Below are 144,179 nucleotides of genomic sequence, written 5' to 3'. Positions count from 1 at the left end.
ATTATATCCATGACTTACAAACAGAGAGAGGCATATTATATCCATGACTTACAAACAGAGAGAGACATTTTGTCCATGACTTACAAACAGAGACCAACTGGCAGGTGACATTTTGAACCTCTCACTGACCGAGTCTGTAATACCTACATGTTTCAAGCAGACCACCATAGTCCCTTTGCCCAAGAAAGCGAAGATAACCTGCCTAAATGGCAACCGCCCCGTAGCACTCACGTCGTTAGCCATGAAGCGCTTCGAAAGGCTGGTCATGATTCACATCAACACCATCATCCCGGAAACCCTAGACCCACTCCAATTCGTATACCACCCAACAGATCTACAGATATTGCAATCTCAATCGCACTCCACACTGCCCTTTCCCACCTGGACAAAAGGAACACCTATGTGAGAATGTTGTTCATTGACAGCTCAGTGTTCAACACCATAGTGCCCACAAAGCTCATCACTAAGCTAAGGACCCTGGGACTAAACACCTTCCTCTGCTACTGGATCATTGACTTCCTGACGGGCCGTCCCCAGGTGGTAAGGGTAGGCAACAACACATCTGCCACGCTGATACTCAACACGGGGGCCACTCAGGGGGGTGTGCTTAGTCCCCTCCTGTACTCCCTGTTCACCCACGACTGCGTGGCCAAGCACAATTCCAACACCATCATTAAGTTTGCTGACGACACAACGATGGTAGGCCTGATCACCGACAACGTTGAGACAGCCTATAGGGAGGAGGTCAGAGACGAGGCAGTGTGGCGCCAGGACAACAACCTCGCCCTCAATGTGAGCAAGACAAATGAGATGATCGTGGACTACAGGAAAAGGAGGGCCGAACACGCCCCCATTAACATCGACAGGGCTGTAGTGGAGCGAGTCGCGAGTTTCAAGTTACTTGGTGTCCACATCTCCAACAAACTATCATGGTCCAAACACACCAAGACAGTCGTGAAGAGGGCCCGACAACGCCTTTTCCCCCTCAGGAGAATGAAAAGATTTGGCATGGGTCCCCAGATCATAAAAAAGTTATACAGCTGCACCATCGAGAGCATCCTGACCAGTTGCATCACCGCCTGGTATTTCAACTGCTCGGCATCCAACCATAAGGCGCTACAGAGGGTAGTGCGTACGGCCCAGTCCATCACTGGGGCCAAGCTTCCTGCCATCCAGGACCTATATACTAGGCAGTGTCAGAGGAAGGCCCAAAAAATTGTCAAAGACGCCAGTCACCCAAGTCATAGACTGTTCTCTGTGCTACCACACGGCACGCGGTACCGGAGCACCAAGTCTAGATCCAAAATGCTCTTTAACAGCTTCTACCCCTGTCACAAGAATTTTGTTATCTCAATGGTTGAAGTCAACTACTTCTCAAGCTTTGAATAAGGCTCTAGTTAATAATGAATTAAACAAAGTCCCATTTCTGCATTAGATCAGTATTTTATTCATGAGAGCTCTGAAAATCATACAATGCACAATGTTTTTTATACCTCTACTACGCCCCTAAGTGGGCCAATGAGAAAGCTCCTAGCCCATATTTAGACAACTATCATATGTCTCTGTAAGCTGCACAGCAACCTATTGTTTCTTCCTGGATCTATTTCACACTCCAGCTGTGTTCGTGTGGTTGCTTTTCTGGTTCCTCCAGTATCAGGTCACACATACACAGACTTCCTTTACTGGTTTCACAAGACACAAATACTCTGTTGCTGGGCAAATATGCATCTTATACAAGCACATATGATTAACTCCCTAAGCTCTCTCACTGTCCTCACCCTAGGTGGGGACATGTTTTTCAGTGTCTAGTTTCACATCCTGTTTTCTGTTGTTGGTTTCACAGTTGCACTCTGCTTGCATAGATATAAAAATGAGTCAATGAGTTGTACTTCTAACTAAGCTAAACACATTATCAGATGATTGTCTTATGATTATATCACATTTCTACAGTTTCAGGGTGGAATACTTTAGTCATTACCTTAAACATACAAATAATTCTATCAACCCCCAAGCGATAAGACTGCTGAACAATTGATAAAATGGCCACCCGGACTATTTGCTTTGACCCCCCCCTCTTTGTTTTACACTGCTGCTCGCTGTTTATTATTACATTCACGTCATTTAGCAGACGCTCTTATCCAGAGCCACTTACAGTTAGTGAGTGCATACATTTATTTCTATACTGGAATCCAACCCACAACCCTGGCGTTGCAAATGCCATGCTCTACCAACTGAGCTACATCCCTGCTGGCCATTCCCTCCCCTACCCTGGACGACGCTGGGTCAATTGTGCGCCTCGCCATGGGTCTCCCGGTCGCTGCCGGCTACGACAGAGCCTGGATTCGAACCAGGATCTCTAGTGGCACAGCTACCTTAGACCACTGCGCCACTATTCATAGTCACTGTACCCCTACCTACATGTACAAATTACCTCGACTAACCTGTAGCCCCGCACATTGACTCGGTACCGGTAACCCCTGTATATAGCCTCGTTATTGTTATTTTATTGTGTTACTTTTAAATATTTTGTCATTTTTTTACTTTAGTTTGTGTAGTAAATATTTTTCTTAACTCTATTTTCTTAAAACTGCATTGTTGGTTAAGGGCTTGTAAGTAAGTATTTCATGGTAAGGTCTACACCTATTGTATTCGGCGCATGTGACAAATAAAATTTGATTTGATTTAATATCCATGACTTACAGAGAGATAAATATTATATCCATGACTTACAAACAGAGTAGCCTCGTACGAGCCGTCCTGATCTCTTGAGCTTACATTCTGTTAAGTTAAATGTATCAGTGAGATCAGGATGGTTCCTACGAGGCTACAAACAGAGTATCCTAGAGGCCTTAATGATGAACTCCTGTTAGGTTGCTTCCTGTGATCAACAGAGAGTCCTAGAGGCCTTAATGATGAACTCCTGTTAGGTTTCTTCCTGTGATCAACAGAGAGTCCTAGAGGCCTTAATGATGAACTCCTGTTAGGTTGCTTCCTGTGATCAACAGAGAGTCCTAGAGGCCTTAATGATGAACTCCTGTTAGGTTTCTTCCTGTGATCAACAGAGAGTCCTAGAGGCCTTAATGATGAACTCCTGTTAGGTTTCTTCCTGTGATCAACAGGTACTCTTTTCTTTGTTTATTATCTTTTTCTTGTAGAAAAATGTTAATAATGATTGTAAATAATGAATGTAAATAATGATTGATTGTAAAGAATTAAACAAATGTGAAGTCATCTATCAATATCCAAACACTGAGGAAGGCCACCTCCATTTGTTTTGACCTCTGCTGCTAAAAAAGAAAACATTAAACCTGAAAGAATATTTCAGTGAGTGGGTTTTTCATTTCTTCCAATCTGGTTTTAGACCTGGAAATATTTTTCAGCGGCTACACTAGATGAGGTGCTATATTGTTTAGGGGTGTCAAACTCATTCCATGGAGGGCCTTGGATCTGCAGGTTTTTGGTTTTTCCTTACAATTAAAACCTAGACAACCAGGTTCGGGAGTTCCTTACAAATTAGTGACCTTAATTGATCAATCAAGTACAAGGGAGGCACCATGGAATGAGTTTGACACCTGTGGTTTAGACCACAAAAATCATTGCGCTGCTTTATTTATTGACCTGTAGAAGGCATTTGATACGGTTAATCATTTCTTACTTTTTCTAAGGTTGTCTGAAATAAGCCTAGATCAGGCATCTTGCAATTGGCTCAAGAACTATCTAACGGACACAATGTGTGCTTGCTTAATGACGTTATCGAATCTAGATTCATCAATAATACGAAAGGTGTTGTAGTGTCGAGTAAACGTTGCTAATTATGCTGTGTGACAAGGAGAACCCGCTGACACTGTATTTTTATCATAAGCTTTATTCATAACAAAGGGTTACAGCGTCGATTTACAGATACCTGCAGATACCTGGAGAATAATCGCCCCATCTCTAATATGATTATTCTGCTTCTCCTCTGTCCTGTGGTATATATCCTATGTAATCTGATATGGGTGTTCCCCTACAGAACAATCACCTATCTCCACACAACAGACTTCCTCTGTTCTATGGTGTTCCTCTAAAACTGAATAAACATCCTCTCAGGTTCCACTTGAAAACATTAGCAAAGTCATAATTCTTCATACACTACAGTGTGCTGCAGGCAATGTTCCCTCTAAACTGCGCAGCCGCGCACTTCCTCCAGGACTGCAGAGAAGAAGAAATGCCATGCAGCGCAGAGACGCAAGAGATTGAACTTAACTGAGTTCGCCCCATTATTTTAAATTAAATAAATACATTGGTAATTTAGCAGACGCTCTTATCCAGAGCGACTTACAGGAGCAATTAGGGTTAAGTGCCTTGCTCAAGGGCACAGAGACAGATTTTTCACCTAGTCGGCTCGGGATTCAAACCAGCGACCTTTCAGTTACTGGCCCAACACTCTTAACCGCTAGGCTACCTGCCGCCCCTATATAGATCAACGTTTTTTCTGTGATCGAATCGATATTATATCAGCCCCTTTTCAATGGAACAAACCAAAACATATATAACTTTGCAAGATTGAGTCTGTGATGTTGTTGTAGGCAGAGCCAGTCCGAACCGAGTAGAATTCTATTGGCGGGAGTAGCCCACGGGCGGTCTTTCAATCACCCGCGAGTGAATGCGCAGTTCAGATCAGACCGCAGAGCCGCGCGTCTGCACATTTGTTGATATTCTTTGCTAGTTAGCGAGTTATTAGCCCAGTTATACATAAGTATAGGTAAGCAATGGGGAATTACTGCTTCCTACAAGAGAACAAAACGTGTAGGCTACATTTCAAGCTGTCTTTGAAAAGCCAGTCAGATAAAAAGCTTATGTCTTAATTAAAGAGGCAGTGTTGTATTTTGAGACAGGCTTGAATATGCAAATAAGCCAATAAGCGGAGGGGTAGCCTACGTGTGTCTAATTCTCTGTATGGTAATAATAATTAATATTATTTTGTAAAGTGGTTTCTTGCATCATACAACACAATACAATTTACAGTCACCTATTTGGCACATGGTGTTACAAACCAAGTAAAAAAAATCAAGAATTCATGTCAAGCCCTTCATAATGTAAAAACGTGTTTTAAAGTATCCTGCAATGTAGGCCTGCATTGAACACCACATATAGGCTACTGTAGGCTATATCATAGAAATAAAAAGCTATCTAAAACTGTAAGAGTACAGCCTCAGTGTTCACTGGAAACGCGCGCGGGAAGTTGCGCAAAAGTCTGTGAGCCTTCAAGTTTCCGCTCATAAGACCTACAATTTGCTCAGTTGCCAAAAAAACTAGGTATAGAAATAAATCCTGCTTCACTTTGGAAAGTAGAAGGAAGATTGTTCAAGCAACGCTTCTCCCAGTGCTTAATTATGGTGACGTAATCTACATGCAGCTTCTGTTTTAAAACCTTTAGCACTGTGTTTTATCACTGGGGAAATGTTTCATATTAAAGTTAAATTCAAAAATGCAATATAAATACAAAATATGCCTTTTGAACACAGCAACCAAATACTTTTTTTTGACTAGAAACATTTGAACTATCCAATTTCTCTTCTATATTATTTATCTAGTCAAAACATGTCACTACACCTCAACACATCACCATTGGGACAATCCAATTTCCTATTCCCCATTATTTTCTATTATGCATATGAATAGATGTTTTCAGTATAAAGGACTTAGACAGGTTTTCTTCTTAGGTAACAATTAAATAAAACAACAAATATATTATTTGTATTTTTTTTCCATTTTTAAGTGTTTCCACTTACTATTGGGGAGTGGAATTAGAGAGGAAGCTTGTGTTACCTTTCTCACACCACTACAGTATTCATTTCAACAGACCCTTTCCATCCCCCATTGTTAGAGTTCAATATATGCCCAGGACTATATTGAGGTTCAGGCTGTTGTAATGTACCATTGATTATGTAAATAGTATTGTAGAACTCCGGTATTGATGGTCCATTTGAGGGTGAGTCATTGATATGAATATTCAGAGTGAAAGAGCTGAGAATTCATGTGATGGCCCACATCTAACACAATATTTCCTGTTGTGTTAGTAAGCACCACAGCATTTTAGGCAGCAATTGTTCAAATCTGTCCAGAGTTTACAAATTAACAGTGTGTACAAACCCAGCCTGCCTCTCTCCTTCCACACTGAGTCCAAACCTACAGTCACTGGGTCCTGATTGTGACAGTGGAGCCCAGTTTGCATCGCAATATCCAGAGATGGCATCAGTGAAGCTGGAAGACTGCAGTCAAACACTGGAGCTGAATGTCAACATTAAAGATGAAGAAGAGGAGGAGAAGATTGGGAAATCTGTTTCTCATGGTAAGAGCAGGTTCTTTAGTGATCATATGTACAGTACACCTCACCTGCTACTCATGAAAATACTTCAATGTATGTATTAACAAAGTCTGATAGTGGAAGACTAAAGGTAAATAGATTTAATGACATTGTAAAATTAACTATTCACTTTAAAAAATAAAATAAAAATTCAGAGGATCTAGGGTTATGTGCCTTGCTCAAGGGCACATTGACAGATTTTTCACCTAGTCTGCTCGGGGATTCGAACTAGCAACCTTTCAGTTACCTTCTGCCCAAGGTGTGAAGCCTAAGTTACAAGTCAATACTGACATTAACAAAACATTAAGTATCTAAACATGATCAGACAGGAAGAGAAAGACAAAGAATCCATAGCTTGTGTCATGGCCCATAGCTCATGGGATAGAGAGAATCCATAGCTTGTGTCGTGGTCCATAGCTCATGGGAGAGGGGTAGAGAGAAAGACTGAGTGTATTAAACATTAGGATCACCTGCTTCTTTCCCTGCCATAGACTGACCAGGTGAAAGCTATGATCCCTTATCGATGTCTCTTGTTAAATCCACTTCAGTGTAGATGAAGGGGAGGAGACGGGTTAAAGAAGGATTTTTTGTGTATGTGTTTCATTCAGAGGGTGAATGGGCAAAACAAAATATTTAAGTGCCTTTGAACAGGGTATGGTAGTAGGTACCAGACGCACCAGTTTGAGTGTGTCAAGAACTGCAATGCAGTTTCCCGCAGTTTCAACAGTTTCCCGTGGATATCAAGAATGGTCCACCACCAAAAGTACATCCAGCCAACTTGACACAACTATGGAAAGCATTGGAGTCAACATGGGCCAGCATCCCTGTGGAAGGCTTTGGACACCTTGTAGAGTCCATGCCCTGACAAAGTTAGGCTTTTCTGAGGGCAGAAGGGGGTGCAACTCAATATTAAGAAGGTGTTCCTAATGTTTTGTTCACTCAGTATATATCTCACCACAGCAGGTCAAGAACAAAAGAGAAAGACACATTGAAGCTAAGACCCTTTTAGAACCATTTCACCATGTTTGGATTGAAAATCGGAGTTGTTGATCAATAGCATTACTGTTGAGTTAACTTCCAATCAGATATCAGACCTACAGTATGTTATCACAACAGGAGCTCAGAGGTGTGACAGAATGGGGGATGGTGAGATAATGCATCATTCAGAATGGGGGATGGTGAGATAATGCATCATTCAGAATGGGGGATGGTGAGATAATGCATCATTCAGAATGGGGGGATGTGGGGAGCAACACAGAGAAGGCTGAATTCCTGAGAAGACAGTAAAACCTTTGGGTTGATAAAAGAGAAGTCTGGGGTTGGGCCCGCCACTATAGTACTATCTACATCTAGGAGTTATCTCCAAAAGTAAGACCTCCATAAGTTCATTCTGTCATTCTGACACACCTGAAGAACTCAACACAACAAAGCTTGTTTTATCGTTGTGCATGAAAAGTTGAACTGTTTCAATGATAAGATGTTCTTTCATTCTACTGAGACTTGCATGGATGACACCAGTATTGTCAGCATTTGTTTTATTAACTGGGCTGTCTGGGGTGATCAGAGAGTAGACTAAAGAAGTGAAGTAGACATACTGCCAGTGTTTTGAAGTTCTATGAAATGAGTCTGTGTAGTTGCCAGGGTTGGTGTCAATTCCATTAAAATTCCAGTCAATTCAGGAAGTACACTGTCATTCTAATTGCAATTCTCTTCAATGTTTTTCAATCAGGAACATTGGTTTACTGGAAACACCTTTCCTCTTTTGACCTCACCCTTTCCCAGTCCCCTCCCACTGCTTGACCCCATCTTCACTAGAGGCTGTTCTCCTACTAATCTCACTGCAACCCCCCTCCAAGTCTCTGACCCCTACTTTGTTTCCTTTTCTCTCCATCTCTCCTCCAACCTACCATCTTTACGACCCTACTCTACTCCCTTTCTGCACCCTAGAAAATGTAATTGATACGATTGTGATGTGTTGTTGTCTCACCTAGCTATCTTAAGATGAATGCACTATTGTAAGTCACTCTGGATAAGAGTGTCTGCTGAATTAGTCAAATTTAAAAATGTGAATTGATATGGAATTGACCCCAACCCTGATGGTTACTAACCCTTGTGATAGTGAGTGGAGGATGATATGGCTCGTAACACTTTAGAATAGTTATATTCCCCTGTATTGTACAGCATACTTATATTAAGTCATTTGTTACCCAGTACAGCCAGAAGAGGACTGGCCACTGCTCAGAGTCTGGTTCCTCTCTAGGTTTCTTCCTAGGTTCCTTCCTTCTAGGGAGTTTTTCCTAGCCACTGTGCTTCTGCATTGCTTGCTCTTTGGGGTTTTAGTCTCGGTACCTGCACCCTCAGCGGAGTCAACAAACACCGGAAGCATCCGTGTTTCAGGGAAAAGGCAGAGAGGAAGGCGAAGCCTGAAAACCGGAAGCTTCTGGTTTCTGTGGACCTTGTTTAGGCGTTTCTTTTACGCCTGATACGTTAGGTTAGGGTATCTGTAAAGCACTCTGTGACAACTGCTGATGTAAAAAGGGCTTTATAAAATAAATGTGATTGATGTAAATCACACCAACTGACTGGTTCTTCTGATGTTGTTCACACATGAGACCATGTTGAGACATTCTTTACATCCAGAGAACAACAGCAGGAAGATCACAGAGCTAAGAGGTCTCACCACTGCCCACATTGTGAGGAGATTTTCCCAATTCTATCAAAGCTAAAAAATACACCTAAAAATACACACAGGAGATAATCTATTTCCCTGCTCTGATTGTGGGAAGAGCTGTAAAATATCAAGGGATCTGGTACTCCTGCTCTGACTGTTGGAAGAGTTTCTCTCAACATAGCCACATGAATGTGAGAATCCTCATCAGTTGTCTGACTAGCTAAGATTAAAATCATTCCATCACTTAATTCTCAAGAAATCGTAGCACACTCTATTGTAATCCTATTGTTTCTCACTGTGAGAGAACTGTTTTAGAGGAAAGGAACTGTTATAGAATGTTAGCCTTTCTTTACTTTTCTTTACAGTGTTCACCTGGTCAGTTTTGGTGTGATTTGTTAGCTTCTATTGTAAAGATATTGAGATTACCTTGGATTTGCCCTTATGGTTGAATATCCTCTGTGAGGCTGGTTGACTGGGTGGTACTGATTTCCTCTGCAGTTTTCTGTGGGAATGAGCTAGCAGACACAACATGTATCAGACAGAGATGGTGTGATGATCAGTTTTCACCATTAGTTTGGGTGGATACTTTTTGTTTATTAAATTGTATTTTAAAACTAGATGAGTTATTTTAGTCATTAAGGCTTAATTCAAGCCTGTTTAATTTATCTGCCAATGAAAAATAGTATGTATATGAATTTGTACTAGTCAAGCTCTTCTCTTTTGTGTAAGGAATTACTAAAAACTATGTTTCAAGTGACATATTTACTGTTTTTCTGAAGCTGAACAAGACAGGAAGTTTAAATGAGCATCACAAAGCTAAATCTGACCTATTCACTAACATGCTTTGTCAGCATAAGCAGCTGTGAGACATGCTAGAGTACTGTAACATTACTGATCTACTGAATCATTGTAGTTGTTGGGGGTTATCTTTACAGTAAATATAATGGTGGTGGATAAGCCTTCAATGCAAGCTGCAGGGGTTGCCTTTCAACAAGATGATCCTGACATTTTAAAGGTTAAAAAGGTGGACTTTGTGGCCTTTATCGCAATGGTGATTAACGGCACTGCCAAGGTGGAGAAAAGATCTAGGAAGATAGAAATCATTGTGGTTGCGGCAGAACGGTTCCTGGGGCTGAAAGATTTATTGGCAAAAGAGTTACATGGAATATTGTCAAAAGCCGTACCACCATCTCAGGTCCTAGAGACTGAGAAGGGAGATATGGAGATTTAAAGGAAGGAAGAAATGGGAGTTTTGTTTGTTTTGGCAATGTACTATTTTTATTAGGGTGGAGTAAGTTAGTATCACTATTAAGTATGGATGTATTTTTTATTTAATTTATTTTGTGGTTTCAAACCGTCCAGTTGGTGGTGGCAATACAACTTTTGGAAGTAGTCTGCCATAAAACCCACAGAAGAAGAAGATGGCGCTGTTGCATTGTGGTAGTTGGGGAACAGGAACTTCCGGCGAGGCGCGCAACATTCTTCAGAACAAAGAAAACGACAGGACTGTGCTTTCCGTTTCTCTTTATTACTACAGGTATGTAATAGCACTTTTAAACTGTCTAATATCGAAATAACGTCATAACATGTTAGATAACAAATCAGTCAAGGTATTATCACGTTTGGCAAAGGTTTTGTGTAATTTTTGTGTCAATCCGAGTGATTGAAGAACGCGCTAAAAATATTTTACAAGCACATGGCGCGGGGTCCATTACATGTTTTCATTTGTGAGGCTTTCCAGGTTCGTATATAGGTCAGTGCGTTTCGCCTGGGCATGTTCAGTACAAAAACGTTTTGGAAAGTTGCAGATAGAAATACCCTGAATAGAAGTGACATGATTCATTAGAATCAGAGGCATGTTTGTTCTACATAATATATTTGTATCTGATCGTGGCCAACGTCTCCGTCCTCCTGCTGGACGCAGCCCTGGTACCCGCTTGTCCCTATGTATGTGAAGCTAGTCATAATAACGATTAGCCACAATAGTGGAAAGGCCTTCATTGAAAGTGATGCAAACTGATATAAAATATTGGGATCATGTCAAATGTTGTTACTTAAATTAAAATGAATTACAAAAACGAATAATTTTGAAGAAAAAAAAACAGGGGAAAAACGGTTGAAATCCCACTGTGGAGGTATTAGACCACATAATTGCATTGGGGGCATTCTTATATGTACTTATGAAACGGGTTGGATTGTGCTCCCATGAAACGGGTGACACCCACAGAAAACAATGATCAAAAGTTTATACAAATGTTAGCGTCTTAGCGCTTATTGCAGGACTTTGACTGTGAAAAATCACCTTCCCAGTCAGTCTATTGCAGGGGTACTCCAGTACTATTTGAGAAGGTCCGATCACACACATTTCCTAGGTGGCAAAGGTCCGGATGGATATTGTCATTTATTGGCATAGTAACAAACCCCCAACTTGCGACCCCAAACTGTTCACAACCCACTTGTTGGCGGAGAGAACATTTAGCAGTTTTAAAGCTAATATCCCGCAATTCTACACATTTTACGACAGGGCTGAGATTATTTGTTGTTGCTGTTTTTAAGCAATTCTACATGTTTCCATGTCTTATGTGTGTTTATATGATACCAGGGGTTGAAGCCCAACCAAAACAGTATTATTATATACTTTTTTTATTGACCCGTTCTGGGTCTGGACCACGTTACACCAGTTGAGTATGCTGTTTCTTTTGTTTGTGTTGGACATTCATTTTGCACTGTACAGCCCTACCTATGTATTGTTCAGCCTACTCAGTGACATCCACAGAACACAACTATGTAGACTTTACACAAATATTAGCGTCTTCACTCTATTGCAGGACTCTGAAACCACTGTTGTCCGGGAGTTTAACCCTGTCAGCTAAATTGTCATGATAATCAGTGGTTTCAAGTTTGTCTCTGTACATTTTTGACGAGATGATCATAGCAAAAAAATTAAATACTTCTGCATTTCCCGCTGTGCAAATGCAATGTTTGTCATTGCAAATAGGCTCAGGATAATTCCTGATAAAGTTGTGTAGCTGATAGGCCTTTTCAGAGCTTAAATAGACAAAATGATTAGTCACAGGGCTCCTGAGTGGCGCAGCGGTCTAAGGCACTGCATCTGTCACTACAGACCCTGGTTGGATTCCAGGCTGTATCACAATACGGCCGTGATTGGGAGTCGCATAGGGCGGTGCAAAATTTGCCCAGCGTCGTCCGGGTTTGGCCGGGGTAAGCCATTATTGTAAATAAGAATTTGTTCTTAACTGACTTGGCCCAAACATTGGGTCAAACATTAGACCAGACCAAATCTGAACCAATCACTCAGACATTAGCCAGGTTTCCATTGACCCAGCTGCATTCGACAAAAGCAATGTTGCTAAAATAATCTTTGCGACGTGTGTAATGGAGACGGTAGATATAGGATAAATGTTCTAAAGCTCGACAACATTTTAAATCGTTGGACGGGTGGGTTTTTCTTTTGTCAAAGTTTCTTTATTCTGACAAGTGAGGATTGAAACAGTGTTTTTTAAATAAATGATGATTGCCAAACCATTTTGACGTTACATGGTGAGTCATTACGTCCAGCTGTTTTTATCGACACAAGATAGTTACATGGAAACACACCCTAGAGGGCAATTGTCTTATCTATTTTCTATGCAAACTTTTTCTAAATGTCCAGAAAAAGATCACTGGACAAGTTATTGGAAACATGGCGACTGTTTCACAAGATTGGAAAGTACAGCAGAGTACAGGAAAGAAAAGTTTAGTTCAGTACAGTACAATAGTACAGTATAACGTAATGTACTCTGTTAGGGCGGGGCGATATGGACTACAAATCATACAGCTGTATCTTGAGTTTTTTCAAACGTATGGGTGATTCAAGATATCTCAGTTTTGTTTTTCTCTAAGTAAGTGTTGTACAATTAAATTACATTAATCTAATGAATTAAGGGCTTGTGAAGTTACACCTATAAATAAATACAATTGTTTTTTGATTGAAATATACAGTGAAGACAACGTTATTCAGGAAAATATTACATAGTGCTGCCTAAAACAAACTGCAACCTTGTACTAAATGGTTTTTGAGTCAATTATGTGAATTTCTGAAATCTACTATAGGTTAAGTGCACTTACGTTGTTTAATTTAAAGTGTGCAATTTGTGCCTAATGTGAAATTAATAAATGGTTTGTTGTCAATGCTTAGCTATCTGATCTAATATATTTTTAGAGAATAAAGAAAGTGCCAGAACTGTCAAGACTAACTTTTGTGTCTGTTTCTCTTTATTACTACTGGACGACTCAGATGAAGTCTGAGGCCGGTTACATCAACAGTGAGGACAAACCCAGCCTGCCTCTCTCCTTCCACACTGAGTCTAAACCTACAGTCACTGGGTCCTGATTGTGACAGTGGAGCCCAGTTTGCATTGCAGGATCCAGAGATGGCATCAGTGAAGCTGGAAGACTGCAGTCAAACATTGGAGCTGAATGTCAACATTAAAGACGAAGAAGAGGAGGAGAAGATTGGGAAATCTGTTTCTCATGGTAAGAGCAGGTTCTATCTAACTATAAGTTATCTTTTTTTTGTCAAGCAGTGGCAAATATACAGCACCAGTCAAAAGTTTGGACACACCTACTCATTCAAGGGTTTTTCTTAATTTTTTACTATTTTCTACATTGTAGAATAATAGTGAAGACATCTAAACTATAAAATAACACATATGGAATCATGTAGTAACCAACAAAAGTGTTAAACAAATCAAAATATATTTTAGATTTTAGATTCTTCAGTAGCCACCCTTTGCCTTGATGACATCTTTGCACACTCTTGGCATTCTCTCAACCAGCTTCACCTGGAATGCTTTTCCAACAGTCTTGAAGAAGTTCACACACATGCTGAGCACTTGTTGGCTGATTTTCCTTCACTCTGCGGTCCAACTCATCCCAAACCATCTCAATTGGGTTGAGGTCGGTTGATTGTGCAGGCCAGGTCATCTGATGCAGCACTCCATCACTCTCCTTCTTGGTCAAATAGCCCTTACACAGTCTGGAGGTGTGTTGGGTCATTGTCCTGTTGAAAAACAAATGATAATCCCACTAAGCGCAAACCAGATGGGATGGTGTATCGCTGCAGAATGCTGTGGTAGCCATGCTGGTTAAGTGTGCCTTGAATTCTAAATAAATCACCAGCAAAGCACCATCACACCACCTCCTCCATGCTTCACGATGGGAACCACACATGTAGATATCATCCGTTCACCTACTCTGCATCTCACAAAGACACTGCGGTTGGAACCAAAAATCTCAAATTTGGACACATCAGACCAAAGGACAGATTCCCACCGGTCTAATGTCCATTGCTCATGTTGTTTGGCCCAAGCAAGTCTTCTTCTTATTGGTGTCCTTTAGTTGTGGTTTCCTTCCAGAAATTCGACCATGAAGGCCTGATTCACGCAGTCTCCTCTGAACAGTTGATGTTGAGATGTGTCTGTTACTTGAACTCTGTGAAGTATTTATTTGGGCTGCAATTTCTGAGGCTGGTAACTCTAATGAACTTATCCTCTGCAGCAGAGGTAACTCTGGGTCTTCCTTTCCAGTGGCGGTCCTCATGAGAGCCAGTTTCATCAATGCGCTTGATAGTTTTTGCGACTGCACTTGAAGAATCTTAAAGTCATGATGGACTGTTGTTTCTCTTTGCTTATTTGAGCTGTTCTTGCAATAATATGGACTTGGTCTTTTACCAAATAGGCATATCTTCTGTATACCACCCCTACCTTGTCACAAGACAAGTGATTGGCTCAAGCGCATTAAGAAATTCCACAAATGAACTTTTAACAAGGCACACCTGTTAATTGAAATGTATTCCAGGTGAATACCTCATGAAGTTGGTAGAGATAATGCCAACTTTTGACTGGTACTGTATGTGAATTTGTGGAAATCTGCTATAGGTTAAGTACCGGCACCTCAAATATCTAGTGCTTAAGCTCCTGTTCCTCTTATATAATGTTAGCTAAACAGTATTGTGGAGCTCCTGCACCTTAATATAAACAGTACCGGCACCCAAAATGAGTACCGGCACCTATTTCAGTCTAAGTCAAGCACTGAAGTAGATAATTTAACAAGAAGATATTTAATATATTTTTTGAGAATAAAGAAAGTGCCAGAACTGTCAAGACAATAACTTTTTGTGTCTGTTTCTCATTGTTACTACAGGACGACTAGAATTAAATCTGAGGCCGGTAACATCAATAGTGAGGACAAACCCAACCTGCCTCACTCCTTCCACACTGAGTACAAACCTACAGTCACTGGGTCCTGATTGTGACAGTGGAGCCCAGTTTGCTAAGCAGGATCCAGAGATGGCATCAGTGAAGCTGGAAGACTGCAGTCAAACACTGGAGTTGAATGTCATCATTAAAGATGAAGAAGAGGAGGAGAAGATTGGGAAATCTGTTTCTCATGGTAAGAGCAGGTTCTATCTAACTAAGTTTGTGTTATTCATTCCAACTTCCCGCTGTGCATGAAAAGTTGCAGTAAAACTGTTTCATGATGAACTGTGTCAATGAGAAGGTAGATATTATTTCATGCTACTGACCCTTGCATGGTTTTACACCAGTATTGCCAGCATGTGTTTTATTCACTGGGCTATCTGGAGTGATCAGAGAGTACACTAAATAAGTCAAGTAAACAAACTGCCAATGTTTTAAAGTTCTATTAAATGAGTCTGTGTAGTTACTAACCCTTGTGATAGTGAGTGGAGGATGACACTAACCCTTGTGATAGTGAGTGGAGGATGATATGGCTTCTACATCTGCATTGCTTGCTCTTTGGGTTTTTGGCTGGGTTTTTATAAAGCACTTTGTGACAACTTCTGATGTAAAAAGGGCTTCATAAAATACATTTGATTGACATGTATATCACACCAACTGACTGGTTCTTCTGTTGTTGTTCACACAGGAGACCATGTTGAGACATTCTCTACATCCAGCGAGCAACAGCAGGAAGATCACAGAGCTAAGAGGTCTCACCACTGCCCACATTGTGAGGAGAGTTTCTCAAATCTATCAAAGTTAAAAATACACCTAAAAATACACACAGGAGAGAATCTGTTTTCCTGTACTGACTGTGGGAAGAATTTCACAACATCAAAGGCTCTGACAGTTCATCAGAGAGTGCACACAGGAGAGAAGTCTTACTCCTGCTCTGACTGTGGAAAGAGTTTCTCTCGACTGGGCCACTTAAAAACACATGAACGTATACATACAGGAGAGAAGCCTTATTCCTGCTCTAATTGTGTAAAATGCTTCACAACATCAACTGAGCTAAAAGGTCATCAGAGAACACACACAGGAGAGAAGCCTTACTCCTGCTCTGACTGTGGGAAGAGTTTCTCTCGACTGGGCCACTTAAAAACACATGAACGTATACATACAGGAGAGAATCCTTATTCCTGCACTGACTGTGTAAAATGCTTCAAAACATCAACTGAGCTAAAGGTTCACCAGAGAACACACACAGGAGAGAAGCCTTACTACTGCTCTGACTGTGGACATTTTTTTAAAACAACAACTGAGCTAAAGGTTCATCAGAGAAAACACACAGGAGAGAAGCCTTACTCCTGCTCTGACTGTGGGGCGAGTTTCTCTCAACTGGGCCACTTAAAACAACATAAACTTATACACACAGGAGAGAAGCCTTACTCCTGCTCTGACTGTGGAAAGAGTTTCTCTCGACTGGGCCATTTAAAAACACATGAACGTATACATACAGGAGAGAAGGCTTACTCCTGCTCTGAGTGTATAAAATGCTTCACAACATCAACTGAGCTAAAAGTTCATCAGAGAACACACACAGGAGAGAAGCCTTACTCCTGCTCTGATTGTGTAAAATGCTTCAGAACATCAACTGGGCTAAAAGTTCATCAGAGAACACACACAGGAGAGAAGCCTTTCTCCTGCTCTGACTGTGTAAAATGCTTCGGAACATCAAATGAGCTAAGAGTTCATCAGAGAACACACACAGGAGAGAAGCCTTACTCCTGCTCTAATTGTGTAAAATGCTTCACAACATCAACTGAGCTAAAAGGTCATCAGAGAACACACACAGGAGAGAAGCCTTACTCCTGCTCTGACTGTGGGAAGAGTTTCTCTCAACTGGGCCACTTAAAAACACATGAACGTATACATACAGGAGAGAAGCCTTACTCCTGCTCTAATTGTGTAAAATGCTTCACAACATCAACTGAGCTAAGAGTTCATCAGAGATCACACACAGGAGAGAAGCCTTACTCCTGCTCTGATTGTGTAAAATGCTTCACAACATCAACTAGGCTAAAAGTTCATCAGAGAACACACACAGGAGAGAAGCCTTACTCCTGCTCAGACTGTGGAAAGAGTTTTTCTCAAATGGGCACCTTAAAAAGACACCAAGGTAAACATAAAGGAGAGAAGCCTTACCTCTGATCTTAATGTGGCAAGAGTTTATCCTGATTTGGGCAACGTAAAAACACACCAACGGATACACACTGGAGAGAAGCCTCATCACTGCACTGACTGTGAGAAGAGATACATTGGTGTCATTTAAAACGACACCAATGTATAAAGGTGAAATCCTCATCAGTTCTCTCAGACCAGCTAAGATTAGTCACTGGATCAAATGAAGAAAGCGTAGGACACTAGTGTAATCCTATTGTTTCTCTCTGTGAGAGAACTGTGCAGAGGAAAGGGAGCGTTATAGAATGTTAGCCTGTCTTTACTTTACTGATCAGTGTTCACCTTGTCAGTTTTGTTAGCTTTTACTATAATGATATTGAGATTACCATGGATTTGCCCTTAGGGTTGAATATCCTCTTTGAGGCGTCTCACAATGGAGTCTGATGGTTGACTGGGTGGTACTGATTCCTTCTGTGTTTTCTGTGGGAATGAGCTGTTAGACACAACATACACAGTGTGTACAAAACATTATGGACACCTGCTATTTCCATGACATTGACTGAAAGCTATGATCCTTAATGATGTAGTTTTTGTGTATTTATTATAGATACCCATTAGCTTTCAGCAAGAAACTGCAGTTGCAGTGGGCTATGGAATGAAAACACTGGACACTGGAGAATTTGAAAAGCATTGCCTGATTTGATGAATCCCAGTTCCTGCTGTTTCGTACTGATGGGAGGACTAGGGTATGGAAAAAAACATGAGTGCATGCATCCATGCTGTGTGTCAGCGTTGCAGGCTGGTGGTGGTGGTGTGTTTTCATGGCACATATTGGGCCTCTTGATAAAAGTGCAGCAACTTTTGAATGCCACAGGATATCTAAACATCATTGCCAATCAGTTGCATCTCTTCATGGCAGCAATGTATCCATCTGTAAATGAATGAGGAAAATGTGGAATTGGAATTTGGGTTACTTTGTGAATTGACTGTAATTGAAATGGAATTGACCCTGACATTTGCTAACCCTTGTGATAGTGAGTGGGGGATGATATTGCTAATCATTTTCAAAGGGAAGTTGGTTTTTAAGTTTCTGTCCTATATTTCAGAGATTAAGAAAGATAAGTAAAACATATATATATAGAAATTAACACCTTTTTTGGGCACTAAGTACTTCAATATTTACTTCCACAAATGTTTTAAACTGGTACCTGCTACCTTCAGACACTTGTAGGCGTCCTAGAGCGAAACAACAGACATTAACTTGTTGGTGAGTCTCACCTTTAGATGTGTAGGCCAAACTTCTCGGACGCTACAGACAGAAGTCTCCTGGTCTGACAAACAACACTGTAGTTCTTCCACCGCAGATGAGGAAGGCCGACCTCAGAGGATGTGGTGGATTGAGACGCAGCCCATGCAAAAAATACATCTCTAGCTTAAACAGACAGATTTTGATGGGGATTGTTATTATTATGCTAATTTGATTTCCACAGGGGTGCTCTAGGGTTTCTTAAAGCACATCAACGTATACATAAAGAAGAGATGCCGGTAACACTTCCTTTTTATGGGGTCCTTATTACAGTGTAATTACATGTGTAACTACACTGTAAACAAGTATTGTAGTTAACTGTAACGACACATAGTTACAATGTAATAACATGTACCTGGTAGTAATTGTGGTCTGTGATTCCGATTTATTAACAACTGTGACAAAGGTTGGGATCCCTTGTGGGTGCTCTGGGTGTCTGAGATATTATAGCCTATGCTCAATGGGCTCTAATTAATATTTGCCAGCAATATACTCCCCTTCATCACACTGCTAGCTAGCCTCTGAAGCTAAGCAGGGTTGGTCCTGGTCGGTCCCTGGATGGGAGACCAGCTGCTGCTGGAAGTGGTGTTGAAGGGCCAGCAGGAAGCACTCTTTCCTCTGGTCAAAAAAAAAGAACACCCCAATACCCCAGGGCAGTGATTGGGGACATTGCCCTGTGTGCCGTCTTTCAGATGGGACGTTAAACGGGTGCCCTGACTGTCTGCGGTCACTAAAGATCCCATGCCACTTATCGTAAGAGTAGGGGTGTTAACCCCAGTGTCCTGGCTGAATTCCCAATCTGGCCCTCATACCATCATGGCCACCTAATCATTCCTAGCTTCAAATCGGCTCATTCATCTCCCATCCTCTCCGCTGTAACTATTTCCCAGGTTGTTGCTGTAAATGATAATGTGTTCTCAGTCAACTTACCTGGTAAAATACAATTACTTAAACATTAATGTGGACTGTTCAAAATATATCTCCAGTCAATGTTGTTGCTAGCATTTGCCTCCAAAATAAAGTGTTCCTATCTGGGTTAACTTGGTTGAGCTTATGAAAACAGATCTAATACATGTGTCTATGTATGCGGATGACTCAACACTATACATGTCAGCTACTACAGCGACTGAAATGACTGCAACACTTAACAAAGAGTTGCAGTTAGCTTTAGAGTGGGTGGAAAGGAATAAGATAGTCCTAAATATTTCTAAAACTAGAAGCATTGTAATTGGGACAAATCATTCACTAAACCCTAAACCTCAACTAAATCTTGTAATAAATAATGTGGAAATTGAGCAAGTTGAGGTGACTAAACTGCTTGGAGTAACCCTGGATTTTAAACTTTCATGGTCAAAAAATATTGATACAACAGTAGCTAAGATGGGGAAAAATATGTCCATAATAAAGCGCTGCTCTACCTTCTTAACCACACTATCAACAAGGCAGGTCCTACAGGCCCTAGTTTTGTCACACCTGGACTACTGTACAGTCGTGTGGTCAGGTGACACAAAAAAGGATTGCACTGCACCACTCGGGAGGACCCTTAAGACACGTCATTTAATCTACCCTGAACATATACACAGTATCCTGTCGGTAGGTGTCCACTGACGAAATATGCAAAATGCCAGAAAATAAGTTCTTTTTTTACATAAACTGTATCACAATAGATTCGTAAACAAAATCACAGCAATAAGCTCACAAAATAACAAGTCAGTAAAAACATGAACACTGCACTCCAATCAAGAACTGTAAAACTGCTTAAAGCTAAAAGTGAATAACTATGTTATGTTTATTCAGGTGCTGCTGCTCCATCCTCATCCACAGTCTCTTCCTCGACCCGCTCCTGGAAGTCAAAATAACACAAACTGGTCATTATTTTCCTTAAACAAATGATCAAAATGCCGGTTTAACGTCGACTCCCTTCTACATTCCTTTTTTACTAGCACAATCATTTAGCTATATTGACCGACTGGATTAAAGTGAAGTAAAAAGGCCATTATCCTCTATGGCCTCCATAACTTGGTTCAGAGCAGTCCTGAACTCTGTACGGATCATCTCCAGTTTCACCATTATCCTCTATGGCTTCCATAACTTGGTTCAGAGCAGTCCTGAACTCTGTACGGATCATCTCCAGTTCCACCATTATCCTCTATGGCCTCCATAACTTGGTTCAGAGCAGTCCTGAACTCTGTACGGATCATCTCCAGTTCCACCATTATCATCTATGGCCTCCATAACTTGGTTCAGAGCAGTCCTGAACTCTGTACGGATCATCTCCAGTTTCACCATTATCCTCATCTCCACTGCTTGAAGATCTGCAAAATAATAAAGACTCAACAGTTTTGCTGCAAGTAGCGTGACAATACAAGCCATGAGTACCAGGCAGGACATGGATCAAGGCCATGTGAAATACCTCGATCAAAATATCCACCCTTCATATATATTAGTAGTATTGATAACCATGTATCTGCTGACAGCCAAACAATTTGGAATTGATGTTGACAATACAAGAGAAGCAACATGTTGTAACATATAGGCACATATAACTTGTGTGTGAAACATTGTATTGTATTCTTATGATTGGTAGGGGGTTATTATGTCTGAGTGAATGGGCTGCTTCTACTTTAACATCATGCTGTGTGACATGTCTTTCTGTCGCCCTATGCGTTTTACATAAAGTCTCCTACATGGAGTGTCTGCTTCTCTGTCTGCTTCTCTGTCTGCTTATCGGTCAGGCCGTCTGCTTCTCTGTCAGCTTAATGGTCAGGCCGTCTGCTTCTCTGTCAGCTTAATGGTCAGGCCGTCTGCTTCTCTGTCGGCTTAATGGTCAGGCCGTCTGCTTCTCTGTCGGCTTATCGGTCAGGCCGTCTGCTTCTCTGTCAGCTTAATGGTCAGGCCGTCTGCTTCTCTGTCGGCTTATCTGTCAGGCCGTCTGCTTCTCTTGTCGGCTTATCGGTCAGGCCGTCTGCTTCTCTGTCAGCTTATCGGTCAGGCCGTCTGCTTCTCTGTCGGCTTATCGGAACTACAGAGTTGGTTTAACGTTGGAACAGAGCTAATGTTAGCTAGCTAGCTAACAACCTTGTTTGTAAAGTGCAGTGCAGCACTATAATTAAAAACAGGTCGTACCTTTTTGTCGTTAATAAATCCAATGTGAAACGTGGTGACTATTGTGGGGATTTATTATTCTCAAATTGATGGGATGACTAACTTAGAAAGAATGCATTCTGGACTGTGCTGATGTGGGTTGTGTCACCTGGCAAGCTGTGATTGATGTGAAGAGCTGTTTTAGGGGGTAAAATTAGATAAGAATTTGTGTCTCCAAATACTAGACTATACTGGTTCTTTGTGATCTGTGAACCATCCTTGGACGTAGGAATGGTGTCTAGGGGAGCTGGCTCTTCTCACCATGACAGGTTGTTATGATAAGAACTTATACCTGGCAACAGGGGTGCGCCAACGGATTGGCTGAGTAAGTCTAAACCACGCTCAGTCTCTACTCTGATTGGCCAGCAGAGAGCGGGAACTGAGAACTGTCAAGAGTATTTGAAGAACAATCTGAACCAATGGATTAGTTCTCTGAGTGCCCTGCGAGGTATTTCAAGGAGCCCGTATATACGAACATCATATTTACCATTGAAGGTTTTGCATTAATTAAAATACTAGTATATCTTAGAAGTCGTGTTGACCTCTTTTGTTCCTAATACCAGATTTGAATTGACGCAACTTGACACTATAGTATCCTTAACTAGCATTGAAAAAGTTCATCCATTCTTCTCAAATTAAACATATCTCCCTAATTTCTGAATCATGTTTGTAACGTTGTCAGTAGGATACAGTAACCTATGCTTCAGAGGAGAGGAGCAGGTCGTTTCCACACGCACACCCACTGGCAAGGATTTCCATTCCAGCTGGCAGGCAGAAACTGGAATACGTTTCTAGAGTGAGCTTTGTTGCGATTTTTGTGGGACTGGAGAAAAATACCCGGAAAGGAAAATAAGCATGGAGATGATTCCATGCTTTTAAAATAACTGTGCTGTTCCTAAAAAGTATAGATCTTTCCCTGAACCGGTTCCAATCCTAGAGAAATTATGTGGATGAAGGTCATGCTTAGGCTAATAAACTATAAAGGGAAATAAATTGCTACAGTTTACACTTTTTTTTAGTAATTTAATGAAATGTTGTAATCTGATCTCGGAATGCACGGACCGTTAGTAGTGGGGGAACAGGAAGTTCCGGCAGGCGGGCACCATTCTTCACAATAAAGAAAGTGTCTGAACTGTGCAGTCAAGAAGATAACCTTTGTGTCCGTTTCTTTTTATTACTAGAGGTATGTAATAGCGCGTTAAAATTTTCTAATGTTGAAAGAACATACCATGCTAGGTAACAAATCCGTTAAGGTATTATCACGTTTGTTAAAGGTTTGATGTGTTATTTTTATGTCAAACCGAGTGAGTGAAAGAACGTGATAAAAACTATTTTACAAGTCACATAGCTAGAGATGTTGGGTTTGTCTGAGTGAATGTACATTATTTTCTCATGTTAGTTTAATAAATAATCAATTTATTTGAGATTTTGAGTTCGTTTTGCATGTTATTGGTTTTGTGTAAAATTCCCAAGCTGGTAAAATGGCGGCTACTCTCGGTCAGCGTCAACGGACTTTAGTGAGGACAGTGCGGGTGCATCAGAGACAATTTCACGGTCGGACTACTGTTTTGAAGCTGAATGTAATGATTATCAGTTTTCTACATGTGTACTAATATTCAGACACATTCTGTTGTTTCTGTCTTTATCAATAAATGTTGCTATGGTGTGAACAGGAAATACAATTGGTTTTTGATTGAAGTAATACAGTGAAGACGAGGTTATTCAGGAAATTAGCACATAGTGCTGTCTAAAACAATCTGTAACCTTGTACTAAATGGTTTTTGAGTCATTTATGCTTTATCTACTATAGGTTAGGTATTAGCTCAAAAGTATTGTGGAGCTCCTGCACCTTAATATAAACAGTACTGCGCCCAAAATGAGTATTAGCACTGTAATGATGTCATGTCATAGGATTGTGAGGACAGGGAAAGAGTTAAGAGATGAGTGGTTTGGGGCCATAAAGTCTACATTCCTTATGTCAAGGTATTTTAGAGATGTTTAGAATAGCATGAGTGATGGGCAGGATACTGACTTGGGGTAAAAAGTGATGAACATCAAAGACAGGGAGTTCCCATGGAGACTTGCCAGATGTATGCCAGCAGAAGGGTAATGAAGGCTATATAAGGTAGAGTGTCTTCTTTGTTAGTTAGTTCGTAGCATCAAGGGCAAAGCTCTGGTCATTGCTGTCACGAACCCGGTACCGATCATTAAATCTTTGTATTAACTTTCTACAAAGTGTCTCAGTATAGCCTTGCATCCTTGATTCGTTGAACACCCGAGAAACTCATCATAACAAGCACCTATTTCAGTCCAAGACAAGCACTGAATTAGATAATTGAACAAGAAAAAAGTGAAAATATTTTTAGAGAATAAAGAAAGTGCCAGAACTGTCAAGACAATAACTTTTTGTATCTGTTTCTCTTTATTACTACTGGCCGATTCAGATAAGTCTGAGGCCGGTAACATCAACAGTGAGGACAAAACCCAGCCTGCCTCTCTCCTTCCACACTGAGTCCAAACCTACAGTCACTGGGACCTAATTGTGACAGTGGAGCCCAGTTTACTGCAGGATCCAGAGATGGCATCAGTGAAGCTGGAAGACTGCAGTCAAACACTGGAGCTGAATGTCAACATTAAAGATGAAGAAGAGGAGGAGGAGATTGGGAAATCTGTTTCTCAAGGTAAGAGCAGGTTCTATCTAACTAAGTTTGTTGGACATGATTTGGAAAAGCACACACCTGTCTATGTACATAAGTATTCAGACCCTTTACTCAGTGCATTCGAAAAGTATTCAGACCCCTTGACTTTTTCGACATTTTGTTACTTTACAGCCTTATTGTAAAATTGATTAAATTGTTTTTTTCCCTCATCAATCTACACACAATACCCCATAATGACAAAGCAAAAACAACAACAACTGAACAATCACATTTACATAAGTATTCAGACCCTTTACTCAGTACTTTGTTTAAGCACCTTTGGCAGTGATTGCAGCCAAAGTCTTAATGTGTATGACGCTACAAGCTTGGCACACCTGTATTTGGGGAGTTTCTCCCATTCCTCTCTGCAGATCCTCAAGCTCTGTCAGGTTGGATGGGGTGCGTTGCTGCACAGCTATTTTCAGGTCTCCAGAGATGTTCGATTGGGTTTAAGTCCCAGCTCTGGCTGGGCCACTCAAGGACATTCAGAGACTTGTCCCGAAGCCACTCCTGCGTTGTCTTGGCTGTGTGCTTAGGGTCGTTGTCCTATTGGAAGGTGAACCTTCGCCCCGGTCTTGAGGTCCTGAGCGCACTGGAGGAGGTTTTCATCAAGGATCTCTCTGTACTTTGCTCCAATCATCTTTCCCTCGATCCTGACTAGGCTCCCAGTCCCTGCCGCTGAACAACATCCCCGCAGCATGATGCTTCCACCACCGTGCTTCACCATAAGGATGGTGCCAGGTTTCCTCCAGACGTGATGCTTGGCATTCAGGCCAAGAAGTTCAATCTTGGTTTCATCAGACCAGAGAATCTTGTTTCTCATGGTCCGAGTCCTTTAGGTGCCTTTGGCAAACTCCAAGCGGGCTGTCATGTGCCTTTTGCTGAGGAGTGGCTTCCGTCTGGCCACTCTACCATAAAGGCCTGATTGGTGGAGTGCTGAAGAGATGGTTGTCCTTCTGGAAGGTTCTCACATTTCCATAGAGGAACTCTGGAGCTCTGTCAGAGTGACCATCATGTTCTTGGTCACCTATATAGACAGTTGTGGGACTTTCCAAATCATCTCCAATCAATTGAATTTACCACAGTTGGACTCCAATTAAGTTTTAGAAACATTACATTTACATTTACATTTTAGTCATTTAGCAGACGCTCTTATCCAGAGCGACTTACAGGAGCAATTAGGGTTAAGTGCCTTGCTCAAGGGCACATTAACGTCATTTAGCAGACGCTCTTAGCCAGAGCGACTCACAAATTGGTGCGTTCACCCTATAGCCAGTGGGATAACCACTTTACAATTGGGGGGGGGGGGGTAGAAGGATTCCTTTATCCTATCCCAGGTATTCCTTAAAGAGGTGGGGTTTCAAATGTCTCCGGAAGGTGGTGAGTGACTCCGCTGTCCTGGCGTCGTGAGGGAGCTTGTTCCACCATTGGGGTGCCAGAGCAGCGAACAGTTTTGACTGGGCTGAGCGGGAACTATGCTTCCGCAGAGGAAGGGGAGCCAGCAGGCCAGAGGTGGATGAGCGCAATACCCTCGTTTGGGTGTAGGGACTGATCAGAGCCTGAAGGTACAGAGGTGCCGTTCCCCTCACTGCTCCATAGGCAAGCACCATGGTCTTGTAGCGGATGCGAGCTTCAACTGGAAGCCAGTGGAGTGTGCGGAGGAGGGGGGTGACGTGAGAGAACTTGGGAAGGTTGAACACCAGACGGGCTGCGGCATTCTGGATGAGTTGTAGGGGTTTAATGGCACAGGCAGGGAGGCCAGCCAACAGCGAGTTGCAGTAGTCCAGATGGGAGATGACAAGCGCCTGGACCAGGACCTGTGCCGCTTCCTGTGTAAGGCAGGGTCGTACTCTCCGAATGTTGTAGAGCATGAACCTGCAGGAGTGGGTCACCGCCTTGATGTTGGCGGAGAACGACAGGGTGTTGTCCAGGGTCACGCCTAGGCTCTTCGCACTCTGGGAGGAGGACACAGCGGAGTTGTCAACCGTGATGGCGAGATCATGGAACGGGCAGTCCTTCCCCGGGAGGAAGAGCAGCTCCGTCTTGCCAGGGTTCAGCTTGAGGTGGTGATCCGTCATCCATACTGATATGTCTGCCAGACATGCAGAGATGCGATTCGCCACCTGGTTATCAGAAGGGGGAAAGGAGAAGATTAGTTGTGTATCGTCAGCGTAGCAATGATAGGAGAGACCATGTGAGGATATGACAGAGCCAAGTGACTTGGTGTATAGGGAGAAAAGGAGAGGGCCTAGAACTGAGCCTTGGGGGACACCAGTGGTGAGAGCACGTGGTGTGGAGACAGCTTCTCACCACGCCACTTGGTAGGAGCGACCGGTCAGGTAGGACGCAATCCAGGAGTGAGCCGCGCCGGAGATGCCCAGCTCGGAGAGGGTGGAGAGGAGGATCTGATGGTTCACAGTATCAAAGGCAGCAGACAGGTCTAGAAGGACAAGAGCAGAGGAGAGAGAGTTAGCTTTAGCAGTGCGGAGAGTCTCCGTGACACAGAGAAGAGCAGTCTCAGTTGAATGACCAGTCCTGAAACCTGATTGGTTTGGATCAAGAAGGTCATTCTGAGAGAGATAGCAAGAGAGTTGGCTAAAGACGGCACGCTCAATAGTTTTGGAAAGAAAAGAAAGAAGGGATACTGGTCTGTAGTTGTTGACATCAGTGGGGTCGAGTGTTGGTTTTTTGAGAAGGGGAGCAACTCTCGCTCTCTTGAAGACGGAAGGGACATGGCCAGCGGTCAAGGATGAGTTGATCAGCGAGGTGAGGTAGGGGAGAAGGTCACCGGAGATGGTCTGGAGAAGGGAGGAGGGGATGGGGTCAAGCGGGCAGGTTGTTGGGCGGCCTGCAGTCACAAGTCGCAGGATTTTATCTGGAGAGAGAGGGGAGAAAGAAGTCAAAGCATAGGGTAGGGCAGTGTGAGCAGGACCAGCAGTGTCATTAGACTTAACAAACGAGGATCGGATGTCGTCAACCTTCTTTTCAAAGTGGTTGACGAAGTCATCCACAGAGAGAGAGGAGGGGGGGGGGGGGGGGGGGGGGGGGATTCAGGAGGGAGGAAAATGTGGCAAAGAGCTTCCTAGGGTTAGAGGCAGATGCTTGGAATTTAGAGTGGTAGAAGGTGGCCTTAGCAGCAGAAACAGATGAAGAAAATGTAGAGAGGAGGGAGTGAAAAGATGCCAGGTCGGCAGGGAGTTTAGTTTTCTTCCATTTCCGCTCCGCTGCCCGGAGCTCTGTTCTGTGAGCTCGCAGTGAGTCATCAAGCCACGGAGCTGGAGGGGAGGACCGAGCCGGCCGGGAGGATAGGGGACACAGAGAGTCAAAGGATGCAGAAAGGGAGGAGAGGAGGGTTGAGGAGGCAGAATCAGGAGATTGGAGGGAGAAGGATTGAGCAGAGGGAAGAGATGATAGGATGGAAGAGGAGAGAGTAGTGGGAGAGAGAGAGCGAAGGTTGCGGCGGCGCATTACCATCTGTGTAGGGGCAGAGTGAGTAGTGTGGGAGGAGAGCGAGAGAGAAAAGGAAACAAAGTAGTGGTCGGAGACATGGAGGGGAGTTGCAGTGAGATTAGTAGAGGAGCAGCATCTAGTGAAGATGAGGTCAAGCGTATTGCCTGCCTTGTGAGTAGGGGGGGACGGTGAGAGGGTGAGGTCAAAAGAGGAGAGGAGTGGAAAGAAGGAGGCAGAGAGAAATAAGTCAAATGTGGACATAGGGAGGTTGAAATCCCCCAAAACTGTGAGGGGTGAGCCATCCTCAGGAAAGGAACTTATCAAGGCGTCAAGCTCATTGATGAACTCTCCAAGGGAACCTGGAGGGCGATAGATGACAAGGATATTAAGCTTAAATGGGCTAGTGACTGTGACAGCATGGAATTCAAATGAGGAGATAGACAGATGGGTTAGGGGAAAAATTGAGAATGTCCACTTGGGAGAGATGAGGATTCCTGTGCCACCACCCCTCTGACCAGATGCTCTCGGGGTATGCGAGAACACATGGTCAGATGAGGAGAGAGCAGTAGGAGTAGCAGTGTTTTCAGTGGTAATCCATGTTTTCGTCAGCGCCAGGAAGTCGAGGGACTGGAGATTAGCATAGGCTGGGATGAAGTCAGCTTTGTTGGCAGCAGAACGGCAGTTCCAGAGGCTGCCTGAGACCTGGAACTCCAGGTGTGTGGTGCGTGTAGGGACCACCAGGTTAGAGAGGCAGCAGCCACGCGGTGTGGGGCGTTTGTGCAGCCTATGCGGAGAGGAGAGAACAGGGATAGGCAGAGGCATAGTTGACAGGCTGCAACAGATGGCTACAATAATGCAGAGGAGATCGGGATGAAATGCACTGAACATCAGGGAAAGGAGAGTGCAGGCCTCCCTCACCAAAAAATAAATATATATATAACTCTCCCAACTTCCACCTCAGAAACTATGATTGTTTCACTGAACCACCCGAATAAAACTCTCCCAACTTCCACTCTAGAAATTAGAATTGTTGTAAGCTACAGCAGACTGTTATCAGTAGCTGTAATTAAGTACAGCAGCTACCAACCACCTAACGTTAATGCCTCGGATGAGGTTAGAAAAACAGCTGAATGGTAGCAGCTAGCTGGCTCAATCACAGGTACTCTCAAGCATGAAATAACATTGGAAACAGCTAACCACAGTTGCTAAAAGTTACCGATAGCTACCCTCTAGCTAGCTAGGTTTGTTGGTCCAGGTAGTGGGTAAGCTAGCCTCGTGCTTCGCCTGGGCTCCGCCGAATAAAATCCTTACCTACAATAATAACCTACAATAATAACCTACAATAACTACCGGAGTAAGCTGCCTATAATACCAGACTACAATACCTACCTACAATCTAAATACATGGTTTAAGCTTAACTCAACACCATATAAGAAGCCAAGCTTACCTTTCATAACGCAGCAATGATTAAACGTTGGGTAGCTAGCACAAAGATATTGTATTTAGCTACCACAGCCTGCTGGTAGTGTTGGCTAGCTAGCAATGGCTACTGTGTTGACTTTGTTTGAAAAACGGCGTCGCTGTGAGCGAATGTAGCTGGCTAAAAGGATATTGTTTTTAGTTGCAACCGTTGCTAATAGCAACTCGCCAGCTAATCCAGGAGGTGAGTTAGCTAGCTAGCTTCGTGCTACATCCGGCACCGCCGAATACAAAAGTAACCTACAATAACTACACACAACAGCTACCCGCAACAGCCCACGATGCCTACCTATACTACTTAATAATATATATACTACTTAATAATATATACTTAAACATCTCAAGGATGATCAATGGAAACAGGATCCACCTGAGCTCAATTTCGAGTCTCATAGCAAAGGGTGTGAATACTTATGTAAACAAGGTATTTCTGCTGTTTTATTTTTAATACATTTGCAAAAATGTCTAAGAACCTGTTTTCACTTTGTCATTATGAGGTATTGTGTGTAGATTGATGAGGATTTTTTTTATTTAATCAATTTCAGAATAAGGCTGTAACGTAACAAATTGTGGAAAAAGTCAAGGGGTCTGAATACTTTCCTAATGCACTGTACATATCCAAAAGTGGACCTAGAAGTTTGTCCTTAAATATCTATTGGGAGCCCATCTGGACCTTCTGCTTTACCTCCCTTCAGATTGAAAATAGCATCAGATATTTCAACACCATCCAATTCCTTTTCCAGATCCAATTTTGGTTTATTTCTACAGGATCCATTGATAATTGTCCTTGTAAATTATGAATTGCATTAAAGGCTGAATTTTACTTCTTAATGTGCCAGGCCAGCAATTTACCAGGTTTTTCACCTTGATCATAGAAGGACTGTTTCTGCCTAGTTAAGCTGTTTGCAGCCTTTGAGGTGGGAAGTTCTTCATACTGAGCTTTAAGACCAAATCATTCCTTGTTTACTTCTACTGAGTTATCCAAAAAAGCTTCCCTTTCCAATTCTCTCATTTTGCTCTCCGTCTCTCATTTTCTGATTTTATTTTATTTGAAACTGGTAAAACGTATAATTTGCCCCCAAATATGTGCTTTGAAAGCCTCCCATCTGGTACTCGCTGACGTTTGGTCTGTGTTCAATGTCAAATAAACATCTATATGCACTCCAACGTAATGTAAGAAGTCTGGGTCCTGTAACCATCTGGGATGCAAACGCCATCTAGAGGATCCTTTTACTAGTTTTGTATCCCTATAGAATAATCACACAAGGGAATGGTCATTCAAAACAATAGTATCATATCCATTTCCTGTTACATTGGGAAGCAATGAGCAAGAAACTAAAAAGTAGTCTACATGAGAATATGATTTAAATGTTGATGAGTAACATGAATACTCCCTTTTACTCGGGTTCTGAGTCCTCCAACGTTCACATAGATTTAAGTCCTTAATGAAATGCTGTAATTTCTTTCTACTCTGCGAGTGGGAAGTGTCTAAACCAGAGGAGCAATCTAGATGAGGATCAAGAGTGCAATTAAAGTCCCCTGCCATTAGGACTTTAACAGGAATGGAGGCTATCAATAGAAATACATTCTCAAAGAATTTGGGATTATCATCATTAGGACCATAAACATTAACCAGATGAATATGCTCATTCAAAAGAGTTCCCTGTATCTAAATGTATCTACCAGCTTTATCAGTTATAATAGTATCCACTTGAAACGGAACAGATTAGTGAATTAAAACCATAACACCATGAGATTGAGAGGAGAAACATGATGCTACTACTTGCCCTTGCCATCTCCTGCATACTTTAAGTAGCTCATCCTTCAACAAGTGAGTTTCTTGTAGGAACACAATAGATGAATGAAGTTGTTTAAGCCTAGTAATAACCTGTTTTTCAGCTTGGATAGTTTACAAACAAAACGGACATTCCACAAAGTATATGTACGTTTTGCATTTGAAGTCATTTAATCAAAGATGTAAACATGGAATAAGCTATAGCATAACGACATATCTAAAATCTGTTTAGTAACTACAAGACCGCATTAATATTTTGTAGTGAGGAAAATATGTAAAGATCTGTTGAAACAAACATAGATATTTCCTAACAGTAAAACACTGAACCCCATTCCACTGTCTCCCTAACCGAGACACCCAACGCTTCCTCTCCCACCTCACCCTGAGCTTGGTGGATGACTGATCCATTAAAGAGAGCAGTCTAACCTAAGCGACGCTAAACAAAACAAAGTGTCTCCTGCCTTCTCTCGGCCATTACTTCTCACGAACAAAACAAAAGGCATATCTTGCAAGATGATATGTGAAATATCACGTAGTATTTGTTTGAAAAGTAGCAAGGAATAGCTCCACCTAAAACAGTAACGCTAGTTAGTGAAGCCTGAGACTAAAGTTAACGTTACAGTTCGGACCGTCCAAAATAGTTGTAGATGATCCACAACACAGGGTCTGTTGCTAGTAGCTACCAAGTAACAATATGGCCCATACGTATAGCGTTAACGTAGTATACCATGATACGTTTATAAACCAGAAAAAGTATCAAAGATCAGAAATGAACAGCCTACGTGAGAAAAAGAGATATCATTGAATATGTGCTACGTTACCCAAAGGCCCTTTGCACATGATGTTAGGCTTGCACCTGAGTGTCAATCATTTTAGTCCAAGGATATGATCAAAAGGCCTCCATCATTCTTAAATGGAAGAAGTTTGGAACCACCAATACGTTTTCTATACCTCACAAATGACAGGCTACTTTGACACTGAGAATCTGAGATCAATAAAAACGACCTTGTCTTGAATCCATCAATAGCCGAGGCCCCTAAGTGTGCAGAGAAACACATTGTATAATATGAGGAGGAAGATACAGTTTCACTGACTCACCCAATGATGAGCAGCTCACTCACCGGCCAAAAGCTTATCTCTCTCTTGCTTTACTTTTTTAAACAATGCTGTTCGCTCAATAGGCCTATTTGGAAGTTGATAACTTGGGAACATACAGACATTAGTATTTTATTTTCAACAGGATCCATTTGCTTTACAACCTGTGTTTTCCAGCGATTGTATTAGAAATATTTGTGAAAGGCCTGTTTTGGCTGCATGCTGTTAACTGACAGATTTGCCACACGTTAGGCATGCCTTGTGATTTGGCTACACACAATCCACAGCTAGGCTATCTGCATATTTCTGTTAGGGAACGCCTCCTCTGTGAAGCGCTCGTGTGCAATAACTCAATTCGCCTTTGCGTTCCTTCTAAATAACATGATTTTTTAAAAACATTTGCAACAGGTAAGTCCACAAAACTTAGTCCACTCTGTGCATAACAGATTTTAGTTTTGGGAACAGAACTGTATTAAGATCAGATGTTTCATCGATTAGAACATTTGCAGAATGTCGGCCAAAATCCATCTCCTTCCATCTTCTCCCACTGCCGGCCAGTGGGCTTCCTCTCACTGCCATATTTGGTAGTGAGTGGAAACGCCAACCGGATGCTTCACAATTATACATCCAGTGAAATATCTGTCTCATTGTTCTATCTTTGGCTGCACTGTGGTAGTGGGGAACAGGAAGTTCCAGGCAGGCACGCACCATTCTTCAGTAAAAGAAAGCTCCAGAACTGTGATGTCAAGAAGATAACCTTTTTGTCGGTTTCTTTTTATTACAATAGGTATGTGTTATGACGAGTTTCTCTGGCATCAAGTAATTCAGTATGCAAGAGAATAGTTAAACAGTTAGATGGAGAGTTGGTTCAAAGTATTTAATATTACAGTACCAGATTCACATGACAAGCGGTACCGGCGTAGCCTATTGTCATCTGAATGACTTACATAGAAAACTTCTTGGTTGATATAATGATTTTCAGAGCAAATTCCATCCAACAGTTGCCAACCATTATTGAGTGTCACTCCTCGCCACATATAGGATCACCCTATATGGTATCGTGTTGCACCCTAGTCAGGATATTCCATCACGTACTCCTTCTAAGATTAGCACCAGTGGCCCCCCAGCTATCTTGGCCCACATACCTTCTGGCACCCACCAGTGACAGAAATAAATACATGGAATGTATGTCATCCTCCAAATCCTTATGCAGCTCTCAATATTACAAACATTAACTAATACTTTATAAAATACGTAATATCAGTATGTAATAGCACGTTTAAACGTTCTAATATCGAAAGAACATGTCATACCATGCTAGGTAACAAATCCGTTAAGGTATTATCACGTTTGGTAAAGGTTTGATGTGTTATTTTTATGTCAAACTGAGTACACCTGGTAACTATTTTACAAGTCACATAGCTAGATACTTTGGGTTTCTCTGAATGGATGTACATAATTTCCTCAAGGTGATTTTATAAATAATCCATTTATTTTTGATTTCAGAGTTTGTTTTGCATTTTTGGTTTTGTGTAAAATTAACGAGCTGGTAAAAATGACGCCGCCCACGTGGTCAGCGTCAATGGACTTCAGTGCAGCAGAGAGACAATTTCAGGGTTGCACTACTGTTTTGAAGCTGAATGTAATGATTATACGTTTTCTAATAATAATATAATATGCCATTTAGCAGACGCTTTTATTCAAAGCGACTTAGTCATGTGCGCATACATTTGTACGTATGGGTGGTCCCGGGGATCGAATCCACTACCCGTTACAAGCGCCATGCTCTACCAATTGAGCTACAGAGGACCACGTGTACTAATATTCAGTCACATTCAGTTGTTTCTGTATTTATCGATAAATGTTACTTTGGTGTGAATGGAAAATACAATTGGTTTTTGATTGAAATAATACAGTGACTACAAGGTTATTCAGGAAAATAGTACATAGTGCTGCCTAAAACAAACAGTGACCTTTTACTAAATGGCTTTTTTCATTTATGCATTTACTGTACCAGTCAAAAGTTTGGACACACCTACTCATTCAAGAGTTTTTCTTATATTTTACTATTTTCTACATTGTAGAATAATAATGAAGACATTTAAACTATGAAATAACACACATGGAATCATGTAGTAACCAAAAAAGTGTTAAACAAATCAAATATATTTTAGATTTTAGATTCCTCAAAGCAGCCACCCTTTGCCTTGATGACAGCTTTGTAGAATCTTTGTATTCTACAATGTAGAAAATAGTAAAAATAAAGAAAAATCCTGGAAAGAGTAGGTGTTCTAAAACTTTTGACTGGTACTGTATGTGAATTTGGGAAGAATCTGCTATAGGTTAAGAACCGGCACCTCAAATATCTAGTGCTTGAGCTCCTGTTACATTTTACATTTTACATTTTAGTCATTTAGCAGACGCTCTTATCCAGAGCGACTTACAGTTAGTGAATACATATATATATTTTTTTTATACTGGCCCCCCGTGGGAATCGAACCCACAACCCTGGCGTTGCAAACGCCATGCTCTATCAACATCCCTGCCGGCCATTCCCTCCCCTACCCTGGACGACGCTGGGCCAATTGTGCGCCGCCCATGAGTCTCCCGGTCGCGGCCGGCTGCGACAGAGCCTGGATTCGAACCAGGATCTCTAGTGACACAGTTAACACTGCGATGCAGTGTCTTAGACCACACAGACTCATTTAATAGAACTTTAAAACACTGGCAGTTTGTCTACTTCACTTCTTTAGTCTACTCTCTGATCACTCCAGATAGCCCAGTGAATAAAACAAATGCTGACAATATTGGTGTCAAACCATGCAAGGGTCAGTAGCATGAAATAATATCTACCTTCTCATTGAAATAGTTAAGCATGAAACAGTTCTACTGCAACTTTTCATGCACAGTGGGAAGTTGGAATGAATAACACAAACTTAGTTAGATAGAACCTGCTCTTACCATGAGAAACAGATTTCCCAATCTTCTCCTCCTCTTCTTCATCTTTAATGATGACATTCAGCTCCAGTGTTTGACTGCAGTCTTCCAGCTTCACTGATGCCATCTCTGGATCCTGCAGTGCAAACTGGGCACCACTGTCACAATCAGGACCCAGTGATTGTAGGTTTGGACTCAGTGTGGAAGGAGAGAGGCAGGCTGGGTTTGTCCTCACTGTTGATGTTACCGGCCTCAGATTTAATTTTAGTGGTCCTGTAGTAACAATGAGAAACAGACACAAAAAGTTATTGTCCTGACAGTTCTGGCACTTTCTTTATTCTCAAAAAATATATTATATTTCTTCTTGTTAAAACAACTAATTCAGTGCTTGACTTGGACTGAAATAGGTGCCGGTACTGTTTATATTTAGGTGCAGGAGCTCCACAATACTGAGCTAACATTCTATAAGAGGAACAGTACCGGCACCTATTTCAGTCCAAGTCAAGCACTGAATTAGTTGTTTTAACAAGAAGAAATATAATATATTTTTTGAGAATAAAGAAAGTGCCAGAACTGTCAGGACAATAACTTGTACAGTTTTAGGCTGGGTTTCTAAAAAACACTTTGTGACAACTTCTGATGTAAAAAGGGCTTCATAAAATACATTTGATTGACATGTATATGACACCAACTGACTGGTTCTTCTGATGTTGTTCACACAGGAGACCATGTTGAGACATTCTCTACATCCAGCGAGCAACAGCAGGAAGATCACAGAGCTAAGAGGTCTCACCATTGCCCACATTGTGAGGAGATTTTCCCAATTCTATCAAAGTTAAAAATACACCTAAAAATACACACAGGAGAGAATCTGTATTTCTGCACTGACTGTGGGAAGAGTTTCACAACATCAAAGGCTATGACAGTTCATCAGAGAGTGCACACTGGAGAGAAGCCTTACTCCTGCTCTGATTGTGTAAAATGCTTCACAACATCAGCTAAGCTAAAACGTCATCAGAGAACACACACAGGAGAGAAGCCTTACTCCTGCTCTGACTGTGGAAATAGTTTCTCTCGACTGGGCGACCTAAAAATACATAAACGTATACACACAGGAGAGAAGCCTTACTCCTGCTCTGATTGTGTAAAATGCTTTACAACATCAGCTGAGCTAAAATGTCATCAGAGAACACACACAGGAGAGAAGCCTTACTTATGCTCTGACTGTGGGGTGAGTTTCTCTCAACTGTGCAACTTAAGACAACATGTGCGTATACACAAAGGAGAGAAGCCTTACTCCTGCTCTGACTGCGGCGAGTTTCTCTCAACCTGGCAACTTAAAACAACATGAACGTATACACACAGGAGAGAAGCCTTACTGCTGCTTTGACTGTAGGAAGAGTTTCTCTACACTTAGCCACTTTAAAAGACACCAAGGTATACATAAGGGAGAGAAGCCTTACTCCTGCCTTGACTGTGGAAAATGTTTTAAATCATCAGCGGAGCTAAAAGTTCATCAGAGAACACACACAGGAGAGAAGCCTTACTTCTGCTCTGACTGTGGAAAATGTTTTAAATCATCAACTGAGCTAAAACGTCATCAGAGAACACACACAGGAGAGAAGCCTTACTCCTGCTCTGACTGTGGAAAGAGTTTCTCTCGACTGGGCGACTTAAAACTACATGAATTTATACATACAGGAGAGAAGCCTTACTCCTGCTCAGATTGTGTAAAATGCTTCACAACATCAGCTAAGCTAAAAGTTCATCAGAGAACACACACAGGAGAGAAGCCGTACTCCTGCTCTGACTGTGGGACAAGTTTCTCTCAACCTGGTAACTTAAAACAACATGAACGTATACATACAGGAGAGAAGCCTTATTCCTGCTCAGATTGTGTAAAATGCTTCACAACATCAGATAAGCTGAAAGTTCATCAGAGAACACACACAGGAGAGAAGCCTTACTTCTGTTCTTACTGTGGAAAGAGTTTCTCTCGGCTGGGTGACTTAAAACAACATGAACGTATACATACAAGAGAGAAGCCTTACTCCTGTCCAGATTGTGTAAAATGCTTCACAACATCAGCTAAGCTAAAAGTTCATCAGACAACACACACAGGAGAAAAGCCTTACTTATAAACACATCAACGTATACATTAAGGAGAAAAGACACCAGGTCTCTCAGACCAGTTAAGATTAAAGTCACTTCATCACTTCATTCTCACCTCAGAAAGGAAGTGGTAACAGTGAATTTGATAACATTAAGAAAGCGTAACACTCTATTGTAATCCTATTGTTTCTCACTGTGAGAGAACTGTGCAGAGGAAAGGGAGCGTTATAGAATGTTAACCTCTCTTTACTTTACTGATCAGTGTTCACCTGGTCAGTTTTGGTGTGTTTTGTTAGCTTCTACTGTAAAGATATTGAGATGACCTTGGATTTGCCCTTAGGGTTGAATACACTCAGTGAGGTCTGATAGATGACTGGGTGGTACTGCTTTCCTCTGCAGTTTTCTGTGGGAATGAGCTAGTTCGGACACTCATCGGTACAACACAAGACATGCAGCAAGAGGTTTCTTCAGTCCACAGGTCCAGAACAGACGCTGGGAAACTCACAGTATTAAATAGAGCCATGACTACATGGAACTCTCTGCCAGGTAACTCACAGTATTAAATAGAGCCATGACTACATGGAACTCTCTGCCAGGTAACTCACAGTATTAAATAGAGCCATGACTACATGGAACTCTCTGCCAGGTAACTCAAACTAGCAATAAAACCAGATTCAAAAAAACATAAAATAAAATAAACCTCATGGCACATAAAAAAACAACAGGAACTTTTAGCTCAGCTGATATTCTGAAGCATTTTACACATCTCATATGTATATACTGTATTCTATAATATTCTACTGTATCTTAGTCCATGTCGCTCTGTCATTGGTTGTCTATATATGTATATATTCTTAAATTCCATTCCTTACTTAGACTTGTGTGTATTAGGTATATGTTGTGAAATTGTTAGATATTACTGCACTGTCAGAGCTAGAAGCACAAGCATTTCGCTACACCTGCAATAACATCTGCTAAACTCGTGTATGTGACAAATAACATTTGATTTGATTGGAAGAGACAGATTTTTTTCAAACGTATTTTATATTGTATTATGCATTGTATTATGCTTGTGATACGTGGTTGGAATACCACTGTGATATGTGGATGTCTCTCCTGGCTATCATAAGATGAATGCACTAGCTCTCTGGACGGGAGCATCTGCGATGTTACTAAATTGTAAATGTAGTGCTTGATGATGTATTTGATGTATTTTTTGTGTTTCCTGTTTGTACCCCAGGAAGAGTAGCCGCTGGGGATCCTAATAAAATACTACATTGTACTGAATGTATCAGATAGAGATGATGTGATGATCAGTTTTCACCATTAGTCTGTTTTTGGGCCATTTATGAATGTGTTATTCAATGTGTTTCTATTGGATACAGTAGTAAAGGCCAATTTCATTTAATGATATTGAGATGACCTTGGACTTGCCTTTAAGGTTGAATATCCTATTTGAGGCGTCTCACAATGGAGTCTGATGGTTGAATGGGTGGTACATTACATTTACATTTTAGTAATTTAGCAGACGCTCTTATCCAGAGCGACTTACATGAGCAATTAGGGTTAAGTGCCTTGCTCAAGGTCACATCTGCAGTTTTCTGTGGGAATGAGCTAGTAGACACAACACACACTGAGTGCACAAAACATTAAGGACACCTGCTCTTTCCATGACATAGACTGACCAGGTGAACCCAGGTGAAAGCTATGATCCTTAATGATGTAGTTGTGGTGTATTTATTATGGATCCCCATTAGCTTTCAGCAGAAAACAAGAAACTGCAGTGGGCTAAGGAATGAAAATACTGGACACAGAATTTGAAAAACATTGCCTGGTCTGATGAATCCCGGTTCCTGCTATTTCACACTGATGGGAGGACTAAGGTATGGAAGAAACCACGAGTACATGCATCCATGCTGTGTGTCAGCATTGCAGGATGGTGGTGGTGGTGTGGGGTGGGATTTCATGGCACTCATTGGGCCCCTTGATAAAAGTGGAGCAATGTTTGAATGCCACAGGATATCTAAACATCATTACCAATCAGGTGCATCCCTTCATGGCAGCAGTGGATCCATCTGCAAAATACACTGCTCAAAAATATAAAGGGAACACTTAAACAACCCATCCTAGATCTGAATGAATGAAATAATCTTATTAAATAATTTTTTCTTTACATAGTTGAATGTGCTGACAACAAAATCACACAAAAATTATCAATGGAAATCAAATGTATCAACCCATGGAGGTCTGGATTTGGAGTCACCCTCAAAATTAAAGTGGAAAACCACACTACAGGCTGATCCAACTTTAATGTAATGTCCTTAAAACAAGTCAAAATGAGGCTCAGTAGTGTGTGTGGCCTCCACGTGCCTGTATGACCTCCCTACAACGCCTGGGCATGCTCCTGATGAGGTGGCGGATGGTCTCCTGAGGGATCTCCTCCCAGACCTGGACTAAAGCATCCGCCAACTCCTGGACAGTCTGTGGTGCAACGTGGCGTTGGTGGATGGAGCGAGACATGATGTCCCAGATGTGCTCAATTGGATTCAGGTCTGGGGAACGGGCGGGCCAGTCCATAGCATCAATGCCTTCCTCTTGCAGGAACTGCTGACACACTCCAGCCACATGAGGTCTAGCATTGTCTTGCATTAGGAGGAACCCAGGGCCAACCGCACCAGCATATGGTCTCACAAGGGGTCTGAGGATCTCATCTCGGTACCTAATGGCAGTCAGGCTACCTCTGGCGAGCACATGGAGGGCTGTGCGGCCCCCCAAAGAAATGCCACCCCACACCATGACTGACCCACCGCCAAACCGGTCATGCTGGAGGATGTTGCAGGCAGCAGAACGTTCTCCACGGCGTCTCCAGACTCTGTCACGTCTGTCACGTGCTCAGTGTGAACCTGCTTTCATCTGTGAAGGGCACAGGGCACAGGGCGCCAGTGGCGAATTTGCCAATCTTGGTGTTCTCTGGCAAATGCCAAACGTCCTGCACGGTGTTGGGCTGTAAGCACAACCCCCACCTGTGGACGTCGGGCCCTCATACCACCCTCATGGAGTCTGTTTCTGACCGTTTGAGCAGACACATGCACATTTGTGGCCTGCTGGAGGTCATTTTGCAGGGCTCTGGCAGTGCTCCTCCTTGCACAAAGGCGGAGGTAGCGGTCCTACTGCTGGGTTGTTGCCCTCCTACGGCCTCCTCCACGTCTCCTGATGTACTGGCCTGTCTCCTGGTAGCGCCTCCATGCTCTGGACACTACGCTGACAGACACAGCAAACCTTCTTGCCACAGCTCGCATTGATGTGCCATCCTGGATGAGCTGCACTACCTGAGCCACTTGTGTGGGTTGTAGACTCCGTCTCATGCTACCACTAGAGTGAAAGCACCGCCAGCATTCAAAAGTGACCAAAACATCAGCCAGGAAGCATAGGAACTGAGAAGTGGTCTGTGGTCACCACCTGCAGAACCACTTCATTATTGGGGGTGTCTTGCTAATTGCCTATAATTTCCACCTGTTGTCTATTCCATTTGCACAACAGCATGTGAAATTTATTGTCAATCAGTGTTGCTTCCTAAGTGGACAGTTTGATTTCACAGAAATGTGATTGACTTGGAGTTACATTGTGTTGTTTAAGTGTTCCCTTTATTTTTAGAGCAACGTTTGAATGCCACAGGATATCTAAACATCGTTACCAATCAGGTGCATCCCTTCATGGCAGCAGTGTATCCATCTGCAAAATAGATTTTTTCAGCAGGATTATGCCCCATGCAACAAGCCTTGTCCAGGAATGGTTCCAAGAACATGACAGTGAATTCAGCTTACTGCAGTGGCCTGCCGAGTCACCAGATCTCAATCCAATTGTGCATCTGTGGGAGGAGATGGAACGAGCTATTCAGTGTAGAGATCCACTCCCAGCCAACCTGCCACAACTGTGGGAAGCATTGCAGTCAACATGGTCCAGCATCCCTGTGGAACGCTCTCAACACCTTGGAGGGGTGGGGGGGTGGGGGGGGGGGGGGGGGGTGCAACTCAATATTAGGAAGGTGTTCCTAATGTTTTGTACACTCAGTGTATATCAGATAAAGATGGTGTGATGATCAGTTTTCAGCATTAGTTTGGGTGGATTATTTGATATTACTAAACAACTTTTATTAATTATAAAAAGGCTATGAATCGACTACTTGTGTTTTTTAAATTCTCTTTTAAAATTAGATTCATTATTTTATTCATTGATGATGAATGTATTTGGATAACTGTATTGAAGTTAATTGATCTGGCGGCATGTAGCCTAGCGGTTAAGAGTGTTGGGCCAGTAACTGAAAGGTCGCTGGTTTTCAATCCTGAGCCAACATAGTCAAAAATCTGTCGTTGTGCCCTTGATCAAGGCAATTAACCCTAATTGGTTCTGTAAGTTGCTCTGGATAAGAGCATCTGCTAAATGACTCAAATGTAATGAAAAATACTGTTTGTACATTAATTTGATCTGGGCAACATCTTTTTGTGTATAATTAAATGAAACAAACTGTTTTAAATCAAATAGTTAGTGTCTATATATGAACCAAATGTTATCCCATTCACATTCTCCCAAACAAATGACCTATACTGTATATACAAGACACAACATTACCTCTTTGTTTACCCTGGACAGAGGGACAGGGCCATAGTAGGCTAGACTATGTAGCTGCTGTTGTTAGTAGCCTGCAGTTTCCATGCAATACAGCAGGTCAGATCGCTAGTGTTTAGGTGTATAGGCTTCTACATTTATGCAAGAGTTTTTGCTTGTGTCTGTCGGGAGTAATGTGTTATCAGGCTTGCTAAATAACTACCGGAGGGAAGTGGAGAGCGCTCCTTGAGCTTTGTGCCCGGTCCGCGCGACATGGTCAAGAGACGCAAAGAGCCAGCATTAGCACTCTGATGTGAAGGACAGCTCTTACAAAAATGTACCATCGTAGTCCAATGAACAACAACATTCCATTGTACTATGATGTGTTTTGGGTCACTACCAAGGCAGGAAAATACTATGGCACTGGTGCAAATACCATGGCATTTTCCTGACATGGTACTGAACAAAAAACACAGATTTTTGTAAAAAATGATACTAGGCCTAGAAACATGGAGAGAAGAAACTGCCAGATGTGTCATAATAGGACCCATTTGATATGGAACATTGGATACATTCAGCAGGGTGGGAAAAAACACAGGAAAACACGTTTTAAATGGATTGTCGGAAGGGCTGTGGTCACCATTCATGTAATACATTAAATATATACATCAGACGGTATTGGGGAGCTATTTCATAGGGTGTTCACAGGTACATTATTTTCCCATTTCAATCTTATACCAACCAGATTGAATTTACAATATAGGGGGGTTGGTAACTAGGTTTGGCCTCCAGCCAATTTGTTGCTGAGCTTGTAGCTAGTCTGCGGGCCAGAACATAATTAGCCTATTAACAAATAGCCTATAGCTGCCCAATTCATAGTCCTACACAGTGAAGCTACACTACACATTTAACACGTGGTTAGAGGGCTAATCAATTCAATGACTATAACATAATAATGTCCATCTGATTACAGTGGTAAAATCACCAATGTCTATATTAATAGTCCAACTGATCTATTCAAATATATTTATCATATTTCTCCAGTATCAAACCAGTGTGTCTTGTTTGCAACGAAACTGTCGCTGTTTGCGAAGAGTTCAATCTGAGATGTTATTATGAATCTAAGCATGGTACTTTCAGAAGTAGATTCAGAAGTCCGACGCAGAAAGGAAGGTAGGCCTAAGGAGTGAACACCCTGTGTGTTTTACAGTGGCCATTTTATTATGGACATATTGTATTATTATTGAACCTTTATTTAACAAGGCGGTTCTTATCGAATTACACAAATCTACAAGGAGTCAGTAGAAACCATATTTAATAAGAGCGTCTGCTAAATGACTCAAATGTAAAAATGTGTACTTGTTTGTTTTTGCCCTCACATACCTTATTCCATTCAAAGGCTGGAGTTGCTTAGTTGAATCCAGTGTGTGTGTTAGGGCAAAAACTAAAAAGTGCACCCCTTTGTGTTCCCTGGACCAGGATTGGGAAACACTGTAGTACATTGGAACAAGTGTGAGGATGCAAATTATATGCAATTATAATTTTCCTCATTTGCATCATCACACTTGTTTCTCTGTACATAAATCTTGAAAACTTAATTGCTAACATGCAACATTTTTGCCGTTGTATTAACAGTGGACTAATTAACAAAATACAACATTATATCGTTGTTTTTTTTTAAATATCCCTTTCATAGCACCTACCACTCCATTAAAGGAGTAGTTCACTATTTTACAACTTGAAGTCCTATATGTAAGGTTTATATACAGGGGACGTCGGTGTGTACTCAAGATTCGAAGGTATGTACTCAGGAGAAGAATCTCTGATTTTAGCAGCGCCATTTTTACACCTTCGCGACATTGCACTGTGGTTCTTCAATGTTTTCCTGCCCCTGTCGAACGGATAAAACATTTGTGGATCTTTAGAAAATGTCTCCTGTATCTGCCGTTTCCATCATGTTGCAATGATTTCTTTGCTAAATGTTTTTTTGTCAAATAAACCTAGGCCAATGGAAACCTGTCTACTGATGCCATCTCTAGATCCTGCAATGCAAACTAGGCTCCACTGTCACAATCAGGACTAGGTGACTGTAGGTTTAGAATCAGTGTGGAAGGAGAGAGGCAGGCTGGGTTTGTCCTCACTGTTAATCTGTCAACTCTGGATAGGATCCCAGTCCTAACTAGAAGTCTGAGATCAACTTCCTGGTTCCCTGTGAATGCCACACCTCCTCCCATTGTACCGTATGTATGAACACATTTTGAACAATGGCTGCCGAATATGCTGTGGTCCTTACTAACACAATAGGAAAGGTTGTGGTTTATGTGGGCCATCACATGTGAGTACTCAGGTCTTTCACTCTGAGCATTCATATCAATGAAAGGTACATCACTGCCACCATCTGGTGGTTCTGTCCTGGTGAGATCACAGGGTCAAAGAAAACTTGGTATGACTGTAGTCACTCCAGGCACTCAGCCCATGAGAACCATTAATACGGTCAGATCTAATATGGAAGAACTGAATACAACCATAAGAACCATTCATACTGTCACATCTAATATGGAAGAACTGAATACAACCATAAGAACCATTCATACTATCAGATATAATATTGAAGAACTGAATACAAAAGAGGAGGAGAGGTTGACCAGTACAAATTAATGTACAAACATTATTTTTCATTGGCAGATCAATGCAATTTTCCAAACATATTCATCATCAGTTTTTTGGTAAGATTTTAACTGAACAAAAATATAAACACAACATTCAACAATTTTACTGGGGTACAGTGCATATAAGGAAATCAGTCAATTGAAATACATTAATTAGGCCATATTCTATGGATTTCACATGAATGGGCAAGGGCGCAGCCATGGGTGGGCCTGGGAAGGCATAGGCCCAACCATTTGAGAGCCAGGCCCACCCATCAGCCAATAAGAATGCTTATTCCCCACTAAAGGGCTTTATTACAGATAGAAATACTCCTCAGTTTCATCAGCTGTCCGGGTGGCTGGTCCCAGATGATCCTGCAGGTGAAGAAGCCAGATGTGGAGGTCCTGGGCTTGCACGGTGACACATGGTCTGCGGCTGTGAAGCCAGTTGGACATTCTGCCAAATTCTCGGTAGAGAAATGTACATTCAATTCTCTGGCAACAGCTCTTGTGAACATTCCTGCAGTCAGCATGCCAATTGTGCACTCCCTCAAAATGTAGACATCTGTGGCATTGTGTTGTGTGACAAAACTGCACATTTCAGAGTGGCCTTCTATTGTACCCAGCACAAGGTGCACCTGTGTAATGATCATGCGGTTTAATCAGCTTCTTGATATGCCACAACTCGCAGGTGGATTGATTATCTTGGCAAAGGAGAAATGCTCACTAACAGAAATGGAAACAAATTTGTGCACCAAATTTGAGAGAAATAAGCTTTTTGTGCGTATGGAAAATATCCGGGATCTTTTATTTCAGCTCATGAAACATGGGACCAACACTTTACATGTCAAGTTTATATATTTTTTCAGTATAGTTTTAGAAGACAATTAACTAAATACGTAGTCATTTCATTTTGTCACATGTTTGGTAAACAACAGGTGTAGACTAACAGTGAAATGTTGACCAACAATGGAGAACACAATACAACAATTATAATAATAGGAAAAAGATTGTAGCACAAGGAATTAATACACGATGAGCAATGGTAGCTTGGCTACATACATGGGGTGCCAATACCTAGTCAATGGTAGCTTGGCTATATACATGGGGTGCCAATACCTAGTCATTTTTACATTTACATTTTAGTCATTTAGCAGACGCTCTTATCCAGAGCGACTTACAGTTAGTGAATACATATATATTTTTACTTTTTTTTATACTGGCCCCCCCCTGGGAAACGAACCCACAACCCTGGCGTTGCAAACGCCATACTCTATCAACTGAGCTACATCCCTGCCGGCCATTCACTCCCCTACCCTGGACGACGCTGGGCCAATTGTGCGCCGCCCATGAGTCTCCCTGTCGCGGCCGGCTGCGACAGAGCCTGGATTCGAACCAGGATCTCTAGTGGCGCAGTTAGCACTGCGATGCAGCTTGTCTATATACAGTGCAATCTGAAAGTATTCAGACCCCTTGACTTTTTCCACATTTTATTACGTTACAGCCATATTCTAAAGTTGGTTAAATCGTTTTTTCCCCTCATCAATCTACACACAATCCCCCATAACGTCAAAGCACAAGACAGGTTTTTAGACATTTTTCCTAATTTATTAATAAAAAACTGAAATATCTAATTATTCAGACCCTTTACTCAGTACTTTCTTGAAGCACCTTTGGCAGCACTTACACCATCGAGTCTTCTTGGGTATGATGCTACAAGCTTGGCACACCTGTATTTGGGGAGTTTCATTCATTATTCTCTGCAGATCCTCTCAAACTCTGGTCAGGTTGGATGGGGAGCGTTGCTGCACAGCTATTTTCTGGTCTCTCCGGAGATGTTAAATCGGGTTCAAGTCTGGGCACTGGCTGGGCCAGGTGAACCTTCGCCCCAGTCTGAAGTCCTGAGCGCTCTGGAGCAGGTTTTCATCAAGGATCTCTCTGTACTTTGCTCTGTTCATTATTCCCTCGATCCTAACTAGTCACCCAATCCCTGCCTCTGAAAAACATCCGCACAGCATGATACTGCCACGACCATGCTTCACCGTAGGCATGGTGCCAGGTTTCCTCCAGAAGTGACGCTTGGTATTCAGGCCAAAGAGTTCAATCTTGGTAACAACAGACCAGATAATCTTGTTTCTCATGGTCAGAGTCCTTTAGGTGCCTCTTGGCAAACTCCAAGCGGGCTGAACTATGGATCTCTGTCAAAGTGATCATCGGGTTCTTGGTCACCTCCCTGACCAAGGCCCTTCTCCTCCGATTGCGCAGTTGGCCGGGCGGACAGCTCTAGGAAGAATCTTGGTGATTCCAAACTTCTTCCATTTAAGAATGGAGGAGGCCACGGTGTTCTTGGGGACCTTCAATGCTGCAGAAATTTTTTGGTACCCTTCCCCAGATCTGTGCCTCGACACAATCCTGTCTCTGAGCTCTACGGACAATTCCATCGACCTCATGGCTTGGTTTTTGCTCTGACATGCAATGGTGTGTGCCTTTCCAAACCATGTCCAATCAATTTAATTTCTCTCAGGTGGACTCCAATCAAGTTGTAGAAACATCTCAAGGAAGATCAATGGAAACAGGATGCACCTGAGCAAAATTTAGAGATTCATAGCAAAGGGACTGGAATACAAATGTGAATAAGGTTTTGCAAAAATGTCTAAACCTGTTTCCACTTTGTCATTATGGGGTATTGTGTGTAGATTGATGAGGTGTTTTTGTTGTTGTTGGTTAAAAAAAAAATACAATAAGGCTGTAACTTATTTTTTTGTTGAAAAAGTCAAGGAGTCTGAATACTTTCAGAATGCACTGTATAGACACTAACTATTTCACTTTAAACACTTTGTTATATTTATGCACAAGAGAAGAAGAGGTTGCCCAGCACAAATTAATGTACAAACATGATTTTTCATTACATATTTGTAATTTAGCAGATGCTCTTATCCAGAGCGACTTTTAGGACCAATTGGGGTTAATTGCCTTGCTCAAGGCCACAATGACAGCTTTTTGACCTAGTTGGCTCAGGATTCAAACCAGTGACCTTTCAGTTACTGGCCCAACACTCTTAACCGCTAGGCTACCTGTTAAATACATAACACAATACGTGACATAAGTAGAATACAGAACACTTGAAATATTACAGGACATGTTTCATGATGGAAATTGAAATATTAAAATGTTTTTTTTTTTTAAAGCAGTGGGTAGAGTGGCGTTTCGCAGGCGGTTTGTACGGGCAGTTATACAGGACAGTTTGTGGCTGTTTCTCAGGAGCCTGGTGGTGCATTTACCTCTTCTTGGAGGGAGCAGGTCATTCAGTTGATGGTCAAGAGTGTGCATGCCCTTCACCAGGTGCACTGCAGCCTGTTCTCGCCTGCTCTGCAGTGATGGGAGCTGTGGTTGGACTGCTCCACCTCTGGAGATGATCCTCAAGGCCCTCCTCTGCACCCTGTCTAGTTGGGCCTGCTGCTTTTTACTGCATCCAACTAACAGCACTCCACCGTATTCCAGACAAGGCCTGGCCAGTATAGTATAGACTGTGACCAGATCTTCAGTAGGACATTACTGGCAAGAACAGTCAAAAAGGTGTATCGAGGCCATTCTCACTGGCTGCTCCAGGTGTCACCACTGAGGTTAGAGTCTAGATGAAAACCAAGATACTTGGTTGTTGTTACCACTGGTACTTCCTGTCCTCTTAGGATTAGTGGTGCAGTTTGTGGATGGTCCTCTGACCAAGGGCTAAATGTGCCAGTTGCCATCACCCTCTGCCCTCTTTCGGTGGTGTAGCTGTGGAGCCAGGCTAGTAACCTTGAACACAGTTCAATGTCAGACAGATGTTGAAGGAACTATGGGTGATCTACTCGATCAAAGGCATTGGACACATCAGCAAGTAACACCCTCACCATTGTTGGGTTTATGGAGTCTGTAGCTGTCAGCCAGGAGTATGTGGCTTTCACAAGGGCGGTAGTGGTGCTGGACTTTGGGAGGTAGTCATACTGAATCGTGCACTCAGATAACACCTCCTACTGGCAGGGGACAGTTTTAACAATGTGTTTGATGACAGGGGCTAGATCTTCTGCATGCTCTTTAGTAGCCAGGCTGGAATGCCATCAGGCCCACATGCTTTACGTGGGCTGAGTCTGGTCAGAGCTTGCTTTAACTGGCCAATGCTGCATAGCTCAACCTGCTTTGTAGACATGGGCAGGGGGAAGATGGCAAGAGGTGTGGTGCTTGTCCATGCCTCAGCAAAGAAGCCATTCAAAACATCAGCCACGTCGTCGTCTTCAATTCCCTCGACCTGTATTCTCCCTCCTGATGTTTTCTTTGGTCCCAGTCCTTTGTTAATGAAGTCCCACCATTCCTTAGGGTTTTTCTTCTTTAGGTCCTGGATTTCAGTTTTGTAGTAGCTTGTCTTTGCTTCCTTGATAAGCATTTGCACTGTGTTTCTGTTTTTTCTCCATGTCATTGTTTCTCCCCATCTGTTGAAAATATTCTGTATTTTCCTGATGGCAGCCTTTATTCTTTCAGTCATCCAGGGCTGGTCCAGTGTTGTTGTTTTCTTATTTCTTATTGACATGCATACATCAAGTGCAGTTTGATTGCAGGAGTTGAACGTCTCCACCTTTGCATCGATGCTCTCCACCTCATATATGGTAGACCAGTCAGTACTGGCCATACATCGTGCAAAGGTCTCCTTTCTGTTCTGGGTTACCAGATGTCCTTTTTTCTGCTGCACCTCTCTTCTCCCTCCTGATGTTGTGTTTGGAGAGAACAGCAGACATTTGTGATCACTGGATCCGAGAGGAGTAAGTACAGTGGGTTGTGTTGATCAGATCTAGGATGGAGTTCCCTCTGTGGTCTTGTCTTTTGCCACTTGTTTCATGTCTGGATGGGAGTTTGTCAGCATCTTGATGGGCAGGTGATTAAAGTCTCCACACAGGATGAGACCCATTTGGGGAGAGGACATCCTGATCACATGGACAGTGATTATGAGATAATCCACAGTGTTCTGCTGCAGTGTTTTGTCATGTGCCCATGGTGGATGTTAGAGCACTCCACTACCAGAGATGAAACTGAGCTGGGGTGTTGTTTAGGATGGAGCTGAAGACACACAAACTCTTCTTTCTCTAGGTCAGTTATTCTACTCTTTGCCTGCATACTGTGACTCACATACATAGCCACACCCCCTCCTTGCATCCCCTCTCTGGACCTGTCATTTCTGAACAGCTGATAGTCTTTGTCATCAGAACAGCCTCAATTTGTCAGGGCATGGACTCTACAAGGTGTCGAAAGCGTTCCACTGGGATGCTGGCCCATGTTGACTGCAATGCTTCCCACAGTTGTCTGGCAGTGGATTTCTACTCAGATTAGCTCGTTCCATCTCCTACAACAGATGCACAATTGGATTTGAGATCTGGTGCCTCGGAAGGCCACTGCAGTAACCTGAATTCACTGTCATGTTCGTGGAACCTTTTCTGGACAAGCCTTGTGGCATGGGGCATAATCCTGCTGAAAAAATATATTTGCAGATGGAAAACTTCTGCCATGAAGGGATGCACCTGATTGACAATGAATTTTAGATATCCTGTGGCATTCAAACGTTACTCCACTTTTATCAAGGGGCCCAATGTCTGCCATGAAAACACACCCCACACCACCACCACCATCCTGCAATGCTGACACACGGCATGGATGCATGTACTCGTGGTTTCCTCAATATCCTAGACCTCTCATTATCTTTACAGTAGGAGCTATCTAAGCACTGCAAAACTGACAAGGTGCACACTGATCAGTTAAGAGATTCTAACATTCTACAACTTTCCCGTACCTCTGCACAGTTCTCTCACAGTGAGAAACAATAGGATTACAATAGAGTGTATCCAATCCACTACCACGTCTTATGTATACGTTGGTGTCTTTTTAAATTGCCAGATATGTAGAATCTCATCTTACAGTCAGAGCATGAGTAAGGCTTCTCTCCTGTGTATACGTTCATGTTTTTTTAAGATGCCAAGATGAGAGAAAGTCTTAGCTTAGTTGATGTTGTGAAGCATTTTACACAGTCAGAACAGGAGTAAGGCTTCACTCCTGTGTGTTCTCTGATGAAGTCTTAGCTTAGTTGATGTTGTGAAGCATTTTACACAGTAAGAGCAGGAGTAAGGCTTCTCTCCTGTGTGTATCCTTTGGTGTGATTTCAAGTTTTCCTGCTGAGAGAAACTCTTCCCACAGTCAGAGCAGGAGTAAGGCTTCTCTCCTGTGTGTATACGTTCATGTATTTTTAAGGGGCCCAGTCGAGAGAAACGCTTCCCACAGTCAGAGCAGGAGTAAGGCTTCTCTCCTGTATGTATACGTTCATGTTGTTTTAAGGTGTCCAGTCGAGAGAAACCCTTCCCACAGTCAGAGCAGGAGTAAGGCTTCTCTCCTGTGTGTATACGTTCATGTATTTTTAAGGGGCCCAGTCGAGAGAAACGCTTCCCACAGTAAGAGCAGGAGTAAGGCTTCTCTCCTGTGTGTATCCTTTGGTGTGATTTCAAGCTTTCCTGCTGAGAGAAACCCTTCCCACAGTCAGAGCAGGAGTAAGGCTTCTCTCCTGTGTGTATACGTTCATGTATTTTTAAGGGGCCCAGTCGAGAGAAACGCTTCCCACAGTAAGAGCAGGAGTAAGGCTTCTCTCCTGTGTGTATCCTTTGGTGTGATTTCAAGCTTTCCTGGTGAGAGAAACTCTTCCCACAGTCAGAGCAGGAGTAAGGCTTCTCTCCTGTGTGTATACGTTCATGTATTTTTAAGGGGCCCAGTCGAGAGAAACGCTTCCCACAGTCAGAGCAGGAGTAAGGCTTCTCTCCTGTGTGTGTTCTCTGATGAAGTCTTAGGTTAGTTGATGTTGTGAAGCATTTTACACAGTCAGAGCAGGAGTAAGGCTTCTCTCCTGTGTGTATCCTTTGGTGTGATTTCAAGCTTTCCTGCTGAGAGAAACTCTTCCCACAGTCAGAGCAGGAGTAAGGCTTCTCTCCTGTGTGTATACGTTCATGTATTTTTAATTTGCCAGATTGAGAGAAACTCTTCCCACAGTCAGAGCAGGAGTAAGGCTTCTCTCCTATGTGCACTCTCTGATGAACTGTCAGAGCCTTTGATATTGTGAAATTCTTCCCACAGTCAGTACAGGAATTCAGATTCTCTCCTGTGTGTATTTGTAGGTGTATTTTTAACTTTGATAGAATTGAGAAATTCGCCTCACAATGTGGGCAGTGGTGAGACCTCTTAGCTCTGTGATCTTCCTGCTGTTGCTCTCTGGATGTAGAGAATGTCTCAACATGGTCTCCTGTGTGAACAACATCAGAATAACCAGTCAGTTGGTGTGATATACATGTCAATCAAATGTATTTTATGAAGCCCTTTTTACATCAGAAGTTGTCACAAAGTGCTTTATAGAAACCCAGCCAAAAACCCCAAAGAGCAAGCCTTGCAGATGTAGAAGCCATATCATCCTCCACTCACTATCACAAGGGTTCGTAACTACACAGACTCATTTAATAGAACTTTAAAACATTGGCAGTTTGTCTACTTCACTTCTTTAGTCTACTATCTGATCACTCTAGATAGCCCAATGAATAAAACAAATGCTGGCAATACTGGTGTCAAACCATGTACAATGAGGGAAAAAAGTATTTGATTCCCTGCTGATTTTGTACGTTTGCCCACTGACAAAGACATGATCAGTCTATAATTTTAATGGTAGGTTTATTTGAACAGTGAGAGACAGAATAACAACAAAGAAATCCAGAAAAAAGCATGTCAAAAATTTTATAAATTGATTTGCATTTTAATTAGGGAAATAAGTATTTAATGGGCCTCAAGATCTTGTCATGGCATCTCTGTGCATTCAAACTGCCATCGATAAAATCCAATTGTATTAGTTGTCTGTAGCTTACGCCATGCCATACAGCGGGGGAAAAAAGTATTGTACAAGTTCTCCCACTTAAAAAGATGAGAGAGGCCTGTAATTTTCATCATAGGTACACGTCAACTATGACAGACAAATTGAGATTTTTTCCCCAGAAAATCACATTTTAGGATTTTTTATGAATTTATTTGCAAATTATGGTGGAAAATAAGTATTTGGTCACCTACAAACAAGCAAGATTTCTGGCTCTCACAGAACTGTAACTTCTTCTTTAAGAGGCTCCTCTGTCCTCCACTCGTTACCTGTATTAATGGCACCTGTTTGAACTTGTTATCAGTATAAAAGACACCTGTCCACAACCTCAAACAGTCACACTCCAAACTCCACTATGGCCAAGACCAAAGAGCTGTCAAAGGACACCAGAAACAAAATTGTAGTCCTGCACCAGGCTAGGAAGACTGAATCTGCAATAGGTAAGCAGCTTGGTTTGAATAAATCAACTGTGGGAGCAATTATTAGGAAATGGAAGACATACAAGACCACTGATAATCTCCCTCGATCTGGGGCTCCACGCAAGATCTCACCCCGTGGGGTCAAAATGATCACAAGAACGGTGAGCAAAAATCCCAGAACCACACGGGGGGACCTAGTGAATGACCTGCAGAGAACTGGGACCAAAGTAACAAAGCCTACCATCAGTAACACACTACGCCGCCAGGGACTCAAATCCTGCAGTGCCAGACGTGTCCCCCTGCTTAAGCCAGTACATGTCCAGGCCCGTCTGAAGTTTGCTAGAGTGCATTTGGATGATCCAGAAGAGGATTGGGAGAATGTCATATGGTCAGATGAAACCAAAATATAACTTTTTGTTAAAAACTCAACTCGTCGTGTTTGGAGGACAAAGAATGCTGAGTTGCATCCAAAGAACACCATACCTACTGTGAAGCATGGGGGTGGAAACATCATGCTTTGGGGCTGTTTTTCTGCAAAGGGACCAGGACGACTGATCCGTGTAAAGGAAAGAATGAATGGGGCCATGTATCGTGAGATTTTGAGTGAAAACCTCCTTCCATCAGCAAGGGCATTGAAGATGAAACGTGGCTGGGTCTTTCAGCATGACAATGATCCCAAACACACCGCCCGGGCAATGAAGGAGTGGCTTCGTAAGAAGCATTTCAAGGTCCTGGAGTGGCCTAGCCAGTCTCCAGATCTCAACCCCATAGAAAATCTTTGGAGGAGTTGAAAGTCCGTGTTGCCCAGCGACGGCCCCAAAACATCACTGCTCTAGAGGAGATCTGCATGAGGAATGGGCCAAAATACCAGCAACCGTGTGTGAAAACCTTGTGAAGACTTACAGAAAACATTTGACCTGTGTCATTGCCAACAAAGGGTATATAACAAAGTATTGAGAAACTTTTGTTATTGACCAAATACTTATTTTCCACCATAATTTGCAAATAAATTCATTAATCACAATGTGATTTTCTGGAAAAAAAATTATCATTTTGTCTGTCATAGTTGACGTGTACCTATGATGAAAATTACAGGCCTCTCTCATCTTTTTAAGTGGGAGAACTTGCACAATTGGTGGCTGACTAAATACTTTTTTTCCCTACTGTAAGAGCGTCTGGTAAATGACATTTAAACTCAGTTTTTTACAATTCCTGACATTTAATCATAGTAAAAATTCCCTGTCTTAGGTCAGTTAGGATCACCACCTTATTTTAAGAATGTGAAATGTCAGAATAATAGTAGAGAGAATTATTTCTTTCAGCTTTTATTTCTTTCATCACATTCCCAGTGGGTCAGAAGTTTACATACACTCAATTAGTATTTGGTAGTGTAGTGTCGAGTTAACGTTGCTAATTATGCTGTGAAACCAAGGAGTCCGCTTATACTGTGCTTTGATTATATGTTTTATTTATATCACAAGATTTCAGCATAAGTTTACAGACGTCTGCAGCATCCGGAGAACAGTGTCCCAAAAGAATATGTCTGTTCTGATCTTCTTTGTTACAACCCAGTACTTATAATCTTTACCAAGATATGGGTGGTTCCCCATACTGTCCAATCACCTGTCTCCAACAAACAGACTTCCTCTGTTCTATGGGGTGTCACTCTAAAACGGCTCCCTGTAAAACTGAATAAACATCCTCTCAGGTTCCACTTGAAAACATTAGCAAAGTCATAATTCTTCATACACTACAGTAGCATTGCCTTTAAATTGTTTAACTTGGGTCAAACGTGTCGGGTAGCCTTCCACAAGCTTCCCACAATAAGTTGGGTGAATTTTGGCCCATTCCTCCTGACAGAGCTGGTGTAACTGAGTCAGGTTTGTAGGCCTCCTTGCTCGCACACGCTTTTTCAGTTCAGCCCACACATTTTCTACAGGATTGAGGTCAGGGCTTTGTAATGGCCACTCCAATTCCTTGACTTTGTTGTCCTTAAGCCATTTTGCCACAACTTTGGATGTATGCTTGGGGTCATTGTCCATTTGGAAGACCCATTTGCGACCAAGCTTTAACTTCCTGACTGATGTCTTGAGATGTTGCTTCAATATATCCACATATTTTTCCTTCCTCATGATGCCATCTATTTTGTGAAGTGCACCAGTACCTCCTGCAGCAAAGCACCCCCACAGCATGATGCTGCCACCCCCGTGCTTCACGGTTGGGATGGTGTTCTTTGGCTTGCAAGCCTACCCCCTTTTTCCTCTAAACATAACATTTACATTTACATCATTTAGCAGACGCTCTTATTCAGAGCGACTTACAAATTGACGATGGTCATTATGGCCAAACAGTTCTATTTTTGTTTCATCAGACCAGAGGACATTTCTCCAAAAAGTACAATCTTTGTCCCCATGTGCAGTTGCAAACTGTAGTCTGGCTTTTTTATAGCGGTTTTGGAGCAGTGGTTTCTTCCTTGCTGAGCGGCCTTTCAGGTTATGTCGATATAAGACTCGTTTTACTGTGGATATAGATACTTTTGTACCGGTTTCCTCCAGCACCTTCACAAGGTCCTTTGCTGTTGTTCTGGGATTGATTTGCACTTTTCGCACCAAAGTACGTTCATCTCTAGGAGACAGAACGCGTCTCCTTCCTGAGTGGTATGACAGCTGCGTGGTCCCATGGTGTTTATACTTGCATACTATTGTTTGTACAGATGAACGTGGTACCTTCAGGCGTTTGGAAATTGCTCCCAAGGATGAACCAGACCATTTTTTTCCTGAGGTCTTGGCTGATTTCTTTTGATTTTCCCATGATGTCAAGCAAAGAGGCACTGAGTTTCAAGGTAGGCCTTGAAATACATCCACAGGTACACCTCCAATTGACTCAAAATGATGTCAATTAGCCTATCAGAAGCTTCTAACGCCATGACATCATTTTCTGGAATTTTCCAAGCTGTTTAAAGGCATAGTCAATTAGTGTATGTAAACTTCTGACCCACTGGAATTGTGATACAGTGAATAAGTGAAATAATCTGTCTGTAAACAATGTTTGGAAAATGTCCTTGTGCCATGCACTAAGTAGATGTCCTGACTGACTTGCCAAAACTATAGTTAACAAGAAATGTGTGGAGTGAATGTAAACTTCCGACTTCAACTGTATGTAAATAAGGTATTTCAGATTTTAATAAATGTGAAAACATTCCTAAGAACCTGTGTTTGCTTTGTCATTTTGGGGAATTGTGTATAGAAACTATAGTTTGTTACCAAGAAATGTGTGGAATGGTTGAAAAACGAGTTTTAATGACTCCAACCTAAGTGTATGTAAACTTCCGACTTCAACTGTATATATATGGACAAGCAATGACAGAGCGGCATATACAGTAGAATATGATAGAATACAGTATATACATATATGGACAACCAATGACAGAGCGACATGGACTAAGATACAGTAGAATATTATAGAATACAGTATATACATATATGGACAACCAATGACAGAGCGACATGGACTAAGATACAGTAGAATATTATAGAATACAGTATATACATATATGGACAACCAATGACAGAGCGACATGGACTAAGATACAGTAGAATATTATAGAATACAGTATATACATATGAGATGTGTAAAATGCTTCACAACATCAGCTGAGCTAAAAGTTCCTGTTGTTATTTTTGTAATGTGCCATAAGGTTTATTTTATTTTATGTTTTTTTGAATCTGGTTTTATTGCTAGTTTGAGTTACCTGGCAGAGAGTTCCATGTAGTCATGGCTCTATTTAATACTGTGTGTTTCCTAGGGTCTGTTCTGAATGGTGACCACAGCCCTTCCAACAATCCATTTAAAACGTGTTTTCCTGTGTTTTTTCCCACCCTGCTGAATGTATCCAATGTTCCATATCAAATGTGTGTCCTATTATGACACATCTGGCAGTTTCTTCTCTCCATGTTTCTTGGCCTAGTATCATTTTTTTACAAAAATCTGTGTTTTTTGTTCATTACCATCGTACTAGTGCAACTACCATAGCATTTTCCTGCCGTGGTAGTGACCCAAAAAACATCATAGTACCATGGAATGTTGTTGTTCATTTTTCTACCATGGTGCATTTTGTAAGAGCTGTCCTTCACATCGGAGTACCAATGCTGTCTCTTTGTTGTCCTACTGGGAGAATGTGAATGAGATAACATTTGGTTCATATATAGACACTAAATATTTTATTTAAAACAGTTTGTTTCATTTAATTATACACAAGAAGATGTTGCCCAGAACAAATTAATGTACAAACAGTATTTTTCATTACATTTTAGTCATTTAGCAGATGCTCTTATCCAGAGCAACTTACAGGACCAATTAGGGTTAATTGCCTTGATCAAGGGCACAACGACATATTTTTCACCTAGTTGGCTCGGGATTCAAACCAGCGACCTTTCAGTTACTGACCCAACACTCTTAACCGCTAGGCTACCTGCCGACAGATCAATTAACTTCAATAAAGTTATCCAAATAAATTCATAATCAATGAATAAAATAATGAATCTAGTTTTAAAAGACAATTTAATTAACACAAGTAGTCAATTCATAGCCTGTTTATCATTAAACAAAAGTTGTTTAGTAATATAAAATAATCCACCCAAACTAATGCTGAAAACTGATCATCACACCATCTTTATCTGATATACAGTGCATTCCTAAAGTATTCAGACCCCTTGACTTTTTCCAAATTTTGTTACGTTACAGCCTTATTCTAAAATTGATTACATCGTTTTTTCCCTCATCAATCTACACACAATACCCCATAATGACAAAAGAAAAAACAGTATTTTTTGCAAATAGAAAGAAAAAAAAACGTTAAATATCACATTTACATAAGTATTCAGACCCTTTACTCAGTACTTTGTTGAGCCTTTGGCAGCGATTACAGCCTTGAGTCTTCTTGGGTACGACGCTACAAGCTTGACACACCTGTATTTGGGGAGTTTCTCCCATTCTTCTCTGCAGATCCTCTCAAGCTCTGTCAAGTTGGATGGGGAGCGTCGCTGCACAGCTATTTTCTGGTATCTCCAGAGATGTTCGATCGGGTACAAGTCCGGGCTCTGCTGGACCACTCCTGTGTTGTCTTGGCTGTGTGCTTAGGGTCGTTGTCCTGTTGGAAGGTGAACCTTAGCCCCAGTCTGAGGTCCTGAGCACTCTGGAGCAGGTTTTCATCAGGGATCTCTATGAACTTTGCTCCGTTTATCTTTCTCTTGATCCTGACTTGTCTCCCAGTCACTGCCACTGAAAAACATCCCTACAGCATGATGCTGCCACCACCATGCTCTGACATGCACTGTCAACTGTGGGACCTTATATAGACAGGTGTGTGCCTTTCCAAATCATGTCCAATCAATTGAATTTAACACAAGTGGACTCCAATCAAGTTGTTGAAACATCACAAGGATGTTTCCTTAATGGAAACAGGATGCACCGGAGCTTAATTTCAAGTCTCATAGCAAAGGGTCTGAATACTTATGTAAATAAGGTATTTCAGGTTTTTATTTTGAATACATTTGCTAAAAATTCTAAAAAGGGCTGTTGTGTGTAGATTGATGAGGAAAATGTTTTAACCTAACAACCTAACAAAATGTGGAAGAAGTCGAGGAGTCTGAATACTTTCCAAAGGCACTGAGTGTACAAAACATTAGGAACACCTTCCTAATATTGAGTTGCATCCCCCTTTGTCCTCAGAACAGCCTCAATTCGTCAAGGCATGGACTCTCCAAGGTTTGTAGAGCGTTCCACAGGGATGATGGCCCATGCTTCCCACAGTTGACTACAATGCTTCCCACAGTTGTGGCAGGTTGGCTGGGAGTGGATCTCTACTCCGAATAGCTTGTTCCATCCGATGCACAATTGGATGGAGATCTGGTGCCTCGGAAGGCCACTGCAGTAAGCTGAATTCACTGTCATGTTCGTGGAACCAATCCTGGACAAGCCTTGTGGCATGGGGCATAATCCTGCTGAAAAAAATATATTTGCAGATGGATAACTATTGCCATGAAGGGATGCACCTGATTGGCAATTATGTTTAGATATCCTGTGGCATTCAAATGTTGCACCACATATATCAAGGGGCCCAATGTGTGCCATGAAAACACACCCCACACCACCACCAGCAGCCTGCAATGCTGACACACGGCATGGATGCATGTACTCATGGTTTCCTCCATACCCTGGTACAGCAAAACTGACAAGGTGAACACTGATCAGTAAAGTAAATAGATGCCAACATTCTACAACACTCCCTTTCCTCTGCACAGTTCTCTCACAGTGAGAAACAATAGGATTACAATAGAGTGTTCTATGCTTTCTTCATTTGATCCAATCCACTACCACTTCTTATGTATACGTTGGTGTCTTTTTAAATTGCCCAATCTGTAGAATCTCGTCTCACAGTCAGTGCAGTAATACAGTGGGGAAAAAAAGTATTTAGTCAGCCACCAATTGTGCAAGTTCTCCCACTTAAAAAGATGAGAGGCCTGTCATTTTCATCATAGGTACACGTCAACTATGACAGACAAAATGAGAAAATAAAATCCAGAAAATCACATTGTAGGATATTTAATGAATTTATTTGCAAATTATGGTGGAAAATAAGTATTTGGTCAATAACAAAAGTTTCTCAATACTTTGTTATAATACTCTTTGTTGGCGATGACACAGGTCAAACGTTTTCTGTAAGTCTTCACAAGGTTTTCACACACTGTTGCTGGTATTTTGGCCCATTCCTCCATGCAGATCTCCTCTAGAGCAGTGATGTTTTGGGGCTGTCGCTGGGCAACACAGACGTTCAACTCCCTCCAAAGATTTTCTATGGGGTTGAGATCTGGAGACTGGCTAGGCCACTCCAGGACCTTGAAATGCTTCTTACGAAGCCACTCATTCGTTGCCGGGGCTGTGTGTTTGGGATCATTGTCATGCTGAAAGACCCAGCCACGTTTCATCTTCAATGCCCTTGCTGATGGAAGGAGGTTTTCACTCAAAATCTCATGATACATGGCCCCATTCATTCTTTCCTTTACACGGATCAGTCGTCCTGGTCCCTTTGCAGAAAAACAGCCCCAAAGCATGATGTTTCCACCCCCATGCTTCACAGTAGGTATGGTGTTCTTTGGATGCAACTCAGCATTCTTTGTACTCCAAACACGACGAGTTGAGTTTTTACCAAAAAGTTATATTTTGGTTTCATCTGACCATATGACATTCTCCCAATCCTCTTCTGGATCATCCAAATGCACTCTAGCAGACGGGCCTGGACATGTACTGGCTTAAGCAGGGGACACGTCTGCACTGCAGGATTTGAGTCCCTGGCGGCGTAGTGTGTTACTGATGGTAGGCTTTGTTACTTTGGTCCCAGCTCTCTACAGGTCATTCACTAGGTCCCCCGGTGTGGTTCTGGGATTTTTGCTCACCGTTCTTGTGATCATTTTGACGCCATGGGGTGAGATCTTGCGTGGAGCCCCAGATCAAGGGAGATTATCAGTGGTCTTGTATGTCTTCCATTTCCTAATAATTGCTCCCATAGTTGATTTCTTCAAACCAAGCTGCTTCCCTATTGCAGATTCAGTCTTCCCAGCCTGGTGCAGGTCTACAATTTTGTTTCTGGTGTCCTTTGACAGCTCTTTGGTCTTGGCCATAGTGGAGTTTGGAGTGTGACTGTTTGAGGTTGTGGACAGGTGTCTTTTATACTGATAACAAGTTCAAACAGGTGCCATTAATACAGGTAACGAGTGGAGGACAGAGGAGCCTCTTAAAGAAGAAGTTACAGGTCTGTGAGAGCCAGACATCTTGCTTGTTTGTAGGTGACCAAATACTTATTTTCCACCATAATTTGCAAATAAATTCATTAAAAATCCTACAATGTGATTTTCTGGATTTTATTTTCTCAATTTGTCTGTCATAAATGACGTGTACCTATGATGAAAATGACAGGCCTCTCTCATCTTTTTAAGTGGGAGAACTTGCACAATTGGTGGCTGACTAAATACTTTTCCCCACTGTAAGTCTTCTCTCCAGTGTGTAACCGTTGGTGTGTTTTTACGTTGCCAATCGGGAGAAACTCTTGCCATATTAAGAACAGAAGTAAGGATTCTCTCCTGTGTGTGTTCTCTGATTACCTTTTAGCTCAGCTGTTGTTTTAAAAAAATTTCTACAGTCAGATCAGTGGTAAGACATCTCTCCTTTGTTTACCTTGGTGTCTTTTTAAATGGCCCATTTAAAAGAAAATCTTTCCACAGTCAGAGCAGGAAAACGGCTTCTATTCTGTGTGTGTTCTCTGATGAACGTTTAGCTGATATGATGTTGTGAAGCATTTTACACAGTCAGAGCAGGAGTAAGGCTTTTCTCCTGTATGTATACGTTCATGTTTTTTTAAGTGGCCCATTTGAGGGAAACTCTTCCCACATTCAGAGCAGGAGTAAGGCTTCTCTCCTGTGTGTGTTCTCTGATGAAGTTTTAGCTGATATGATGTTGTGAAGCATTTTCCACAGTCAGAGCAGGAGTAAGGCTTCTCTCCTGTGTGCACTCTCTGATGAGTTGTCAGAGCCCCTGCTGTTGTGAAGCTCTTACCACAGGCATAGCAGGAGTAAGACTTCTCTACTGTGTGTATATGTTCATGTGTTTTTAAGTTGCCCAGTCGAGAGAAACTCTTCCCACATTCAGAGCAGGAGTAAGGCTTCTCTTCTGTGTGTGTTCTATGATATATTTTAAGCTCAGTTGATGTTGTGAAGCATTTCACACAGTCAGAGCAGGAGTAAGGCTTCTCTCCTGTGTGTATACGTTTATGTTGTTTTAAGCTGCCCAGTTGAGAGAAACGTGCCCCACAGTCAGAGCAGGAGTAAGGCTTCTCTCCTGTGTGTGTTCTCTGATGAACTGTTAGCTTAGTTGATGTTCTGAAGCATTTCACACAGTCAGAGCAGGAGTAAGGCTTCTCTCCTGTATGTATACGTTCATGTTTTTCTAAGTGGCCCAGTCGAGAGAAACCCTTCCCACAGTCAGAGCAGGAGTAAGGCTTCTCTCCTGTGTGTGTTCTCTGATGAACTGTCAGAGCATGTGATGTTCTGAAGCATTTCACACAGTCAGAGCAGGAGTAAGGCTTTTCTCCTGTATGTATACGTTCATGTTGTTTTAAGGTGCCCAGTAGAGAGAAACTTGCCCCACAGTCAGAGCAGGAGTAAGGCTTCTCTCCTGTATGTATACGTTTATGAATTTTTAAGTAGTCCAGTCGAGAGAAACTTGTCCCACAGTCAGAGCAGGAGTAAGGCTTCTCTCCTGTGTGCACTCTCTGATGAACTGTCAGAGCCTGTGATGTTGTGAAGCTCTTCCCACAGTCAGTGCAGGAATACAGATTCTCTCCTGTGTGTATTTTTAGGTGTATTTTTAGCTTTGATAGAATTGGGAAAATCTCCTCACAATGTGGGCAGTGGTGAGACCTCTTAGCTCTGCGATCTTCCAGCTGTTGCTCTCTGGATGTAGAGGGTGTCTCAATGTCACCTGTGTGAACAGCATTAAAAAAAAGTCAATTGGTGTGATATGCACTGAGTGTACAAAACATTATGAACTCTTTCCATGACATAGAATGACCAGGTGAGAGCTATGATCCCTCATGGATGGCACTTGTTAAATCCACTTCAGATCAGTGTCGAAGGGGAGGAGACAGATTAATGAAGGACTTTTAAGCCTTGAGACAATTGAGACATGGATTGTGTATGTGTGCCATTCAGAGGGTGAATGGTGTGTTTTAATCAAATCAAATACAAAAGCTGAAGAATATACGCACATCCAGGTAATCAAATCCACCATATGCACTGAGCTTGTCTGACAGGTTGAAGCGCACTAAATACAAAATAAATGATAAGCGTACCAGAGAGTCTGTTGTAATGTTTTATTGTTAAGCCTTTATTACAGCAAAGACTAAAAACAGTTGCATTGATTCGTGAATGCAATTTCCGAAATGGTACGGATTATTTATTGTTTACGCTAATGAATCAAGAGTTGCTTTGTTATTTTGAAACCAAAAATGCTTGATTGCATTTCAATGGCTTGAATGCTGTGTGATGACATGAACAAATGAATGATTGATACAGTAGCCTATATACAGTGTGCAAGAGTATTCCAAGATAAATATACAACACAGGGAATTAACGATCAATGGAAACAGTTGTTTTTCAGTTCAACATCTGTTTAGTATCTATGTAGGGGTTCGAGTCCGGGACTCATAGCTACATGTGGCAAGTTCACATTGGTCCAAATGGTCTATACATTGAGCCTGAAATGGGATACTTGGTATTTGGCTATTAGCCCAATTTTATTGCGAGGAATTCTAATTGGTCAACCACAGGCAAGGCTTGGGTATAAACTACATCCTGTCTCTTTGTTCGGTGGAGAAAACACTGAGGACAGGGAAGAATAAACATCTACAATCTACTTTCCAGCATAACAATGATTGGTTCTTTTTTAAATAAATATATTTTTCTCCCCCTAATTTGCTTTGGGGTCTGTGTTATTGAAGAATAACATCAACTGCTAACAAGTGCATTCGGAAAGTAATCAGACCCCCTTGACTTTTTCCACATTTTGTTACGTTTCAGCCTTATTCTAAAATGGATAAAAAAACTAATAATCCTCAGCAATCTACAGGCAATACCCCATAATGACAAAGCAATTTTTTTTAATGTTGCTAATATGTTAAAAATAAAACAGAACTACCCTATTTACATAAGTATTCAGAACATTTGCTATGACTCGAAATTGAGCCCAGGTGCAACCTGTTTCCATTCATCATCCTTGAGATGTTTCTACAACTTGATTGTAGCCAATCCTTGGTAAATTCAATTGATTGGACATGATTTGGTAAGGCACACACCTGTTTATATAAGGTCCCACAGTTGACAGAGCATGTCAGAGTAAAAACCAAGCCATGAGGTCGAAGGAGTTGTCCGTAGAGCCCCGAGACAGGATTGTGTCGCGGCACAGATCTGGGCAAGGGTACCAAAAACGTCTGCAGCATTGAAGGTCCTCAAGAACACAGTGGCCTCCATCATTCTTAAATGGAAGAAGTTTGGAACTACCAAGACTCTTCCTAGAGCGGCCGCCCGGCCAAACTGAGCAATCGGGAGAAGGGCCTTGGTCAGGGAGGTGACCAAGAACACGATTGTCACTAACAGAGCTCTAGAGTTCCTCTGGAGATGGGAGAACCTTCCAGAAGGTCAACCATCTCTGCAGTACTCCAGCAATCAAGCCTTTATGGTAGAGTGGCCAGATGGAAGCCAATCTTCAGTAAAAGGCACATGACAGCCCACTTGGAGTTTGCCAAAAGGCACCTAAAGACTCTCAGACCATGAGAAACAAGATTATCTGGTTGGATGAAACCAAGATGGAACTCTTTGGCCTGAATGCCAAGCACCATGTCTGGAGGAAACCTGGCACCATCCCTACGGTGAAGCATGGTGGTGGCAGCATCATGCTGTCGGGATGTTTTCAGCGTCAGGGACTGGGAGACTAGTCAGGATCAAGGCAAAGATGAGCTGAGCAAAGTACAGAGAGACATCCTTGATGAAAACCTGCTCCCGAGCGCTCAGGACCTCAGACTGGGACGAAGGTTCACCTTCCAACAGGACAACGACCCTAAGCACACAGCCAAGACAACGCAGGAGTGGCTTCGGGACAAGTCTCAATGTTCTTGAGCAGCCCAGCCAGAGCACGGACTTGAACCCGATCGAACATCTTTGGAGAAACCTGAAAATAGCTGTGCAGCAGCGCTCCCCATCCAACCTGACAGAGCTTGAGAGGATCTGCAGACAAGAATGGGAGAAACTCTCCAAATACAGATGTGTCAAGCATGTAGCGTCATACCACAAAATACTCTATAATCGCTGCCAAAGATGCTTCAACAAAGTACTGAATCCATTTTTTATTTTTATAATTTAGCTAAAATGTCTAAAAACCTGTTTTTGCTTTGTCATTATGGGGTAGTGTAGATTGACGAGGGCAAAAAAAACAATTTAATCATTTTTAGAATAAGGCTGTGACACAACAAAATATGGAAAAAGTAAAGGGGTCTGAATACTTTCCGAAGGCACTGTATATGTTGGGGTCAATGAAGGATGGATAGGAACTTGGTGCATGGAAAGTTACTGAGGGAGACAAGGGGAAGTGCAGAATTCATCTTCTGTTCCTAAGGAGGGAGGCAAAGGGCAACAGTCTAGTTTCAGTTCCTGATAAGGCAGGCCAGTTGCGGAACTAGGGAGGAGCAAGGAATTCGGCTCGAGGTCATGTCAACAGATGAAGTGAGAAGAAACCTCTGGGAGGGGGCCCAGAGGGGCCCACCACAACGACCCTCCTACTACAGTCCTATCTCACACGCATACACTTTCACGCCCACGAAGGTTCTAGCATCAGGCAGGGCCATGACTACACCAGTGAGAAGAACCAATTAAGTTCCTGACTAGCAACATAGATGTATTGGCTGTCTCGATGTGTAAGGAGTTGACACCGCCTAGTAGGAGGTTATAAATATATATTGATCCAGGAGGGAATTCTCTGCTGTTAGCAAGGCTCTTGATCCAGGAGGGGATTCTTGGTTGTTACCTAGCGAATGCTTGATTTTGGAAGAAGCTATCCACTTAGCTAACTAACTACTAAATTAGCAAAACAAATGGGAAACTGCAGAGCATTTCGCACAATGTAGACTGTTACCTTAATAGTTATAATAATAATAATAATAATAATATGTGGTTCTCTGTAGCTCAACTGGTAGAGCACGGCGCTTGTGACGCCAAGGTAGTGGGTTCGATCCCCGGGACCACCCCCTACACAAAAATGTATGCACGCATGACTGTAAGTCGCTTTGGATAAAAGCGTCTGCTAAATGGCATATTATTATTATTATTATTATTATAAGATATCTAGCTGGCAAACATTTAGTTGTGAATTCCATACTGTAATTAGATCACCCGGCGCATGCTGCATGACAGAGAGTGATTCACAAGGCTCCGGTCTCTTCTCGTTGACTGGGGACTACCGTAAGCTACATAATAATGTGACGTAATGTTCTTTATCTCGTAACGTATTGCACAAGTTGACTGCAGGTATTTACTTAAAAAGTAGCTATAAATATTCAAATGAATAAATAAAGAAATGTCCAAGAAATAGTTTCAACTGTACTGAAAACCCATCCAGTGTCTTTTTCCAAATAACCTTATAATAATAATAATAATATGCCATTTAGCAGACGCTTTTATCCAAAGCGACTTACAGTCATGTGTGCATACATTTTTACGTATGGGTGGTCCCGGGGATCGAACCCACTACCCTGGCGTTACAAGCGCCATGACCTTCTATCCAGTATACCGCCCAGTAACTACACAGACTCATTTCATAGAAGTTCTAATTACTGGCAGTTTGTCTACGTCCCTTCTTTAGTCTACCCTCTGAGCACTCCAGATAGCCCAGTTAATAAAACACATGCTGGCAATACTGGTATTTGTGTATTTTGGTTCTTTGGTATTTTATTAGGATCCAATAAGCTGTTGCAAAAGCATCAGCTACTCTTCCTGGGGTCCACACAAAACATGAAACATGACATAATACAAAAAAATAATAGACAAGAACAGAACTACATAAAAACATTTTAAAAGGCAAACGTAGCCTACATGTCAATACATACTAAAACTATCTAGGTCAAAAAGGGGAGAGGCGTTGTGCCGTGAGGTGTTGCTTTATCTGTTTTTGAACGCAGGTTTGCTATTTATTTGAGCAATATGAGATGGAACGGAGTTCCATGTAAAAGCAGCTCTATATAATACTGTACACTTTCTTGAATTTGTTCTGGATTTAGGGACTGTGAAAAGACCACTGGTGGCATGTCTGGTGGGGTAAGTGTGTGTGTCAGAGCTGTGTGTAAATTGACTATGCAAACAATTTGGGATTTAACACAATGTTTCTTACATAAAGAACAAGTGATGCAGTCAGTCTCTCCTCAACTCTTAGCCAAGAGAGACTGGCATGCATAGTATTTATATTAGCCCTCTGATTACAATGAAGAGCAAGATGTGCCGCTCTGTTCTGGGCCAGCTGCAGCTTAAATAGGTATTTTTATACAATTTTTGATATTTTATGGGGGGGAGGGGGTAGATCAGCTTTAATGTTGCAGATATATTGTAACTTCCATCAATGTAATTGTCTGCATCACTTCCAATCCCCCAAATATATTTTTTTCACAAATATATATAATATATACAGTGAGGGAAAAAAGTATTTGATCCCCTGCTGATTTTGTATGTTTGCCCACTGACAAAGAAATGATCAGTCTTTAATTTTAATGGTAGGTTTATTTGAACAGTGAGAGACAGAAAAACACATGTCAAAAATGTTATAAATTGATTTGCATTTTAATGAGGGAAGTAAGTATTTGACCCCCTCTCAATCAGAAAGATTTCTGGCTCCCAGGTGTCTTTTATACAGGTAACGAGCTGAGATTAGGAGCACACTCAAAGGGAGTGCTCCTAATCTCAGTTTGTTACCTGTATAAAAGACACTTGTCCACAGAAGCAATCAATCAATCAGATTCCAAACTCTCCACCATGGCCAAGACCAAAGAGCTCTCCAAGGATGTCAGGGACAAGATTGTAGACCTACACAAGGCTGGAATGGGCTACAAGACCATCGCCAAGCAGCTTGGTGAGAAGGTGACAACAGTTCAATTATTTGCAAATGGAAGAAACACAAAAGACCTGTCAATCTCCCTTGGCCTGGGGCTCCATGCAAGATATCACCTTGTGGAGTTGCAATGATCATGAGAACGGTGAGGAATCAGCCCAGAACTACACGGGAGGATCTTGTCAGTGATTTTATTTTATTTTACCTTTATTTAACCAGGTAAGCCAGTTGAGAACAAGTTCTCATTTACAACTGCGACCTGGCCAAGATAAAGCAAAGCAGTGCGATAAAAACAACAACACAGAGTTACATATGGGGTAAAAAAAACATAAAGTCAAAAAATTCAACAGAAAATACAGTGGGGAAAAAAAAGTATTTAGTCAGCCACCAATTGTGCAAGTTCTCCCACTTAAAAAGATGAGAGAGGCCTGTAATTTTCATCATAGGTACACATCAACTATGACAGACAAATTGAGAAAAGAAAATCCAGAGAATCACATTGTAGGATTTTTTATGAATTTATTTGCAAATTATGGTGGAAAATAAGTATTTGGTCACCTACAAACAAGCAAGATTTCTGTCTCTCACAGACCTGTAACTTCTTCTTTAAGAGGCTCCTCTGTCCTCCACTCATTACCTGTATTAATGGCACCTGTTTGAACTTGTTATCAGTATAAAAGACACCTGTCCACAACCTCAAACAGTCACACTCCAAACTACACTATGGCCAAGACCAAAGAGCTGTCAAAGGACACCAGAAACAAAATTGTAGACCTGCACCAGGCTGGGAAGACTGAATCTGCAATAGGTAAGCAGCCTGGTTTGACGAAATCAACTGTGGGAGCAATTATTAGGAAATGGAAGACATACAAGACCACTGATAATCTCCCTCGATTTGGGGCTCCACGCAAGATCTCACCCCGTGGGGTCAAAATGATCACAAGAATCCCAGAACCACACGGGGGGACCTAGTGAATGACCTGCAGAGAGCTGGGACCAAAGTAACAAAGCCTACCATCAGTAACACACTACGCCACCACGGACTCAAATCCTGCAGTGCCAGACGTGTCCCCCTGCTTAAGCCAGTACATGTCCAGGCCCGTCTGAAGTTTGCTAGAGTGCATTTGGATGATCCAGAAGAGGATTGGGAGAATGTCATATGGTCAGATGAAACCAAAATATAACTTTTTGGTAAAAACTCAACTCGTCGTGTTTGGAGGACAAATAATGCTGAGTTGCATCCAAAGAACACCATACCTACTGTGAAGCATGGGGGTGGAAACATCATGCTTTGGGGCTGTTTTTCTGCAAAGGGACCAGGACGACTGATCCGTGTAAAGGAAAGAATGAATGGGGCCATGTATCGTGAGATTTTGAGTGAAAACCTCCTTCCATCAGCAAGGGCATTGAAGATGAAACGTGGCTGGGTCTTTCAGCATGACAATGATCCCAAACACACCGCCCGGGCAACGAAGGAGTGGCTTCGTAAAGAAGCATTTAAAGGTCCTGGAGTGGCCTAGCCAGTCTCCAGATCTCAACCCCATAGAAAATCTTTGGAGGGAGTTGAAAGTCTGTGTTGCCCAGCAACAGCCCCAAAACATCACTGCTCTAGAGGAGATCTGCATGGAGGAATGGGCCAAAATACCAGCAACAGTGTGTGAAAACCTTGTGAAGACTTACAGAAAACGTTTGACCTGTGTCATTGCCAACAAAGGGTATATAACAAAGTATTGAGAAACTTTTGTTATTGACCAAATACTTATTTTCCACCATAATTTGCAAATAAATTCATTAAAAATCCTACAATGTGATTTTCTGGAGGAAAAAAATCTCATTTTGTCTGTCATACTTGACGTGTACCTATGATGACAATTACAGGCCTCTCTCATCTTTTTAAGTGGGAGAACTTGCACAATTGGTGGCTGACTAAATACTTTTTTCCCCCACTGTATATATACAGTGTGTGCAAATGTAGCAAGTTATGGGGGTAAGGCAATAAATAGGCTATAGTGCAAAATATTTACAATTAGTATTAACACTGGAATGCTAGATGTGCAAGAGATTATGTGCAAATAGAGATACTGGGGTGCAAAAGAGCAAAATAAATAACAATATAGGGCAAAATAAATAACAATATAGGGATGAGGTAGTTGGGTGGGCTAATTTCAGATGGGCTGTGTACAGGTGCAGTGATCGGTAAGGTGCTCTGACAACTCGATCTCAAGGCAGCTGGGACCATAGTCACCAAGAAAACAATTGGTAACACAGTACGCCGTGAAGGACTGAAATCCTGCAGCGCCCGCAAGGTCCCCCTGCTCAAGAAAGCACATATACAGGCCCGTCTGAATTTTGCCAATGAACATCTGAATGATTCAGAGGAGAACTGGGTGAAAGTGTTGTGGTCAGATGAGACCAAAATGGAGCTCTTTGGCATCAACTCAACTCGCCGTGTTTGGAGGAGAAGGAATGCTGCCTATGACCCCAAGAACACCATCCCCACCGACAAACATGGAGGTGGAAACATTATGCTTTGGGGGCCAAGGCAACAAAGGAGTGGCTCAAGAAGAAGCACATGAAGGTCCAGAAGTGGCCTAGCCAGTCTCCAGACCTTAATCCCATAGAAAATCTGTGGAGGGAGCTGAAGGTTCGATTTGCCAAACGTCAGGCTCGAAACCTTAATGACTTGGAGAAGATCTGCAAAGAGGAGTAGGACAAAATCCCTCCAGAGATGTGCAAACCTGGTGGCCAACTACAAGAAACGTCTGACCTCTGTGATTGCCAACAAGGGTTTTGCCACCAAGTACTAAGTCATGTTTTGCAGAGGGGTCAAATACTAATTTCCCTAATTAAAATGCAAATCAATTTATAACATTTTTGACATACTTTTTTCTGGATTTTTCTGTTGTTATTCTGTCTCTCACTGTTCAAATAAACCTACCATTAAAATTATAGACTGATCATGTCTTTGTCAGTGGGCAAACGTACAAAATCAGCAGGGGATAAAATACTTTTTTCCCTCACTATATATATATATGTAGGTTATATACAGTGGGGAGAACAAGTATTTGATACACTGCCGATTTTGCAGATTTTCCTACTTACAAAGCATGTAGAGGTCTGTAATTTTTTATCATAGGTACACTTCAACTGTGAGAGACGGAATCTAAAACAAAAATCCAGAAAATCACATTGTATGATTTTTAAGTAATTAATTTGCATTTTATTGCATGACATAAGTATTTGATACATCAGAAAAGCAGAACATAATATTTGCTACAGAAACTTTTGTTTGCAATTACAGAGATCATACGTTTCCTGTAGGTCTTGACCAGGTTTGCACACACTGCAGCAGGGATTTTGGCCCACTCCTCCATACAGACCTTCTCCAGATCCTTCAGGTTTCAGGGCTGTCGCTGGGCAATACGGACTTTCATCTCCCTCCAAAGATGTTCTATTGGGTTCAGGTCTGGAGACTGGCTAGGCCACTCCAGGACCTTGATATGCTTCTTACGGAGCCACTCCTTAGTTGCCCTAGCTGTGTGTTTCGGGTCGTTGTTATGCTGGAAGACCCAGCCACGACCCATCTTCAATGCTCTTACTGAGGGAAGGAGGTTGTTGGCCAAGATCTCGCGATACATGGCCCCATCCATCCTCCCCTCAATACGGAGCAGTCGTCTTGTCCCCTTTGCAGAAAAGCATCCCCAAAGAATGATGTTTCCACCTCCATGCTTCACAGTTGGGATGGTGTTCTTGGGGTTGTACTCATCCTTCTTCTTCTTCCAAACACGGCGAGTGGAGTTTAGACCAAAAAGCTCTATTTTTGTCTCAACAGACCACATTACCTTCTCCCATTCCTCCTCTGGATCATCCAGATGGTCATTGGCAAACTTCAGATGGGCCTGGACATGCGCTGGCTTGAGCAGGGGGACCTTGCATGCGCTGCATGATTTTAATCCATGACGGCGTAGTGTGTTACTAATGGTTTTCTTTGAGACTGTGGTCCCAGCTCTCTTCAGGTCATTGAACAGGTCCTGCCGTGTAGTTCTGGGCTGATCCCTCACCTTCCTCATGAACATTGATGCCCCACGAGGTGAGAACTTGCATGGAGCCCCAGACCGAGGGTGATTGACCGTCATCTTGAACTTCTTCCATTTTCTAATAATTGCGCCAACAGTTGTTGCCTTCTCACCAGGCTGCTTGCCTATTGTCCTGTAGCCCATCCCAGCCTTGTGCAGGTCTACAATTTTATCCCTGATGTCCTTACACAGCTCTCTGGTCTTGGCCATTGTGGAGAGGTTGGAGTCTGTTTGATTGAGTGTGTGGACAGGTGTCTTTTATACAGGTAACGAGTTCAAACAGGTGCAGTTAATACAGGTAATGAGTGGAGAACAGGAGGGCTTCTTCAAGAAAAACTAACAGGTCTGTGAGAGCCGGAATTCTTACTGGTTGGTAGGTGATCAAATACTTATGTCATGCAATAAAATGCAAATTAATTACTTAAAAATCATACAATGTGATTTTCTGGATTTCTGTTTTAGATTCCGTCTCTCACAGTTGAAGTGTACCTATGATAAAAATGACAGACCTCTACATGCTTTGTAAGTAGGAAAACCTGCAAAATCGGCAGTGTATCAAATACTTGTTCTCCCCACTGTATATGTGTACAGTGGAAAAATACAGCCCGCCTAAAGCGGGGTGGGACTTTTACTCTGATGTGTGTGTATAAAAGATGGACTCTGAACTTGAGAGGGCAGAGCGCTCTCAATGAATAAAGGCTGACCATTGCAGAATTGGGTCATTGTTTAATTTATTTAAACTAGAGATTTACACCTTGGGAATTATTCAAAGATTTAAGAAGTGTTAGACTTCAACCATTGCGATAACAATTCTCGTGACAATAACCTACATACTTATTAACTTAACTAGATCTTTCCTTATAGCACTCAACCACACGACTGGACAATAATCAAGATAAGACAAATCTAGAACCTGTAGAACTTGCTTTTTAGAGTGTGGTGTCAAAAATGCAGAGCATCTATTCTGGACAGACCTCTCCCCATCTTTATAACCATTGAATCTATATGTTTTGACCATGACAGTTTACAATCTAAGGTAATGCCAAGTAATTTAGTCTCCTCAACTTGTTCAACAACCACACCATTCATTACCAGATTCAGCTGAGGTCTAGAATTTAGGAAATGATTTGTACCAAATACAATGCTCTTAGTTTTAGATGTTCAGGGCCAGTTTATTACTGGCCACCCATTCCAAAACAGACTATACTGGCATCATCCATGCAAGTCTCAGTAGCATGAAATAACATCTACCTTCCCATTGAAACAGTTCATCATGAAACAGTTGTACTGCAACTTTTCATGCACAGTGGAAAGTTGGAATGAACCTGCTCTTACCATGATTAACAGATTTCCCAATCTTCTCCTCCTCTTCTTCATCTTTAATGTTGACATTCAGCTCCAGTGTTTGACTGCAGTCTTCCAGCTTCACTGATGCCATCTCTGGTACCTGCGGTGCAAACTGGACTCGACTGTCAATCAGGACCCAGTGACTGTAGGTTTGGACTCAGTGTGGAAGGAGAGAGGCAGGCTGGGTTTGTCCTCACTGTTGATGTTACAGGCCTCAGACTTAATCCTAGTCGGCCTGTAGTGATAAAGAGAAACAGACAACAGTCTTGACATTTCTGGAACTTTATTTATCCTCAAAAAAGATATTATATTTATTCTTGTTCAATTACCTAATTTCAACAGATCAGGTAGCTAAAAAATGACGAAACAACATTCATTCACATTAGACAAGTGCACAAAAATTACACAAAGCAACTGCAGAAATGAATAAATTACTCAAAAACTATTTAGGACAAGGTTACAGTTTGTTTTAAGCAGCACTATGAGCTATTTTCCTTAATAACCTTATCTTCACTGTATTTTTTCACTCAAAAATAATAATATTCACGGACGGCCAGGGACACACTCCAACACTCAAATGTCATTTACAAACGCAGTATTTGTGTTTAGTGAGTCCGCCAGATCAGGGGCAGTAGGGGTGACAATGCGTGATATTGAAAGGTGAGTGAATTGGACCATATTGCTGTCCTGCCTCAGCATTATAAATGTAACGAGTACTTTTGGGTGTCAGGAAAAATGTATGGGAGTAAAAAGTACAACTTTTCTTTAGGAATGTAGTGGAGTAAAAGTTGTCATAAATATAAATAGTAAATACAAATCCCCCAAAACGACTTCAGTAGTACTTCAAAGCCTTTTTACTTTTACATTTCAGTCATTTAGAAGACGCTCTTATCCAGAGTGACTTACAGTAGTGAGTGCACACATTTTTCATACTGGTCCCCAGTGGGAATCGAACCCACAACCCTGGCGTTGCAAGCACCATGCTCTACTAACTGAGCCACACAGGACTACTTAGTTACTTTACACCACTGCCAATTGTATTTCCCGTTCACACCATAGTAACGACTATAGATAAAGATAGAAACAACTGAATCCCTCTGAATATTATTACACATGTAGAAAACTGATAAACATTACATTCAACTTCAAAACAGTAGTGCAACCGTGAAATTGTCTCTCTCTCATGCACCTGCACTGTTCTCTCATGCACCTGCACTGGAGAACAGCGCCGGAAGAAGATGGCTGCCGTTTTACAGCCCTCTAACCAATTGTACTATTATGTGTGTTTTTCCGCGTTATTTGTAATTTATTTTGTACATAATGTTTCTGCCATCGTCTCTTATAACCAAAGAGAGCTTCTGGATATCAGGACAGCGATTACTCACCTCGCGTTGGACGAATACTTTTTCTTCAACGAGGCGTTCGCGAAGGATATTCTACAGACTCCCGACAAGGCCCAGATCCCCGTCATTCGCGTGAGGAAGAGACGGAGATATCGTGGACGCAGATCCGGGTGCCTTGTAAGGATCCGACGGCGAACGAGTAAACTGCCTCTCCCATCAATCCTATTAGCCAACGTTCAAGCTTTTGAGAATAAAATGGACGATTTAAGATTACGGTTATCCTACTAACGGGACATTAAAAACTGTAATATCTTATGTTTCACGGAGTCGTGGCTGAACGACAACAATGACAACATTCAGCTAGCAGGCTATACGCTACATCGGCAGGACAGAACGGCAGACTCGGGTAAGACGAGGGGTGGCGGTCTCTGTATATTTGTAAACAACAGCTGGTGCACAAAATCAAATACTAAGGAAGTCTCGAGGTTTTGCTCGCCTGAGGTAGAGTATCTTATGATAAGCTTTAGACCACACTATTTACCAAGAGAGTTTTCATCTATATTTTTCATAGCTGTCTATTTACCACCACAAACCAATGCTGGCATTAAGATTGCACTGAATGAGTTGTACAAGGCCATTAATCAACAGGAAAATGCTCATCCAGATGCAGCGCTCCTAGTAGCCGGGGACTTTAATGCAGGGAAACTTAAATCCGTTCTACCTCATTTCTACCAGCATGTTAAATGTGCAACCAGAGGGGAAAAAACTCTAGACCACCTTTACTCCACACACAGAGACGCATACAAAGCTCTCCCTCGCCCTCCATTTGGCAAATCTGACCATAACTCTATCCTCCTGATTCCTGCTTATAAGCAAAAACTGAAGCAGGAAGCACCAGTGATTCGGCTAATAAAAAAGTGGTCAGATGACGCAGATGCTAAGCTACAGGACTGTTTTGCTAGCACAGACTGGAACATGTTCCGGGATTCTTCAGACAGCATTGAGGAGTACACCACATCAGTCACTGGCTTCATCAATAAGTGCATCGATGATGTCGTCCCCACAGTGACCGTACGTACATACCCCAACCAGAAGCCATGGATTACAGGAAACATCCGCACTGAGCTAAAGGGTAGAGCTGCCGCTTTCAAGGAACGGGACTCTAACCCGGACGCTTATAAGAAATCCCGCTATGACCTCCGACGAACCATCAAACAGGCAAAGAGTCAATACAGGTCTAAGATTGAATCATACTACACTGGCTCTGACGCTCGTCGGATGTGGCAGGGCTTGAAAACTATTACAGACTACAAAGGGAAGCACAGCCGCGAGCTGCCCAGTGACACAAGCCTACCAGACGAGCTAAACCACTTCTATGCTCGCTTCGAGGCAAGCAACACTGAAGCATGCATGAGAGCACCAGCTGTTCCGGACGACTATGTGATCACGCTCTCCGTAGCCGATGTGAGTAAGACTTTTAAGCAGGTCAACATTCACAAGGCCGCAGGGCCAGACGGATTACCAGGACGTGTACTCCGAGCATGTGCTGACCAACTGGCAAGTGTCTTCACTGACATTTTCAACATGTCCCTGACTGAGTCTGTAATACCAACATGTTTCAAGCAGACCACCATAGTCCCCGTGCCCAAGAACTCTAAGATAACCAGCCTAAATGACTACCGACCCGTAGCACTGACGTCTGTAGCCATGAAGTGCTTTGAAAGACTGGTCATGGCTCACATCACCAGCATAATCCCAGAAACCCTAGACCCACTCCAATTTGCATACCGCCCCAACAGATCCACAGATGATGCAATCTCTATCGCACTCCACACTGCCCTTTCCCACCTGGACAAGAGGAACACCTACGTGAGAATGCTATTCATTGACTACAGCTCAGCATTCAACACCATAGTGCCCTCTAAGCTCATCACTAAGCTAAGGATCCTGGGACTAAACACCTCCCTCTGCAACTGGATCCTGGACTTCCTGACGGGCCGCCCCCAGGTGGTAAGGGTAGGTAACAACACATCTGCCACACTGATCCTCAACACGGGGGCCCCTCAGGGGTGCGTGCTCAGTCCCCTCCTGTACTCTCTGTTTACCCATGACTGCATGGCCAGGCACGACTCCAACACCATCATTAAGTTTGCCGACGACACAACAGTGGTAGGCCTGATCACCGACAACGATGAGACAGCCTATAGGGAGGAGGTCAGAGATCTGGCCGTGTGGTGCCAGGACAACAACCTCTCCCTCAACGTGACCAAGACAAAGGAGATGATTGTGGACTACAGGAAAAAAAAGAGGACTGAGCACGCCCCCATTCTCATCGACGGGGCTGTAGTGGAACAGGTTGAGCGCTTCAAGTTCCTTGGTGTCCACATCACCAACGAACTATCATGGTCCAAACACACCAAGACAGTCGTGAAGAGGGCACGACAAAGCCTATTCCCCCTCAGGAGACTAAAAAGATTTGGCATGGGTCCTCAGATCCTCAAAAAATTATACAGCTGCACCATCGAGAGCATCCTGACTGGTTGCATCACCGCCTGGTATGGCAACTGCTTGGCCTCTGACCGCAAGGCACTACAGAGGGTAGTGCGTACGGCCCAGTACATCACTGGGGCAAAGCTCCCTGCCATCCAGGACCTCTATACCAGGCGGTGTCAGAGGAAGGCCCTCAAAATTGTCAAAGACTCCAGCCACCCTAGTCATAGACTGTTCTCTCTGCTACCGCACGGCAAGCGGTACCGGAGTGCCAAGTCTAGGTCCAAAAGACTTCTCAACAGCTTCTACCCCCAAGCCATAAGACTCCTGAACAGCTAATCATGGCTACCCGGACTATTTGCACTGCCCCCCACCCCACCCTTTTTACGCTGCTGCTACTCTGTTAAGTATTTATGCATAGTCACTTTAACTCTACCCACATGTACATATTACCTCAACTACCTCAACTAGCCGGTGCCCCTGCACATTGACTATGCAACGGTACCCCCCTGTATATATAGCCTCCCTACTGTCACTTTATTACTGTGTATATAGCCTCCCTACTGTCACTTTATTTTACTTCTGCTCTTTTTTTCTCAACACTTTTTTTGTTGTTGTTTTATTCTTACTTTTTTGTTTAAAATAAATGCACTGTTGGTTAAGGGCTGTAAGTAAGCATTTCACTGTAATGTCTGCACCTGTTGTATTCGGCGCATGTGACCAATAAAATGTGATTTGATTTGATTTATAGACGCTAACTGCTTTAGTGCCTCTTGACGATAGTATCTTCTGACCGGGAGAGTTTTGTTAAGAGCCTCAACATTAACACACATCGCTTGCTGTACGTTTTTGGAAACTTTCATATCAGCTAAATATAATTTTCAAAACACAAAAAGGTTAAATTACTACACACCTTTATAGGGTTAGTGTTCCCACATGGTCCTATCTCCATGTTACAGCACTTGTTTACGGAAGACAGACGGAAGACATAGGCCCTGTGCTAATTAGCTATCTAGCGTGCTCCCAACACCTGTGTGTAAGGTAAATGTGGAGGAAGTGTAGTTTGTCAACTGGAGGCACACACAGTGTACGGATCTGTGTAAAACTGCTACAATAAGTGTATCTTTATTTGAAAGATTAGTTCTCGCTGACGTGAAAGTTAAGGGGCATATTAGCATACGTTTGTGAAAGCGATGATTATTGACGTTTCTCAACGTTAAAACAGAGCATCGGAATATTAGTTTACACATGTGGGCAAATGTAATGTCTGAAAACTCTCCATCCGGAGAAGGGATTTAGAGAGCTACTGCACTGGAGTCTGTTAAAGGGCATGTAGCAGCTATTTCTCAAGGCTTTAAACACATATAATAGTAACTTAGAGCACCCCCAGAAAACATTCACAAATTACAAACTCATAAATCCATTTTTATAATACTGTAATATTGTTCTAAAAGTTGGGTTTGAGATTCTCCAAATCAAATACTAAAACGTATAGTCCAACTTGGTGCGCACCAGTTTACCATGGACTGTAGGCTACAGCAGGCTCACCGTTTACGATCTTGCTTTAGGGCCTTTCCGGCCGTCTTCGTGGTTATATGCAGGAAGCATAAATTGTACAATTGTAAGCTAATAAATACTTTTCCAAGATAGAACTCATGTATATTTATGTAATAAGGCCCGAGGAGGTATGTTATGGTCAATATACCACGGCTAAGGTCTGTTAGGCACGATGCAATGCCTCAGTTGCCTAATTGCTATTATAAACTGGTTACCAACATATGTATAACAGTAAAAATATATATATATATATATATATTGTGTTAACATATAGACTAATATGTTATAAATTGTGTTCTTACACTGGTACAGTTATGCCCTATGAGAGATGTACAACTGCGCATGTGCGAAAATAAAGAAAGGGCATTTTCCCGCGTTCTGGTTGAAACACCAACGATGAAAATGTGTGTTTATTCCTCCGTTAAGTAAACCGGTATTCCTGTCCTGAAGATGACAGCACCAACAGGTTATGGGCCCAGGAGGGAACATGGAAGCCAATGGAATAGATTATGTTTCGATGGAGATGAAAAAAACTACGAGTTATGGGAGACAAAGTTTTTGGGACACTTGCGTTTGCTAGGGCTAAAGGCCACCATATTGAGCGTGGATGAAGATGAAGAAGACGGAGAGAAAAATGAAGAAGCCTACGCCGAATTGATACAGGTTTTGGATGATAAAAGTCTTTCCCTGATAATGAGAGAAGCAGCAGATGATGGGAGAAAAGCGTTGAAGATATTGAGGGAACATTATGCAGGTAAAGGGAAGCCACGTGTGATTAGCCTCTACACTGAGCTAACTTCTCTTCAGAAAGCCAGTGACGAAAGTGTTACGGATTATATCATTCGTGCTGAGACGGCTATTACAGCACTGAGGAATGCTGAATAGACTTTAAGTGACGGGCTGTTGATTGCAATGATTCTGAAAGGTTTGCCCGAATCATTTAAGCCATTTGCCATCCACATAACGCAGAGTGACGAGCCGACAACTTATGGCAAGTTCAAAACCAAGTTGAGGAGCTATGAAAGCACCGAGAAGTTTAGCGCCATTTCCACTGACGACAACGTGATGAAGGCAAGTAACATTAAAGTTAGCTGGCCAAGAGGAAGAGATAAAGGGACCGAGATAACCTGCTTCAACTGTGGCCAGAAAGGGCACAAGGCCCGGGAATGTGCTGTTACTGGAGAGCACAGACAACGGAGACAGTGGTGTAGTTTTTGCAAGCGCTCCACTCATACTGACGCAAATTGCAGACGAAAAAAAAGAGACAATGTGAAACAAGCAACAGATGCTGAAGGCCACACATTTGCATTCAAAATAAGTGACTGTCAGGTTTGTGGACTGAAACATAAAGGGCTGATGGTTGATACGGGAGCAACGTCACATATAGTCACGGACATCGGGAAGTTTAAGGAGTTTGACGAGACTTTCAAACCGGAAAAACATTCCGTGGAGCTGGCTGACGGAACAAGAAAGAATGGTGTCGCGGAGAGGAGAGGTGCAGCGGAGGTTTACCTGAGAGACAACACGGGTCGTCGGGTGAAAACAACGCTGACGAAGGCGCTGTACGTGCCGTCGTTTCCACAAGACATTTTCTCTGTTAAAGCAGCGACAGCCAACGGAGCTTCAGTCAACTTTCGACAGGGGTGTAACAAGCTCATCCACAAGAACGGTACCACTTTTGACATCGAGGAGTACGATTGACTTTACTATCTTAACACTGTAAGTGATGAAAATGATGATGGATGTCATGGGTGCTATGATATTCACACATGGCACAAAATTCTTGGCCACTGTAATTTTGAGGATGTGTCAAAGTTAGAAAATGTGACAAGAGGGAATGAAAATCACAGGTAAGATTGACAAATCTACCCTCAACTGTGAAATCTGCACACAGGGAAAATTTGTTCAGAGCAGAAACAGAGAGCCTGATGAAAAGGCAAAAGCAGCTCTTGAGCTTGTGCACACTGATTTGGCTGGCCCTATTGAGCCAGAGGCGAAAGATGGGTTCAGATATACTCTAGCATTTACAGATGATTATTCAGGGGCAGTTTTTGTGTATTTCCTAAAAGCAAAAAGTGATACTGTAAAAGCTACTGAGAAGTTTATTGCTGATGTGGCCCCTTATGGAAAAATAAAGTGTGTCAGGTCAGATAATGGCACAGAGTACACAGCCAAAGAGTTCCAGTCACTGCTCAGTAAGAATGCCATAAGACATGAAACTTCAGCCCCTTACTCACCCCATCAAAATGGGACCGCTGAGAGAAATTGGAGAACACTGTTTGAAATGGCAAGATGCATGCTACTTGAGAGCAACCTAGCAAAGAAATTGTGGACATATGCTGTAATGACTGCTGCAGTAATTCGCAATAGGTGTTACAATAAGCGTGTAGGACAGACTCCACACTACATGTTTACTGGGAGAAAGCCTGATCTTTCAAAGATGAAAGAATTTGGATCTGTTTGCTATGCATACAGACAGAACAAGAAAAAGTTGGACTCAAGATGTGAAAAGGGTATTTTTGTCGGGTATGATAAAAATAGTCCAGCATACCTAGTCTACTACCCAGACACTGAAAAAGTTCTTAAAAACAGATTAGTCAAGTTCGTTACAAAAGGTGTAGTCGAACGCCAAACTCAGACAGATTTGGAAATGAGTGATGATCTTCATGGGGAGAGATTTCAATCCCCCATGCCAAAAGCCAAGATGGCAGATCAAAATTCCGAAGAGACACAAGATGTGCAAATCGAGACTTCAGATAGTCAGAGTCCACGCTATCCAGACAGAGAGAGGAAGAAGCCCCAGTACTTAAAAGACTATGAGTGTAAAGTGAAGTGTGATGACCAGATACCACCTAGTGTTGACTACTGCTACAGACTAATGTGCAATGCACCACAAACCTTCAAAGAAGCAATGATTTCACCAAAATCAGAGATTTGGGCTACTGCTATGAAGGAGGAGATGGATTCCCTTAGGGAAAATGATACATTCACATTGACCACACTGCCAGAGGGTAAAAATGCAGTGGGGGGCAGGTGGGTCTATGCGGTCAAAAACAATTCAGATGAGACTGAGACATACAAGGCAAGATATGTTGCAAAGGGATATAGTCAAGTGGCAGGAATAGACTATAAGGAGACTTTTTCTCCAACTGCAAATATGACATCAGTACGTTGTTTGATGCAGCTAGCAGTTCAGTATGACTTAGAGTTACATCAGATGGGATGTCAAAACAGCATATCTACATGCTCCTATTGACTGTGAAGTGTACATGGAGCAACCAGAGGGTTTTGAAGTCAGGTCAGATACAGGTGAGCAACTAGTCTGCAAACTGAACAAGTCACTGTACGGCCTGAAACAGTCAGGAAGGAACTGGAACAAAATGTTGCATGATCACCTTAGTGAAAATGGTTTTACACAGAACCCAGCTGATCACTGTGTTTACAACAAACAAACTGCAACAGAAAGGATCATTTTGATAATTTGGGTCGATGATCTAATTATCGCTGCTAGTGATAGTGACTCACTCACAAGTGTAAAAGAAATGTTAAGTGAAAAATTTAAGATGAAAGATCTTGGGAGGCTTGGACATTTCCTAGGCATTGATTTTACACAAAGTGAAGGGAAAATAAAGATGAGCCAAACAAGGTACATAACCAAGATACTGGAAAGGTTTGGTATGTCAGACTGTAAAACAAGGTCAACACCATGTGAACAAAAAGAAAACTTTGATGGTGATGGTGAACCTATTGATTCAAAAAGGTATCGTGAAGTGATAGGCAGCTTGATATATGTTATGGCATGTACAAGACCGGATATCAGTTGGATTGTCAGCAAGCTGTCACAATACCTATCAGAACCAAAAGAGCAACACTGGATAACAGCTAAACATGTGTTGAGGTACTTGAAGGGGACAATGAATCAGGAGTTGTGTTACAAAAAGGGGGTGAAAAAACTCAACCTCGTAGCATATAGTGATGCTGACTGGGCAGCAGATCAAAGTGACAGACGGAGCATAACAGGGTATTGTTTTAGTTTAACTGTCACACTCTGGCTCTGGGGACTTTATATGTTGAGTCAGGGTGTGTAGATTCCGTGTGTTTACAGTGGGGAAAATAAGTATTTAGTCAGCCACCAATTGTGCAAGTTCTCCCACCTAAAAAGATGAGAGAGGCCTGTAATTTTCATCATAGGTACACGTCAACTATGACAGACAAATTGAGGGAAAAAAATCCAGAAAATCACATTGTAGGATTTTTAATGAATTTATTTGCAATTGATGGTGGAAAATAAGTATTTGGTCACCTACAAACAAGCAAGATTTCTGGCTCTCACAGACCTGTAACTTCTTCTTTAAGAGGCTCCTCTGTCCTCCACTCGTTACCTGTATTAATGGCACCTGTTTGAACTTCTTATCAGTATAAAAGACACCTGTCCACAACCTCAAACAGTCACACTCCAAACTCCACTATGGCCAAGACCAAAGAGCTGTCAAAGGACACCAGAAACAAAATTGTAGACCTGCACCAGGCTGGGAAGACTGAATCTGCAATAGGTAAGCAGCTTGGTTTGAAGAAATCAACTGTGGGAACAATTTTTAGGAAATGGAAGACATACAAGACCACTGATAATCTCCCTCGATCTGGGGCTCCACGCAAGATCTCACCCCGTGGGTTCAAAATGATCACAAGAACGGTGAGCAAAAATCCCAGAACCACACGGTGGGACCTAGTGAATGACCTGCAGAGAGATGGGACCAAAGTAACAAAGCCTACCATTAGTGACACACTACGCCGCCAGGGTTTCAAATCCTGCAGTGCCAGATGTGTCCCCCTGCTTAAGCCAGTACATGTCCAGGCCCATCTGAAGTTTGCTAAAGTGCATTTGGATGACCAGAAGAGGATTGGGAGAATGTCAAATGGTCAGATGAAACCAAAATATAACTTTTTGGTAAAAACTCAACTCGTCAAGTTTGGAGGACAAAGAATGCTGAGTTGCATCCAAAGAACATCATACCTACTGTGAAGCATGGGGGTGGAAACTTCATGCTTTGGGGCTGTTTTTCTGCAAAGGGACCAGGACGACTGATCCGCGTAAAGGAAAGAATAAAAGGGGCCATGTATCATGAGATTTTGAGTGAAAACCTCCTTCCATCAGCAAGGGCATTGAAGATGAAACGTGGCTGGGTCTTTCAGCATGACAATGATCCCAAACACACCGCCCGGGCAACGAAGGAGTGGCTTCGTAAGAAGCATTTCAAGGTCCTGGAGTGGCCTAGCCAGTCTCCAGATCTCAACCCCATAGAAAATCTTTGTAGGGAATTGAAAGTCTGTGTTGCCCAGCGACAGCCCCAAAACATCACTGCTCTAGAGGAGATCTGCATGGAGGAATGGGCCAAAATACCAGCAACAGTGTGTGAAAACCTTGTGAAGACTTACAGAAAATGTTTGACCTGTGTCATTGCCAACAAAGGGTATATAACAAAGTATTGAGAAACTTTTGTTATTGACCAAATACTTATTTTCCACCATAATTTGCAAATAAATTCATTAAAAATCCTATAATGTGATTTTCTGGATTTTTTTTTCTCATTTTGTCTTTCATATATGATGTGTACCTATGATGAAAAGTACAGGCCTCTCTCATCTTTTTAAGTGGGAGAACTTGCACAATTGGTGGCTGACTAAATACTTATTTTCCCCACTGTATGTGCTGTGTTTGAGTGTCTAGTTGTTCTATGTCTAGGTTGGCCTGAGTGACTCCCAATCAGAGGCAATGAGTGTCAGCTGTTTGCTGGTTGTCTCTGATTGGGAGCCATATTTATACTGTCGGTTTTCCTTTGTGTTTTGTGGGTTCTTGTTTCTAGTTGGTTGTGTTTAACCGTGAACTGTCACGTTACCGTCTTTTGTTGTTTTCATCACGTTTCGCTAATAAACGAGTTTGTTTGCCTGCAACGCTGCGCCTTGGTCCTCATCTATTAACGACGATCGTGACAGAAGAACCCACCAGAACTGGACCAAGCAGCCTAGTGAGGAGCAGAGTGGGTGGACTTGGCAACAGTGGAGGCAGAGCTTCGACTGGGTCAAGCCGAATGAGGAGCTGAATGACGGAGATTGGAAGCAGAGGAGCGAGAGTTGGGCGAGAATTATCGAGGCCTGGCCCACGGGGAAGAGAGACTCCCAGAAAATTTTTAGGGGGGGGCTCACGACGTCGGACCAGCAGGAGGCCGCAATAGAGCGGCCCAGCGGGTTGCCAGAGGAGGCCGCCAGGTTGAGGGGGCCACTGGTTGAAGAGGGGATGAAGGATGTAGAGGCACGGCGAGAGGTACTGGCGTGTGTTGCCAGTCCGGTCCGGCCCGTTCCAGATCCCGGTGTAGGGCCAGTGGTGTGTGTCCCCAGTACGGTCCGGCCTGTTCCTGCTCCACGCACCAAGCCTACGGTGTGCATCACCAGCCCAGCCCGGCCTGTTCCTGCTCCACGCACCAAGCCTACGGTGTGCGTCGCCAGCCCAGCCCGGCCTGTCCCTGCTCCACGCACCAAGCCTACGGTGTGCGTCGACAGCCCAGTCCGGCCTGTTCCTGCTCCACGCACCAAGCCTACGGTGTGCGTCGCCAGTCCAGCCCGGCCTGTCCCTGCTCCACGCACCAAGCCTACGGTGTGCGTCGCCAGTCCAGCCCGGCCTGTCCCTGCTCCACGCACCAAGCCAAGGGTGCGAGTCGTCAGTCCGGTGAGGCCCGTTCCGGCTCCACGCACCAAGCCAGGGGTGCGTATCGTCAGCCCGGTCCGGTCCGTTGCTGCTCCACGCACCAAGCCAGGGGGGCGCATCGTCAGCCAGGTCCGGTCCGTTCCTGCCTCACGCGCCAAGCCAGGGGTGCGCGTCGTCAGTCTGGTGCCTGATCAGGTACCGGTCAGCTGCTCCACAACGGAGCGTAAGCAATCCGCTCCGTCGATGTCCAGTCCAGATCCAGCCAGCGGGGTCAGACCGGACCAGGGGCGCTACGGGGGAATTATGGAAGGGTGGTGGTCAAGCCCGGAGCCGGAGCCGCCTCCGAGGAGGAATGCCCACCCAGCCCTCCCCTGTGTGGGTTTTGTTGAGGCGCGGTCGCAGTCCGCGCCTTTGGGGGGGGTACTGTCACACTCTGGCTCTGGGGACTTTATATGTTGAGTCAGGGTGTGTAGATTCCGTGTGTTTATGTGCTGTGTTTGAGTGTCTAGTTGTTCTATGTCTAGGTTGGCCTGAGTGACTCCCAATCAGAGGCAACGAGTGTCAGCTGTTTGCTGGTTGTCTCTGATTGGGAGCCATATTTATACTGTCGGTTTTCCTTTGTGTTTTGTGGGTTCTTGTTTCTAGTTGGTTGTGTTTAACCGTGAACTGTCACGTTACCGTCTTTTGTTGTTTTTATCACGTTTCGCTAATAAACGAGTATGTTTGCCTTCAACGCTGCGCCTTGGTCCTCATCTATTAACGATGATCGTGACATTAACTAAATGTGGACCCGTTATTTCATGGAGGTCTAAGAAGCAGCCAACAGTAGCTTTATCTACATGTGAAGCAGAGTACATGGCACTGGCTGCTACTACACAAGAAAGTTTGTACCTTGTATAGTTATTGGGCCAGATAACTGTAGTGAGTGCCAATATGCACCAGTAACAATATTTGAAGATAACCAAGGTGCAATTGCTCTGTCAAATAACCCAGTATGTCGTCAGAGATGTAAACATGTTGACATCAGATATCATTTCATTCGATCTGCGCTCAGTGATGGCAAAATAAGTATTGAATATTGTCCAACGGCAGACATGGTTGCAGATGTTTTGACTAAACCTGTAACGAAGTTCAAAAATGAAAAATTCTTGGGTTATATGTTTGGAATGTAAACAGACATTTGTGAGATGTATAACTGTAAGCTAAATGTGTTGATAGTTAGGTTGAATACAACTTGTACAGTATAAGAGCAAGTGGGGGTGTTAACATATAGACTAATATGTTATAAATTGTGTTCTTACACTGGTACAGTTATGCCCTATGAGAGATGTACAACTGCGCATGTGCGAAAATAAAGACTGGGCATTTTCCCGCGTTCTGGTTGAAACACCAACGATGAACATGTGTGTTTATTCCTCCGTTAAGTAAGCCGGTATTCCTGTCCTGAAGATGACAGCACCAACAGGAATGTTACAAATGTCTCAGTTATGTTCCTTGTTACCTGGGTTGATGCGATTTTTGTAGGACTGGAGAACAATGCCAGGAAAGTAAAATAAGGTTATTACCTGGATTCAATGCTTTTAAAATAACTGCTATTGCTGAAAAGTATAGAACACTTTAGTTTCCGGTTCATTTTGACGTTCTTTTTCGGTAGAACCGGTTCCAACCCTAGATTACAACACGTAGAAAACTGCTGGACATTACATTCAGGCAGCTTCAAAATAGTAGTGCAACCGTCAACTTCTCTATCTCTAATGCATCCGTACTGTCTGCAGTGAAGTATGTTGATGTAAACGAACTCAGAAAGCTCAAATAAATCGATTATTTATTAAATTATATTGACGAAATGATGTACATTCAATCACGCAGACAAACCCAAAGTCTCTAGTTAGCTATGTGACTTGTAAAATAGTTTTTATCACGTTCTTCACTCACTCGGTTTTATCACGTTCTTCACTCACTCGGTTTGACACAAAAATAAGACGTAGCTAAAACCTTTACCAAACTTGATAATACCTTGACGTATTTGTAACCTAGCATGTTATGAAATGTTCTTTCTATATTAGAAAGTTGAAACGTGCTATTACATAACTGTAGTAATACATTTGAAACGGACACAACAGCTATTGTCTTGACAGCACAGTTTTAGCTATTTTTTCTTTATCTGAAGAATGGTGCCCGCCTGACCACTGAGGTATAAGAGGTAGAGACTGTCTCCAAGATGGCCGACCGTTGTTTTCAACGTAATCTACTCACGTTCGCATCAGGCCAGGGTTCTGGTTGGGAAGTAGCCAGCCTATGTACCTAGAGGAGACTGGCGGTAGGGTCCTATGGGGTAACTCGCCCCCCCTAAGAACAATGTCTAATTGCTGACAAAAATAAGCTACATTTGGGGGGGGGGGGAATTATGTGGATGAAGGTCATGCTTAGGCTAATAAACTATAAAGGGAAATAAATTGCTACAGTTTACACTTTAGCAATTCTGTTCAAGTCGCAGGGTAAGTGCCCCCCTTGGGGCAGATATTTTCTGATTGAGAGGGGGTCAAATACTTATTTCCCTCATTAAAATGCAAATCAATTTATAACATTTTTGACATGCGTTTTTCTGGATTTTGTTGTTGTTATTCTGTCTCTCACTGTTCAAATAAACCTACCATTACAATTATAGACTGATCATGTCTTTGTCAGTGGGCAAACGTACAAAACCAGCAGGGGATCAAATACTTTTTTCCCCTCACTGTATACCTTGTTATTAGCTTGTACCTATAATTGTTGATCAGTCAGGTAGCATGTTAACTAACTACCAATACACTGCTTGAAACTATAATTGTTGTCACGATCGTCTTCAAAAGGAATGGACCAAAGCGCAGCGCGTTGAGTGAACATGACTTTAATAAAGAAAGCACGTAACTACAAAACAAAAGACGAAAGTGAAGTCCAACAGTACAAACGACTGAAACATAGAACACTGGAACAAAAACCCACAACTAACACAAGAAAACCTACAGCTTAAATATGGCTCCCAATCAGAGATAACGAGCCGACAGCTGACACTCGATACCTCCGATTGGGAGTCATTAACCAACCTAGAAACACAACCCACAGACATGCAAACATAGAATACACCCAATCAAACAGAACACAACGAAACGAGCACACCCTAAACCCAACCTAACCAAAACAAAACCCCAACAAAACAAATACACCCTGGCTCAACTACAAGTCCCGGAGCCAGAGTGTGACAGTACCCCCCCCTAAAGGCGCGCACTCCGGGCGCACCAGCATACAGTCTAGGGGAGGGTCTGGGTGGGCGTCTGTCCACGGTGGCGGTTCTGCCCCTGGTCGTGGTCCCCACCCCCACCTTAGTCACCACCCGCTTCCCTAGCCTCCTCCACATGACCACCCCCCAACTAAACCCCACTGGGTTAAGGGGCGGCACCGGACTAAGGGGCAGCACCGGACTAAGGGGCAGTACCGGACTAAGGGGCAGTACCGGACTAAGGGGCAGTACCAGGCTGAATGGCGGATACTGGCTGGACGGCTTTGGCGGCTCCCGGCTGGACGGCTCTGGCGGATCCCGGCTGGTCGGCTCTGGCGGATCCTGGCTGGACGGCTCTGGCGGATCCCGGCTGGACGGCTCTGGCGGATCCCGGCTGGACGGCTCTGGCGGATCCCGGCTGGACGGCTCTGGCGGATCCCGGCTGGACGGCTCTGGCGGATCCCGGCTGGACGGCTCTGGCGGATCCCGGCTGGACGGCTCTGGCGGATCCCGGCTGGACGGCTCTGGCGGATCCCGGCTGGACGGCTCATGGCTGGCTGACGGATCTGGCTGCTCATGGCTGGCTGACGGATCTGGCTGCTCATGGCTGGCTGACGGATCTGGCTGCTCATGGCTGGCTGACGGATCTGGCTGCCCATGGCTGGCTGACGGATCTGGCTGCTCATGGCTGGCTGACGGATCTGGCTGCTCATGGCTGGCTGACGGATCTGGCTGCTCATGGCTGGCTGACGGATCTGGCTGCTCATGGCTGGCTGACGGATCTGGCTGCTCATGGCTGGCTGACGGATCTGGCTGCTCATGGCTGGCTGACGGATCTGGCTGCTCATGGCTGGCCGACGGATCTGGCTGCTCATGGCTGGCTGACGGATCTGGCTGCTCATGGCTGGCTGAAGGATCTGGCTGCTCATGGCTGGCGGAAGGCTCTGGCTGATCCTGTCTGGCGGAAGGCTCTGGCTGATCCTGTCTGGCGGAAGGCTCTGGCTGATCCTGTCTGGCAGAAGGCTCTGGCTGATCCTGTCTGGCAGAAGGCTCTGGCTGATCCTGTCTGGCAGAAGGCTCTGGCTGATCCTGTCTGGCAGAAGGCTCTAGCGGCTCCGGTCTGGCGGACGGCTCTGAATGCTCATGGCAGACGGGCGGCTTAAGCGCCTTTGGGCAGACGGGCAGTTCAGGCCCCGTTGGGCAGATGGCAGACTCTGGCCGTCTGGGGCGCACCGTAGGCCTGGTGCGTGGTGCCGGAACTGGAGGTACCGGGCTGAGGACACGCATCTCAGGGCTAGTGCGGGGAGAAGCAACAGGACGCACAGGACTCTGGGGACACACAGGAGGCTTGGTGCGTGGTGTAGGCACAGGTGGTACTGGGCTGGAACGGGGAGGTGACGCCGGAAATACCGGACCGTGCAGGCGTACTGGCTCCCTTGAGCACTGAGCCTGCCCAACCTTACCTGGTTGTATGCTCCCCGTCGCCCGACCAGTACGGGAAGGAGGAATAACCCGCACCGGGCTATGTAGGCGAACCGGGGACACCATGCGTAAGGCTGGTGCCATGTAAGCCGGCCCGAGGAGACGCTCTGGTGGCCTGATGCGTTGGGCCGGCTTCATGACATCCGGCTCAATGCTCAATCTAGCCCGGCCGATACGAGGAGCTGGAATGTACCGCACCGGGCTATGCCTGCGTACAGGAGACACCATGCGCTCTACTGCGTAACATGGTGTCTGCCCGTACTCTCGCTCTCCACGGTAAGTCCAGGGAGTAGGCGCAGGTCTCCTACCTGACTTCGCCACACTCCCTTTTAGCCCCCCCCATAGAAATTCTTGGGTAGTACCCACGGGCTTCCAGCCTCGACTCCGCGCTGCCTCCTCATACCACCTCCTCTCGGCTGCAGCTGCCTCCAGCTCTTCCCGAGGGCGGCGATATTCTCCCGGTTGTGCCCAAGGACCCTTTCCATTCAAAATCTCCTCCCATGTCCAAGAATCCTTGATAGGCGTCCATAAATCCTGTGTAGGTAGGTCCTGTTGCCGCTTGACACGCTGCTTGGTCCTTTTATGGTGGGTTTTTCTGTCACGATCGTCTTCAAAAGGAATGGACCAAAGCGCAGCGCGTTGAGTGAACATGACTTTAATAAAGAAAGCACGTAACTACAAAACAAAAGACGAAAGTGAAGTCCAACAGTACAAACGACTGAAACATAGAACACTGGAACAAAAACCCACAACTAACACAAGAAAACCTACAGCTTAAATATGGCTCCCAATCAGAGATAACGAGCCGACAGCTGACACTCGTTACCTCCGATTGGGAGTCATTAACCAACCTAGAAACACAACCCACAGACATGCAAACATAGAATACACCCAATCAAACAGAACACAACGAAACGAACACACCCTAAACCCAACCTAACCAAAACAAAACCCCAACAAAACGAATACACCCTGGCTCAACTACAAGTCCCGGAGCCAGAGTGTGACAATTGTTCAGAATGTGCAAGTTTACTAGTTAATAAGAAAATAAATAAAATGTAATTGTTCAATAATTCAATGTGTTGTGATTAAAAATAAAAATATCTGATCATATAAATGTGTTGCGTTTCAAATTACTTTTACAAATAAAAATATGTGATAATAAACAAACAAATCTAAACTAACAAATGTCAAATAATATTTGTAGGCAAGATGGCCAGTCAATTTGAATAACGTTATTGTGTATTCTATGTAATGACGCAATTTTATGTTATAACGAAAAATGTATGCACTCACTAACTGTAAGTCGGTCTGGATAAGAGCATCTGCTAAATGACTAAAATGTAATGATGTCATCACGTAATGACATCACAACGTCATTTAGCAACTTTTAGCAACAAATCGACCTGCCTCTAACAACTTCCCCTGAAAATTAGTTGGCAACCCTGCAGGGGAGTTGCTCTTTCAACTTTCAAATTTATCTTAGACTTTCCAACATAATAATAGCCACATGGGCACATCAGGAAATATACCACACATTTTATTTTACAGGAAATTCTACCCAGGACATACATTTTATTTCCAGTATGAGGGTGAAGAAAGAAATCCCCCTTGGTCATCACATTACAGTTCTCACAATGATTTGAGGGGAGGGTGGATGGGAAATGCTGAGGGGGAACATATTCATCTGCTCTTACTAGGCTGTTCTTTATGTTTCTAGCATGTTTAAAAGAGAATCGAGAGATATTCTGAAAAGCCCGGCCCACAGAGGGATCCCAGTCCTAAATAGAAGTCAGAGATCAAACTCCTGGTTCTCCCCTGTTCCTTCCACACGCCCTCCCATTGTACTGTATGTATGAACACATTTTGAACAATGGCTGCCTAAAATGCTGTGGTGCTTACAAACACAACAGGAAAGGTTGTGGTAGACGTGGGCCATCACAGGTGAGTTCACAGCTCTTTTACTCTGAGCATTCATATCAATGACTCACCCTCAGATGGACCATCAATGCCAGAGTTCTACAAGACTGTTTACATAATCAACTGGGCATTTCAACAGTCTGTCCCTCAATATAGTCCTGGGCATATATTGTTTATCTTACTATTGTTTAAAATGCTAACTTTTTAGCATTTGTGGCACAAATCCATTGCAAGTCAATGGTACGTATACAGTCACAGTGAACGTCTACACACCACTTTACATTTTGCAAGCTTAAATATTAATAGAGATTAAATATTGTTTTTATCCTGCCGACCTACAAAAACCATTCCACATTTTCAAAGTGTAAGAAAATTGTAGAACAATTTTCCTTGTAAAGATATCCAGTAGTTTTGATTACATATATTTTCACACCCCATTAAACAGTTCTACAGCAACTATACATGTGTGTTGTGGCTTGTAACTTGCTGGGTAGCAGTTTAAGACATGGTTTGAATCCTAATCAATCCTTCCAATGTGAGTACATGTTGAAGTACAGTAGATTAATAAAGCTACAGTACTGCAGCTGGTGACAAAGCTGCGTATATTGAAAAAGCTTGTTAGTGCATAGGTCAAATGTATCTTTGTAATGCTCATTTCAGGTATTTCTTCCAGCTTTAGACAAACACTAAATATTTCACTTAAAACATAGTTTTGTTGTATTTAATGATAGAGAAGAGAAGAGTTTGACCAACACAGATTCATGTCCAATCTTTGAGGACGTGTCTACATTGTTAGAGTGGTCACATGCCAATCTGTTCCATATAATAGACAGTCTTTGGAACAGTGGAAAGCTGCATGGCCCCTTGGTTGTTGCTAAGCAGGCATTCTTCTTTTATGGTGTTTATTGGTGGTGTTCAGACCAACGTTAAAGGTGCATCACTGCCACCTTCTGGGCTGGAGTGTGATAGAGACATGGTTCTGTCCTGGTGAGATCACAGGTTCAGAGAAAACTTGGTATGACTGTAGTCACTCCAGGCACTCAGCCCATGAGAACCATTAATACGGTCAGATCTAATATGGAAGAACTGAATACAACCATAAGAACCATTCATACTGTCAGATCTAATATGGAAGAACTGAATACAACCATAAGAACCATTCATACTGCCAGATCTAATATGGAAGAACTGAATACAACCATAAGAACCATTCATACTGTCAGATCTAATATGGAAGAACTGAATACAACCATAAGAACCATTCATACTGTCAGATCTAATATGGAAGAACTGAATACAACCATAAGAACCATTCATACTGTCAGATCTAATATGGAAGAACTGAATACAAACATAAGAGCCATTCATACTGTCAGATCTAATATGGAAGAACTGAATACAACCATAAGAACCATTCATACTGTCAGATCTAATATGGAAGAACTGAATACAAAAGAGAAGGAGAGGTTGACCAGTACATATTAATGTACTAATGTTATTTTTCATTGGCAGATCAATGCAGTTTTCCAAACATAATCATCATCAGTTGTTTTGTAAGATTTTAACTAACTGAACAAAAATATAAACACAGCATTCAACAATTTTACTGGGGTACAGTTCATATAAGGAAATCAGACAATTGAAATACATTCATTAGGCCCTAATCTATGGATTTCACATGACAGGGGCCCACCCATCAGCCAATAAGAATGATTTCCCCCACTAAAGGGCTTTATTACAGATATAAATACTCCTCAGTTTCATCAGCTGTCCGGGTGGCTGGTCTCAGATGATCCTGCAGGTGAAGAAGCCAGATGTGGAGGTCCTGGGCTTGCACGGTTACACGTGGTCTGCGGCTGGGAAGCCAGTTGGACGTTCTGCCAAATTCTCGGTAGAGAAATGTACATTCAATTCTCTGGCCACAGCTCTTGTGAACATTCCTGCAGTCAGCATGCCAATTGTGCACTCCCTCAAAATGTAGACATCTGTGGCATTGTGTTGTGTGACAAAACTGCACATTTCAGAGTGGCCTTTTATTGTACCCAGCACAAGGTGTACCTGTGTAATGATCATGCTGTTTAATCAGCTTCTTGATATGCCACAACTCGCAGGTGGATTGATTATCTTGGCAAAGGAGAAATGCTCACTAACAGAAATGGAAACAAATTTGTGCACCAAATTTGAGAGAAATAAGCTTTTTGTGCGTATGGAAAATATCCGGGATCTTTTATTTCAGCTCATGAAACATGTGACCAACACTTTACATGTCAAGTTTATATATTTTTTCAGTATAGTTTTAGAAGAGAATTAACTAAATACGTAGTCATTTCATTTTGTCACATGTTTGGTAAACAAAAGGTGTAGACTAACATTGAAATGTTGACCAACAATGGAGAACACAATTAAACAATTATAATAATAGGAAAAATATTGTAGTACGAGGAATTAATACACGATGAGCAATGGTAGCTTGGCTATATACATGGGGTGCCAATACCTAGTCAATGGTAGCTTGGCTATATACATGGGGTGCCAATACCTAGTCAATGGTAGCTTGGCTATATGCATGGGGTGCCAATACATAGTCAATGATAGCTTGGCTATATACATGGGGTGCCAATACCTAGTCAATGATAGCTTGGCTATATACAGTGCAATCTGAAAGTATTCAGACCCCTTAACTTTTTCCACATTTTATTACGTTACAGCCATATTCTAAAGTTGGTTAAATCATTTTTCCCCCTCATCAATCTACACACAATACCCCATAATGTCAAAGCAAAAGACAGGTTTTTGGAAATTTTTCCTAATTTATTAATAAAAAAATGGAAATATCTAAGTATTCAGACCCTTTACTCAGTACTTTCTTGTAGCACCTTTGGCAGCGATTACAGCATTGAGTCTTCTTGGGTATGATGCTACAAGCTTGGCACACCTATATTTGGGGAGTTTCATTCATTCTTCTCTGCAGATCCTCTCAAACTCTATCAGGTTGGATGGGGAGCGTTGCTGCACAGCAATTTTCTGGTCTCTCCTGAATGTTCAATCGGGTTCAAGTCTGGGCTCTGGCTTCGCCCCAGTCTGTAGTCCTGAGTGCTCTGGAGCAGGTTTTCATCAAGGATCTCTCTGTACTTTGCTCCGTTCATTATTCCCTCGATCATGACTAGTCTCCCAGTCCCTGCCTCTGAAAAACATCCGCACAGCATGATACTGCCACGACCATGCTTCACCGTAGGCATGGTGCCAGGTTTCCTCCAGAAGTGACGCTTGGTTTTCAGGCCAAAGAGTTCAATCTTGGTAACAACAGACTAGAGAAACTTGTTTCTCATGGTCAGAGTCCTTTAGGTGCCTCTTGGCAAACTCCAAGCGGGCTGAACTCTGGAGCTCTGTCAAAGTGATCATCGGGTTCTTGGTCAACTCCCTGACCAAGGCCCTCCTCCTCCGATTGCGTAGTTGGCCGGGCGGACAGCTCTAGGAAGAATCTTGGTGATTCCAAACTTCTTCCATTTAAGTATGGAGGAGGCCACGGTGTTCTTGGGGACCTTCAATGCTGCAGACATTTTTTGGTACCCTTCCCCAGATCTGTGCCTCATCACAATCCTGTCTCGGAGCTCTACGGACAATTCCTTCAACCTCATGGCTTGATTTTTGCTCTGACATGCAATGTCAACTGTGGGATGTTATATAGACAGATGTGTGCCTTTTCAAACCATGTCCAATCAATTGAATTTATCTCAGGTGGACTCCAATCAAGTTGTAGAAACATCTCAAGGAATATCAATGGAAACAGGATGCACCTGACCTAAATTTAGAGATTCATAGCAAAGGGTCTGGAATACTAATGTAAATAAGGTTTTGCAAAAATGTCTAAACCTGTTTCCACTTTGTCATTATGGGGTATTGTGTGTAGATTGATGAGCGATTTTTGTTGTTTGTAAAAATAAATAAAAAAATTTACAGTAAGGGTGTAACTTATTTTTTTGTTGAAAAAGTCAAGGGGTCTGAATACTTTCAGAATGCACTGTATAGACACTAACTATTTCATATTAAACACTTTGTTATATTTATGCACAAGAGAAGAAGAGGTTACCCAGCACAAATTCATGTACAAACATGATTTTTCATTACATATTTGTAATTTAGCAGATGCTCTTATCTAGAGCGACTTATAGGACCAATAGGGGTTAATTGCCTTGCTCAAGGCCACAATGACAGATTTTTGACCTAGTTGGCTCGGGATTCAAACCAGCGACCTTTCAGTTACTGGCCCAACACTCTAAACCGCTAGGCTACCTGTTAAATATATAACACAATACGTGACATAAGTAGAATACAGAACACTTGAAACATTACAGGACATTATTCATGATGGAAATTGAAATATTAAAATGTGATTTAAAAAAAGCAGTGGGTAGAGTGGCGTTTCGCAGGCGGTTTGTACGGGAAGTTATACAGGACAGTTTGTGGCTGTTTCTCAGGAGCCTGGTGGTGCAGTTACCTCTTTTTGGAGGGAGCAGGTCATTCAGTGGATGGTCAAGAGTGTGCATGTCCTTCACCAGGTGCACTGCAGCCTGTTCTTGCCTGCTCTGCAGTGACGGGAGCTGTGGTTGGACTGCTCCACCTCTGGAGATGATCCTCAAGGCCCTCCTCTGCACCCTGTCTAGTTGGGCCTGCTGCTTTTTACTGCATCCAACTAACAGCACTCCACTGTATTCCAGACAAGGCCTGGCCAGTGTAGTATAGACTGTGACCAGATCTTCAGTAGGACATTACTGGCAAGAACAGTCAAAAAGGCGTATCGAGGCCATTCTCACTGGCTGCTCCAGGTGTCACCACTGAGGTTAGAGTCTAGATGAAAACCAAGAAACTTGGTTGTTGTTACCACTGGTACTTCCTGTCCTCCTAGGATTAGTGGTGCAGTTTGTGGATGGTCCTCTGACCAAGGGCTAAATGTGCCAGTTGCCTTCACCCTCTGCCATCTTTCGGTGGAGTAGCTGTGGAGCCAGGCTAGTAACCTTGGACAGTTCAATGTCAGACAGATGTTGCAGGAACTTTGCGTGATCTACTCGATCAAAGGCTTTGGACACATCAGCAAGTAACATCCTCACCATTGTTGGTTTTATGGAGTCTGTAGCTGTCAGCCAGAAGTATGTGGCTTTCACAGGGGCGGTACTAGTGCTGGACTTTGGGAGGTAGTCATACTGAATCGTGCACTCAGATAACACCTCCTACTGGCAGGGGACAGTTTTAACAATGTGTTTGATGACAGGGGCTAGATCTTCTGCATGCTCTTTAGTAGCCAGGCTGGAATGCCATCAGGCCCACATGCTTTACGTGCTCTGAGTCTGTTCAGAGCTTGCTTTAACTGGCCAATGCTGCACAGCTCAACCTGCCTTGTAGACATGGGCAGGGGGAAGATGGCAAGAGGTGTGGTGCTTGTCCATGGCTCAGCAAAGAAGCCATTCAAAACATCAGCCTCATCGTCGTCTTCAATTCCCTCAACCTCTATTCTCCCTCCTGATGTTTTCTTTGGTCCCAGTCCATTGTTAATGAAGTCCCACCATTCCTTAGGGTTTTTCTTCTTTAGGTCCTGGATTTCAGTTTTGTAGTAGCTTGTCTTTGCTTCCTTGATAAGCATTTGCACTGTGTTTCTGTTTTTTCTCCATGTCATAGTTTCTCCCCATCTGTTGAAAATATTCTGTATTTTCCTGATGGCAGCCTTTATTCTTTCAGTCATCCAGGGCTGGTCCAGTGTTGTTGTTTTCTTATTTCTTATTGGCATGCATACATCAAGTGCAGTTTGAATGCAGGAGTTGAACGTCTCCACCTTTGCATCGATGCTCTCCACCTCATATATGGCAGACCAGTCAGAACTGGCCATACATCGTGCAAAGGTCTCCTTTCTGTTCTGGGTTACCAGATGTCATTTTTTTCTGAACAGCTCATAGTCTGTCATCAGAACAGCCTTAAATCGTCGGGGCATGGACAATCTCGTCTCACAGTCAGTGCAGTAATAAGTATTCTCTCCAGTGTGTAACCGTTGGTGTGTTTTTACGTTGCCAATTGGGAGAATCTCTTGCCACATTAAGAGCAGAAGTAAGGCTTCTCTCCTGTGTGTGTTCTCTGATGACATTGCAGCTCATCTGTCATTTTTAGATCAGTTGTAAGGCTTCTCTCCTTTACGTTTACCTTGGTGTCTATTTGAGAGAAAATCTTTCCACAGTCAGAGCAGGAGTAAGGCTTCTCTCATGTATGCATATGTTCATGTTGTTTTAAGTGGCCCAGTCGAGAGAAACTCTTCCCACAGTCAGAGCAGAAGTAAGGCTTCTCTCCTGTGTGTGTTCTCTGATGAACTTTTAGCTCAAATGATGTTTTGAAGCACTTTACACAGTCAGAGCAGGAGTAAGGCTTCTCTCCAGTATGTATACGTTCATGTTGTTTTAAGTTGCCAGGTTGAGAGAAACTTGCACCACAGTCAGAGCAGGAGTAAGGCTTTTCTCCTGTATGTACAGGTTCATGTTGTTTTAAGTGGCCCAGTTGAGAAAAACTCTTCCCACAGTCAGAGCAGGAGTAAGGCTTCTCTCCTGTGTGTATACGTGCATGTGTTTTTAGGCTGCCCAGTTGAGAGAAACTTGCCCCACAGTCAGAGCAGGAGTAAGGCTTCTCTCCTGTGTGTATCCTTTGGTGCAATTTTAAGCTTTCCTGTCGAGAGAAATTCTTCCCACAGTCAGAGCAGGAGTAATGCTTCTCTCCTGTGTGTGTTCTCAGGTGAACTTCTAGCTCAAATGATGATTTGAAGCATTTTACACAGTCAGAGCAGGAGTAAGGCTTCTCTCCTGTATGTATACGTTCATGTATTTTAAAGTGGCCCAGTCGAGAGTAACTCTTCCCACAGTCAGAGCAGGAGTAAGGCTTCTCTCCTGTGTGTGTTCTCTGATGAACTTTTAGCTCAGTTGATGTTGTGAAGCATTTTACACAGTCAGAGCAGGAGTAAGGCTTCTCTCCTGTGTGTATTTGTAGGTGTATTTTTAACTTTGATAGAATTGGGAAAATCTCCTCACAATGTGGGCAGTGGTGAGACCTCTTAGCTCTGTGATCTTCCTGCTGTTGCTCGCTGAATGTAGAGAATGTCTCAACATGGTCTCCTGTGTGAACAACAACAGAAGAACCAGTCAGTTGGTGTGATATACATGTCAATCAAATGTATTTTATGAAGCCCTTTTTACATCAGAAGTTGTCACAAAGTGCTTTATAGAAACCCAACCTGAAACCCCAAAGAGCAAGCAATGCAGATGTAGAAGCCATATCATCCTCCACTCACTATCACAAGGGTTAGTGTGATCCTCCACTCACTATCCCAAGGGTTAGTAACTACACAGACTCATTTCATTGAACTTTAAAACACTGGCAGTTTGTCTACTTCACTTCTTTATTCTACTCTCTGATCACTCCAGATAGCCCAGTGAATAAAACAAATGCTGGCAATACTGGTGTCAAACCATGTAAGTGTCAGTAGCATGAAATAATATCTACCTTCTCATTGAAACAGTTAATCATGAAACAGTTCTACTGGAACTTTTCATGCACATTGGAAGTTGGAATGAATAACACAAACTTAGTTAGATAGAACCTGCTCTTACCATGAGAAACAGATTTCCCAATCTTCTCCTCCTCTTCTTCATCTTTAATGTTGACATTCAGCTCCAGTGTTTGACTGCAGTCTTCCAGCTTCACTGATGCCATCTCTGGATCCTGCTTAGCAAACTGGGCTCCACTGTCACAATCAGGACCCAGTGACTGTTGGTTTGGACTCAGTGTGGAAGGAGAGAGGCAGGCTGGGTTTGTTCTCACCATTGATGTTACCTGCCTCAGATTTAATTCTAGTTGTCCTGTAGTAACAATGAGAAACAGACACAAAAAGTTAGTGTCTTGACAGTTCTGGCACTTTCTTTATTCTCTAAAAATATATTATATATCTTCTTGTTAAATTATCTAATTCAGTGCTTGACTTGGACTGAAATAGGTGCCGGTACTGTTTATATTTAGGTGCAGGAGCTCCACAATACTGTTGAGCTAACATTCTATAAGAGGAACATGAGCTCAAGCACTAGATATTTGAGGTGCCGGTACTTAACCCATAGTATTCACAAATTCACAAACAGCACCAGTCAAAAGTTTTAGAACACCTACTCATTCCAGGGGTTCTCTTTATTTTTACTATTTTCTACATTGTATAATAATAGTGAAAACATCACAACTATGAAATAACACATATGGAATCATGTAGTAACCAACAAAGTATTAAACAAATCAAAAATATATATTTTATATTTGAGATTCTTTAAAGTAAGCAACCTTTGCCTTGATGACAGCTTTGCACACTCTTGGCATTAACTCTACCAACTTCATGAGGTATTCACCTGGAATACATTTCAATTAACAGGTGTGCCTTGTTAAAAGTTCATTTGTGGAATTTCTTAATGCGCTTGAGCCAATCACTTGTGTTGTGACAAGGTAGGGGTGGTATACAGAAGATAGTCCTATTTGGTAAAAGATCAAGTACATATTATTGCAAGGACAGCTCAAATAATTAAAGAGAAACAACAGTCCATCATTACTTTAAGATTCTTCAAGTGCAGTCGCAAAAACTATCAAGCGCATTGATGAAACTGGCACTCATGAGAACCGTCACAGGAAAGGAATACCCTGAGTTACCTCTGCTGCAGAGGATAAGTTCATTAGTTAGCAGCCTCAGAAATTGCAACCCAAATAAATGCTTCACAGAGTTCAAGTAAGACACATCTCAACATCAACTGTTCAGAGGAGACTGTGTGAATCAGGCCTTCATGGTCGAATTGCTGGAAGGAAACCACAACTAAAGGACACCAACAAGACGAAGAGACTTGCTTGGGCCAAAAAACATGAGCAATGGACATTAGACCGGTGGGAATCTGTCCTTTGGTCTGATGTGTCCAAATTTGAGATTTTTGGTTCCAACCGCAGTGTCTTTGTGAGACACAGAGTAGGTGAACCGATGATCTCTACATGTGTGGTTCCCACCGTGAAGCATGGAGGAGGAGGTGTGATGGTGCTTTGCTGGTGATTTATTTAGAATTCAAGGCACACTTAACCAGCATGGCTACCACAGCAGTCTGCAGCGATACACCATCCCATCTGGTTTGTGCTTAGTGGGATTATTTGTTTTTCAACAGGACAATGACCCAACACACCTCCAGACTGTGTAAGGGCTATTTGACCAAGAAGGAGAGTGATGGAGTGCTGCATCAGATGACCTGGCCTCCACAATCAACCGACCTCAACCCAATTGAGATGGTTTGGGATGAGTTGGACCGCAGAGTGAAGGAAAAGCAGCCAACAAGTGCTCAGCATGTGTGTGAACTTCTTCAAGACTGTTGGAAAAGCATTCCAGGTGAAGCTGGTTGAGAGAATGTCTAGAGTGTGCAAATATGTCATCAAGGCAAAGGGTGGCTACTTTGAAGAATCTAAAATCTAAAAAATATTTTGATTTGTTTAACAATTTTTTGGTTACTACATGATTCCATATGTGTTATTTTATAGTTTAGATGTCTTCACTATTATTCTACGATGTAGAAAATAGTAAAAATTAAGAAAAACTCTTGAATGAGTAGGTGTGTCCAAAGTTTTGACTGGTGCTGTATATTTGCCACTGCTTGACAAAAAAAAAAGATAGAACCTGCTCTTACCATGTGAAACAGATTTCCCAATCTTCTCCTCCTCTTCTTCATCTTTAACGTTGACATTCAGCTCCAATGTTTGACTGCAGTCTTCCAGCTTCACTGATGCCATCTCTGGATCCTGCTTAGCAAACTGGGCTCCGCTGTCACAATCAGGACCCAGTGACTGTAGGTTTGGACTCAGTGTGGATGGAGAGAGGCAGGCTGGGGTTTGTCCTCACTGTTGATGTTACAGGCCTCAGACTTAATCTGAGTCGTCCAGTAGTAATAAAGAGAAACGGACACAAAAGTTAGTCTTGACAATTCTGGCACTTTATTCTCTAAAAATATATTAGATCAGATAGCTAAGCATTGACAACAAACCATTTATTAATTTCACATTAGACACAAATTGCACACTTTAAATTAAACAACGTAAGTGCACTTAACCTATAGTAGATTTCAGAAATTCACATAATTGACTCAAAAACCATTTAGTACAAGGTTGCAGTTTGTTTTAGGCAGCACTATGTAATATTTTCCTGAATAACCTTGTCTTCACTGTATTATTTCAATCAAAAAACAATTGTATTTATTTATAGGTATAACTTTACAAGCCCTTAATTCATTAGATTGCTGACTGTTTGAAATGCAGTGTATCTGACCTTTACTTGTACAACACTTACTTAGAGAAAAACAAAATTGAGAAATCTTGAATCACCCATACGTTTGAAAAAAAACTCAAGATACAGCTGTATGATTTGTAGTCCATATCGCCCCGCCCTAACAGAGTACATTACGTTATACTGTACTATTGCACTGTACTGAACTAAACTTTTCTTTCCTGTACTCTGCTGTACTGTACTTTCCAATCTTGTGAAACAGTAGATATGTTTCCAATAACTTGTCCATTGATTTTTTTCTGGACATTTAGAAAAAGTTTGCATAGAAAATAGATAGGACAGTTTCCATGTAACTATCTTGTGTCGATAAAAACAGCTGGACGTAATGACTCACCCTGTACCGTCAAAATGGTTTGGCAATCATCATTTATTTAAAAAAACACTGTTTCAATCCTCACTTGTCAGAATAAAGAAACTTTGACAAAAGAAAAACCCACCCGTCCAACGATTTAAAATGTTGTCGAGCTTTAGAACATTTCTCCTATATCTGCCGTTTCCATTACACACGTCGCAAATATTATTTTTTGCAACATTGCTTTTGTCGAATGCACCTGGTTCAATGGAAACCTGCCTAATGATGTCTGAGTGATTGGTTCAGATTTGGTCCGGTCTAATGTTTGGGCCAAGTCAGTTAAGAACAAATTCTTATTTACAATAATGGCTTACCCCGGCCAAAACCGGACGACGCTGGGCAAATTTTGCACCGCCCTATGCGACTCCCAATCACGGCCGGATTGTGATACAGCCTGGAATCCAACCAGGGTCTGTAGTGACAGATCCAGTGCCTTAGACCGCTGCGCCACTCGGGAGCCCTGTGACTAATCATTTTGTCTATTTAAGCTCTGAAAAGGCCTATCAGCTACCCAACATTATCAGGAGTTATCCTGAGCCTATTTGCAATGAGAAACATTGCATTTGCACAGCGGGAAATGCAGAAGTATTTAATTTTTTTGCTATGATCATCTCGTCAAAAATGTACAGACAAACTTGAAACCACTGATTATCATGACAATTTAGCTGACAGGGTTAAACTCCCGGACAACAGTGGTTTCAGAGTCCTGCAATAGAGTGAAGATGCTAATATTTGTGTAAACTGTACATAGTTGTGTTCTGTGGATGTCACTGAGTAGGCTGAACAATACATAGGTAGGGCTGTACAGTGCAATATGAATGTCCAATACAAACAAAAGAAACAGCATACTCAACTGGTGTAACGTGGTCCAGACCCAGAACGGGTCAATAAAAAAAGTATATAATAATACTGTTTTGGTTGGGCTTCAACCCCTGGTATCATATAAACACACATAAGACATGGAAACATGTAGAATTGCTTAAAAACAGCAACAACAAATAATCTCAGCCCTGTCGTAAAATGTGTAGAATTACGGGATATTAGCTTTAAAACTGCTAAATGTTCTCTCCGCCAACAAGAGGGTTGTGAACAGTTTGGGGTCACAAGTTGGGGGTTTGTTACTACACCAATAAATGGCAATATCCATCCGGACCTTTGCCACCTAGGAAATTTGTTTGACCGGACCTTCTCAAATAGTACTGGAGTACCCCTGCAATAGACTGACTGGGAAGGTGATTTTTCACAGTTAAAGTCCTGCAATAAGAGCTAAGACGCTAATATTTGTATAAACTCTTGAGAATTGTTTTCTGTGGGTGTCACCCGTTCCATGGGAGCACAATCCAACCCGTTTCATAAGTGCATATAAGAATGCCCCCAATGCAATTATGTGGTCTAATAACTCCACAGTGGGATTTCAAATTCCACTATTGCGGTTAATCGTTATTATGACTAGCTTCACATACATAGGGACAAGCGGGTACCAGGGCTGCGTCCAGCAGGAGGACGGAGACGTTGGCCACGATCAGATACAAATGTATTATGTAGAACAAACATGCCTCTGATTCTAATTAATCATGTCAGTTCTATTCAGGGTATTTCTATCTGCAACTTTCCTAAACGTTTTTGTACTGAACATGCCCAGGCGAAACGCACTGACCTATATACGAACCTGGAAAGCCTCACAAATGAAAACATGTAATGGACCCCGCGCTGTGTGATTGTAAAATATATTTTATCACGTTCTTCAATCACTCGGATTGACACAGAAATTACACAAAACCTTTGCCAAATGTGATAATACTTTGACTGATTTGTTATCTAACATGTTATGACATTATTTCGATATTAGACAGTTTAAAAGTGCTATTACATACCTGTAGTAATAAAGAGAAACGGAAAGCACAGTCCTTTCGTTTTCTTTGTTCTGAAGAATGTTGCGCGCCTCGCCGGAAGTTCCTGTTCCCCAACTACCACAATGCAACAGCGACATCTTCTTCTTCTTCTGTGGGTTTTATGGCAGACTACATCCAAAAGTTGTATTGCCACCACCAACTGGACGGTTTGAAACCACAAAATAAATTAAATAAAAAATACATCCATGCTTAATAGTGATACTAACTTACTCCACCCTAATAAAAATAGTACATTGCCAAAACAAACAAAACTCCCATTTCTTCCTTCCTTTAAATCTCCATATCTCCCTTCTCAGTCTCTAGGACCTGAGATGGTGGTACGGCTTTTGACAATATTCCATGTAACTCTTTTGCCAATAAATCTTTCAGCCCCAGGAACCGTTCTGCCGCAACCACAATGATTTCTATCTTCCTAGATCTTTTCTCCACCTTGGCAGTGCCGTTAATCACCATTGCAATAAAGGCCACAAAGTCCACCTTTTTAACCTTTAAAATTTCAGGATCATCTTGTTGAAAGGCAACCCCTGCAGCTTGCATTGAAGGCTTATCCACCACAATTATATTTACTGTAAAGATAACCCCCAACAACTACAATGATTCAGTAGATCAGTAATGTTACAGTACTTTAGCATGTCTCACAGCTGCTTATGCTGACAAAACATGTTAGTGAATAGGTCAGAATTAGCTTCGTGATGCTCATTTAAACTTCCTGTCTTGTTCAGCTTCAGAAAAACAGTAAATATGTCACTTCAAACATCGTTTTTTGGTAATTCATTACACAAAAGAGACGAGCTTGACTAGTACAAATTCATATACAGTGGGGGAAAAAATATTTAGTCAGCCACCAATTGTGCAAGTTCTCCCACTTAAAAAGATGAGAGAGGTCTGTAATTTTCATCATAGGTACACGTCAACTATGACAGACAAATTGAGGAAATAAATTCCAGAAAATCACATTGTAGGATTTTTAATGAATTTATTTGCAAATTATGGTGGAAAATAAGTATTTGGTCACCTACAAACAAGCAAGATTTCTGGCTCTCACAGACCTGTAACTTCTTCTTTAAGAGGCTCCTCTGTCCTCCACTCGTTACCTGTATTAATGGCACCTGTTTGAACTTGTTATCAGTATAAAACAAACCTGTCCACATCCTCAAACAGTCACACTCCAAACTCCACTATGGCCAAGACCAAAGAGCTATCAAAGGACGCTAGAAACAAAATTGTAGACCTGCACCAGGCTGGGAAGACTGAATCTGCAATAGGTAAGCAGCTTGGTTTGAAGAAATCAACTGTTGGAGCAATTATTAGGAAATGGAAGACATACAAGACCACTGATAATCTCCCTCGATCTGGGGCTCCACGCAAGATCTCACCCCGTGGGGTCAAAATGATCACAAGAACGGTGAGCAAAAATCCCAGAACCAAACGGGGGGACCTAGTGAATGACCTGCAGAGAGCTGGGACCAAAGTAACAAAGCCTACCATCAGTAACACACTACGCCGCCAGGGACTCAAATCCTGCAGTGCCAGACGTGTCCCCCTGCTTAAGCCAGTACATGTTCAGGCCCGTCTGAAGTTTGCTAGAGTGCATTTGGATGATCCAGAAGAGGATTGGGAGAATGTCATATGGTCAGATGAAACCAAAATATAACTTTTTGGTAAAAACTCAACTCTTCGTGTTTGGAGGACAAAGAATGCTGAGTTGCAGCCAAAGAACACCATACCTACTGTGAAGCATGGGGGTGGAAACATCATGCTTTGGGGCTGTTTTTCTGCAAAGGGACCAGGACGACTGATCCGTGTAAAGGAAAGAATGAATGGGGACATGTATCGTGAGATTTTGAGTGAAAACCTCCTTCCATCAGCAAGGGCATTGAAGATGAAACGTGGCTGGGTCTTTCAGCATGACAATGATCCCAAACACACTGCCCGGGCAACGAAGGAGTGGCTTCGTAAGAAACATATCAAGGTCCTGGAGTGGCCTAGCCAGTCTCAAGATCTCAACCCCATAGAAAATCTTTGGAGGGAGTTGAAAGTCTGTGTTATCCAGCGACAGCCCCAAAACATCACTGCTCTAGAGGAGATCTGCATGGAGGAATGGGCCAAAATACCAGCAACAGTGTGTGAAAATCTTGTGAAGAATTACAGAAAATGTTTGACCTGTGTCATTGCAAACAAAGGGTATATAACAAAGTATTGAGAAACTTTTGTTATTGACCAAATACTTATTTTCCACCATAATTTGCAAATAAATTCATTAAAAATCCTACAATATGATTTCCTGGAGGAAAAAAATCGTCTGTCATAGTTGACGTGTAGCTATGATGAAAATTACAGGCCTCTCATCTTTTTACGTGGGAGAACTTGCACAATTGGTGGCTGACTAAATACTTTTTTTCCCCACTGTACCATAACCCCGATACCACAACACTGACATCAGCAAACCGCACGCCCACACAACGCCATTACACGGTGGTCAGCAGTTGTGAGGCTGGTTTGGCAAAATTCTCTAAAACAACATTGGAGGCAGCTAATGGTAGAGAAATTAACCTAACATTCTCTGGCAACAGCTCTGGTGGACATTCCTGCAGTCAGCATGCCAATTGCATGCTCCCTCAAAACTTGAGACATCTGTGGCATTGTGTTGTGTGAAAAAACTGCACATTTTAGAGTGGCATTTTTGTATTTGTTAGGGATCCCCATTAGATGCTGCCAAGAACCTATTCAGCTACTCTTGTCCCCAGCACAAGGTGCACCTGTGTAATGATGATCATGCTATTTAATCAGCTTCTTGATATACCACACCTGTGGGTATATCAACTGGGATGTAAACAAATGTGTGCACAACATTTTAGAAATAAGTTTGTGTCTGGAACATTTCTGGGATCTTTTATTTCACCTCATGAAACATGGGACCAACACTTTACATGTTGCGTTTATATGTTTGTTCAGTGTATACAGTATTTCTAAAAAATCATACAAACTATCAATAACAACATTTAAATTAAATCAGCCTGCTTTTCTGTTCTAATCAGGTCCCTACACAGGCTCAGAAGGATCCTGTGAGGGTGGAACATTTTCTGGCTACAGTAGACCTTGCAGGGCTTCTGCCGTGAAGTCTTGGAGGCCCAAAAACTTCTCAGCTGCAGATATAATGATGTCCAGCTTCTTGGACTTATTGTGCAGTAAAATTAATAACTGTGGCTATAAATACTAAAAAATCCACCTTCAAAATTAGTGTATCCAGATCGCTTGATTGACGTATAACATTTGCAACTGGTTGCAGTGCATCCACCGCCATATCTTCTTCAGAACTGTGGCCTCTTGCTACTATAACTCTCTTCACCGCCTCCACATAGGAGATTTGCTGTACAGCCCTGATCCTTGACACCTCAACCTCTTTCACCCTAACAGGGCACTCTGGGAATTCAGGAATATGACCCCCACCACAGTTACAATATTTTACATTCACATGCTCTTCAATATCATATTCCTTCCGTCTGCAAACACTTGACATGTGGCCAAACTTTGTACATTTCTTGCATTGCACTCCTTTTTCACATTCTCCATACGGGTCAAGCGACGTGCATTTGCATCCTTCTTCTTCTTCTTTGGGATTTGGTTGGCGGAGCGCATTCAACTTTTAGGTTCATACACCGCCACCTACTGTACTGGTGTGCGAGGCCATTCACAGCCTACATACAATAAATTCATTGATACGGTAATTAATACAAAATTGCAGTATTAGCCTGCTCTAAAAAATGTGAGGGTAAATGTTCTTGGTTGGTGCAGATGACTGACCTCCTCAGACCAATTGGCAGTACGCACAGAACATTGTTCTGGGAACCAAAAGGGATATCTCAGTTTTAAAGTCTCAGCTTGGAGAGAAGAAGCCTTGTGAGGTATTGGTCGGTCACATGCAGGAACCAAATGTTAACGATAAATGAATTATTAATAAAGCTAAAATCATGCAAATATAACTTGTCTGTGTAAGCAGTATATAGGACAACTAACGGGACTGCCCCGGCAGAGCTCCCAACCGACGTGTACTATGGTGCTTTTACGTTTGTTGGAACCTCTCCAACAAGGGACTCATTTGACTTTGAGTCCCTTCGTGGCGATTTTCCACGACAAAAACCCACCACCCCATTCCACTATTTAACACTATCTAGTCCTACGCTAGACCACTACCACTCAACACCCCCTGCAGCTGTTCTGCAGTAAATCCTCGCAATCCCAAGTACTTCTCTGCCGCTGCCACCACAGCCTCTATTTTCTGGGACTTTTGATCCATTTCTGCAGTACAATTGACAACCATTGCTATAAATGCTAAAAAGCCCACTTTACTGAAGCACATATTCTTCCCATCACTCTCTCTTGGTCTCTGCCTACTCACAGGAATACTCTCAAGATCCCTCACCCTGTACCCATCTTCCTCTACCACTCTCTTCACTGCTTTGGCATACAACACTTTCTGTACTACTGTAACCCTGGAAACCTCAATCTGCCTTTCTCTCACCTGACACCTCAGATCTCCAGCCCGTTAGCACCCCCATAACTAACACACAGAACATTCTCCACCGATACCACACATTTCTTCATCTCATGCCCTCCTGCACACTTGTCACATCTAGGCATCTCACGCCTACACACTGCTGCAACAGGCCCATAAACTTCACACCTAAAACACTGTAGTATTTACAGAACAGAATCTCTCACGGGATAACTGACACTTCCTACCTTGACCTTATCTGGTAGAGACTATGTATCAAAATCCAGCATGACAGATAATGTATTCTCTGTTTCCCCACGCTCTACACCAGATCAACGACTCACCAAACGGAGGGCGTCACAGACACCTGGAATCTTCCATTTCAACTGCTCATCCTCAACACTTAAACCTAACCCCGTTATCACTCCTTTCAATGCCACCCTGTTCCGGAGAGCAATTCAAGTCACAATTCCTGTCTCTAATCACGTAATCCGCAGCGCCCGCTCCCTCTGGAAAGAGGAGAAACAATACATTTTCACGAGTCCACTCCGAGTTACCTACTCCAACTCAACAGTCCCCAACCTCTTCTCCACCTAACCTGACACCACATATTGATACATTCTCTCTACAAATCTCACTCCCACTGGGCCAGAATCATCCTTATCATCCTCGGAACGAGGCCCGAACTCGGAGTTCCTCACCGCAGGTAATTCATCCTCACTCTCACCAGGTTCCATCTCTGAGCTACTGGAGGACGTATCCCTCTTTTTGCACTTGTTGATAACCTCCCTCACCACACTGCTTCCCTATACACTCAGCTCCTTCTCGGCGTTCATCACTGCACCTGCCACCACAGTTAATTCATCCTCACTCTCCTCCTGTAGCTCTTCTAAAAGTTCTGTGTGATCTTTCATTCTATATTAACTCAAAACATATTCCACTTTTCTCCTTTGTCCTTGTCCATCATCTTCTCCTTCATCGGATCTTCCAGAAGGTTTGTGCATCCCCCACTGCAATCCCCCATTCCACTTTTTTTCTTGTCCGCCATCTTACGTGTCTCAGCTCATCCACACCCCGCTAGCTTTATGTAGCTGCACACCAATGGAGTACCACAGTATAAATGATAATACACATAAAACCTAGCAGTCAATCAGGGAAATGGTTCCAATCATTTTTTCACCATTCATTTTTCCCATAGGGGATTTTAGAAACACTTAAAATAAGGGCTGTGTTTCGTGTAGGCTTACCCTGGCGTGGATTTTTTGATAACCATGTCAATCTCTCTAGGACAAGGTGACTTATCAATATATTCGCCTGTATTTACCCCTACAAAAATGAAATTTAATTAGCTGCTAATGTGGCTAGCATAAAAAACTACAAATGCCATGATGATCTGGACAAAATTGCCGAATCGAGTCAAAGGTAAGGATCTCTGGGTTAACTATCTAATGTTAGCAAAATTTAGTAATGAATAAATAGGCTACATTTATTTAAATGGTCAATTCTGTGAACTGTCTTGTGCAAGTTTTAAATTGACACAATACCTGTTAGCAAAGGTGTCAGCTAGAGATGACATGCAGGAGATTGCAGTGATTTGTTGTTTTGCATGATGTCTACTTTGATGATAATTAGCGTTTTATAATCTGAGAGGAAACAGAGTCGAATATATTGCTAAAAGTCACGCCAGGGTAAGCCTACACAAAACATAGCCCTTATTTTAAGTGTTTCTGAAATGAATAAAAAGGAAAAATGATTGGAACCATTTCCCTGTTTGACCGCTACATTTTATGACACCATTTTTGCAAAAATAATAATAATAAAAAAACTGTATTCAGACTTTACTCAGTACTTTGTAGAAGCACCTTTGGCAGTGATTACAGCCTCAAGTCTTCTTGGGTATGACGCTACAAGCTTGGTATACCTGTATTTGGGGAGTTTCTCTGCAGATCCTCTCAAGGTTGTCAGGTTAGATGGGAAGTGTCGCCGCACAGCTTTTTTCAGGTCTCTCTGTACTTTGCTCCGTTCATCTTTCCCTCAATCCTGACTAGTCTCCCAGTCCCTGCCACTGAAAAGCACCCCCACAGCATGATTCTGCCCCCACCATGCTTCACCGTTGGGATGGTGCCAGGATTCCTCCAGACGTGACGCTTGGCATTCAGGCCAAAGAGTTCAATCTTGGTTTCATCAGACCAGAGAATCTTGTTTCTCATGGTCTGAGAGTCCTTTAGGTGTCTTTTGGCAAACTCCCAGCGGGCAGTCATGTGCCTTTTCATGAGGAGTGGCTTCCGTCGAGCCACTCTACCATAAAGGCCTGATTGGTGGAGTGCTGCAGAGATGGTTGTCCTTCTGGAAGGTTCTCCCATCACCAGAGGAACTCAGTGACCACCGGCTTCTTGGTGACCTCCCTGACCAAGGCCCTTCTCCCGCTATAGCTTAGTTTGTCCGGGCAGCCAGCTCTTGAAAAAGTATAGGTGGTTCCACACTTCTTCCATTTAAGAATTATGGAGGCCTTTTGATCAAGTCCTTGGACTAAAATGATTGACACTCAGGTGCAAGCCTAACATCATGTGCAAAGGGCCTTCGGGTAACGTAGCACATATTCAATGATATCTCTTTTTCTCACGTAGGCTGTTCATTTCTGATCTTTGATACTTTTTTTGGTTTATAAACGTATCATGGTATACTACGTTAACGCTATACGTATGGGCCATATTGTTACTTGGTAGCTACTAGCAACAGACCCTGTGTTGTGGATCATCTACCACTATTTTGGACGGTCCATACTGTAACGTTAACGTTAGTCTCAGGCTTCACTAACTAGCGTTACTGTTTTAGGTGGAGCTATTCTTTGCTACTTTTTAAACAAATAATACGTGATATTTCACGTCATCTTGCTAGATAGGCCTTTTGTTGTGATATTTCACATATCATCTTGCAAGATATGTGTTTTGTTCGTGAGAAGTAATGGCAGAGAGAAGGAAGGAGATACTTTGTTTTGTTTAGCGTCACTTAGGTTAGATTGCTCCCTTTAATGGATCAGTCGTCCACCAGGCTACACTATGATTAGGGGGAGGTGGGAGAGGAAGCGTTGATGGTCTCGGTTAGGGAGACAGTGGAATGGGGTTCAGTGTTTTACTGTTAGGAAATATCTATGTTTGTTTCAACAGATCTTTATATATTTTCCTCAATACAAAATATTCCTGCGGTCCTTGTGGTTACTAAACTGATTTTAGATATGCCTTTATGCTATAGCTTATTCCATGTTTACATCTTTGGTTAAATGACTTCAAATGCAAAACTTAAAATGTACTTTGTGGAATGTCCGTGGAGTTTGTAAACTATCCAAGCTTAAAACAGGTTATTACTAGGCTTAAACAACTTCATTCATCTATTGTGTTCCTACAAGAAACTCACTTGTTGAAGGATAAGCTACTTAAAGTATGCAGGAGATGGCAAGGGCAAGTAATAGCATCCTGTTTCTCCTCTCATTCTCATGGTGTTATGGTTTTAATTCACTAAACTATCCGTTTCAAGTGGATACTATTATAACTGATACAGCTGGTAGATACATTTTGATACAGGGAACTCTTTTGAATTAGCATATTAATCTGGTTAATTTTTATGGTCCTAATGATGATAATCCCAAATTCTTTGAGAATGTATTTCTATGGATAGCCTCCATTCCTGGTAAGGTCCTAATGGCAGGGGACTTTAATTGCACTCTTGATCCTCATCTAGATTGCTCCTCTGGTTTAGACACTTCCCACTCGCAGAGTAGAAAGAAATTACAGCATTTCATTCAGGACTTAAATCTGTGAGAACCTTGGAGGACTCAGAACCCGAGTAAAAGGGAGTATTCATGTTACTCGTCAACATTTAAATCATATTCTCATGTAGACTACTTTTTAGTTTCTTGCTTATTGCTTCCCAATGTAGCAGGAAGTGGATATGATTGTTTTGTTCTGAGTGACCATTCCCCTGTGTCATTATTCTATAGGGATACAAAACTAGTAAAAGGATCCTCTAGATGGCATTTGCATCCCAGATGGTTACAGGACCCAGACTTCTTACATTACGTTGGAGTGCATATAGATGTTTATTTGACATTGAACACTGACCAAACGTCAGCGAGTACCAGATGAGAGGCTTTCAAAGCACATATTTGGGGGCAAATTATACGTTTTACCAGTTTAAAATCTAATAAATCAGAAAATGAGAGCAATGGACAGCAAAATCAGAGAATTGGAGAGGGAAGCTTTTTTGGATAACTCAGTCGAAGTAAACAAGGAATGATTTGGTCTTAAAGCTCAGTATGAAGAACTTCCCACCTCAAAGGCTGCAAACAGCTTAACTAGGCTGAAACAATCCTATGATCAAGGTGAAAAACCTGGTAAATTGCTGGCCTGGCACATTAAGAAGTCAAATTCAGCCTTTAATGCAATTCATAATTTACAAGGACAATTATCAATGGATCCTGTAGAAATAAACCAAACATTTGCTTCCTACTACAACACACTTTACAACTCTGAATCTCCTGAGAACTGAACTAGTCAGGTCTTGATTTTCCCTCTACTTCAGAAGACACTAAATTGGATCTGGAAAAGGAATTGGATGGTGTTGAAATATCTGCTGCTATTTTCAATCTGAAGGGAGGTAAAGCGGAAGGTCCAGATGGGCTCCCAATAGATATTTAAGGACAAACTTCTAGGTCCACTTTTGGATATGTACAGTGCATTAGGAAAGTACTCAGACCCCTTTACTTTTTCCACAATTTGATTCATTACAGCCTTATTCTGAAATGGATTAAATAAAAAAAATCCTCATCAATCTACACACAATACCTCATAATAACAAAGTGAAAACAGGTTCTTAGACATTTTTGCAAATGTATTAAAAATAAAACAGCAGAAATAACTTGTTTACATAAGTATTCACACCCTTTGCTATGAGACTCGAAATTGAGCTCAGGTGGATCCTGTTTCCATTGATCATCCTTGAGATGTTTCTAAAACTTAATTGGAGTCCAACTGTGGTAAATTCAATTGATTGGAGATGATTTGGAAAGTCACACAACTATCTATATAGGTGACCAAGAACATGATGGTCACTCTGACAGAGCTCCAGAGTTCCTCTATGGAAATGTGAGAACCTTCCAGAAGGACAACCATCTCTTCAGCACTCCACCAATCAGGCCTTTATGGTAGAGTGGCCAGACGGAAGCCGCTCCTCAGCAAAAGGCACATGACAGCCCGCTTGGAGTTTGCCAAAGGCACCTAAAGGACTCGGACCATGAGAAACAAGATTCTCTGGTCTGATGAAACCAAGATTGAACTTCTTGGCCTGAATGCCAAGCATCACGTCTAGAGGAAACCTGGCACCATCCTTATGGTGAAGCACGGTGGTGGAAGCATCATGCTGCGGGGATGTTGTTCAGCGGCAGGTACTGGGAGCCTAGTCAGGATCGAGGGAAAGATGATTGGAGCAAAGTACAGAGAGATCTTTGATGAAAACCTCCTCCAGTGCGCTCAGGACCTCAAGACCGGGGCGAAGGTTCACCTTCCAATAGGACAATGACCCTAAGCACACAGCCAAGACAACGCAGGAGTGGCTTCGGGACAAGTCTCTGAATGTCCTTGAGTGGCCCAGCCAGAGCCGGGACATAAACCCAATCGAACATCTCTGGAGACCTGAAAATAGCTGTGCAGCGACGCGCCCCATCTAACCTGACAGAGCTTGAGAGGATCTGCAGAGAGGAATGGGAGAAACTCCCCAAATACAGGTGTGCCAAGCTTGTAGCGTCATACACATTAAGACTTTAGCTGCAATCACTGCCAACGGTGCTTAAACAAAGTACTGAGTAAAGGGTCTGAATACTTATGTAAATATGATTGTTCAGTTGTTGTTGTTTTTGCTTTGTCATTATGGGGTATTGTGTGTAGATTGATGAGGGAAAAAAACGATTTAATCAATTTTACAATAAGGCTGTAACGTAACAAAATGTCAAAAAAGTCAAGGGGTCTGAATACTTTCCGAATGCACTGTATATAGACAGGTGTGTGCCTTTCCAAATCATGTCCAACAAACTTAGTTAGATAGAACCTGCTCTTACCGTGAGAAACAGATTTCCCAATCTTCTTCTCCTCTTCTTCATCTTTAATGTTGACATTCAGCTCCAGTGTTTGACTGCCGTCTTCCAGCTTCACTGATGCCATCTCTGGATCCTGCAGTAAACTGGGCTCCACTGTCACAATCAGGACCCAGTGACTGTAGGTTTGGACTCCGTGTGGAAGGAGAGAGGCAGGCTGGGTTTTGTCCTCACTGTTGATGTTACCGGCCTCAGACTTATCTGAATCGGCCAGTAGTAATAAAGAGAAACAGATACAAAAAGTTATTGTCTTGACAGTTCTGGCACTTTCTTTATACTCAAAAAATATTTTCTTTTTTCTTGTTCAATTATCTAATTCAGTGCTTGACTTGGACTGAAATAGCTGCTAATACTCATTTTGGGTGCCGGTACTGTTTATATTAAGGTGCAGGAGCTCCACAATACTTTTGAGCTAATACCTAACCTATAGTAGATAAACGCATAAATGACTCAAAATCAATTTAGTACAAGGTTACAGTTTGTTTTAGACAGCACTGTGTGCTAATTTCCTTAAACCTTGTCTTCACTGTATTACTTCAATCAAAAACCAATTGTATTTCCTGTTCACACCATAGCAACATTTATTGATAAAGACAGAAACAACGGAATGTGTCTGAATATTAGTACACATGTAGAAAACTGATAATCATTACTTTCTGCTTCAAAACAGTAGTCCGACCATGAAATTGTCTCTATCTGATGCACCCGCACTGTCCTCACTGAAGTCCGTTGACGCTGACCGAGAGTAGTCGCCATTTTACCAGCATGGGAATTTTACACAAAACCAATAATATGCTAAACGAACACAGAAATCTCAAATAAATTGATTATTTATGAAATTACCTTGAGAAAATTATGTACATCCACTCAGACAAACCCAAAGTCTCTAGCTATGTGACTTGTAAAATAGTTTTTATCACGTTCTTCACTTGGTTTGACACAAAAATAACACATCAAACCTTTACCAAACGTGATAATACCTTAACGGATGTGTTACCTAGCATGGTATGACATGTTCTTTCGACATTAGAAAGTTTAAACGTGCTATTACATACCTGTAGTAATAAATAGAAACGGACACAAAGGTTATCTTCTTGACTGCACAGTTCAGACGCTTTCTTTATTGTGAAGAATGGTGCCCGCCTGCCCGGAACTTCCTGTTCCCCCACTACTAACGGTCCGTGCATTCCGAGATCAGATTACAACATTTCATTAAATTACTAAAAAAGTGTAAACTGTAGCAATTTATTTCCCTTTATAGTTTATTAGGCTAAGCATGACCTTCATCCAAATAATGTCTCTAGGGTTGGAACCGGTTCAGGGAACAGAACTGAAAAAATTACGTTAAAAAGAACCGGAAACTAAAGTGTTCTATACTTTTTAGGAACAGCACAGTTATTTTAAAAGCATGTAATCCAGGTAATAACCTTATTTCACTTTCCGGGTATTTTTTTCCAGTCCCACAAAAATCGCACCAAAGCTCACTCTAGAAACGTATTCCAGTTTCTGCCTGCCAGCTGGAATGGAAATCCTTGCCAGTGGGTGTGCGTGTGGAAACTACCGGCTCCTCCCCTCCGAAGCATAGGTTACTGTATCCTACTGACAACGTTACAAGCATGATTCAGAAATTAGGGAGATATGTTTAATTTGAGAAGAATGGATGAACTTTTTCAATGCTAGTTAAGGATACTATAGTCACCACGTTTCACATTGGATTTATTAACGACAAAAAGAAGACCTGTTGCACAAACAAGTCTGTTAGCTAGCTAACATTTGCTCTGTTCCGACGTTAAACCGACTCTGAAGTTCAAAGACATTCAAAGTTCCTCCGTAATTCTGTGGGCCTAATTCTGTTAATGCAGGTCATAACACGATGCCCAGCTCTTCAATGCAAGCTTTCTCTATCCTCTAACGAGCTCTCCACACCCGCAAAATGTTGCACCTTACACTGTGATTGGCAGCACAGTGTGCTCTGAATGATTTTCTTATACAGATACTCTGTGGTGTACTAGTGTATTTATTCTCCCACTTGGATGTCACTTCCACAAGCTTTAAATTGAGGGCCAGGTTGTCAGGATGGGTAATGTACAATACACATTAATTACAAGTAAGTACTCCTAAAGATACACTTAATTTTAACTAGCTAAATCCTGTGTAACAACTAGTAATTACATTGTACTTGGCAAACATTACATTTACTATGCTTTGAAATAGTGTCTTATTCTTTGAAATAGTGTCTTATTCTTCATCTGGGTATTGTATTTATTATGGATCCCCATTACTCTTCCAAAATTAAGGCAGTTCATACAATTTTAAAAACATTACAATACATTCACAGATTTCACAACACACTGTGTGCCCTCAGGCCCCTACTCCACCACTACCACATATCTACAGTACAAAAATCCATGTGTACGTGTGTGTATAGTGCGTATGTTATCGTGTGTGTGTGTATGCATGTGTCTGCACCTATGTTTGTGTTGCTTCACAATCCCCGATGTTCAATAAGGTGTTTTTTTTAATCTGTTTTTAAAAATCTAATTGTAGTACTTACATCAGTTACTTGATGTGGAATAGAGTTCCATGTAGTCATGTCTCTATGTAGTACTGTGCACCTCTCATAGTCTGTTCTGGACTTGGGACTGTGAAGAGACCTCTGGTGGCATGTCTTGTAAGGGATGCATGGGTAACCGAGCTGTGCGCCAGTAGCTCAAACAGACAACTCGGTGCACCCAACATGTCAACACCTCTCATAAACACAAGTAGTGATGAAGTCAATCTCTCCTCCACTTTGAGCCAGGAGATATCGAGTTGCATATTATTAATATTAGCTCTCTTTGTACATCCAAGGGCCAGCTGTGCTGCCCTGTTCTGAGCCAATTGCAATTTTCATAAGTCCTTTTTTGTGGCACCTGAACACACGACTGAACAGTAGTCCAGGTGTGACAAAAATAGGGACCTGCCTTGTTGATAGTGCGGTTAATTTTATTTATTTATTTCACCTTTATTTAACCAGGTAAGCCAGTTGAGAATAAGTTCTCATTTACAACTGCGACCTGGCCAAGATAAAGCAAAGCAGTGCGATAAAAACAACAACACAGAGTTACATATGGGGTAAAACAAAACATAAAGTCAAAAATACAACAGAAAATATATATACAGTGTGTGCAAATGTAGCAAGTTATGGAGGTAAGGCAATAAATAGGCTATAGTGCAAAATAATTACAATTAGTATTAACACTGGAATGATAGATGTGCAAGAGATGATGTGCAAATAGAGATACTGGGGTGCAAATTAGCAAAATAAATAACAATATGGGGATGAGGTAGTTGGGTGGGCTAATTTCAGATGGGCTGTGTACAGGTGCAGTGATCGGTAAGGTGCTCTGACGCTTAACTGATGCTTAAAGTTAGTGAGGGAGATAAGTGTCTCCAACTTCAGAGATTTTTGCAATTCGTTCCGGTCATTGGCAGCAGAGAACTGGAAGGAATGGCGGCCAAAGGAGGTGTTGGCTTTGGAGATGACCAGTGAGATATACCTGCTGGAGCGCAGACTACGGGTGGGTGTTGCTATGGTGACCAAAGAGCTAAGATAAGGCAGGGATTTGCCTAGCAGTGATTTATAGATGGCCTGGAGCCAGTGGGTTTGGCGACGAATATGTAGTGAGGACCAGCCAACAAGAGCGTACAGGTCACAGTGGTGGGTAGTATATGGGGCTTTGGTGACAAAACGGATGGCACTGTGATAGACTACATCCAATTTGCTGAGTAGAGTGTTGGAGGCTATTTTGTAAATGACATTGCCGAAGTCAAGGATCGGTAGGATAGTCAGTTTTACGAGGGCATGTTTGGCTTTGTTGCGAAATAGGAAGCCGATTCTAGATTTAACTTTGGATTGGAGATTCTTAATGTGAGTCTGGAAGGAGAGTTTACAGTCTAACCATACACCTAGGTATTTGTAGTTGTCCACATACTCTAGGTCAGACCCGTTGAGAGTAGTGATTTTAGTCAGGTGGGCGGGTGCCAACACCGTTCGATTGAAAAGCATGCATTTAGTTTTACTAGTGTTTAAGAGCAATTGGAGGCTACTGAAGGAGTGTTGTATGGCATTGAAGCTCGTTTGGAGGTTTGTTAACACAGTGTCCAATGAAGGGCCAGATGTATACAAAATGGTGTCATCTGCGTTGAGGTGGATCTGAGAGTCACCAGCAGCAAGAGCGACATCATTGATATACACAGAGAAAAGAGTCGGCCCAAGAATTGAACCCTGTGGCACCCCCATAGAGACTGCCATAGGTCCAGACAACAGGCCCTCCGATTTGACACATTGAACTCTATCTGAGAAGTAGTTGGTGAACCAGGCGAGGCAGTCATTTGAGAAACCAAGGCTATTTAGTCTGCCAATAAGAATGCAGTGGTTGACAGAGTCGAAAGCCTTGGCCAGGTCGATGAAGACGGCTGCACAGTACTGTCTATTATCGATCGCGGTTATAATATCATTTAGGACCTTGAGCGTGGCTGAGGTGCACCCATGACCAGCTCGGAAACCGGATTGCATAGCGGAGAAGGTACGGTGGGATTCGAAATGGTCGGTGATCTGTTTGTTAACTTGGCTTTCAAAAACATTCGTAAGGCAGGGCAGGATGGACATAGGTCTGTAACAGTTTGGATCTAGAGTGTCACCCCCTTTGAAGAGGGGGATGACCGCGGCAGCTTTCCAATCTCTGGGGATCTCAGACGTTACGAAAGAGAGGTTGAACAGGCTAGTAATAAGGGTTGCGACAATTTCGGCGGCTAGTTTTAGAAAGAAAGGGTCCAGATTGTCTAGCCCAGATGATTTGTAGGGGTCCAGATTTTGCAGCTCTTTCAGAACATCAGCTGTCTGAATTTGTGTGAAGGATAAGCGGGGGGGCATGGGCAAGTTGCAGCGGAGGGTGTAGAGCTGGTGGCCGGGGTAGTGGTAGCCAGGTGGAAAGCATGGCCAACCGTAGCAAAATGCTTGTTGAAATTCTCGATTATTGTAGATTTATCGGTGGTGATAGTGTTTTCCTAGCCTCAGTGCAGTGGGCAGCTGGGAGGAGGTGCTCTTATTCTCCATGGACTTTACAGTGTCCCAAAACTTTTTGGAGTTAGTGCTACAGGATGCACATTTCTGTTTGAAAAAGTTAGCCTTTGCTTTCCTAACTGCTTGTGTATATTGCTTCCTGACTTCCCTGAAAAGTTGCATATCGCGGGGGCTATTTGATGCTAATGCAGTACGCCACAGGATGTTTTTGTGCTGGTCAAGGGCAGTCAAGTCTGAGGAGAACCAGGGGCTATATCTGTTCTTAGTTCTGTATTTTTTGAATGGGGCATATTTATTTAAGATTGAGAGGAAATTACTTTTAAAGGACAACCAGGCATCCTCTACTGACGGAATGAGATCTATATCCATCCAGGATACCTGGGCCAGGTCAATTAGGAAGGCCTGCTCGCTAAAGTGTTTTAGGGAGCGTGTGACAGTGATGAGGGATGGTCGTTTTACCGCGGACCTGTTACGGACGCAGGCAATAAGGCAGTGATCGCTGAGATCCTGGTTGAAGACAGCAGAGGTGTATTTAGAGGGTAAGTTAGGATGTTATCTATGAGGGTACCCATGTTTACAGATTTAGGGTTGTACCTGGTAGGTTCGTTGATAATTTGTGTGAGATTGAGGGCATCTAGTTTGGATTGTAGGATGGCCGGGGTGTTAAGCATATCCCAATTTAGGTCATCAAGCAGTATGAAGTCTGAGGATAAATGGGGGGCAATCAATTCACATATGGTGTCCAGGGCACAGCTGGGGGGTGAGGGGGGTCTGTAGCAAGCGGCAACAGTGAGAGACTTATTTCTGGAAAGGTGGATTTTTAGAAGTAGAAGCTCAAACTGTTTGGGCACAGACCTGGATAGTATGATAGAGCTCTGCAGGCTATCTCTACAGTAGATTGCAACTCCACCCCCTTTGGCAGTTCTATCTAGACGGAAAATGTTGTAGTTGGGGATGGACATTTCAGAATTTTTGGTGGCCTTCCTAAGCCAGGATTCAGACACTGCTAGAACATCAGGGTTGGCGGAGTGTGCTAACGCAGTGAATAACTCAAATTTAGGAAGTAGACTTCTGATGTTAACGTGCAGAAAACCAAGGCTTTTACGGTTACAGAAGTCAACAAATGATAGCTCCTGGGGAGTAGGAGTGATACTGGGGGCTGCAGGGCCTGGGTTAGCCTCTACATCACAAGAGGATCAGAGGAGGACTAGAATAAGGACATGGCTAAAGGCTTTAAGAACTGGTCTTCTAGTGCATTGGGTACAGAGAATAAAGGGGGCAGATTTCCGGGCGTTGTAGAAAAGATTCAGGGCATTATGTACAGACAAGGATATGGAAGGATATTAGTACAGTGGAGGTAAACCTAAGCGTTGGGTAACAATGAAAGAGATAGCATCACTGGAGGCACAGATTGAGCCGGTCTCGGCGTGTATGGGGGGTGGAACAAAGGAACTATTTGAGGCAGTTTGAGAGGGACTTGGGGTTCTACAGTGAAATTGTATAATAAGAACTAACTGGAACAGCAATAGGCAAGGCATATTGACATGGGAGAGAGGCATAAAGCAATCACAGGTGTTATTAGAGAGAGCTAAGACAACAACTGGTAATGGCGATAAAGTTTGGTCTGAGGCTAAACAGAATAAACAGGACAGGGTACCTTGTAAAGGAACAGTCCAGCAGGCATCAGCTGCGCAGCTGAGGGATCATAAGGTCCAGTGAACAGCAATATGTGAGTCCGAGAGCAGTTCAAATTGGTGCTTCAGCACAGCGAGCAGGAAGCACGGTTGTAGTTTGCGTGTGCTAGCGGGCCGGGGCTAGCAGATGGATCTTCGTGGTCATCGCAACGGGAAGCCTGTTGAAACCACAGACGATTACGTCGGAAGACGAGTCGTGATGGATCGGCAGGGCTCCGTGTCGACTCTAGGAGGTCCCGTCCGGTTGACAGAGAGGTAGATAGCCAGGAGATGTGCTTGACTCAAGGCTAGCTCAAGGCTGATTAGCCAACAACAACGTTCATTTGGTTGCAGCTAGCTAGTTGCGATTATCCAGTGTTAAAGGTCCAGTGATTCAGTGATTCCGGCAGAAAATCCGATAGGTTCTGGGTCGATAACTCGCTGTGCAGACAGTGCAGACTGGCCGATAATAGTCCAGACTAGAGCTGGCTGGTAGGTAGTGCAGGCCACGGACAATGGAGAAAAAGCCGCTAACGGTGGCTAATAACAAGCAGCTAGTTAGCTGGTTAGCTGGCTACTCCCGTCCGGTAGACAGAGAGGTAGATAGCCGGGGCTAGCTCAAGGCTCAAGGCTAACTGGTGCTACGGGGGCAGTGGTGATTAGCCTACAGCAGCATCCATTCGGTTGCGGCTAGCTAGATCCGGTGTTAAGGTCCAGTGATTCAGTTATTCCGGCAGAAAATCCGATGTTCTGGGTGAAAACCGCCAACGGTGGCTAATAGCAAGTAGCTAGTTAGCTAGTTAGCTGGCTGGCTAGTTTCAACTGGAGATTCTAGATAAAGGTGAGTAAATAATAGAATCCGTTCCACATTGAGCTTTTAGTTTTATAAATATTTAGGACTAACTTATTCCTTTCCACCCACTCTGAAACTAACTGCAACTCTTTGTTAAGTGTTGCAGTCATTTCAGTCGCTGTAGTAGCTGACATGTATAGTGTTGAGTCATCCGCATACATAGACACTTGTATTAGATCTGTTTTCGTAAACTCAACCAAGTTAACCCAGATAGGAACACTTTATTTTGGAGGCAAGTGCTAGCAACAACATTGACTGGAGATATATTTTGAACAGTGCACATTAATGTTTAAGTAATTGTATTTTACCAGGTAAGTTGACGAACACATTCTCATTTACAGCTACAACCTGGGAAATAGTTACAGCGGAGAGGATGGGGGATGAATGAGCCGATTGGAAGCTAGGGATGATTAGGTGGCTGTGATGGTCTGAGGGACAGATTGGGAATTCAGCCAGGACACTGGGGTTAACACCCCTACTCTTACGATAAGTGGCATGGGATCTTTAGTGACCGCAGACAGTCAGGGCACCCGTTTAACATCCCATCCGAAAGATGGCACACATGATTTTAACCCAATTTATAAGAGATTGTCCAAAATTGAAATGCTCCAGGCATTTATATATAAACCCCAGTCGTACTTTATCAAATGCCTTTTCGAAGTCTGCTATGAATAGTAGGCCTGGTTTCCCAGATTTTCCATAGTGTTCTATTGTTTCCAGTACTTGCCTTATATTATCTCCAATGTATCGCCCATGTAAAAAACCTGTCTGATTAGAATTAAAAATGTCCGACAATACCTTTTTAATTCTATGTGCTATACATTTTGCTAGAATTTTTGTGTAAGGGGCCAATTTTTTAAACGGACTCTATATCTTTATATTTTCCACTTGTATCCTGTTTCAGTAATAATGAAATCAGACCTTCTTCTTGAGTGTCTGATAATCTACCATTTACATAGGAGTGATTAAAACATGCTAATAACGGTCTTCTGAGTATATCAAAAAAAGGTTTGGTATACCTCGACTGTGTTGTTTGTCAGACCAGGAGACTTCTGTCTGTAGCGTCCGAGAAGTTTGGCCTACACATCTAAAGGTGAGACTCACCAACAAGTTCATGTCTGTTGTTTCGCTCTAGGACGCCTACAAGTGTCTGAAGGTAGCAGGTACCAGTTTAAAACATTTGTGGAAGTAAATATTGAAGTACTTTTGTGCCCAAAAAAGGTGTTAATTTATATATATGTTTTACTTATCTTTCTTAATCTCTGAAATACAGGACAGAAACTTCAAAACCAACTCCCCTTTGAAAATGATTAGCAATATCATCCCCCAATCACTATCACAAGGGTTAGCAAATGTCAGGATCAATTCCATTTAAATTACAGTCAATTCACAAAGTAACCCAAATTCCAATTCCACATTTTCCTCATTCAAAAACATTGAAGAATATTGGAATTGGATGTCAGAATTACAGAATTCAACCTAGCAATAGACTGGGTCAACTTAGGGAGGTCTAATTTATCAAGATCATTTATAGATAGATAGAACCTGCTCTTACCATGAGAAACAGATTTCCCAATCTTCTCCTCCTCTTCTTCAGCTTTAATGTTGACATTCAGCTCCAGTGTTTGACTGCAGTCTTCCAGCTTCACTGATGCCATCTCTAGATCCTGCAGTACAAACTGGGTCACAATCAGAGTGGAGGGAGGCAGGCTGGGTTTGTCCTCACTGTCAATAGGGTAACTCTGAATAGGATCCCAGTCCTAAATAGAAGTCTGAGATCAACTTCCGGGACCTCCCCTCTGCATGCCACACCCCCTCCCATTGTACTGTATGCATGAACACATTTGGAACAATGGCTGCCTAAAATGCTGTGGTTCTACTAACACAGTAGGAAAGGTTGTGGTAGACGTGGGCCATCACAGGTGAGTTCACAGCTCTTTCTGATCATAAATGTCAATGACTCACCCTCAAATGGCCCATCAATACCAGAGTTCTACAATACTATTTACGGTAACGCTTCCTTTTATGGGGTCCTTATTACAGTGTAATAAGGACCCCATGGGGCGGCGCACAATTGGCCCAGCGTCGTCCAGGGTAGGGGAGGGAATGGCCGGCAGGGATGTAGCTCAGTTGGTAGAGCATGGTGTTTGCAACGACAGGGTTGTGGGTTCGATTCCCACGGGGGGCCAGTATGAAAAATAAAAAATTACGTATGCACTCACTAACTGTAAGTCGCTCTGGATAAGAGCGTCTGCTAAATGACTAAAATGTAAAGTGTAACTGCACCGTAATAAGACTATTTACATAATCAACTGGGCATTTGAACAGTCTGACCCTCAATATAGTCCTGGGCATATATTGAACTCTAACAATGGGGGATGGAAAGGGTCTGTTGAAATGAATACTGTAGTGGTGTGAGAAAGGTAACACAAGCTTCCTCTCTGGTTCCACTCCCCAATAGTAAGTTGGTCATTGTTGATTTGTTGTGGTAATGCTGTCCCTGGACTTTGGTACCGTATAAAACACTTTAAAATGACACTACTTTTCCCCCCCATTTTATTTCACTGTTATTTAATAAGAAACATATGTATGTCCTTTATACTGCAAAACATCTATTTGTATGCATTGTAGCAAATAATGGTGGCCAGCAAATTGGCTTGTCCCAATGGTGATGTGTAAAGGTGTAGTGACATGTTTTGACTAGATAATAGACATGTAAATTATTTTGAATGCCATGAATTAAACAAAAACATTGTATTTTCTGTATAGATAAACCAAAAAACAAAGGTTGACCAGCACAAATTCATGTAGAATGTTTATTTTTCATTACCAGATCAATTACGTTCATTACAGTTATCCAAATATATTTATCAATGACAAAAATAATGAATCTAGTTTTAAAAGACAATTTAATAAACACATGTAGTCGTTTCATAGCCTGTGTATCATTAAACAAAAGTTATGTAGTAAAAATTAATCCACCCAAAGTAATGGTGAAAACTGATCATCACACCATCTCTATCTGATACATGTGTCTACGAGCTCATTCCCACAGAATACTGCAGAGGGACAACTTGGTGTCAGAGACAAACGGAATATATGTTACAAAAAAACATACCACTCAACTTAGTATGATACAGTATGTTATGTTACATTACAATTAACATGCTAAGAAGTTGCATGCTAAGCTAACATGCAAAGTACACTATATATACAAAGGTATGTAGACACCCCTTCAAATGAGTGGATTCAGCTATTTCAGCCACACCCGTTGCTAACAGGTGTATAAAATCAAACACAGCCATGCAATCTCCATAGACAAACACTGGCAGTAGAATGGCCTCACTGAAGAGCTCAGTGACTTTCAATGTGGCATCGTCATAGGATGCCACTTCTCCAACAAGTCAGTTGGTCCATTTTCCGACCAACCCCCCTCCTTTTGTTTTTCCCTTAAAGGGACATTTGTAAATGTTTCAACTCCCATGTTCATCATCTCCAGCACCACCCCAACATCAACATATGTGGAAATGGCGCGTTTCTATGTTTTGTACTAAAAAATATAATTTCCAGTGACATTCAATATGCCCATCAGCATGAAACAGCAGGAAACGGGATTCATCAGACCAGGCTATGTTTTTCTATTTTTCCAGTGTCCAGTGTTTTCATTCCTTAGCCCACTGCAGTTTCTTGTTTTCTGCTGAAAGCTAATGGAGATCCATAATAAATACACCACAACTACATATTTAAGGATCATAGCTTTCACCTGGGTTCACCTGGTCAGTCTGTCATGGAAAGAGCAGGGGTCCTTAATGTTTTGTACACTCAGTGTATGTTGTGTCTACCAGCTCATTCCCACAGAAAACTGCAGAGGGAAGCAGTACCACCCAGTCAACCATCAGACTCCATTATGAGACGCCTCACAGAGGATATTCAACCCTAAGGGCAAATCCAAGGTTATCTCAATATCTATTCAGTAGAAGCTAACAAAACACACTTAAACTGACCAGGTGAACACTGATCAGTGAAGAGATGCTAACATTCTACAACACTCCCTTTCCTCTGCACAGTTCTCTCACAGTGAGAAACAAAAGGATTACAAAGGAGTGTTCTATGCCTTCTTCATTTGATCCAATCCACTACCACTTCTTATGTATACGTTGGTTTCTTTTTAAATGGCCCAATCTGTAGAATCTTGTCTCACAGTCAGTGCAGTGATAAGTCTTCTCTCCAGTTTGTAACCGTTGGTGTGTTTTTACGTTGCCCAATCAGGAGAATCTCTTGTCACATTCAGAGCAGGACTAAGGCTTCTCTCCTGTGTGTGTTCTCAGATGAACTTTCAGCTCAAATGATGTTTTGAAGCACTTTACACAGTCAGAGCAAGAGTAAGGCTTCTCTCCTGTGTGTATCAGTTGGTGCAATTTTAAGCTTTCCCGTCGAGAGAAATTCTTCCCACAGTCAGAGCAGGAGTAAGGCTTCTCTCCTGTGTGTGTTCTCAGATGAACTTTCAGCTCAAATGATGTTTTGAAGCACTTTCCACAGTCAAAGCAGGAGTAAGGCTTCTCTCCTGTATGTATACGTTCATGTTGTTTTAAGTTGCCCAGTTGAGAGAAACTTGCCCCACAGTCAGAGCAGGAGTAAGGCTTCTCTCCTGTGTGTGTTCTCTGATGACATTTTAGCTGAGTTGATGTTGGAAAGCATTTTACACAGTCAGAGCAGGAGTAAGGCTTCTCTCCTGTGTGCACACTCTGATGAACTTTTAGCTGAGTTGATGTCGTGAAGCATTTTACACAGTCAGAGCAGGAGTAAGGCTTCTCTCCTGTATGTATACGTTCATGTGTTTTTAAGTGGCCCAGTTGAGAGAAACTTGCCCCACAGTCAGAGCAAGTGTAAGGCTTCTCTCCTGTGTGTATCCGTTGGTGTGATTTTAACTTGTCCTGTACAGAGAAACTCTTGCCACAGTCAGAGCAGAAGTAAGGCTTCTCTCCTGTATGTATACGTTCATGTTTTTCTAAGCTGCCCAATCGAGAGAAACTCTTCCCACAGTCAGAGCAGGAGTAAGGCTTCTCTCCTGTGTGAACACTCTGATGAACTTTTAGCTGAGTTGATGTTGTGAAGCATTTTACACAGTCAGAGCAGGAGTAAGGCTTCTCTCCTGTATGTATACGTTCATGTGATTTTAAGTGGGCCAGTTGAGAGAAACTTGCCCCACAGTCAGAGCAGGAGTAAGGCTTCTCTCCTGTGTGTATCCGTTGGTGTGATTTTAACCTGTCCTGTACAGAGAAACTCTTGCCACAGTCAGAGCAGGAGTAAGACTTCTCTCCTGTGTGCACTTTCTGATGAACCGTCAGAGCCTTTGATGTTGTGAAATTCTTCCCACAGTCAGTACAGGAATACATATTCTCTCCTGTGTGTACTTGTAGGTGTATTTTTAACTTTGATAAAACTGAGAAACTCTCCTCACAATGTGGGCAGTGGTGAGACCTCTTAGCTCTGTGATCTTCCTGCTGTTGCTCTCTGGATGTAGAGAATGTCTCAACATGGTCTCCTGTGTGAACAACATCAGAAGAACCAGTCAGTGTGTGTGATATACAGTGGGGAGAATAAGTATGTGATACACTGCCGATATTGCAGGTTTTCCTACTTACAAAGCATGTAGAGGTCTGTAATTTTTATCATAGGTACACTTCAACTGTGAGAGACGGAATCTAAAACAAAAATCCAGAAAATCACATTGTATGACCTTCTCCAGATCCTTCAGGTTTCGGGGCTGTCGCTGGGCAATACGGACTTTCAGCTCCCTCCAAAGATGTTCTATTGGGTTCAGGTCTGGAGACTGGCTAGGCCACTCCAGGACCTTGAGATGCTTCTTACGGAGCCACTCCTTAGTTGCCCTGGCTGTGTGTTTCGGGTCGTTGTCATGCTGGAAGACCCAGCCATGACCCATCTTCAATGCTCTTACTGAGGGAAGGAGGTTGTTGGCCAAGATCTTGCGATACATGGCCCCATCGAAAGAATGATGTTTCCACCTCCATGCTTCACGGTTGGGATGGTGTTCTTGGGGTTGTACTCATCATTCTTCTTCCTCCAAACACAGCGAGTGGAGTTTAGACCAAAAAGCTCTATTTTTGTCTCATCAGACCACATGACCTTCTCCCATTCCTCCTCTGGATCATCCAGATGGTCATCGGCAAACTTCAGACGGGCCTGGACATGCGCTGGCTTGAGCTGCAGGATTTTAATCCATGACGGCGTAGTGTGTTACTAATGGTTTTCTTTGAGACTGTGGTCCCAGCTCTCTTCAGGTCATTGACCAGGTCCTGCCGTGTAGTTCTGGGCTGATCCTTCACCTTCCTCATGATCATTGATGCCCCACAAGTTGAGATCTTGCATGGAGCCCCAGACCGAGTGTGATTGACCGTCATCTTGATCTTCTTCCATTTTCTAATAATTGCGCCAACAGTTGTTGCCTTCTCACCAAGCTGCTTGCCTATTGTCCTGTAGCCCACCCCAGCCTTGTGCAGGTCTACAATTGTATCTCTGATGTCCTTACACAGCTCTCTGGTCTTGGCCATTGTGGAGAGGTTGGAGTCTGTTTGATTGAGTGTGTGGACAGGAGTCTTTTATACAGGTAACAAGTTCAAACAGGTGCAGTTAATACAGGTAATGAGTGGAGAACAGGAGGGCTTCTTAAAGAAAAACTAGCAGGTCTGTGAGAGCAGGAATTCTTACTGGTTGGTAGGTGATCAAATACTTATGTCATGCAATAAAATGCAAATTAATTACTTAAAAATCATACAATGTGATTTTCTGGATTTTTTTAGATTCCATTTCTCACTGTTGAAGTGTACCTATGATAAAAATTACAGACCTCTACATGCTTTGTAAGTAGGAAAACCTGCAAAATCGGTAGTGTATCAAATACTTGTTCTCCCCACTGTACATGTCAATCAAATGTATTTTATGAAGCCCTTTTTACATCAGAAGTTGTCACAAAGAAACCCAGCCTAAAACCACAAAGAGCAAGCAATGCAAATGTAGAAGCCATATCATCCTCCACTCACTATCACAAGGGTTAGTAACTACACAGACTCTTTTAATAGAACTTTAAAACATTGGCAGTTTGTCTACTTCACTTCTTTAGTCTACACTCTGAGCACTCCAGATAGCCCAGTGAATAAAACACATGCTGGCAATACTGGTGTCAAACCTTGTAAGTATCAGTAGCATGAAATAATATCTACCTTCTCATTGAAGCAGTTCATCATGAAACAGTTCTACTGCAACTTTTCATGCACAGTGGGAAGTTGGAACGAATAACACAAACTTAGTTAGATAGAACCTGCTCTTACCATGAGAAACAGATTTCCCAATCTTCTCCTCCTCTTCTTCATCTTTAATGTTGACATTCAGCTCCAGTGTTTGACTGCTGTCTTCCAGCTTCACTGATGCCATCTCTGGATCCTGCAGTGTAAACTGGGCTCCACTGTCACAATCAGGACCCAGTGACTGTAGGTTTGGACTCAGTGTGGAAGGAGAGAGGCAGGCTGGGTTTGTACTCACTGTTGATGCTACCGGCCTCAGATTTAATTCTAGTCGTCCTGTAGTAACAATGAGAAACAGACACAAAAAGTTAATGTCTTCACAGTTCTGGCACTTTCTTTATTCTCTAAAAATATATTATATTTCTTCTTGTTAAATTATCTACTTCAGTGCTTGACTTGGACTGAAATAGGTGCCGGTACTCATTTTGGGTGCCGGTACTGTTTATATTTAGGTGCAGGAGCTCCACAATACTGTTGAGCTAACATTCTATAAGAGGAACAGGAGCTCAAGCACTAGATATTTGAGGTGCCGGTACTTAACCTATAGTAGATTTTCCCAAATTCACATACAGTACCAGTCAAAAGTTTGGACACACCTACTCATTCCACGGTTTTCTTTATTTTTACTATTTTCTACATTGTAGATTACAAACATTCTACAAAGCTGTCATCAAGGCAAAGGGTGGCTAATTTGAAGAATCTAAAATATATTTGATTTGTTTACACTTTTTGGGTTACTACATGATTCCATGTGTTATTTCATAGGTTAAATTTCTTCACTATTATTCTACAATGTAGAAAATAGTAAAAATTAAGAAAAACCCTTGAATGAGTAGGTGTGTCCAAACTTTTGACTGGTACTGTAAATGCATAAATTACAAAAGCCATTTAGTAAAAGGTCACTGTTTGTTTTAGGCAGCACTATGTACTATTTTCCTTAATAACCTTGTCTTCAATGTATTACTTCAATCAAAAACCAATTGTATTTTCCGTTCACACCATAGTAACATTTATTGATAAATACAAAAATAACTGAATGTGTCTGAATATTAGTACACATGTAGAAAACGTATAATCATTACATTCAGCTTCAAAACAGTAGTGCAACCGTGAAATTGTCTCTCTGCACTGCACTGAAGTCCGTTGACGCTGACCGAGTGGGCTGTACTATTTTACCAGCTTGTTAATTTTACACAAAACCAAAAATGCAAAAAACTAACTCGGAAATCTAAAAGAAATGGATTTACGCCTGTATCTCTCACAGAAATAAAATGACATTCATTTTCTATGATCTCTCTCCCTATCTGTGCTGTTATAGACATAAGCCGGCAACTCTCTTCTCTCCAGCATTGCACTTCATCATTTATCTCCTAATAGAATAATAGCTGTGGGAAGTGTGCTGGAGGTGCTGCAGCACTCTGCAGTCTGTTCTGAAAGAAATTAAATAATTCCCAATACTACACCAGGAGTAAGCCTAGATTTGCCACAGAGGATCCATAGCTAATTTTAAAAAATAGCCTAGCTGTGGATTGTGTGTAGCCAAATCACAAGGCATGCCTAACGTGGCAAATCTGTCAGTTAACAGCATGCAGCCAAAACAGGCCTTTAGCAAATATTTCTAATACAATCGCTGGAAAACACAGGTTGTAAAGCAAATGGATCCTGCTGAAAATAAAATACTAATGTCTGTATGTTACCAAGTTAGCAACTTCCAAATAGGCCTATTGAGCGAACAGCATTGTTTAAAAAAGTAAAGCAAGAGAGAGATAAGCTTTTGGCCGGTGAGTGAGCTGCACATCATTGGGTGAGTCAGTGAAACTGGAAAGCTTTTTTAGGACTATATCTTCCTTCTCATATTGTACAATGTGTTTCTCTGCACACTTAGGGGCCTCGGCTATTGATGGATTCAAGACAAGTGTCACGTCCTGACTCAGGGGATGCTTATATGTTTAGTCAGGGTGTGTATATTCCTTTTTGTGCTTTTTCTATGTTTGGGATCTAGTATGTATATTTCTATGTTGGCTGGTGTGGTTCCCAATCAGAGGCAGCTGTCGCTCGTTGTCTCTGATTGGGGACCATACTTAGGCAGCCTATTGGCACTGTCAAGTTGTGGGATCTTGTTCCAGTTAAGGTATGTTGTGGTGCCTTGGACTTCACGTTTCGTTTGTTGTTTTGTTTAATAAACATGTACGCATATCACGCTGCGCCTTGGTCTGACCCGTCCTTAAACGAACGTGATAACAAGATCGTTTTTATTGATCTCAGATTCTCAGTGTCAAAGTAGCCTGTCATTTTGGTCATTTGTGAGGTATTCAAAAAGATTCTGCAAAAGTCTGATACTTTGATACTTTTTTTGGTTTATAAACGTATCATGGTATACTACATTAACGCTAAACGTATGGGCCATTTTGTTACTTGGTAGCTAATAGCAAAATACCCTGTGTTGTTAGGATAGATCTATGTCTGTTTCTTCCAACAGATCTTTACATATTTTCCTCACTACAAAATATTCCTGCGGTCCTTGTGGTTACTAAACATATTTTAGATATGCCTTTATGCTATAGCTTATTCCATGTTTACATCTTTGGTTAAATGACTTCAAATGCAAAACTTAAATATACTTTGTGGAATGTCCGTGGAGTTTGTAAACTATCCAAGCTTAAAACAGGTTATTACTAGGCTTAAACAACTTTATTCATCTATTGTGTTCCTACAAGAAACTCACTTGTTGAAGGATGAGCTACTTAAAGTATGGAGGAGATGGCCAGGGCAAGTAGTAGCATCCTGTTTCTCCTCTCATTCTCATGATGTTATGGTTTTAATTCACTAATCTGTTCCGTTTCAAGTGGATACTATTATAACAGATACAGCTGGTAGATACATTTTGATACAGGAAACTCTTTTGAATGAGCATATTAATCTGGACAATGTTTATGGTCCTAATGATGATTATCCCAAATTCTATGAGAATGTATTTCTATTGATAGCCTCCATTCCTGGTAAGGTCCTAATGGCAGGGGACTTTAATTGCACTCTCGATCTTCATCTAGAGCGCTCCTCTGGTTTAGACACTTCCCACTCGCAGAGTAGAAAGAAATTACAGCATTTAATTCAGGACTTAAATCTATGTGAACCTTGGAGGACTCAGAACCCGAGTAAAAGGGAGAATTCATGTTCACATTTAAATCATATTCTTATGTAGACTACTTTTTAGTTTCTTGCTCATTGCTTCCCAATGTAGCAGGAAGTGGATATGATACTATTGTTTTGAATGACCATTCCCCTGTGTGATTATTCTATAGGGATACAAAACTAGTAAAAGGATCCTCTAGATGGCATTTGCATCCCAGATGGTTACAGGACCCAGACTTCTTACATTACGTTGGAGTGCGTATAGATGTTTATTTGACATTGAACACTGACCAAACGTCAGCGAGTACCAGATGGGAGGCTTTCAAAGCACATATTTGGGGGCAAATTATACGTTTTACCAGTTTCAAATCTAATAAATCAGAAAATTAGAGACGGAGAGCAAAATGAGAGAATTGGAGAGGGAAGCTTTTTTGGATAACTCAGTAGAAGTAAACAAGGAATGATTTGGTCTTAAAGCTCAGTATGAAGAACTTCCCACCTCAAAGGCTGCAAACAGCTTAACTAGGCTGAAACAGTCCTTCTATGATCAAGGTGAAAAACCTGGTAAATTGCTGGCCTGGCACATTAAGAAGTAAAATTCAGCCTTTAATGCAATTCATAATTTACAAGGACAATTATCAATGGATCCTGTAGAAATAAACCAAACATTTGCTTCCTACTACAACACACTTTACAACTCTGAATCTCCTGAGAACTGAACTAGTCAGGTCTTGATTTTCCCTCTACTTCAGAAGACACTAAATTGGATCTGGAAAAGGAATTGGATGGTGTTGAAATATCTGATGCTATTTTCGATATGAAAATACAGGTGTGCCAAGCTTGTAGCGTCATACACATTAAGACTTTGGCTGCAATCACTGCCAACGGCGCTTAAACAAAGTACTGAGTAAAGGGTCTGAATACTTATGTAAATATGATTGTTCAGTTGTTGGTGTTTTTGCTTTGTCATTATGGGGTATTGTGTGTAGATTGATGAGGGGAAAAAACAATTTAATCAATTTTACAATAAGGCTTTAACGTAAAACAAAATGTCGAAAAAGTCAAGGGGTCTGAATACTTTCCGAATGCACTGTATATAGACAGGTGTGTGCCTTTCCAAATCATGTCCAACAAACTTAGTTAGATAGAACCTGCTCTTACCCTGAGAAACAGATTTCCCAATCTTCTTCTCCTCTTCTTCATCTTTAATGTTGACATTCAGCTCCAGTGTTTGACTGCAGTCTTCCAGCTTCACTGATGCCATCTCTGGATCCTACAGTAAACTGGGCTCCACTGTAACAATCAGGACCCAGTGACTGTAGGTTTGGACTGGAAGGAGAGAGGCAGGCTGGGTTTGTCCTCACTGTTGCTGTTACCGGCCTCAGATTTAATTCTAGTCGTCCTGTAGTAACAATGAGAAACAGACACAAAAAATTATTGTCTTGACAGTTCTGGCACTTTCTTTATTCTCTAAAAATATTTTCACATTTTTCTTGTTCAATTATCTAATTCAGTGCTTGACTTGGACTGAAATAGGTGCCAATACTCATTTTGGGTGCCGGTACTGTTTATATTAAGGTGCAGGAGCTCCACAATACTTTTGAGCTAATACCTAACCTATAGTAGATGAACGCATAAATGACTCAAAATCCATTTAGTACAAGGTTACAGTTTGTTTTAGACAGCACTGTGTGCTAATTTCCTTAAACCTTGTCTTCACTGTATTACTTCAATCAAAAACCAATTGTATTTCCTGTTCACACCATAGCAACATTTATTGATAAAGACAGAAACAACAGAATGTGTCTGAATATTAGTACACATGTAGAAAACTGATAATCATTACATTCAGCTTCAAAACAGTAGTGCGACCGTGAAATTGTCTATCTGATGCACCCGCACTGTCCTCACTGAAGTCCATTGACGCTGACCGAGAGTAGCCGCCATTTTACCAGCTTGGGAATTTTACACAAAACCAATAATATGCTAAACGAACACAGAAATCTCAAATAAATTGATTATTTATGAAATTACCTTGAGAAAATTATGTACATCCACTCAGACAAACCCAAAGTCTCTAGCTATGTGACTTGTAAAATAGTTTTTATCACGTTCTTCACTTGGTTTGACACAAAAATAACACATCAAACCTTTACCAAACGTGATAATACCTTAACGAATGTGTTACCTAGCATGGTATGACATGTTCTTTCGACATTAGAAAGTTTAAACGTGCTATGACATACCTCTAGTAATAAATAGAAACGGACACAAAGGTTATCTTCTTGACTGCACAGTTCTGGCGCTTTCTTTATTGTGAAGAATGGTGCCGCCTGCCCGGAACTTCCTGTTCCCCCACTACTAACGGTCCGTGCATTCCGAGATCAGATTACAACATTTCATTAAATTACTAAAAAAAAGTGTAAACTGTAGCAATTTATTTCCCTTTATATTTTATTTGGCTAAGCATGACCTTCATCCAAATAATTTCTCTAGGGTTGGAACCGGTTCAGGGAACAGAACTGAAAAATAACGTTAAAAAGAACCGGAAACTAAAGTGTTCTATACTTTTCAGGAACAGCAATTATTTTAAAAGCATGTAATCCAGGTAATAACCTTATTTTACTTTCCGGGTATTTTTCTCCAGTCCCACAAAATCGCAACAAAGCTCACTATAGAAACGTATTCCAGTTTCTGCCTGCCAGCTGGAATGGAAATCTTTGCCAGTGGGTGTGCGTGTGGAAACTACCTGCTCCTCCCCTCTGAAGCATAGGTTACTGTATCCTACTGACAACGTTACAAGCATGATTCAGAAATTAGGGAGATATGTTTAATTTGAGAAGAATGGATTAACTTTTTCAATGCTAGTTAAGGATACTATAGTCACCACGTTTCACATTGGATTTATTAACGACAAAAAGGTAAGACCTGTTTTTAATTATTGTGCTGCACTGCACTTTACAAACAAGGTTGTTAGCTAGCTAGCTAACATCTGCTCTGTTCCAACGTTAAACCAACTCTGATGTTCAAAGACATTCAAAGTTCCTCCATAGAAGCCGCTCCTCTGTAGGTATAATTCTGTGGGCCTTATTCAGATAATGCAGGTCATAACACGATGCCCAGCTCTTCAATGCAAGCATCCTCTAACGAGCTCTCCACACCCGCAAAATGTCGCACCTTACACTGTGATTGGCAGCACAGTGTGCTCTGAATGATTTTCCTATACAGATACTCTGTGGTGTGCTAGTGTATTTATTCTCCCACTTGGATGTCACTTCCACAAGCTTTAAATTGAGGGCCAGTTCGTCATGATGGGTAATGTACTGTACACATTAATTACAAGTACTCCTAAAGATACACTTCATTTTAACTAGCTAAATCCTGTGTAGCAACTAGTAATTACATTGTACTTGGCTAACATTACATGTACTATGCTTTGAAATAGTGTCTTATTCTTCATCTGGGATTTGGATTTGTAAAATGTATTATAAAATGTATTTAATATATGTCTGATCACGGTCCGGTAACATCAGGTTTGTATTTTCATGCTGATCAATGCTCTAATCAAATCCAGACATTTATAAGCGTTATAATGCTTTTGAATGACACTTCCGGTTTTGGCGGAAAATACCGGGTTACCCGGGAGAAGAGTGATTTATTCTCGGGCTGGAACATTTGTAAAACACCGGGGAAATATTAAACCCTGATGCGCATACCAGTTGATTCACAAGACACCAACTAAGTAACTTACATATACGGTATCTTCATAAGGCCTAATGGCATTTCATGTCCATGATAGGAAGTTTGTTGTAGTGACTCAGTAAGGCTAATTGTAAAAGTAACCCTCTAAAGTGCCATGTTTGTACAGCTTATTATGTGGAGGAAACATTTAGGCAGCCAGGACCATACACCAGGACCGCTCCGTAGGCCGCACTGTAGGCCTAGCTCTTACTGCAGTCCAGTGCCATGGACATCTTTGAAGTTTGGCCTCTAGCAATTTAGGAGGGCAACTTTATGAAGGCCTCCTCACCCTGGTCTTATCGTACAAGGCTCTACAGACATATAAAATAAAGACGGGCTATTTTTACATATTATTTGCGTTGATTTGTATTGAAGTCAAGTGGTTCAACATTCAAATGTAGTTGGATGGACCTCACAGGACTGCTTGGAAAACGCGACGGTCGGTGGAACACTTGCGCCACCAAGTGGACAATTGCTTCAGTTCCCTTGTGGCATCAACGCTACCAGTGATATGTGATATAAGATCAAATGTTATGTATATATTATTATCTCTAAATTGATTCCCCCACCCGTATTTCATATATTATTATTCCGATTTAGCTGTTAAACTGGATTTAATTTATAAACACTTTCTGTCATTTCTGATTGGAGGTCAGATGACCACGTGACTTCCGATCCTACCAATTTGTTACTTTGTAACAGTCTAAAGTGGTTATTCCCAATGTTGATCAACTCCCAATCTATGCCCAGGTTTTTTAAAAGCATTATATTTAAAGCATTATCACTGTACCATTTACACCCTGTATCCTGTGCATGTGACGAATAAACATTGATTTGATTAGATGATTAACGCACCATTCACATCAGCTATCATAGTCAATATAACAGTGACTGACTGACTTGACCATCACTTTCTAGCCATCATTGACATTGAGATGAAGATGGTCAAATGTGAAAATGTAAAATACATTGTGATCGTAATAGAATTTAACAAAGCAATTCTGTTGTCTTTGCCTGCTTTATCTTTACAATGACAGGGGGTGCACCGTTCCTGGAGGTACTGCAATACCAGGTCGATGCGTGGAGTGGACGGAGCAAGCCCCTATTCCATCTCCCTGTTCCAAAAATAAATTCAATATATGGTCCCCAGATAGGGGACGTATCAGATATTAAACTGATAAGAACAGCCAGAACCGTGCGAGGGCCTGGGTCTTGTTGCTGACCGGGGAGGTGGCGAGAGTGAGATGTAACGCTGTATAGCGGCTGCCCAGGAACAAGTAGAGGTCAGGCAAGCCTCCCCCCCCCCCCCTGAGCCTGGGCCTCTTTACCACCTCCCTCCTCAGCCTCTCCCACTTGCTTCCCCACAGAAAATAAAAAAGCATCCGGTCCAGAGCTAACAATGTTTTCCTAGGAGGGATAAAAACAGAACTGATTAATAAAAGGACAGGTAAAATCACAGCCTTGATGATTAAAACCTTGCCCTCAAAAGTCAGTCGTCTCAGTCCCCAAAAACCCAGTCTCTGTCTTACAGTCGCTAAAATCCCAGTCCAATTACCACTACCTCCTCCCTCCCTGACTGATAAGAACAGATTTTTTCTTTTGGAAAAGTTTTTTATTGTACATTTCCTTTTAAAACAGCTCACATTTTTAATTCATTAGGCTTGCTATAGGTGAGCCCACAACGGTTTGGCGCAACGTGGCCCATCCTGCTCTGCTGAATTGGCACCGTGACCTGTCCTGGATGATCGCCCATGAGATCCTCCCGGTCAGGGCCGTTATGCACTCCCGGGGCATGGCGAGGACATCCGCGTGCCCCCGACCAGGCTGCGGCCAAGAAGAGTCGGTGAGGCACTTGCTCTGGGAGTGCAGAGCCACACTGGACCTGTGGAAGGAAGCAGGCCCCCTGATCTCCCCAAGTCTGCCAGCAGGGGAGGACCTAACGCCCCAGCTTGTGCTGTATGGGGTGGGTCGAAGGCCTATAACAACAAAGGCCTTCACAAAACTCTGGCCCACCCTCACGTGTCTGAAGGACGCACTCCTCCCGCAACCTGCTGGTAGGAAAACAGGTAGAGACCACCCCCCAAGCAGTGGCTTTGGTAGGTAAATGTAATGCAATGCTGGTTTTTATGCACTTTTATGCCGTTTTTATGTGTGTAAATGAATTTAAAATGTGAGTTGTTTTGAAAAGAATTGTATCAATAAAAACTTGTACTCCAGATTTTTTTTTTTTTTTTTTTGGAAAAATTATGTTTATTTTCATTTCACATTCAAATACAAGCACAAATTCAGTGTATAACGTTGTACATAACATGGATTTACAAAAACAGTACCTTAACCGTGTAAAAATAGCAAAACTCCTAAAAAAAAGTGCTGTTCTGAGGAACCTGACCAGCTAAAAGGCCTACATTCAAGAGATGCATGTAAACAATTGCCTCTAACAATCTCCCAAAGCTGATCTTTCAAAGGAATAAAAACTATTATAGAAATAAAAACATACACATATACCAAAGGGAACTCTGAATAAACCTCAGTGTATATCGAATATTTACAAAGGCTTAGCCTACATTTCAATTTAAACGACAGAATACAGTTATACATAGGCCTATATATAGGCTACAAAAAAAACGTTTACAAAGAAGGGTATATCCCTTTCCATCTATGTTTAACAGATGTGATGCCCCACTTATCTATTTCGAATTGTATTTTTTTCAAAATTTCTTGTTTTATAAATTTAACCAATCCCGTCGGTGACCACTTGAGGGTGTCATTGACCGCACCACATCTGGCCTCCCAAAGTTTGGTCTTGATAAGGGACACCAGAGTCACTAATTCTAATAATTGCACCTTTTCCACATTTTTTAGTTCAAATTTGGCTACCCCTTCATAATCTATGTTTTTTTTAAATATTAAAATCTATTTTAATTTTCTTCCAAACTATTTGGGCAAAAGAGCATTCCCATAAAACATGGGGAATTGTTTCAATTGCGAAACAGTTGTCCCTGGGACAAAATTTATTCAGGGTCAAATTATGATCATATAATGTTGAACGGACCGGAAGACGTCTGTGTAAAACAAGCCAATTAAAATCTTTCAGTCTGTTGTCTAAACCTTTTAATTGTGCCCGTAGCCAGGTGGAAGGTGATATTGGTAATCGGTCTCTAGGACAACAATTTTCTATCAATTTCACATATAGCAATCTGTGGTTGATTACATTTTCTTTTACTTTGCAGACAGGGTTTTTCCTTGCCCATTCAACTATTTTCTTAAAATGTAATGGGATAATTTCAGCTTTTGGCTTACTATTATCCCACTCCACCATAAATCTTAACGGTATGGACAGCCAGAATTTGATTAATATATTACATTTGTGTACAGAAGACGACAAAAGACAACAAACGTTTGAGTAGAACAACGCATCTAGTTTGAGAGGAATATGAGGGAAATCCCTTCCACCAGCCTCTATAGGCTGGTACATCCGATCTCTCCGGATGTACTCATATCCCCCCCAAAAGAAATTAAACAGTACACGTATGAACATTTTCCTTAGAGACACCGGCATGGGAAACACATATGCAAGGTGGAGTAATGAAGGCAGAATGTCTGCCTTCAGCACTAACACCTTGCCACTAAAAGATAGTCGCCTCACTTTCCACAGTCCCAATCTTTTATTAAGCGAAAGTAGTTTTTCTTTCCAATTAACCATGTCATCTTTAATTTCATTTCCGAAAGATATCCCGAGCACTACCATTGGTCCTGTGCACACAGTCAAACCACATAACTGATCAGATCTCCATTTCCACTGTCCCATATATTTTATTTCTGTTTTATTCTTGTTAATCCTAGACCCGGAGGCAACAGAGAACTCATCAATGACTTTGATAACCTCTTTCATGCTCAGGTCGTCTTGTAAATATAAAATGGTGTCGTCCGCGTATTGCAACATTTTTAGAATATCCCCTCCAGGTAATATAATGCCTTTGATGTTGTAATTTGTCCTAATTGCACATGCGAAAGGTTCAATATATAAAACATACAATAGCGCAGAGAGAGGGTCCCCCTGTCTGACACCTCGTAATTGCTTGATTACATTTCCAATATTCCCATTAATATTTACTCTGCTTCCCACATTACTATAAATAATTTTTACCCATTTCATAAAATTATTTCCAAAACCACATTTTTTCAGAACTCTAAACAAAAACTCATGGTTTACCATGTCAAAGGCTTTTTCCTGGTCCAAATTTACAGTAATAGCTGGCAGGTGCCTTTCCTCTAAATATGCTTGAACATCTCTGTGCAATTGCAAGTTCCAGGTTAACTTTCTCCCTACCACACCACATGTTTGGTCTAAACCAACAACATATGCCATGGCAGAAGATAGACCATTAGTTATGGCTTTACTTAATAATTTATAGTCTACACACAACATTGTTAAAGGTCTCCAATTTGCTAGTGTCTTGGGGTCTCCCTTTTTGTAAAGTAGCGAGATTACCCCCTCGCACATTGAACCTCCCATATGCTCCAAACCAAAAATAACTCTAAATACTTCCAAAAGATGACATCCAATTAAATCCCAAAAAACTATGTAAAACTCTTTAGAGAGCCCATCCACTCCTGGTACTTTGTTATCTTTCATGCTCTTCAGTGCCATATATATTTCATCTAAATTCAATTCCCCTTCTAATTGGTCTCTAATATCTAAAGGTATCTGCACATCCACACATTTTAAAAAAGTAGTCCCCTTCTCATAATTAATTGTTTGCTTTTGGAATAGCTGAGAAAAGTGCTGGGTAGCGACACCAAGCATGCCATCTCCATCCTCAACCGTCTCCCCGTCTTGATTCAATAAAACCGAAATGGTCCTCCTCTTTCCCCGTGACTTAATTTGTTTGAAAAAATATGCAGAGCACTTCTCATCATTATCCCATTTATCTTGTTGACTTTTAAACATGAAATCTCGAGCTTTCTTTTCAAAAAAGGCCTGCTGCTTTTTCTGCAGGATACACAATGTGTCTTTATCTAAACCACCACCATTCAAATTACCTTGGATGTGCAGATCTTCTAGTTCATTCTGCAACTTATCAAAACCTTTGTATTTATTACGTGCTTTATCTTTGCAATAATTCTGAATAAAAATCTTGATTCGTAATTTTGTGCTCTCCCACCAGTCTATGACAGTAGAATAAAATGATTTCATGGTTACACAGCCCTGGAAAAAATACCTAAATCTAGTCTCAAATGTTTTGTCATGTAAAATACCATTATTAATTTTCCAATATCCTTTTCCAAATTCAATTGTTTTTAATTCTACTGTCACAGACAGGCAACTGTGGTCAGAATAAAAAACCGGAGTGACGCGTGCAGAGGACACACCGAGTCCACGCGGAACAAACACATAATCTATGCGGCTCCTCGCGCCCCTGCTGTTTCCCCAGGTGAAACCGGGATCATTTGCATGCGCCACTCTATAAGTATCCACCAAATTATATTTCTCTATTAGATTTTTTACAAGATGCCCGCCCAGATTACCCCGGTCATATGATACATTAAAATCTCCCCCCATAATAACCTGTCTGTTTGTCATAAAAATAGCGTCTAGGTTGTTCAGCATTTCCCTCCTTTCCTTGGGTGTCGATGGTGCATATACATTAATTAACCGAAGACATTTACCCCTCCAATCAATATCTACTATTAAAACCCTCCCGTGTACTGCCGAAAAACTTCCCACTATTTTTAAATCCCTATTTCCAAATTGAACACCAACCCCTGTAGAATGCACCCCGCCGACACTCCACCTTGACTCTCCCTGAACCCATTCCCTCGTAAATCTCTCCACATCATTTTGATCTTTTAAATGTACTTCTTGTAAAAAACACACAGAGAAGCAAATGGAGGACAAATGGGAAAAAACAGTCGCCCTTTTAACGGGGTTCCTAAGCCCTCTAGCGTTTATGCTAGCTATGTTAAAAAGGGACGACATGGGGAAAGGAGGGAAGCAGACAACTATCTAAATATGACATGAATTTCCAGACTCACTTTAAGTACAGTTCCTCGTTAGGAGGCCTGTCTGGGAAACGGTGGTCCCCAGGGGGAGGACTGTCCACAAAGATAGGGGTCGGGAAAACCCTTTCCTCCTCAGTCAGTGTGGGTGCTGGAACACCGCTGGGTGCGAGACCGCTGCTGTCGGTAGAGCTCCCGCCTGACAGGGAAAGCAGAGTCTCCTCTGCGCTGCCCGGGTTTCCCGCGCTTTTCTCCTCAGACTCCCCGCTTGCAAAACAACTGAAACGATTCCCCCCCAGGGCGGACTCCTCCGTCGCCTCCATGCGGATGAGTGGGGAAACAGGGCTCATCTGCTTCCTCTTGATAGAGCACTTCCTCCTCTCTCCCACCGTGGTCCAGCTCTCCGGAGCAGAGGGCGCGGTGGGCTCTCCCGTAGCCTCCTCCATTTGCTTGCTCCAGCTCCTGTCCCCCGCTCCGCTCTCCTCATGAGGTGATGATGGCGCCTCACTCCCGCTCTCCTCAGACTCTCGCAGTTCTCTCTCCATCACTAGCTCCTCCACGACCTCCTCAATAGCGCGTAGCTCTATAACTTTTCCCTCATCTGCTCTTTTCCCGCTCACCGCTCTGGCGTAGGAGGGGGCTGCCTTTGGGCAGTGACGGAACAGGTGCTCCTCTGAGCTGCACAGACTGCAGCGCTTAGGCACGGTGCAATCCCTCATTACATGGCCGAGGGTCCCACAGTTTCTGCACCTTGTCTGGGTGCAGGCATCAGCGAGGTGCCCGTACGTGCTGCACTTCCTGCAAAAACGAGGCTGCCCAGCATACATGAGGTAACCCCTGTCTGCACCGATAGAAAAAGACGCGGGAGGATGGAGGTAGCCATCATGGCCGCTCTCGTCTTCCTTTAGCAGGACGCGAAACTGCCTCTTCCCTGTCCAGATGCCTAGGGCGTCCTTAATGTCTCTCACTCCTGGCAAGATGGTCACATACCGGCTGAGGTAGCACACTAGCGTTTCTTCTGTGACCCAGGGGTTGAACATGTGCACCGTTAGCACCCTCAGATTGTGCCTGCACAGGGACTCAACTTGAAAGCTACTGAGGGCGGGTGCTGTCGAGTTCGCTCGGAAGAGCCCTCTCACCTCCTCCAGCCTGGTGATGGTGTAGAACGACACATCA

The sequence above is a fragment of the Coregonus lavaretus genome, assembly GCF_964263955.1.
Source record: "Coregonus lavaretus genome assembly, contig: HAP1_SCAFFOLD_54, whole genome shotgun sequence".
Taxonomy (NCBI): Eukaryota; Metazoa; Chordata; class Actinopteri; order Salmoniformes; family Salmonidae; genus Coregonus; species Coregonus lavaretus.
Note: the sequence above shows the minus strand (reverse complement) of the source record.